At 50.2% G+C, this 143,510-nt stretch overlaps 1 long non-coding RNA gene across 1 annotated transcript; it reads left to right on the forward strand.

Moving 5' to 3' along the window:
- The first annotated feature begins 16,682 nt into the window (after positions 1–16,682).
- Positions 16,683–53,196, forward strand: LOC129540949 (uncharacterized). Its single transcript, XR_008682737.2, has 5 exons — positions 16,683–17,129; positions 18,015–18,110; positions 48,681–48,846; positions 51,167–51,306; positions 52,927–53,196. It is a non-coding gene; the product is annotated as an uncharacterized LOC129540949 (long non-coding RNA).
- Positions 53,197–143,510: the final 90,314 nt, after the last annotated feature.

Below are 143,510 nucleotides of genomic sequence, written 5' to 3' on the forward strand. Positions count from 1 at the left end.
ACCCCACCGATCTGGGATTACTTTACCCGCTGCTGAAGTTCCTGGGTTAATGTTAAGGTGATGGCCCCCATGTTGACTCCATTCTAGTCTTGGTCTCCTGACAGTAGAATTTGCTTATTTTCTTACAGCACCCTTTGGATACACATGGGAAAAACTCAGTTTTTTCCTAATTCTCTGCAGATGGTGCCGACAGTCCCTTGTTCCAGCATGCCTAGCAGTGCTTACTTTAAAAAAAATTTTTACTGAAGTATAGTTGATTTACGATGTCATGTTAATTTCAGCGTACAGCACAGTGAAGCAATGCTTTTAAAAGGCACTTTCTTTCAAGGAGCAGGTTATTCGTAGTGTGAGTGTCCAGTATCCACAGTGTTGCTTAAAGAGGTTTCCCCTACTCTCTGTGTGACCTGTCTGTTCTTCCTGCTTCCAGGTTACTAAACTGTCCTCCATACTGCCGCTGGAGAGCAGTTCCCAAAGCACAAATGTGATGAAGTCACTTCCCTGGTTAAAACCTTCCAGCGATCCCCACTGCCCCCGGGATAAAGACCAAGCTCCTCAAGTCTTTCCAGTCTCACCTTCATGGCTTCTAGCCTTAAACTGAATGGTCTAGTAACTTCTTTGAGATTCTGTCCTCTCCCCGAGTCCCTTTCCATGTTCTTTGCCTGTTTCCTTTCCTAAGAGCCCAGGCTCTTTGTGCTGCTTGAAACTCCCTTTCAGTTGTCTCCCCTCCACTATTTTTTCCTCCTGGATGCATCTTACTCATCCTATGGGACTCACTTCATGTGCTCCCTTCTCCCAGAAGCCTGCCCTGACCTTCTTCCATGTTGGAGCACTCCTCTGTCCTCCAGGGAAGACGCCTCTGTCTTCCCAAAGCTCCTGGGCTTGCCTCACTCTGAGCACGCATGAAATCATGTTGAAAGTTACCGTTTACAAATTTCCTTCTCCACTGGACTGGGGGTTGCTTCTTGAGGTCAAGCATGGCTTCTCACTGTTTGGGTATTCGCACTGCTTGGCACAGGTCCTGGCTTGGAGAAATTGCTCCATAAACATTTGTTGCATTGAACAGAGGTCCCTTTTCCCATCCTGAAATTTCTCGTGCCTGAAATTACTTAAAAAAATGTTTGTTTATTTATTTGTCTGTGGTGGGTCTTAGTTGTGGCACTTAGGATCTTTAGTTGTGGCATGTGGGATCCAGTTCCCTGATCAGGGATTGAACCCGGGGCCCCTGCATTGGGAGCGTGGAGTCTTAGCCACTGGACCACCAGGGATGTCCCTGAAATTACTTGTTGATCGATGCTTTTGAACTGTGGTGTTGGAGAAGATTCTTGAGAGTCCCTTATACTGCAAGGAGATCCAACCAGTCCATTCTAGAGGAGATCAATCCTGGATGTACATTGGAGGGACTGATGCTAAAGCTGAAGCTGCAATACTTTGGCCACCTCATGTGACGAGTTGACTCACTGGAAAAGACTCTGATGCTGGGAAAGGTTGGGGGCGGGAGGAGAAGGGGACGACAGAGAATGAGATGGCTGGATGGCATCACCGACTCTGTGGACATGAGTTTGAGTGAACTCCAGGAGTTGGTGATGGACAGGGAGGCCTGGAGTGCTGTGATTCATGGGGTCGCGGAGAGTCGGACACGACTGAGCGACTGAACTGAACTGAACTGAACTGAATGAGTCTTTTTATATGTGAAGACATCATTTAATGTTGTTGATGTGGGACTCCCCACCAGGGCTTGGAATAAGAAAGTTCTTGAACCAGATGAGGTCTTTTGAAAAAGCAGGGGCTGCTGGGTCTTTGGTCTCCTTGTTGGGCGTATGCCATTGTGTGGGGTCGAGTACAGTGGGGCTCAGTTTCTGTCTGGTCATGTGCTAGGCCTGACAATAATAAAACTTATGGCATACGTTTGTTAGAAATATTAAATGAGATCCTATATGCAAAGCACTCATCTCAGTGCTTGACACACGTGTGTGCGTGCGTGCTAAGTCGCTTCAGTTGTGTCTGACTCTTTGCGACACTATGGACTCTAGCCCACCAGGCTCCTCTCTCCATGGGGTTCTTCAGGCAAGAGTACTGGAGTGGGTTGCCGTGCCCTTCTCCAGGGGTTCTTCTGGACCCAGGATTGAACTCTTGTCTCTTTCATCTCCTGCATTGGCAGGTGGGTTCTTTACCACCAGCGCCACCTGGGAAGCCCACTTGACACATAGTAGATACTAAAAAAATGGTTCCTTTTTCCGTTAATGATTGAATTCTTTGAGGTCAGGAACCCTGTGTTATTTATTTCATTGTTTCTTGCTCCACCCAGTGCAAAACTTAGCACAAAAAGAATACAATAAATATCTGATAAATGAATGTGTTCCCGAAGCTTTCAGAACTACCTTCTTGGGTCATCTCTGGTTTCCTTAGCCTGTGGCTCTGCCCCACCCCCACCCCAGAGTACTTTGGGACCTTTCAGAAAATCAGTACAGTTTTCAGTTCTCAAAAGACAAAACTTGTGTTCTCCCTCTCTTGCCGTATAGGAATTTGCATGTGGCTTGCCTATGGTCGCAGATCCTGAATTGCAATTCTTTGCTGATCTTGAATAAACCCACCTTTGTTGAATAAATATCTGGCAGTTTGAAAAAAAGAAAAAAGAAAGAAAAACAAAACACAGCAATAACTGAGACACGCAGGGGAAAATTCTAGCCTTTTCAGAGTTCTGAATTGAAGTGTTAATTGCTCAGTCATGTTTGACTCTTGGTGACCCCATGGACTGTAGCCCACCAGGCTCCTCTGTCCATGGAATTCTCCAGGCTAGAATACTGGAGCGAGTAGCCATTCCCTTCTCCAGGGGATCTTGCCAACCCAGGGATCAAGCCTGGGTCTTCTGCACTGCAGGCAGATTCTTTGCTGTCTGAGCCACCAGGGAAGCTCTGGCCTGCAGGCAATCGACATGCTGGGGACTGTTTTTTGCTTCCAAAATTGCATCATGCCCTCTCTGTTCACACTGAGGGTCCTCCATCTGCTCTTGTCATCAAATTGTTTAGAAGATTGCTTTTTTTATTATGTCACACCATGTCCCAGACATGAAGGCTCATATGAGAAACCTCTTTCAGAATTAGTTCCTGGAAATAGTTGTCCTTGTGGAGGAACTGATCTGTTTCCTCCTTTCTGATAATAAGAGTGTCAAAACTTCATGTTTTGTGTTTTGCCCTGGCTGCCAGGAAGCTCAAAGTCAAATTTCAGGATCAATCACAGCACCTGTGACAACCCTCAAGAGGGCTTTTTTTCCCCGCCTTGAGCAATATGAATCTGTCGAATGAATTAATCTATCCTGTTAAGGACAGCCATCTCATGTCCTTTTGGGAAAAAGGTGAAGCACGCATGAGTTTCAGAACGATGACAGCTGCAGTGGCAGCAGCAAGAGGATGTGAGGGAACAGGGGAGAAGTGACCGTCAGTCCAGCCATGCCGGGCGCTGGTGAGGGGCGGGGCCTCTGGGGCCAGACTGCCTCCAGATGACCTTAGCTCTCCTTATCACTTCCTCAGTACTCTGATGCACATTACAATTTTTTTTTCCTGAATTTCCTCAATAGGGGTCTTCATTGTATCTACTTTAAAAGGTCAACATGAGGATTAATGAACCCAGTTCCTACAAACTCCATTGCATGGGGTCTGCCCCAGAGTAAATGTTCAGTGTATGTGAGTTGTTTTGAAGATGGCACTGAGCCTGGGTGGCTGGAAAACAAGACCAGAGCCTCACTGAGAGAAAGATCTGGTTTAAAAGGACTCAGGATGTTGACAGTCACCTGACGCTTTGTCCCTCAAGGTCTCACCAAGCCTGGGAAGGTTTCAGTGAGGTCGCTTTAATAGTCACGACCTGTCCTTGGCCGGCTTCTAATCCCATCTGTTCACCGGGATTTCCAGGAGCCTGTAGTTCTCGTCCAGTTATTTCTGGAAGCCTCCAGGGGGGTTTGCTTGGTGTTCATAAAAGAACCAACCAACCTGAGTTACCTTGTGGCCTCTGTCATGTCCTCTAGCTCCTGCCTCCTGGATGTCCACAATCTGTGAGGTCACCCAAGGCTGCCTTACCACGTCCCAGCTGCCTTACCTCATGCCAGCTGCCAGGGCCCTCCGAGGGGCACCTATACCTGCTGAAACATGGGTGCTCCTTTTGGACACTCCCCAAAGCCTGAGTAGCACCAGCATTCCTGCAGACTTGAAGGCATCAAAGTTATATTGAGCTCCTTGAAGAATAAACAAGTCTAGCCCTCACCCTGGGTCTGGGTCACACTCGGTGCTGAAGTCAGCCTGCTGTGTCCCCACAAATCACAGAAATCCTGGGGACAATTGCTTCATTGGTAACCCTTACACCTGCTCTCAGCTCCAACATGAGTCCTGGGGACAGACCTGGGGACTGGCAGGCTCAGTGTGATGCCCCTCAGGTTCCTTTCTCCCCTGCAGCCAAGACGGAGGGGCTGAAGGGAAGGAAGCGGATGAAATCTATGGGAGTCAGAGGGGAGAGGAGGAGGGTTCCATGATCCTTGGGTGGGGCCGAAGGAAAGGTCTCTGAAGCAGACAGAGCAGGTGCAGCTGTGGTGGTGTGGGAAACGAGGGAGTGCTGGCCCAAAGAGGGCAAGGGAAGAGAGAATTTGGAGGAACAGAAGGTGGACACGTTGTCTCACTGATGGATAAAGCCTTTGGGGCTGTGCAAGTGTCTGGGGGACCCCAGCTCTTCAGCTAATGAACCAGGGGACTCACGACTAGTTGCAGCCCTCTCTGGGCCTCAGTATTACATCGTAAAATAAATGCATAGAATTCTGAGGACAAGCATGGGAGGATCAAGACAAGGGCTGTTTCCAGGCCTGGAGGAGAAGAAGAGGACTCCTAGGTCAGGGGGCTGACCTCTGGGGTGGGGGAGGATGGGGAGAGAAAGAGGAGAGAAGTCAGGACTTCCTGCTCGGCGGGGTGGAGGGAGTGCTCTGCACTGGAAGTGAGATGCACCCCCTGGCTGGGTATCTCTCTCCCGGAGGTCCTATGGATGGAGGTTCCACCTAGAGTCATGCCCTTCATCTCGTCCTGGGTCTGGTCTTCGGTGGTGGCACCAACAACTTGTTCAGTGGTGTTTCTGAGCTACGTGAAGGTGAGAGTGGACGGGCTGGATCTGGGGGAGCAGGTCTGGAGAAGGGTAGAAAGATGCTCATTGCTGTTGAGGGCAACCACTGGGCAATCTAGCTGGGCCAGACAGGCAGCCACAGGAGGAACAAGCCTCAGGAACAGCAGGCTGAGCCCCTGAGTGTCTAAGGGTTGGGAGGAGGGGAGGCAGCTGAGCAGAGCTGCTTTCTCCAGGAAGCCATCCAGTGGAGGAGATTTCAGAGGTGGGAAGGGACCTGGGGGCGTGGAATGGAGGTGAACAGTCTGCGTCTGACTCAGAGGGACCGAGAAGCCGTGGGTGATGGGGACGGCAGTTCTTTATCGAGGGCGCTTTGGGGAGAGGTCCCAGTACAGCACTCCTCCCTCCCCGCCATGCGTGTGGCCCAGAGCAGGTCCCCTGGCAACCCTGGCTGAGTTTGGAGGATGGGGACCCTGAGGAGCTGGTTTATTGCCAGGATTGCTGGCAGTGGTGGGGCGGGGGTGGTTGAAGGCTGATAGAGAAGCTGGGGCCCTGTCTTTCTGCTTGTGGTTCAACTGACCCTGCTCCCACCATGCGGCTAATATCCCTGCAGCCCTGGGACCGCCAGAGGCGTTCACTACCAGGCCCCAACCTTTCTACTGCTCCCGTGGTCTGATGGCTGGATGGGTCCAGGAAAGCCAGCACCAGCTGGTCCTGTCTGTGACTGGCCTCCTGGGGACTGATAAATCCAGCTCAAGGTCAGGTGTCCCTTTGGGCCCAACCCTGGTACTTAGGCCTGAGAATTTTTCCAACAGTAACATAGGGAACAAAACAATCAGAGGGCTTATTGCTAGGGCAGAGGTTGGGTGCTATGGGGTTGGCCAAAAGGGGAGAAGAAAAAGAGCTGGTGTCAGAGTTGATCTGAGCAGAGAGGCCACTGGGAGCCACTGCCCTGCAGAAAGGGGGTGAAGAGGAGTCTGGGGAAGGGAGGTGGAACAAGAGGGGAACTTCAGCTCTGGGACTTGTCCAGAGAAATATGGAAGCAGGGAGAACACAAGAGCTGCTAGCCTTCTGGTTGGAATTTTCCATAATATAATGCTTTTCGGAAAGATGAAGGGCATAGTCATTGCTATGGTGGGTGAGAGAGCTGCTGTTGGGTCTCTGCTGGGGATGCTAATGGGCGGGATCAGAGATTGCAGCAAGATCTGCATGTTCATGGCAGTTTGCATGGGTCCAGGTATCAGAGGCATTCAGCCTCTCACCTGGCTCAAGTGTAGTAACAGCTCAAGTCTGGGGTCAGTGATGGATCCAGGAGAAACTCCCCCATAACCGTCCTGCCAAGTGGCTGCCAATACCCTTAGGGTTTTAGGAACCCTAGGGAGTACCACAGGGTGTCCTCTAGGGAAGCCAAAGAGCTTAAGAAGCAGAGATATGACAAATGTGGGTTACACTCAGGAGAGGTCTAGAATGATGGGTGGGTGACCTCTTAAAACATGGAAGGGTGATGGGTCCATTCACATGATGGGCAGCCTGAGACTGAGGTCAGTTCTATGTCCAGCAAGTTCTGGGCCTGCAAACATGTCAAAGCAGACTCAGGAATGAGGATACTTTGTCTCGTGGGACTTGTTTACAAGCCACTGAAGTGACTCCCTGGGTAAATGGGACCCTTGAAGGAGTGGGGCTTTCAGAGGTGATGAGGTACTGCAACTTTTCACCGCGTGGTGTCCTGGTCCTTATCTGCACCTTCCAGCTTCAGGGAGGAAGGACCAGTGGACTGATCAGGCCCCTGGAAGAGAGTGGGAGTCAAAGGAAAGAACAGGACACCTGACTGGAAGGAGCGAGACCCTCCCCAAGGTGTTCTGGGGACTGGGGTAGACAAACTCACTAATGAGAAACTGCCAAGGGCAGTGGGAACAAGCAGGAAAGACCTGATTGCCCCTAAATACTGCCCTTGGCTCTTCTGAGCCCTGCAGGATGGCTTTGACTGCCTGGTGAGGGGCAGAACTCTAACTAGCTGGGCTTGTTTTTTTCTGGTCCAAGATGGCAGAGGATGTCAAGGACCAATGGGAAACCTGGTTTCTGATGGAAGAGGCCCACATGAGAAACTCATCAGAGAACCTTTCAAGCGTTGAGCCTCAGAAGTTTGTGAGTCAAAAACCTCTTGGTTGGAGTTTATCAGCTTCCTACAACACCGGGCTTTTCCTTCTGTGTGGGGATCAGATGGCACTCTGGTGGCCTCCGTGGTGTGAGGGAGGCATCCATCAGCATGTGGGTTCCCTGTGGAATTGAACTGGGAGATTTATGAAGGCTGCTGACTGTGAGAAATGCTCCTCTGCTTGGAATACCAAAGTCCAGGGCACCCAGTTCCATCTACATGACAACTGAGAAAGTATATTTGTTTGTTTGGGGGCTTAAACAAGAGAGACGTTTCTTTCTCTGTCATATAGAGGTCCAGGGTTGGTGAGGGGCTTGGGGTGTTCATGGAACAAGCTTCTTGCACGTTATTGCTCCTTACCCTCTGGGAGTAGCTCTCATCCTCATGGTTGCAGATGGCAGATCCATGTTTTAGGAAACAGATTGGAGGATGGGGTGATGGGCTGCAAAAGGCAAGCTCTAGCTTTCAAGTCCCAGAAGCTGCCACACCACACTGCAGAGCCTGGGCATAGCGATGTCCCAGACCAAGTGAGGTTGGGCCCTGTGGGTTTTATTTGGGGGAAGGGGACCTCTGTCAACAGGAGGTGGTGGTTAATGGAACCTGGATACATATGTGGAGATATCTTGACTTGAGCAACGGGACAGGGGAACCAATGGATAGCATTTTAAAAGAAAATTTATTTTTGGCTGCACTGGGTCTTTGCTGCTGCACATGGGCTTTCTCTAGTTGTGGCAAGTGGGGGCTATTCACTGTGGTGGTTTCTCTTGTTGGGGAGCCCGGGCTGTAGGCACTGGGGCTCAGTTGCTCTGCAGCATGTGGGATCTTCCTGGACCGGGGATGGAACCCGTGTCCCTTGCATGGTGGATTCTTTTCTATTGGAGTATAGCTGATGAACAATGTTGCGATAGTTTCAGGTGGACAGCAAACAGACTCAGCCATACATACACGTGTATCCATTCTCCCCTAAACCCCTCTCTGGTTGGCAGGTGGATTCTTAACCACTGAACCACCAAGGAAGTAGTACCTGATAGCATTTAAATTTTTTTTTAGCTCTTTACTTAGCATACATATTATCAAGCTGGTTACCAAAATAATAATCGAGTTACTGTAACACTTCATTACTGAAAAGTCACTCTTGACAGTCTCGAATCTATTGCGATTTGTAATAGGCTGAATTTTTTTCTTTTCTGTTATGGTTTGCTATAGAATATTGAATATAGTTCCCTGGGATATACAATAGGACCTTGTTGTTTATCCATTCTGTTTTTTTAACTTTTAATTTCATACTGGAGTTTTGGGTGAACAGTGAAGGGATTCAGCCATATGTATATATATATAGACACACACATGTCTCCATTCTCCCCCAAACTCCCTCACATTGGCGGGCAGATTCTTAACCACTGGACACCAGGGAAGCATTTTGGATTCATGTCATGTTCATGTATGGCTTGCTTTGTTCTGGTCACTATTCTAAGTGTTTTATTTGTACTAACTCATTTAGTCTTTATGAGAATCGACGAGGCACCTACTAGCAACATCACTGTTTTAGAGTTGAACAGGAGAGGTTAAGTAACCAACGCAGAGTTGCCCAGAAAGTGGCTGGATAAGAATGAGAACCCAGGCAGCCTAGCTTTAAAATGTGTGCTCTCAGCTCCTGTGCTGTTCTAGAAGTCTGTCAGTGGCCGAGGGCCGCTGCTCTCGGCTTCCCCTTCTGCTCTCCTTCACTGGGGGGTGGGGTGGCTTAGCAGGGCCACCCACCTCAGGAGTGAGTAGGTTAAGGGATGGAACAAGGTGACTGTGGGTACCATTTGCTGCATCGCAAGCAGGGCGAGCCCTGGGTGATGCCCGACCGTCCTCAGCATGCAGTGTCTCAGCTCAACCTGGGGCTGGAAGCATAAAGCGGACCAGGCCCAGAAGCTGCCCCTTACTTCGTGGCAAGCGAGGAGACTTGGGATTTTGCCAGTGTTCAAGGGGCAGGCTGGGGCGAACCCCAGATAAAGCGACAGATTGCCCTGAGGATGAGAAGTTCCCCCAGTGCAGCTCAAGATGGTTGTGGACCATCATGGCAGGCAATAGGGGCACCCGTAGATTGAACGCGAGGATTGCGACCCCAACCTTCCAGGGAATAAGAGGTGAGGATAAGCCAGCAAGAGTCAGGTTGTGCTGTTGGGGCAGCGACTTCTCAGGCAGGGCATTGGATTCTGCTCTGCTTTGAGAATTACTCACTGAGGGGTTTGGGGAAAATGAGGGAACTTGAGTCTTTCCACACAGGGGAGGACCTGGGGTCATGCAGATGCGGTCTTAGGTGGCCCAGGCCATGGGGATAAGAGAAAAGCATGGGCTGGAGAGATTTCAAGGAGGGAGGATCATGAGGACTTGGACACTGATTGGATGTGACCAGGGACACATGACATGGGACACATTTTCCTTCTAGTGAGAAGAGATGACAATGATCCCAAGCGTGACTCGTGCAGCCACACCCTAGGAGGGCTTTCTGGGGGCAAGTCCCCACATTGCAGACCATGCTCTGGTTCAGAGAAGGCTTCCAGGCAGAGGCAAGGGGTGAGCAGACTCTGCTGGAGGTCAGGGGTGCCCTGGAGCCTGCCTCCTGCCCTCTTCCAGGCTGTCAGAACTCTGGAGTCAAGGGGCATGTGGGTGAGCCCAGAGGAGCCCCACACCAGGTAGAGGGGATGGAGGAATCCTGGGAGCTCTGGGCCCCCCATCTGTTATGGGCAAGGCTTCCCACTCAAGTCTGAGCCTAAAGACGGAGGCCTCAGCAGGCCACAGACCTGTCCATCAGGCTGGTCCTGGAAGCTCTCCCGGTCCCCAGACACTCTGACTGGGCTCCTCAATCACAGAGACCAGACCTGCTGGCCTGATGACTGTGAGTGTTTACTTCCTGGCCTACGGGTATGCTGGTCAGTTCCTTCCTCTCCTGCCCAAACTCTGGACTGATTGACATCGGTGCCCCCTCTTCCTGCCCAGCTTCTGATTTCACTGCCATTCCTGGGAAAGAGGAATTACCAGCAGGTCTCAAAACAGCACGGCTTCCTCCTGGACATGAGAAAGCAGAAATCAGAAGTGGCACTGTTGGGCTGTGAGCCCTCAGCTCGGGATGCAGACCTGGGTGCCCTCTGCTTCTTCCGTTTCACAGAGAGGGATGACATTTACAGCCACTGGACAGAGCTAGGAATAACCCTGTCCACCTGCCTGGCCCTTGGAATCTCACCACGTTAATGAGAGTCTGGATGGGGTTCCCCTCACTTACAGAACCCCCCAGCTGCACCCCACACTCCCCAGGCTCATTCTCATCTGTAGACCTTGGCTGGTGGGTCCCTGTCCAGCCTGCCTCCCAAGCCCTCCCCACTGCAGGCTCTGCTTTCACCCTCTTCACACCAGCCAGACTGTGGTCCCCCAAGTCAGGAAATGGATTTCCTCTTCTCTGAGACTCAGGTCCTCAGCAAAGCCTTGCAGACCTGCGTTGAAGATGTTCCTTTCCCAGTGCTGGGCCCATACACTGGGGCTTGGCGGGAAAGCTGCCTCTGCTGTAACCCCCAACTTGGAGTCCTGTGCCCTGGTCACCACTGGAAGATCTTGGTGGTCCCTGAGCCAGGAAGAAGAACCTGGGGGGTCCAATTCAGGTCAGGCCCTCAAAGCTGGTGCCCCTGAGGGCTGAAGCACGTCTTCTCTCTCCCTCATCGGTCTCTTATGTATTTCCCATAATGGCCAGTAGGTGGCACTATGCCCCCAGCTCTGCCCATCTCAAGTCTTGCTCTGCAAATTCTGCCCTGTCCTTGCTGGGGGCAGGGTCGCAGCCCAGGAAGATCCCATGAATCCTGCCAAGGTCCCTTTGTGGCTCTCTTCCTGCCTCTGCTGAGGGTTTCTGGTGGAGTGGGATGTCTCTCAGGGCTGGCAGAGCCAGGCCTGAGAAGTTTGAGCAAGTTGAAAGTTCATGGCAAGCCCCTTGTTCCTTGCTATCCTGACAGGCCTCTCACTGCCCAGGCTGTCTGTTCTCTGTAGGCCTGGGTGTTTCATTCCCCATCTATTTCTATGTGCCATGCACTGCGTGGGGGTGCAGCCCACATATCAGCTCACGTATTCATCACACAACTGTATGAAGTAGCTACCCTTTGCACAGATGAGAATGTCAGCGTCAGGAGAGGATACTCAGCTAGTACGTGGGCCTATAATCTGGTGTCTGTCTGACCCACAGCAGTGTTCTTGCACTGGACTGTAGCCATGTCCTGGAGGAATTACTGATCTTAGGCAAAGGGCTCCACATGTGGGAGCCTTCTTTCATCCTCCTCCACCCTAATCCTGGGGGACTTTGTCCACCCACGTGAAGTCCTAAGATGAGCGAGAAGGGACAGCCTCAAAGAGCAGCGTGGGCCTGCCTGGTCGGCGTGTCTTATCCTGACTACCCCACGCCTGCTGCAGGGGCAAAGGGTGGGGGTCAGGTGAGGGAGCAGCCGTGAGAACCACAGGGCAGAAAGGGTGCTCTGCCAGCCCTCCGCTTCCTCACCTGCTTCTCCCCTCCCGTTCCTCTGCCTCTGCCCGACTGCATTCCTGTTCTCAGCTCTCTGGATGCCTCGCCCTCCCGACTCTCTGCCCCTTAGTTCTTCTTTTCCTCTGTCTCTGCTGCTCTGTCAGCTCGTCCTTCTCTCTTTCCGTGTCTCTGTCTCTCTCCAGCAGAATCGGAGTTAAGTGACAAGAGAAAAATGATCCCCTCCTGCCAGGGTTATTAAAATCATGTTCTACAGTTGAGCCGCCAGAAGAGCCCCGGTTAATGACGGATGGTGAGGCCACAGCTTCCCCGCAGCTGGGAGTGAGGCGATAGGCTGGCTGCGGGATTACCACCAATTACTCTGGGGTGGAGAGGGAGCAGCTCTGCTTCTTTCCTTCACATCACCTCCTTCCTGCTCCGGGGAGATAAAGTCTCACCCTTGGCAGGAAGGATGGAGCTGGGGTGGTGGGGGCGTGGAGGAGGGGCCAAATACCCAGGAGCCGGCCTGCCTCACATCTGCGGGGATTATTTCTGTTTCCCCAGGGCCTCCACATCTCCTCACAGCAGCCTTGGAGGCAGGCAGAATTCTGAGGCCTGTGGCGATCAGGGCTCAGAGAAGTTAGGTAACTTGTCCATGGTCACACAGCCAAAAAGTGACAGAGCTGGTCCTTGAACTCTCAACTCCAATGTCTTTTTTATTCATTATCCAACCTCATCACCATGAACAGAACTTTGGAAAAGATTCTGTTTGGAGGAAAATGACAAACGCTGGTCAGTCAGGCTTTGATTCTATTGGCATCACAGTAAGAGTAAACAAGTATATTGCAGCAAAGTAGATTCAAGTTAGACCCTGGGAAGGACTTCCCAAAGAAGTGAGCATCAACAGAGACTCTTAGTCTGTGGTTTTGCCTTCTTTGATGTTCTTTCAGAACAAGAGGGACCATCTTGGCAGTCTTTCTAAACTAGACGAGGTGCTGGAGTTATGGAAATCTGTCCAGTGGAGGTCGAGGGACCTGGGAGTGGGATGTGCCAGAGCTGGGGAGACTTGACAGGGCAAATTGCAGAAGAGATAAGGAGGCCATTTGTTAGACCCAACCCTGGGGCCCAGAGCGTGTGGGGGGGAGACTCCAGGGCCCTTCGGGACTCAGATGCTGCCGTGTGGGTGGGGTCACATCTCCTGAAAATCTGTGTACAGCTCATTATTTTTCCCAGCCTCTCTTTGGGGAGACAACTGAGAAATTATTATCCCCATTTTGCGGATGAGGAAAATGAGCCTTGAAGAGGGAAGTGGGTTAGTTAAGGTCACACCCTGGTGAGAAGGCCACCAGGGGCTGCAATGGCCTCTGGCTGCAAGCCACCCTCCCGCACAATCCCTCATTCTGCTCCAGCCTGGTCACTTGTTCCCCAGAGAACCCCAGAGGTAGGGGGGTGGGGGCTGATGCTGGCACTGCAATCTGGGTAGGACGAATGGCTATCTCTTCCCCATCTGGATTCTATTATTTTTCAGTTTATCCTGGTCAAAAAGCACAAGATGAACGTCTGGAGGAAAAAAAATATAATCTTTGAGAAAATTGAAAATATATATCATTGTTTGGGGCTAGGGGCTCTGAGGCCCTGGTGTCTGATTCTCCCTGGCTGATCGCTCAGGCCTGGCTCAGCCCATCTTGGCAAATGAGGATGCCCATGACACCCCCAGGGGATCTTCCTCTGGGGTCCGTCCGGGACCTGGTCTCCTGGGTTTGCATGTGCGGAGGGGAGAAGAGGTGGAGCCACAGCCCCTCAACTTCCTTCCCTGGGGACATGGACCTGTTCTGGATATTTCTGGGACCCCAGATTATTCTCTGTAGGAGAAAGACCCACTTCAGTGTTAATGCTAGGGTGTATTGAGCCTTTCCTATGTACCAGGTACTCTTCCAAGCACTTTTCATGTGTAATAAGTCCTCCACATACAAACCTTCAAGTTGCGAACTTTGAAAGATACAGACATCCATCTTCATGTGTGAGTCTCTCCTATTGCTGATGGTCCTTCAGCTCTACTGTCTCCCACCTCTCCCACCTCCAGTAACTCTTCTTGCCTGTTCCCTTGATGCCAGCCCCTGAATGCCAGCTGTTGTACTGCACCATTGTACTTTTCAAGATACTGTATCGTAAGATTAAGCGTTTCCTTTATTTGTGTGTGTGTTTTGTAATGTATTATTTGGATGAAAAGTATTATGAATCTGTTACAGTACAGTACTATCTAGCTGTTTGTGTGAGATGGGTACCTAGTCTAAATTTGTTGGACTTATGAACAAACTGGACTTACTACCGTGCTCTCAGAACTTGTTCACATGTAGGGGTTTACTGTCCTCTAAGGACATTTCCTTTATTCCTCTCACAGACCCATCTGATGGATGAGGAAGAACAGGCCCAGAGAGCTGAAGAAACTTGTCCGTGTGCACATACCTGGGAAATGGCAAGACACTCAAATCTACTTCTCAACCACTCGGCTACGAAGCCTCCTTTCCTTGGAAAGAGAAAGGGAAGAAGGGAGAGGGAGGGAGATCACGCTCACGGTAAGTATGTGAGCGATGATGCCGCCGGTCCTCGTGTACAGCCGTCGCTGTGTGTGCCCCTCGCGTGCCTGGCTGCATCCGTTCCCTCGCCTGTCCCTGCACCACCCAGCTCAGGCCCTCTCTCCTGCCGCCTCGCCCTCCCCCACCCATCTATTATCTATTTATCCTTCCATCCAACATCCATCCATCTAGTGTCTATATATTCAACTACTAGCCAACCTGCCATCCATACCTACCTATCACCTGTGACCTGTTTTTAAGTGTGGGGTCAATTGTATGTCGGGATGCCCCCCAGCATGTCTGTGTACACTTGCGCATATCTGAATGTGTCTGATAGGTGTCGGTATACATTCAGGTCTCCAGACGTGTAATCCACTCCACTCCCTCACTGGAGGCCCTTCCCCCACACCTGAAAAGCCACCTGAGGGAGTGGAGAGAGGCCTGGCGCGCCTGCCCTGGGCCCTGGCTCCCCTTCCAGCCCCAGCGGAGACTTAATTAAATCCCTTTCCCAACAAGTGTGGTAATTAGTGCTAATGGTTGGCAGCTGAAGAGGTTCCTGCTGCGTGTGTGTGTGTGTGGGGGGGGTTGGGAATGGTGGGGTGCATGTGTGTGGAGCAGGGCCTTCTCAGCTCTGGAAACTCCTGGGGAGAGGCCGTGGGCTTTGCAGCTCCTTCTCTTCCCCCCTCCATGTCTCCTGACCTGGGGGCTGCAGAAAGCTGGTGTGCGGTGTGCCCGCCTGCCTGGGAAGGGCCTGGTGTGGTGCCCTGGGCCTGAGTTCTCTGGCCCTCTGGGGGTCTGAGTGTGTGCTTCTGTATGTGTGGGTGCTCATGTGCTCACGGGCCTGTGTCCACCAAGGACGCTAACCTGTGTGCTTTGCTGTGTGGGTGTAAGCAATTGTATATGAGAGCAACAGTGACAGGAACGGTGCGCCTGGGGTTATGCAACAGGATTCATGGACCCTGGGTCTGTGTGTCCATGACATGTGCCTGATTGTGTGTTTTTGGGTGTCCTTTGTGTGTGCTCAGGACGTGTATGTGTGTGTTTCTGTGTGTGTGTGTGTGTGTGTGTAAAACGAGCGAAGAGCAGCAGGGCAACCCACTTCCGGGCCTGACTGACACCCCTTGCAAATAAATGTGACAATGAAATATAGTCCTGAAATTGCTTTGGATGCTCCGTCAAGCAGGCGACGCGGAATAGGTGAAGTTGTAAAGTGTTCCCTGGGGAGCTGCAGCGGCTGAGTGACAGCCCGTCCCTGCTCCTGCCTCCCCTCCCGGGCCTCCCCCGCGGCCCCAGGCTGCCGCTGCTGCTGGTCCTGGCCCACAGGGAGGGGGGCACTGGGCCCCATCTCCATGGCTGTTTGGAGGGTGAAGGGCAGAGTTGATCTGCCAGGGCTTCCTTGCTTCGTGTTTGTCTCACAACTCTCTTCAGATTGGACAGCCCCAGAAAAGGGCTCTGTATTCCTGTTGAATGCACGCAAAGTATGTCCAGTCCCTCCTGCTGTGCCCTCAGTGTGGGCTCCCTGAGGACAGGCCATGTCCTCGCCCTCAGTGTGGGCTCCTGGAGGACAGACCTTGTCTCCCCACTCAGACTGGTCTTCTTGAGGTGGGCTACATCTCCCTCCTCAGGCTGAAGCTCCAGAGGGCACAGTTCTTCCCTCCTTCCTTGAAGGGGGGACATTTCCTCAGAGACCGGAAGACCCTTCAAGAGAGTGTCAGTATCCCTAGGCTTGCCCCAGGCCCCCTCCAGCTCGCATTCTGTGAACACACATCTGGTTGAAGGTGCACCTGTGTGCATGGACCTTTGGAAGCTGAAGAGCAAAGTTTCACCTAGGTTTTCAAGACCTGGGTTCAAATCCCACATGTGGTGACTGACTAGCTGTGACCTCAGCTGGGTTCCCCTTCCTCCGCCTCCCTCAGGGAAGATGGAGGGAGTAACAGCTTGCGCAAAGCCAGCATGCTGCTTGAGGCCCTGGCCAATGGGCTGTAGGAGATGCCTTTCTTTAAATCACAAAGAGGCCTTCTGCTCACTATACCCTGTGCCCTCCTGGACAGCACCTTTTTTCTAATCCTTTAGCCTAAAGGGGGACCTTGTTAAAATTCATCCCCCAGCACCAGTGGCCGTGGGTGTCTGGGTACAGGGAGGGCCAGTGAGACAGGCGTGTGAAGCGCTCGCTCAGCCCCCGGCCCTGGGTGAGCACCCGCGGCGCCTCTGATGGGTGGCCGTGAGGGTCAGGGTGTGTCTGGGTCTGAAAGCTCTATGGGGGACACTTTGGTCTTTGCGTTTTACCTCTTTATTTTGGGGGTGACCATCTGTCCTTAGAACCAGAGGTCGTGTGTGAGAGAGAGAGGGGGAGGGAGACAGAGAGAGGAAGGGAGGAAGTGCTGGAAGCCAGGGGCTCGGTAGTGAGGGGACATGAGAGTTTGGCTGAGGGCACCATGGGGTCGATGAAGGCCCATTTGGAAGGTTAAAAGTTGGGCCAAGAGCCTCCAGGATGAAGAGCGAAAGTCATGGCTGCAAATCGTCTCTCCTGCCGGGGCCAGGATGTCTGGTTGAGATGGAGATGACACTGGGAGGAGGAGACATGGACATTCTGGTCCCTGCAAGGCCTGTGCAGCCTGTGCAGAGCCCCTCTTCCCCTCACGCCGGGTCCTCTCCACCGCCTGCAGGGACATCACTGGGGTCGCTGCCCTTCCTGGGAACCTGCCTGCCTCTTTCTTTCTCTGTGCACAGGGGATTCCAGGCTGGGAGTAGAGGCCACGCACAGGGAAAGGCTCTTGCCCTCTCCAGTTCTCCCGCAGCAAGTCCTAGGGAGGGCTGTGGCCAGGTAAGGCCCTCTCTGCCCCTGACCTGTCTCTGGGGAGTGGGGCGCCTCCTGCCCAGAGGCAAGACCACAAGGCCTCTGAGGGCCTGGACTGTGGCTTCCTCCCCAGGGGCATTCTTAGCTCCTGGCTCATAAATAGCTGCTCAGTATTCATTTCACAAGCACGTTTGGACACCAGGATCCACTCTGCTGTAGCTGTAGCTTCGGTGCTGCTCCTGGAGTGAGGTGAGCTGATTGAGACTGCTCGGCTGGTAGAATGTTCTGGTTTGTTGACAAGCGGTGTGTTCCACAGGGCGAGGGGCAGCGAGGTCCTGGGTGCACCCTCACCCAGAGAGAACGGCTTTGCACAGGCTTTATAAGTCCCAAAGGGAACAGAACATCCATGTCTTCTCCTCCCACTGTCATCTCCATCTCAACCAGACATCTGGGCCCCGGCAGGAGAGACGATTTGCAGCCATGACTTTTGCTCTTCATCCTGGAGGCTCTTAGCCCAACTTTTAACCTTCCAAACTGGCCTTCAGTTGACCCCTTGGTGCCCTCAGCCAGACTTGAATCATCCTGAATTCTAGACTATGCAGCCCAGTCAGACCGAAAGGGACGTTTCTACCTTTCCCGACCGTGCCCTGGTTTACGGATGGTAGTAATTAGTCCCAGGTTGGAGGCCTCTGGGTTTAATAGGGGTGTGGATTCTGGCCAATTTAGTCAGGAAGAAAAAGAACAAAGGAATCTGTGATGCAGATGTATGATCGTTTAACACCGCTCTGGCTTTCCCTGGGAGGAGAATGGGGGAAGGAGCCAGGTTTGAAAGTGTCTGCCCACGCCTAGGTTGCTACTAATTTCATTTTAATATCAGGCCATTGTATAATGAATAATTACATCCCTCCACAGGTCACGTGAGAGACGGGAGGTGTGCATGGGCAGGCGGAGTGCAGAGGGTCAGAAGGACAAGGCTTGGCTCATCTGCTAACAGCAGGGTAGCCCCACGTAAGTTCCTGAGCCACTCTGCGCCTCAGTTTCCTCGTCTGTAAGAAAAGAATGATGCTTTCTTTGCAAGGTGTCGTGAGTGTGAAGTGGAATTATGCACACAAACTGCTAAGTACTAAGTGTGCTAAGCCTGCTGTGGAGTCAAACAGTAACTATTACTGTATTGTGACGGTGCTCCCCTGGTGGCTCAGCGGTAAAGAATCCACCGCCAATGCAGGAGGTCGGGAAGATCCCCTGGAGGAGGAAATGGCAATCCACTTCAATATTCTTGCCTAGAGATCCCATGGACAGAGGAACCTGGCGGGCTACAGTCCATGGGGTTGCAAAGAGACAGACATGACTGAGCACACACGCGTGCGCACACACACAGACACACACAGACACACTATATTGTTACACTCCGGTGTTTGCATATGTGTGTGTATGAGACCAACACCCCTCTGTGTGTGTGTGTGTGTGTGATGGACACTGTATGTGTGTGCTGTGAGGGACACATGAGTGTCCTCACTCGTGACCTGTGCGTGAGTGTCTTTGTGATGGGCACCCACACGTGTGTCCATGTGTGATGGCCCCCGGGCCTGTTGACGTCTGTATATTAAGAGCCGATTGGAGGACAAAAGCACTTGACTGGGAACTGGATTCTGTGAGTTTGGTTGCTGTTTCCACCATATGCTTGTTATGGGTGACCTTGAGCAGGCCATTGTACCCGTTTCCTTATCTGTAAAATTGTGCTGAAATGGTCATGGTAATCATGGTCAGTGTTTAATGAGTGCTCACCTTGTGCTGGGATAGCAAAGCTGGCCCTGGGCCCTCCCAGGATGGCATTAGACTCCAGGGTGGTGCCGAAGTGTCTTCCCAGCCGAGGTGTTCTGGGCACTCAGGAGGGGAGGTCGTTGGGGACGTGTGTGCGTGAGTGAGTGTGTGTGCACAGCAGTGTCTTTCTCGAATGTGCTTCCAGGCTGGGCTGAATGAATACATACCTGTGTACAGACAACTCCATGCTCCTGAGTGTGCACACCCAGGTCAGTGCACACTTACCCACGTCCCCCCAGGCAGATGTGTATGCACCCCCCACTCCCACGCTGGCCCTGTTTCAGCACACACTCACACCTGTGCACTCGCCCAGGTATTCGCCGGCCCCGTAATTGACAGAGGCTGAACCTCGTGCTACCCCTGGGTGCCCGTCCATCACTAACAGATTTGTCAGTTTTCCAGGGTCGCTGCTCTGACAACATCCCGCAGACTGGGTGGTTTCACAGAAATTAATTTTCTCAACTGTGGAGGCTAGAATTTTGAGATCAAGGTGTCGAAAGGGGTGGTTTCCTCTGAGGCCTCTCTGTTTGGCTTGTAGGTGGCCGTCCTCCCTGTGTCCTCACGTGGGCTTGTCTCTGTGTGTGTCTATGTCCTATCACCCATCTTACAAGGACACCAGCCATACATACATCAGATGAGGGCCCACCCTGAAGACCTCATTTTACCTTCATTACCTCTTTAAGGACTTGCTCTCCAGGACTTCCCTGCCCGCCCAGTAGTTGGGACACTGCACTTCCACTGCAGGGTTTGTGAGTTCGATTCCTGGTAGGGGAACTAAGATCCCGCATGCCTCATGGTGCAGCCAAAAAATAGAAACAAACAAAACAAAAAACCCTCTCTCTAGAAACAGTCACATTTGAGGTACTGGGAATGCGAATGTCAACACAGAAGCTTTGGGGGACACAGTTCAGCTTGTAACCCTGGGAGAAACTCTCTAGCACAATGTTCTCTATAGAAAACACCTTGAACCAACCCTGCTTCCGTTTCCTCATCTGTAAGATGGGGATAATAACCGTACCTGCTGTATAGAGTTGTTGTGAAAATCAACCAGTTAATCTACCGAAGTTCTTAGGGTAGTTCCTGGCACACAGTAAGTATTCAATAAATATTGGCTGTTTTGTGGTCATTTCTTAGTATTAATATATATTACTGAGTTTTACGTTTGCTGCATTATTGGTGATTCTGTGCCTGTAATGAGTAGTAGGTCCAGGCAGCCAGGGGCTATGAACTTGGCCCAGATCTCTAAGGTGGGCTTCTTGCTCTGTACTGATGGCTGAGGAGATTGTGTCTACACGTGTCAGATTTTCTTGCATACCTCCAGTGACAGGGAGCTCATTTCCTCCCAGAGCAACCTTGATGGGAAGTTCTTTCTGAGTGCTGCCCTGAGTAGTAGTGTATCATTCTGCCCATGCTTCTTCCTTCTGCCCTCTATGGCCAGTCAGCAAGCCCACTTCCATTTCTAAATGGCTTTCCCCGGGGAGCAGCAAGCCTCCAATATTTCTTTTGTTACCTGAATTGTGGTGCATTCAGGTCCTCAGCCTATACAAGCGAGGCAGACTTTTAAAGAAAATGTTAATAGCTTTATTATTTTCCTTGATTTAAAAATGTAACACATGGTCGTTAGAAAAACTCAGACAATACAGAAAAATACAAAGAAGAACAGAAAACCACCCATCACCCCAGCAACCAGAGATAACCGGTGTTAACATCCTTTAATTTAATTTTTGAATAGGCAGTACATTCACAGGGTTCAAAATTTAAAACATTATAAAAGAGCGTTATTCAGGGAAAAGTTTCCCTCCCACGCTGCCGTCCTCTAACCTTAGTTCTTCTCCTCCTTGCAGACTGAAAAATAGTTATTAATTTCATATGCAAGTTTCCAGGGATATTTTGAGGTATAGAAGACTATTTTAAGATCTTTTAAGATAATATCAGGCTATTTTAAAGGATATTTTAAGCTCTGTAAAGATGCACACATACACACATACGCTTTTCCCTCCCCAAGCTCATTTAAAAAAAAATTTTATTGGAGTATAGTTGATTTATTTTTATTTGTTTGCTCTGGGTTTTTGTTGCTGTGCTCAGGCTTTCTCGACTTGTGGTGAGCAGGGGCTACTCTCTAGTTGCAGTGCGTGGGCTCCTCATTGCAGTGGGCTTCTCTGGTTATGGGGCATGGGCTCTAGGTGTGCTGCATCAGTAGTCATGGCACACGGATTCAGTTGCTCCGTGGGATATGCAGTTTTCCTACAGACCAGGGATCGCAGGTGAATTCTTAACTACCGGACCACCAGGGAAGTATCCCACCCTCATTTCTATTTACCTGCTTTTCGCTAAACAGCACACAGTGGAACCCTTTACCAATCCATTTTCAAAGAGCAGGTATTTTACCTTTTCCTGTTACATTTTGTTTTCTTGGCCCGAATGCACTGTTTTGGACTTTAAGGGTCAGTTGACATTCTTCTGTTGGCCTTTCCAGCTTTATGACATCTTGTCATCTTCAGATGTATTTGCAATGATCCTCTCCAATGACATGGCCTCCGAACCATTTAATCAACACTCAGCTCAGCTTATACGACAATATTTGTACCCAACCCACATATTACAGAAATCAATGAGGCTCTCCTAGGAGAGGATTGCATGCGTTTCTTAAAGATCTAAAGTGTCTTCTCTTGGAACTGCTATTCAGTGTGGAGGTTTGCAGGACATATAAGTTTTTTAAGCAAATTGTTGGCTCCCGGTGACTTCTCTTTTCTTCCTGAAATGTTCACAAATGACTAACCACAAACCACAGTGAGCAGTCTACCTGCCGGGTATGGTTATGGACTCTACATACCTTAGGTCATTTACTCCCCCAAATAACCTTATAAGGAAGGTACTATTACCACCTCCAACTTATAGGTAAGGAAGCAGTCTCAGAGAGGTGAAGTAATTTGCCTGAGGCCACACAGCTTATAGGGGGCAGAACCCTGCTTAAAGTGCAGGTCTGTTTGCTTCCAGGGCCTGCTCTTGGCTTCCCCACTTTACTGCCAGTGTTATCACATCTGCTGAATAATGTGCCGAGGAATTTTGCCACGGATTGGCACCAATCTTATGCCCCTGCGACACTGCTATGCTGTTGGGCCTACTTGGCATAGTGGTCCAGGCTCCTTCGTGGGGTCTCTTTTTCACTGGCTCCAGAGAATTTACTCAATGGGTCACCCATGCTTCTCCACCCTTGTAAATTTCCTTAATGCAGCTTTGCGGAGTGGGAATTCATAGGAACTGCAGCAGCAGATGTGAGCCAACCACAGACAACCGAGGTTGTCCATGTGGTGGTCCTTGTGAGGACTTGGGTGCAGCGTTGCAAAGAGTAATGATTAAAGGCAGAGAGGTTAAGGGTAAAGGTTAAGGGTGAGACCACTAGGATTTCAGCCAGGTTCCGTGCCTTCCTGCTGTGTTACTTTGGACAAGTTACTGAACCTCTCTGGGCCTCAGTCTCCACATCTGTAAAGGGGAGAAAAACTGAGACCATGTGCGAACACTCAGTAAATTTACCATCCCTCATTAGTGTGGCCATTCCAACCTCGTTTGTTAGACTTCAGTTCCCTGATCCTCCTCTCTCGCCCCGGTTTCCTCCGTTAGTCTTCCTCAGATGGAGCAGTTCAGATCTGCTGGGCGGGGCAGTGCCGTGGCTGGAAGGATCAGCAGTTTTGGTCCCCATCCTTGCGGCTTCCAGTGTAGGGCTTGATGGAGCAGCCAGGTCCGGAGAGGGGGAACCTGGGCCTGGCTCTGTCCTCTCTCCCACCCTGCCCACTCCTTTCCATCAGCCCCTGAGGAACACCAGTTCCCTGGTCCCTCCTGTAGGAGGGTGGCTCCAGACACACCCCTCCCTCACCCTGTGACAGCTGTGTTTCTATGTTTCTGGGCCTCTGCTAAGGAGACACTGGCTTTGTGCCCTGTGTCCTTACGTAGATCAGGGGCTCTCCTGGGAAGGGACCATGTGTCCTCCTTCAGACCAGTGCCCACCTACCCCCACCTTGGGTACATCTCCTCCTTCAGCCTGGGGCCCCCAGTACTGGGTGTCTTTCCACTCCGCTGGAACAGGGGTGAGGCTGCCCTGTTCTGACTGTTGTCTTGTCCCTCTCAGAGTAGGGGTGCCCAGAGAGTTGTGCCTCTCCAGACCAGGGCCCTCTGCAGACATGAGTAGGGTCTCCCCATCAGGAAGCTCCCTGGGGGTCAGAAATGTGTCTCTCCCTTTACCTTGGGGATGCTGAGTGTAGAGCCTGTCTCTTCCCTCTCAGTCTGGGGCTCTCCAGGGACAAGGGTTGTGATTTCCTGCTCAGATTGGGGCTCCCCTGGGTCAAGTTGTGTCTCCTCCCCTCCAACTGGGGCTCTCCTGGATGGGTCTGATTCTTCCTTCAGACTAGGGCACTTGGCTGGGCACTGTAGCTCTTGCTGCTGCCCCCACTGCTCCCGCCCTAGCCAGGAGTTCAGTGCCAGGCAAGTAATTGAATTCCTGCACGTTAACAAGTCAATCATGGAGTCTTAATGAGTCCTGAGTAATCTCAGACATGCGTGTTAATTAAATAGCTGTCCCGGTTCTAATCCGCTGGAAGTTAATCATTGGGGAATTAGGAAGTGTCAGCCAGGGAACTTCATTAAGGCAGTGAGGGTGGGGTGTGGTCAGGGGAGGGAAGGAGCCAGGGGTCCAGGGGCAGGAGTGCCCTGTCCTGAGTTCTAGGACTGCAGGGGGGTGGGCCTCAGAGGAGCAGGGGTGCAGGGATCCCCCCTCCTTCTCTGGGCATCAGGGTCAGGAGCCTCCCCAACCTCAGTCCTGTTGCCCCGCTCTTGTCTGAGCCCTCCTTTACCCCCCAGCTCCCAGCCAGGCTGGCCCACCCTGGCCTGCCTCAGTCTCCTACTAGGAAAGCTCAGGAGGAGGCAACATCATACACAAAGGACACATAATAGGGAGAGTGGAGGAGGGCTCTGTAAACAGAGGTTCTCTCAATCCTGCTGGTGTTTGACCCCTCCAGCCCTGTCTCCAATACCCTGCACCCTCCTTAGTCCCCCTGGAGGCAGAACTTCTCTGGAGGGCATCACCTGCTCACCCCTTCAGACTTCCAGTGGGTCTGGCCAATGGGAGAATTCTGTCGGGTGGCAGCCTGTTGGTTCCTTTAATCCTATGCACACCCCTGCAGATAGTCCAGTCATTTAACCTTTTCCTGGAGTCATTTGAATAAGCAGTCTCCTCCCTGCCAGAGCCCTGACTGAGGTTTTGAATAACCCCTTGGGGCTTAGAATGTGGCTCCATCAAATGATTTGGTCTCTATGGTGGTTAAATATGGCCACACCACACTTTCTTTGCCATTCCTCCTACTGAGAGTTGGAGTATGTTTTCTCTCTCTCTCTTTGAATTTAAGCTGGCACCTGACAGCGTTTACCAGTATCAAAAGTAAGACTGTCTAACTTCCAAGGCCACGTAAAAAGGTCTGAAAATGCCACTTTTGTTGCTTATAATACTCTGTCTTGGAATCAGGCTACCATGTACAGCCTGACATCCTGAGACCGCCATATTGTGAGGAAGCCCAGGCAAGCCACATGGGGTGGGGTGGTGGTGGTGGGACTGTCGTGGTGGTGGTGGTGATGGTGGTGGTGGTGATGGTGGTGATGGTGGCGGTGATGGTGGTGATGGTGGTGGTGGTGGCAGTGATGGTGGTGATGGTGGTGGTGGTGATGGTGGTGGTGGTGGTGGTCGTGGTGGTGGTGGTGGTGACGGTGGTGGTGGTGATGGTGGTGGTGGTGATGGGGGTGATGGTGGCGGTGATGGTGGTGATGGTGGTGGTGGTGATGGGGGTGATGGTGGTGGTCGTGGTGGTGGTGGTGGTGGTGGTGGTGGTGGTGGTGACGGTGGTAGTGGTGGTGATGGGGGTGACGGTGGTGGTCGTGGTGGTGGTCGTGGTGGTGGTGGTGATGGTGGTGGTGGTGGTGATGGGGGTGATGGTGGTGGTGGTGATGGGGGTGGTGGTGGTGGTGGTGGTGACGGTGGTGCTGGTGGTCGTGGTGGTGGTGGTGGTCGTGGTGGTGGTGACGGTGGTGGTGGTGGTGATGGGGGTGGTGGTGGTGATGGTGGTGGTGGTCGTGGTGGTGGTGGTGGTCGTGGTGGCGGCGGTGGTGGTCGTGGTGGTGGCGGTGGTGGTCGTGGTGGTGACGGTGGTGGTGATGGTGGTCACGGTGGTGGTGATGGTGGTCGTGGTGACGGTGGTGGTGGTGGTGGTGATGGGGGTGATGGTGGTGGTGGTGGCGGTGGTGGTGGTGGTGGCGGTGGTGGTCGTGGTGGTGGTGGCGGTGGTGGTGACGGTGGTGGTGGTGACGGTGGTGACGGTGGTGGTGGTGACGGTGACGGTGGTGGTGGTGGTGGCGGTGATGGTGGTGGTGGTGGTGGCGGTGACGGTGATGGTGATGGTGGCGACGGTGATGGTGGTGGTGGTGACGGTGGTGGTGACGGTGGTGGTGACGGTGGTGGTGGTGGTGATGGTGGTGGTGACGGTGGTGGTGGTGACGGTGACGGTGGTGGTGACGGTGACGGTGGTGGTGACGGTGGTGATGGTGATGGTGGTGGTGACGGTGGTGATGGTGGTGGTGGTGACGGTGGTGGTGGTGATGGTGACGGTGGTGGTGGTGGTGACGGTGGTGGTGGTGGTGGTGGTGGTGATGGTGACGGTGATGGTGGTGGTGACGGTGGTGGTGGTGACGGTGGTGGTGGTGGTGGTGACGGTGACGGTGGTGGTGGTGACGGTGACGGTGGTGGTGGTGGTGACGGTGGTGGTGGTGGTTGTGGTGGTGGTGGTGGTGATGGTGGTGATGGTGGTGACGGTGATGGTGATGGTGGTGGTGGTGGTGACGGTGGTGGTGGTGGTGGTGATGGTGGTGATGGTGGTGGTGACGGTGGTGGTGGTGATGGTGGTGACGGTGACGGTTGTGGTGGTGGTGGTGGTGACGGTGGTGGTGGTGATGGTGGTGGTGGTGGTGATGGTACTCGTGATGGTGGTGGTGCTGATGGTGGTAGGTGGTGGTGGTGCCGGGAGAGAGACCATGTGGAGCAGCACAGAGGCACCAGACCTCTGAGTGAGGTCTTGGACTTTCCAGCCTGATCCGTTTGCCTGCTGAATGCAGCCAGTACAGGACCACAGCTGAATCTGCACAGAGCAGAGAAACTACCCAGATGACTGCTGTCCCAAATCTCGCCCACAGAATGACAGAAATAGTAAATTGTTATTGTTTTAAACCACGAAGGTTTGGGTGTAGTTTGTTATGTAACAGTAGATAATTGACAGGGTCACCAAATGTACTTGTTTCTTAAGTCTGTCCTCCTTTTCTGAGGATACTTGTCATTGGGTTTAGGGCCCACTAATCCAGGATGATTTCATCTTGATATCCTCACCTCAATTATATCTGCAAAGACCCTTATTTTAAGTAGGGTCACATCTTGAGGACTTAGGCAGACATATCCTTTGGGGGCCCACAGTTCAACCCACTATGCAGGATAATGTGGCCCATGGGGACTTCTGTGAGTCCTACACTGGCGGTCCCACCTAGAACATGGCGATCACAGCCAACACTGATTCTCAGACCACTGCCAAACTGTATCGTTGTTCTCTGCATCTTTTCCCTCTTGACTGGAGGTAGAATCAGGGTGCCTCCTCTGGCTGTATCCAAGCCGCAGCCACACGTGCTGACCCACATGGTCTGACCCAAGCACAGGGCACTTCACTCAACAGTCACCAAAGACCCCCTTTCTCCATCACCTCTGCTTTGTGTACCTAGTTCCCAGAGGAGAGCGTGAGGTTTCATGTAAAACACTCTCTGCAACCCACATACCCAGAGATTGCAGCTTTCCTTGATGGCTGGGTCACTCCATGAACACGAATGGAGGTCTGAGTGAGACGCGATCACACCTTCTCTCAGTCCTCACAGTCCAGCACTTTGATAATCCCCATGGGAGTCAGCTAGGGCTTTGCAGGATTAACTTCTCTCTCTTCCAGGCTCCCACAGGGCTCCGTGGGAACATCTTTTGCTGCGTATTTTATTCTCTACCCTTTTACCATAAACTTTAGAGTCCCATCCCTGGCCTGGAGCTGGGAAGACAAGATGGTGGCTGGCTCGCTTCAGCTGGGGATTCTCTAGCTGAGTTCTTATACCTCCATGTTGGAGGACCCTTGCTCATCCCAGCCAGATGGCAGAGGTGGCCGTTTCACCGGCCCAGCTCTCCATCTCAAAAGCTTCTAAAGGAAAGCCCTCATTCTGTGGTTCCCCTCACCCATTCCCATCCCCAGGCCTGGTCTACACCTTGGCTGTATCCTTGTTTGGATGTGGTTTGCCCTGGTTGACAGGCCATCAGCACTGTCTCTGGGTCTCTGTCACACCCGTGGGCTCTCCTCTCCTGGGGCCCCGGCACCTTTTATGGGTCTTGATGGGGTCTGGGTTAATGCCAGGTGGCAGAGGTTCAGGGGGCTTGGTTCTGCTGGCGGGGCTGAGGAAGGGGGCCCTGGCCTGTGGTTCCTAGAATCCATGTCCTTTTGGGATGGGGGAGCTGCCCTTGTGGCCCCACATGTGGACGCTGCTGCCCATTCCAAGCTCAAGGCTTCCTGTTGACAGCACATGCACACGCGCGCATACACACACATACACACACACACACACACGCAGACACTGGGGCTACGTCATTCCTCTAGCCCCAGGGACAGCAGCTCATCTCCAGCTGCGCCTCCTGCCTGTGCTCCCATCTCCCCTCCCTCCTGGCTGCGTTTCTTCTGCCCTGTTTGCCCGCTTGTAGATCGGACAACTGTGAGCCAGACAGAGGCTGAGCGGCTTCCACTTTGTGGTGGAGGAGGGACAGGTTGGCACAGAGCTCCGCTGCCTTCCCGGGCTTGGTGGGAGGGCGTAGCTTCCAGCTCTGTGCTCAGGCCCCTCATTCCTTCCTGGATCCCTCTGGGAGACCAGCTCAGCCCAGAGTGGGTCCCCAGTGAACGGACTTACTGCCTGAGGGGCCAGGAAGTCTCACTTCTCTTTTAAAAAGAAACCTGCCTCTCCAGATGCAGTCAAGAGCAATGATGACAGCACAGTCTCATGCCAGATTCCCTGTCTGAATTCTGTCTCTCCCCAGCTGTGTGATTTCAGACAAGTCTGCGCCTCGGTTTCCTCCTCTATATTCTAGAGAGAATATCTGCATCCACTTCATAGGACTGGCAGTGTGAGCAGTGCCTGGCAGGTACGTTCTCAATAAGCATCATTTATCACTGTCGAGGCTCAGGCATGGGTCTGACCATGTCCAGAATTGTCTTCTTTCCACCTGTTTTCTACTTTCCTTCCTCATACTAATATTTAATAATAATGATTCTTGACCTTTTCTCTGCTGTCAGCTGGATGTCCTGGGATGAAGGGAAACAGGTCTCTGACCTCACAGACCTGTGACAGACCGTGGGCAGTGGAGGAGTAAGTGATGTGCTGGGCGGGCAGGGCACAGAGGCAGCTGTCTACGGGGTGGCACATCAGAAGGTCACTTCTGTCTGCGGTGTTTACAGAGAGCTCCACAGAGCGAGCAGATTTTGAACCTGACTTAAGGGATTGGTTTGATCAAGGTGGGAGGAAACATGACAGGTGATTCCAGGCAGACGGAACAGGAGGTGGGGAGCGGTGGTGGGTGTTGGGGTCCACTGGCCATGATGACACGTACCAAGACACGGATGCTGGTGAGGTGGGTTGGGATCAGATCTGAAGGGCCTTCAGTAGCAGATTAAAGATTTGGGCTTGTATGCCCCACTCTCTAGGGAGCTTCTGGGGACTTTGGAGCAGGCAGGTGATGCGGTTGCAGTGGAAAACTGGAAAAGCCACATTTGGTGCTGTGGGAAGGGTGGAAGAGAGTTTGATCAAGGGTCTCAAGGCTGGAATAGGGGTCCCAGGGGTGCCTGAGAGGAGCCCTACACCTGCCGCTTCACCAGTGTGTGAGGGCTGGGCTGGGGGCATCCTGCAGGTGGAAGGGAAGTGGGTGGATGGGCTCTTGGGTGGGGGTTGGGCAGTGGTGCTGGTGGCGGGGGGCCGTGGGAGAGATTCTCTGTGGCCTGGGGCTCCCCAGGGCTGATAGAGGATGATTGCTGCTGGGCCCTGGAGGAACGCCTCCCCCTTCCTTCTTGCTTTGGGGAGTGCAGGTGCCCTGTGTCTGTGTGTCGTGTGAATGGCTGCAGACCTGTGAGACTGAAGGGGTTAGGGAGCCTGCGTAAATATGTGCGCTGCTGCTGCTGCTGCTGCTGCTAAGTCACTTCAGTCGTGTCCGACTCTGTGTGACCCCATAGACGGACGGCTCCCCCGTCCCTGGGATTCTCCAGGCAAGAACACTGGAGTGGGTTGCCATTTCCTTCTCCAATGTGTGAAAGTGAAAAGTGAACGTGAAGTCGCTCAGTCGTGTCCGACCCTTAGCGACCCCACGGACTGCAGCCCACCAGGCTCCTCCATCCATGGGATTTCTAGGCAAGAGCACTGGAGTGGCTTGCCATTTCCTTCTCCTAGAACTCTACAGTTCTAGGTGCTGCTATGCAGAGGAGCTCTCAATCCTCACAGCACCCCAGGACGCAGGAACTGAGAGAGAGAAGTCACTAGTCCGAGGTCACGCAGCAGTGAGAGGCAGAGTCGGGCTGTGAACCCAGGCAGTCTGGCTCTGAGGCCTTGCTTTTCACTAACACTCTCTTGTCTCTCAGGGGAAGTATGGCAGTGTGAGCCTTGCATGTGCGTGTGTGTGTACGTGTGTGGCTCAAAGAGAACTGGGGGCGGGAAGGGGCGGGAGCCTTTGTTAAGGAGACACCCTCATCCTATCCCCAGACCCCCTCGGTCTCTTCTCTATCCAGGTGTTGGGCAGGAGCAGATGGAAGGAATGCCCTTCTCTCCCCCTCGCCCATCTACAGCTGCGGTGGGAGGTTGGGAGGAGACCTCTTAGATCAACGGGATGACCTTGGACAAGGTCACACAGCCTTGGCCCCCCACTGAGCTTGGGTGCTTTCTAGGTGACTCCTCCCGGGCCGTTGGGCTCCCTCCCCTAGACCGCTGTTCACCCCACCCTCTCTCTCCGCCTCTTACCTCTCCTCTTCCTCTTCTTTCTTCCCCACCTCAAATGCCCTAAATAAGGCAAAGGGAAACTGGTACAGGGAGTTGCCAACAACTTCCATCTTGCCTGGTGTCCGGATTGATTGAGGCTGCCTCTACTCAATACTGTTTGATTCTCCACTGCAATTAGCTTTTAATACCTGGAAGATAATTTTATTTTCCTTCCATCCTGAGGCTTACTTTAGGGGAATGAGATTAAGAGGGAGGACAGTATGGGGGTGGGGCTGGGATGGGAAGGAGAGAGATTAATTTCATATAAACAATTATGTATTTATATTTTCCCAGATTCTTGACTGCATCTCTATTTGTAGATGTGAGTTCAGCATCTGCCCTTCACCCTACCTTTCCTTGGTTACCATCGCTATCATCATCTTGGTCATCGGAAGTCATGACCATGTGGACCTCTCTAATTTTATCTCCTGGCTTCTTGCTCACTTGCTGCAGCCATACATGCCTTTTTGCTGGCACATTCTTGCCCCAGGGCCTTTGCACTTGCTTTCCTGTTGTCTGAACATTTCTCCCCTGATATCCACCTGCCTCCCACTTTTACTCATTTAAATTTCTCCTCAAATGTCACTTTACAGAGATATTTACTTTGGATAAAATAGCATTCCCCATCACCATCTCTTTGCCTTCAGTTCAGTTCAGTTCAGTCGCTCAGTCGTGTCCGACTCTTAGCGACCCCATGAACCACAGCATGCCAGGCCTCCCTGTCCATCACCAGCTCCCGGAGTTCACTCAAACTCATGTCCATCGAGTCGGTGATGCCATCCAGCCACCTCATTCTCTGTCGTCCCCATCTCCTCCTACCCCCAATTGCTCCCAGCATCAGAGTCTTTTCCAGTGAGTCAACTTGTCGCATGAGGTGGCCAAAGTGTTGGAGTTTCAGCTTTAGCATAAGTCCTTCCAATGAACACCCAGGATTGATCTCCTCTAGAATGGACTGGTTGGATCTCCTTGCAGTCCAAGGGACTCTCAAGAGTCTTCTCCAGCACCACAGTTCAAAAGCATCAATTCTTTGGCGATCAGCTTTCTTCACAGTCCAACTCTCACATCCATACATGACCACGGGAAAAACCATAGCCTTGACTAGACAGACCTTGGTTTGCAAAGTAATGTCTCTGCTTTTTAATATGCTATCTAGGCTGGTCATAACTTTCCTTCCAAGGAGTAAGCGTCTTTTAATTTCATGGCTGCAATCAGCATCCGCAGTGATTTTGGAGCCCAAAAAAATAAAGTCTGACACTATTTCGACTGTTTCCCCATCTATTTCCCAAGAAGTGATGGGACCAGATGCCATGATCTTCGTTTTCTGAATGTTAAGCTTCAAGCCAACCTTTTCACTCTCCTCTTTCACTTTCATCAATAGGCCTTTGAGTTCCTCTTCACTTTCTGCCATAAGGGTGGTGTCATCTGCATATCTGAGGTTATTGATATTTCTCCCAGCAATCTTGATTCCAGCTTGTGCTTCTTCCAGCCCAGCGTTCCTCATGATGTACTCTGCATATAAGTTAAATAAGCAAGGTGACAAATATACAACCTTGACGTACTCCTTTTCCTATTTGGAACCAGTCTGTTGTTACCCTGCTTAATTTTTCTTCATAGCACTTATGACCACCTGAAAAGCAATGTTATTTTTTATTGGTGTATTTGTTGCCTGTCTTCTTAAGAAAATATAAACTCCTTTAAGGAAGGGGCTTTGTTTTGTCCACCTCTGTATCCCCAGTGTCTACCAGGGGTTCTGCCGTGTGCTTGTTAATTGAACGAATCGATATTGACTTATTAAGCCCTAGGAGGTAGCTACTCTTAATTTAGAGGGAAACAGAGGCAAAGAGAAATTAAATAACTTGCTGAAGTTCACAGAAGTGATCAGTGATTTAGCTGGTTTACAAACCCTGGCAATCTCATTGCAGAACCCTCATTTTTACTGCCTTTGTCTCCTGATTTCCTGTTTGCATCTGACTTATAGGGGTGGGCTGACCCCAAGGTGCTTGCTGTTGCTGACAAGTCAGGAGCTGGCTGAGCGGGCTGCAAAGGGCAGAATTTCCCATGGACCCCACTCCTGTGTCTCTCATAGCCTTTGCAGGAGCAGGGGACTTGGGGTCTACATGGCTCGGGGTGAGGAGCCCAGGACAAGCTGGAGGTGGACTGCTTTGCAGGTGTGAGGAGAGTTGTCACCAGCTCACTCTCTGGCTCTCTAGCCTGGCCCTGCCCCCCACCCCCTTCATTACATGGGGATAAAACAATGTTTTCCTAAGAAAAGCCATACCGGAGTGGTGGAATTGGGCCCAGGGCAAGTCACAGGAGGATTTAATCCAGATTTTTCTTGCTGAAGGAAACTTCCAAGACTTTACCCCTTCCCTTCTGTAGCAGATGTTACTAGTGTTTATACAGATCAGGTTTGCCTCTTTCCTGGACACATGGGTTTTCCAGGTGGCACTAGCGATAAAGAACCTGGCTGACAATGCAGGATACGTAAGAGACGTAGGTTTGATCCCTGGGTGGAGAAGATCCCTGGAGAAGGGCATGGCAACCCACTCTAGTGTTCTTGCCTGAAGAATCCCATGGACAGAGGAGCCTGGCAGGCTGCAGTCCATAGGGCTGCAAAGAGTCTAACATGACTGAGCAATTCATTTCCTTCCTTTCAAATCACAAGGGGATTTAATTCATGTTTCTCTAGTCAAAGGGAACCTTCCATGACTTTTAACCCTTCAATCTGTGGCAGATGTTGCTACTGTTTATGCTCATGAGGTTTGCCTCTCTTTCCTGGACACATGGAAGACAACCCTTTCCAGCCCCTGTGCAGTTGGACAAGGCCACATGATAGTTCTTGCCAATGAAGTATGATTGGAAGTGATGTATATCATTTCTGAGCCAAGGCATTGAAGAACCTGGATGATCAGTCTTCCAATTCTGGAGCAATGGTGGAGGTCACATATTTCAAATGGTACAGCTACAAGATGGTGTGGGGGAGCGGTCCTCTCTCTGTCACCCTGGGGCCCTGAATTTCGCAGTGCAAGCAGAGACACGCCTTCTGCTGATCCAGACTGAGCCTGCAGTGTGAGCCACCAGTAAATCTTAGTTGTGTAATGCCACTGAGATTTGGGGTTAATTTGTTACGCAGCTTGGCTTAGCTTTTCCTGACTAATGCACCATTTTTTTTATCTGTTTTGTACATCTTCAATACTGTGGCCCATATCTCATTTGCCACCAGTGGGAATGTAAATTAATACAACTTTTCTTGAAGACAATTTGCCAGGGTGTATATATGAAAAGTCCTAAATAAGTGTATTGTCTTTGACTCAGAAATTTCACTTCTAGGAATTTATCCTAAGGAAATAATTGGACAAGTTCAGAAAGTTGTATGGATAAAGAGGATATTCATCACACAAAATGGTGAGAAATTGGATCAGCCTAAATATCCCACAACAGCAAATTGGTTAAATAAATTGTGATCCGGCTCTACAATAAAGCACTAGCTGCTGCCAGTGGCACGGATTTATTGACACAGAAAGAGAGCTACGTTCTGTTGCAGTGCAGGGGGATGCATAATGTGAGCCCATCTTTGTTAAAAAAATATGTATATTTGCATGAAGAAAGTCTGTGTGATAGTCTGCAAGCACTTAGCGATGGAAATTTCTGGGTGTGGAATCTCAGGTGGTTTAATCTTTCTTGGTTTTATTTTACCTCTCTATTTAAATTTTTTCTTCAGTGATTTTGTATTATGTATAATTAAAAATTAAAGGGAGGAAAAAAATGACTGTGTGATCTTGGATACATTAACCTCTAAGGCTCATGATTTCCTTACCTGTAAAGCAGGCACCAGGGTACCCCCCTCCTTGGGTTGTTGCGAAGATTCAGTCAGATCAAGTGTTACAAAGCACCTGGCACCTGCTAGGCGCTCGAAACCCATAGCTGCTGTTATCAGTTATCCGTGAGCTAAGGACCCTTAGAGGTTGGTTGGTTCATTAATTAATCCATCCATCTATCCATTCATTCAATAAGCATGCTCGGAAACCCACTGTGTGTGTGGCTACATGCTGGAAAAAGATAACCATGATAATAAGAATAGCAAATACTTACGTGGCACTTAGTGGGGCCAGGCACCACTGCAAGCACTTTATGTTTATTAACTGGTTTAACCTACACAATAATCCTCTGAAGGGATACCATTCTTAGCCCTGTTTTATAGATTATGGAACTAAGGCACAGACAGATCAAGTGACCTGCTTGAAGTCATAAAGCTAGGAGGCAGAGCCAGGCAGTTGGGCTCCAGAATCCACACTCAGCCCACCACTCCTCTGCTCAGTCCCCGCTTGCTCACAAGCCAGGCGCTATAGGGCCAAGGAGGCAGGGCATCTGCTGGGAGAGAAGCAGCTGCTGGGCTGGGGATATCAGAGTGAACCCCGGCACTAGAGAAGGGATTAGCAGGATGAGGGGCTTCTATTGTGAAGCCCGTGGCTGAGCTGAGAGAGGTGGGCGAGACTGTTAGGGGAAGGGGCATCGTCGGACCCTCGTGCTGTCCTGGCTCTCTGAACTCAGGCTCACAGGAAACCCAGACTGCAGATGGGTGGGGGCACCCGCCTTCCTGACGAGCTAGGTGGGAGCGGGTAACCACAGTGATGGGCCAGGCACGGGGTAAAGCACTTTCATGCACGATCTCATTGAATCCTCCTGAAGCTCTGAAGTGGACACTTTTACAGAACAGGAAATCGAGGCTCACGGAGGTGAAGCCACTTGTCCAGGGTCAAGTAAGTGGGAAACCTAGATTCGAATGAGGGTTCTGCGAGAGTCTTAACCACTCTGTTAAACATCCCCCAGGGCGGGGCTCCTGCATCTCCCACCCTCCCTTACAGAGGTCCTGGAGACACGGGGGAGCTGGGAGACTTCTCTCAGGCATGCCCTTGGCAGCGATTGCTGTGTGGGTTTGCAAGGTGGGACACTATAACATCAGGGCAGCAGCAGGAGAGGGCCTGGAGACCCCTGGGATCAAATGGGGACCCAAGATGGGAGTAAGCAAGGGGAGGAGAGCTGCGGGGAGGCTGGAAGGAAGAGGACTAACGCCCCGCCGTCCATCGCCCGTGCCTTGGGCCCTGCTCTGTGCCCGGAGCTGCACTTGTGTTATCTCCTGACATCCTCACCACCATGCTGGGGGAATGGGATTAGCCCCTCACTTTACAGAAGAGGAAGCGGAGGCTGAGGATAGCGATAGGACTTGCCCAGGAACCTACTGAGAGAATGGAGCTGATCCTTGAGCCCAGGTCTATTGACTCTGAAGGAGTTCTCTCTGCACCAGCGGCCTCCATTGGGAGCCCACCGCCCCTTATAAAGGACATTCTACTGCTCCACCAGAGGGTAAGTGGGGATGGGGCTGAGTGGGGTGGGGGACAGTGGCCCCTGAGCAGTGTCTGGGGCATTGGGGTTCCTCTGGAGCAGAGAAACACTTAACACTCCTCGGTCTCCCCATAATTTTTCACCATGTGACCCAGCCCTGAAACCTGCTGATCTCTCTTTCCCTCAAGGTTCTTGGGGGAAGAGGTTCATCCTCGGGGCTATGTTACTGCTTGAAACTTGTGAATATGTTACTTTACATAAAAAGGGGGTTTTGCAGATAGGATTAAGATAAGATTATCTTAGAATATCTAAGTGAGGCCAGTGTAATCATCAGGATCCTTAGAAAAGTCAGAGATGTGATGACAGGAGAGAGAGGTTGCTGTTGACTTTGAAGATGGAGAAAGAAGGGAGGGAGGGATGCCTGCTGGCTCCAGAAGCCATAGAAGGCAAGCAAGTGTTTTCTTCCTAGAGCCTGCAGAATAATACAATCCTGCTGTCATCCTGATTTTAGCCTACTGAAACCCTTTTTGGCTTCTGACCTCCAGAACTATAAGACAGCAAGTTTGTATTGTCTTAAGCCACCAAAAGTGAAGTGAAGTCACTCAGTGGTGTTGGACTCTTTGCGACCCCATGGACTGTAGCCTACCAGGCTCCGCTGTCCATGGGATTCTCCAGTCAAGAGTACTGGAGTGGGTTGCCATTTCCTTCTCCAGGGGATCTTCTCAACCCAGGGGTTGAACCCAGGTCTCCCGCACTGTAGGCAGACACTTTATCGTCTGAGCCACCAGGGAAGCCGTAAAGGTTGTGGTAATTTGTTAAAACAGCAATAAAACCTAATACTTTCAGTTAGTATGATGCCATACATTGGCTCATTTTTTAATGTGAAACCAACTTGCATTCCTGCGCTAACCCTCATTTGGTTGTGATATATTAGCCATTTTAAGTATTGTTAGTTTGAATTTGCTAACATTTTGTTTAGAATTTCTTATCTATATTTACGAGGGATATTCTATTGTAGTTTTCTTTTCTTGTCATGTCTTTGACTTTGTTATCAGAGTAATGCTGGCCGCTCAGAACGAGTTGGGAAATATTTTTTCCTCTTTAATTTTCTGGAAGAGTTTTTGCTGGCATTACAGCTCCCTTAAATGTTTGCTAGAATTCTCCACTGAAATCATTTGGTCCTGTTGTCTTTCTGTTGAAGGGTTTTTGGTCATAAGTTTGATTTATTTAAGAGATATAAGGCTCTTCAGGTGATCTGTTTCTTTTCAAGTGAGCTTTGGTAGTTTGTGTTTCAAGGAATTTCTCCGTTTCACCTGAGTTGTCAAATTTATTTGCAGATAACTGTTCATAATATTTCCTTATTTCTTTTAATATTTGTAAAATCTGTAGTGATGTCATTTCTCTCATTTCTGATGTTGGTAATTTGTATCTTTTCTCTTTTTTTCTTATCAGTCTAGCTAGAAATTTATCAAATTTATTAATTTTTTTTTAAAGAACCACCTTTTGGGTTCATTGACTTTCTCTATTTTTCTTCTGCTTTTTAAAATTGATTTCTGCTCTAATCTTAATTATTTCCTTTCTAATGCTTACTTTGGGCTTAATTTGCTCCCCTCCATTACTTTATTTCTTTAAAAACTGAGGTATAATTTATATATAATGTTATATTAGTTTCAATGGACATGAATTTGAGCAAACTCTGGGAGATAGTGGAGGAGAGAGGAGCCTGGTGTGCTGCAGTCCATGGGATTGCAAAGAGCCAGACGTGACTTAATGACTGTAGAGCAATAACAAGCTTCAAGGGTGCATCACAATGATTAGAGTTTTGCATGTATTGCAAAATGATCACCACAGTAAGTCCAGTTAACATCTGTCACCATATACAGTTATAAATTTTTTGTGATAAGAACTTTTAAGATTTACTCTCTTAATAACCTTCAAATATGCAACACAGTTTTATTAACTGTAGTCACCATGCTGTACTTTTCATCCCCAGGACTTATTGATTTCACAGCTGGAAATTTGTTCCTTTTGATTCTCTTCATTCACTTCTCCCTCTATCACTCAGTTTCTTAAGGTAGAAAGTCAATGATTTGAGACCTTTCTTCTTTTCTAATATCAGTATTTACTGCTGTAAATTTTCTCCTATGTACTATTACAGTGGAGTACTACTAATTTTGTGTTTTTCTTTTGTGTTGTGTTTTGATTTTTATTCAGTTCAAAATACTTCATAATTTCCCTTTTGATTACTTTTTTGACTCATGGGTTATTAAAAGTGTATTATTTAGTTTTCAAATATTTGGTAATTTTCCTCACATCTTTCTATTATTGATTGTAATTTAATTTCATTATAGTCAGAGAACATTCTTTGTATGACTTGAATCCTTTTAAATTTATACAGACTTGCTTTATGACTCTATCTTTTAAAATTTCCATGGGCACTTGAAACTAATGCTTAATCTAATATTGTTGAGTGGAATGTTCTATAAATGTCAATTAGGTCAAATTGTTTATAGTGTTGTTCAAGTCTTCCATATCCTTAGTGATTTTCTGTCTACTCGGGTCTATCAAATGTTGAGAGAATGTTGAAATCTCCAACTATGATTGTAGATTGTCTGTTTCCCCTTGCCGTTCTACCCCTTTTTGCCTCGTGTATTTTGAAACCCTGTTATTAGATGCATAAACATTTTAGATTTTTTATGTCCTCTGTATGAATTGACCCCTTGATTGTTATGGAATGAACTTCTTTATCTCTGGTAATAGTTTTGATCTGATATTTACTTTGCCTGATGTTAATACAACCACTCCAACTTTCTTTTGTTTATACAAAAATGGCATACCTTTTTATATCCCTTTACTTTTAACATTTATATCCTTATATTGAATGTGTCTCTTTTGAGGCAGCGTTTAATTTGTTCTTGCTTTTTTGTCCAATTTAACAGTCTCTGTCTTTTAATAGGGGTGTTTGGGTCATTTACATTTAATGTGATTGCATGTTGTTAAGCTGAAGTCTGTCATCCTGCTATTTGTTTTATATTTGTCCCATCAGTTCTTCGTCTCCTTTTTAATATTTTTTCTTTCTTCTTTTGGAATTCTTTAATGATTCCAATTTATCTCATTTATTAGCTAGAATTTTCATTTTATTCATTATTATTTTAGTCATTATTTTAGGGTTTATAGTATATATCTTTAACTTACAACAGTCTGCTTTCACATGAATTGTACTACTTACATAAACTGTAAGACTCTTAGAGTAGTGTGCAGCCCTTTCCCATCTCTCAGCCATTATTCTATTGTTGTCATAACTTTAACTTATTTATGTTATAAACCACACAGTATACATTGTTATTATTTTTGTTTAAATAATCAGTTATTTTAAAAAGTGGTTTAAATAATACTGAAACTCATACATTTCCCTGTGTAGTTACCATTCTTGGTGTTTTTCTTGAATCCATATTTCTATCTGGTATCATTTTCTTCTGACTGAGGGACTTCTTTTATTATTTCTTACAATGGAAGTCTGTTATTGATGAACTGTTTAAGCTCTTGTATGTCTGAAATAGTCTTTATTTTGAAAGATATTTTTGCTGGACTTAGAATCACATGTTAATCCCTACTTTTGAACACTACAATCACACATGTATTAGGCTGCTTAAGGTTGTCTCCCATGTCATTGATGGCACCTTAACATTTTTTTGTTTTTCTCTCTGTTTCCTTTTGTGTAGTTTCTATTGCTATGTCTTCAAGTTCATTCATTATCTTCTTCTGCAATGTCTAATCTGCATTAATCTCACTCACTGTATTTTTTACTTCAGATTGTGGTTTTCATGTTTATAAGTTTGATTTGGGTCTTTTTAATATATTAAATGCCTCAAGTTTGCAATGTAAATCTATGGGCTACAGCTATAAAAATAGTTTTAATGTCACTGTCTGCTAATTCTAATATCTGTGTGAGTTCTGGGTCAGTTTCTCTTCATTCGAATTTTCTCTTCATTCTTGGCATGCTTGGTAGTCTTTGATTAGTTGCCAGACATTGTGATTTTAACTTTTTTGGGCATTTTTGTATCTCTTTGGGTACTCCAGTTACACACACATTAGTGTTTTTGTATTCCTGGTTATTTGTGTCTTCCTATAAACGTTCTGAACTCTATTCTGGAATGCAATTTATTTGCAGGAAGAGTTTGAACTGTTTGGGTTTTACTTCTAAGATTTGTTAGATGGGACCAGAGTAGGCTCAGGATAATTATTCTTCATTGTTGAGGGAGGAGTCTTCTGAGTGTTCTACCCAATGCTGCATGAATTTTGAGGTTTTCTGGTCTTGGTGAGAACAGATGTTATTCCAGGTCTTGTATGAGTCCTGGATGCTATTCCCTTTAATACCTTTGAATTGTTGTTGGCCTGACCTTAGGTATTTTTCTTACACACACGTGCTGATCAGTACTCTGGTAACTACTTCAGGGGGGCCCTTTCCTCGTCTCTAGGCTCTCTTTCTACGTAGGGCTCTCCTCTCGAGTACCCTGTCCTGCAAATTCTGGTTGCCTTGGTCTCCTGGGTTTCTCGACTCTGTCTCCTCAAGTCCCAGGGCTTTCCAGGCTCCACCTTCATTCCCATTTTTTTTTCCTGCTGCAATCTGGAAACTTATCAAAACAGTAAGATAAGATTATTTTAGGGCTTGCCTCATTTGCTTCCTGTCTGTCAGGGATACTGTATTTTGTTTTCTGATGTCTGGTATCTTGAAAACCATTGTTCCATGTATTTTGTATCATTTACTTTTCTTGTTTCAGGAAGAAGGATAAATTTGGTCTCTATTTCTTCATCTTGGATGGAAGCAGAAGTTTCTCCATGCTTTTCAACACCGTCTGTATGCTGATGGCTCCCACATTCACCCCTGAACTTCAAAGTTTTGAATAGTCATGGTTAGCACCTCAAACTCACCATGTCCAAAATGGCACTCTTGATTCTCCTCTTGCAAGTCTCTCCTACCTGACTTCCTTATGCCAGGAAATAGTCACCCAGATGTTCAGGCAAAAAGCCTTGATCTCATCCTTTTTTTCTTCTCTTTCCTTCACATCCTATATCAGTACCTCAGAAACTCATTTTGGCTTGACCTCCAAAATGTGTCTCATTTCTGAGACCCTTCCATTATCCCCACTACTGATTAAAGCCACTGTCATTACTCGTCTGGAATCTTGCAGTAGCTTCCCAGCTCCAAACTAACTGCTTTCATTTCTCATCTTTGTACAGTCTGTTTTTCCTTCAGCAGCTAGTGAGCGCTTAAAGATGCCAGTCCCATCGTGACTGTTCAAAACTCTCCAGTGTTTTCCTAACACGACTTAGGATAAAGCCCAAAGTCCTTATCGTGGTTCTCGGGACCCTATGGGATATGACCTCCACCACCTCTCTCACCCCATCTCCCCTCTCTTCCTCGCTCACTCCACTGCACTCTGGCCACCTGTCTCCTCCGTTACTAGAACATGCCGAGGGCCCCCTTCTTTTAGAGGATACTCTTTCTTTGCCTGGAATGCTTCCCCGCTCCTTGGATATTTAGTGTCAATCTCTTCATGGATCTCAGCTCCTCAGATATCACCTCCTCATAGAGCCCGTCCACGAATATCTGATCCAAGAGAGCACCCCTGCTGCTTCTCCTCTTATTCTGCTTTATTTTCCATCATAGACCTCCAGACACCCTGCATCTCTATTTGTTCACGGGCTGATCATCACTTTCCCTCAGTAGAATGCAGGCTTCATGAGGTCAGGACTTCCTCCTGGCCACTCTCGGGTTGTCTATGCTTAGAAGAGTGCCTGGCATATGGTAGATGCTCAATGAAGCAGACTGAGTGAGTGGTCTTCTTGCCACTAGGTACAATCTACTTGCTGTGTGACTGTGGACAAGTCCTGTACCGTCTCAGGGCCGGACCTTTTCTCGTGGGCACTGGCCCACTAAATGAATGGCAGCCCCTCAAATCTCCTATTCTGCATAGTGCCAGATGAGCCCTGGGCTTTTCTCTTTCGGGTCTGGGCCAAGTGTTCTCCAGCCTAGGCTTTATGGCGCCAAGCTTTGCATTGCCATGATTACCACCAGGGGGCGCTCGATGCTTAGATTCTGGACCAGGGACTCCAGCTCCTGTTTGGGTTGGTGGAAGTCACTGTGATTGACGATCATTTAGGACCCCTGTATGTAGGTGTGTAAATGTGTGTGGGGAGCAGGAAGACACTTCTGGGAGCGCTGACTCCGGGGCTCAGGGTATGGAGTCAGTTCTTGCTGATCACTCTCTCATGGCTCTCCACCTAGAGACAGACCCCAGGAAATGATTCACCTATGTCTTCCCAGGGAAGGAAAGAAAGAAGTGGGCTCACTAGGATGGAAACTCGGTGTGGGTGTTCAGTGGCTTCTCACATGTCCTGGACCCAGAAATCACCTTGTGGCTTTGGACAACTCAGCCCTTTGGCATCACTGAGCAGGGTGACCTTATTATTCTTGGGATCCCTCCAAGGAGCCAGAAACTTGGCAACCCTGGCCCAGCCCTTGGCCTCCTCCAGGGCTGAACCCTTTGCTGCCCCTCCTCAGGTCAGGGAAGGAAGGCCCCACCGTGGACTTCAGATTGTCCCCCTGGCTCCTGAGATTCCAGCAGGGTGATCCCAGGAAGAGTGGGGAGATGCCGTCTGAATGGAGAGGTTCCCGCACATGCAAGCTCATTTCATTCTCTCAATAAGTTGGAGTGTTTTGGCTGTGGACCCACAGATGGGTGGGGAAACTGAGGCCTGGAGAGTAGGAGGGACAGTTTGAGGTCACACATCAGCGTGTGGGGTGCTCGGTTCCACCGCACCCTCTGTTGTGGGTGTGCCGAGTGCCCCCTCGGGCCATACCCTTTCCAGAGAGTTCTCTCCTCCGTCTCAAACGAGCCTTCGCACTTGCTGTTCCTCTGCCTGGCACGTCCTGCTCTCTGATCGTCACGGGGCTGGTTCCTTCCTGTCCCTCGGGTGACAGGCCAGATGTCACCTCCTTAGAGAGGGCTTCCCTGACCACACCTGGTCCCGCTCTATCTCACCAGCTTGTTTTATTTCTCCTAGAGCACTTCTGACCTTCTGAAACTGGTGAGTTTCCTGGTTATGGTTTGCAGTTTGTCTCCCTGGCAGAATGAAAGTGCCAGGGCAGGGACCCTGCCTGGCTTGTTCTCTCGTGGCACTCAGTAGGAGGTGCCCCATGGGCATTGCCGGATGAGTGAACGAGGAGGGTGGAGAGTTGCCTGTCACCCACACAGGTCTCCGGACAGTGGTGCAGAGTCACGCTGACCCTTTCCTGGAGGTGCCAGGCTCTGGTGCCAGGCTCCAGGGCTGACGTGCCCATTCCTCTCTGTGCTTCTTATTCCCCCCATCTGTTTCCCCATGAGTGGGAACACTCCTCAGCCACGAAGTTATGGAGGGTTCAGTTTAAGAATCAAAGCCAAGAAATGGGAGGAGGAGAAAGAGTGGACCTGTGGTGGGGTCCAGCCCTTGGTTCTGGGGAGGGGATCCCTGGGATGGTGGAGGTGCTGGCTGCCTTTGCTTTTCCAAACTTCAGCTAAGTGAGTGGGTGGGTTTTTGACCATGCCAACTATTGTGTCATGGTGTGTGTTCCTTGTCAGGATCCTGCGGAGGGTATTTCCTTTACCATGTGAGCGTGAAGTGCCCCTGAGAGCCCTCCCAGTGCCACCCATGCCATCTTGCAGGACAGCCTAGTGAATGGGTGCAGAGCAGAAAATGTAGCAGGAGACGGAGTCTTGCTTTGGGTCAAGGAGATCTGAATTAGAGTTCTGACTAGGTCATTTCCGTGCTGTGCAGCTCTAGGTAAGTGACTTCCTGTCTCTGAGCTAGGGAGAAATGAAACCTGCCTTCTGTCACCAGCTCTGGAATTCTACCCTCCAGGCCCAGCCTTTTGTGTCTGGGGTTCCTGGCCACCTTTCTTTCTTTCTTTTAAGTTGAATTATAGTGGATTTACAATACTGTGTTAGTTTCAGGTATACCCGCAAAGTGTTTCAGGTATACATATATATATGTGTATATATATTAGGTTAATTCCCATTATAGGTTATTACAATGTATTGAATATTTTCCTCTGTGCTATACAGCAAATCCTGTTGCTTGTATATTTTATATATAGTAGTGGGAAATGGCAACCTACTCCAGTGTTCTTGCCTGGAGAATCCCAGGGAAGGGGGAGCCTGGTGGGCTTCTGTCTATGGGGTCACACAGAGTCGGACACAACTGAAGTGACTTAGCAGCAGCAACAGCAGCAGCAGTGTATCTGTTAATACCAAACTCCTAATTTCTCCCTCCCTTTCTCCCTTTCCCCTTGGGTAACCATACATTTGTTTTCTATAAGTCTATTTATGTTTTGTATATAGATTTATTTGTATTATTTTTTGTATTCCACATATAAATGATATATAATGTTTGTCTTTGACTTACTGTATTTAGTACAGTACTGTATTAATGTACTGTATTAATCTCCAGGTCCATCCATCTTGCTGTAAATGGCATTATTTCATTCTTTTTATGGCTGAGTAATACTCCATGATATATATATAAATTATATATATATATATATATCTGGCCATATTTCAACGCCCAGCATAAAATGTACCTCCTCTGGGAAACCGCCACCATCCCCATCTGGGGACTCAGGTTCTTGTCCTGGAGTCCCTCTGTTCTGACTACTTCTATAGCATGATGGCCTTGTCTGTTTAGATGTCTGTCCCCTCCCACTAGACCAGAACCCCTTCTGGGAAGGCCTGGGGCTAGGTTCATTTCTGCATCACTCATGCCCAGTGTGGGGACAGGCAGGCCAAAGATTCGGTGGCCACATTCTGGTACTACTTCATACCCATTTTAGACAAACTGAGGTTCAGAGAGGTCAAGTGACTTGCTTGACGTCACACGGCACACAAGTGACAAAGTTGGTGGTTTTGTGCTGGTCAATCCGAAACGACCAGCTCTCTGAATAAAAGAAAAGCCTCAGTTTGTGGTGCCTGCCCATTTCTATGGGTGTTGATACTCCCATGGAGTTTCAAAATACCGGCATGCATCACTGAACTTGAAGTCGGGAAGAGATATGCAGAACCGGCTCTTGAGAGCAGGTATGAGGCAGCTTCAGTGCATCACGGGGCAAAGCTGAAATTTCATCTAGGCCTGTTTGATGCTGACCAATAGGCATTTTTCTCTAGAGTCCTAAAATCTGGTCCTACGTGAACAAAAAGCAAAGTGCATAAGGTGTATATCAAAGGAGAAACAGAGTAAGCGCACATACAAAAGAATATGGATGTTTGGATGTATATGTTTGCTTATGTATATGAATCTTGAAGGATTTGCCAGGGGCGGGAGGAGAAGGGACGACAGAGAATGAGATGGCTGGATGGCATCACCGACTCTGTGGACATGAGTTAGAGTGAACTCCGGGAGTTGGTGATGGACAGGGAGGCCTGGCGTGCTGTGATTCATGGGGTCACAGAGAGTCGGACACGACTGAGCGACTGAACTGAACTGAACTGAACACTGCTTTTTCCCAGGGAGGGGGACTGGGAGACAGAATGGGAGAAGAATTTCCTCCAGTATCCTTTATACTCTTTGAATTTTGAGCCGTGTGAGTATATTAACTATTTAAAAAATTCCTAATAAACAAACAACAAATCCGGACCAGCAGTCAACCACAAACAGCTGCTGGACCTGCAGCTCTTTGCCGGGCAGGTCTGTGGGCCTGGAGCTGGGCCGGGTGTGCTGAGTGGCTTGGTTGGGGCTGCCCACTGGACCGCACTGTCTTTTGGCAGCCCTTGGCCTGTGTCACCAGGCTGGTGGGGGAGGCCACTGTCTTCCCAGAGTGTGAGGGATGGGTGCACTTGTTTTAATGCTTGCCCATGAGGCTTGGTCACTGAGACCACGGCACTGCACTCTAAACTCAATTAGAAATTTAACAAACGTTATAAATCCTCCCCAGCCTGAACCTTGTAAATCTCCAGAGCAGGGCAGGCTTAGCACTTATCCATCTCCGGTTTAATGACCTCCTCGGTCGGCCTGGGAATGATTCAGGGCTGGCGACAGGTCTAATTAGTGAACACAAACTGCATCCCGGGCAAGGTGAGGAGGAAGAGCTAGCCTGGTCCTAACCCTGGGGGCTGTTAGGGACAGGAGACCCAGCCCTTGTCCGGTCTGGACCTTGGGGCTCTGACTCATGGGGGAGGGGCAAGGAGGGCGTGGCAAGTGCCTGATTGATCTCCTTTGTTAATGCAGCCTGATCGGTGGTGTGTCCCAGTGCATGTCATCGTTGGGGGAAGGCTGTTCATGGTGTGCCCCCGGTAACATTATTGCATCAAGAGCCATGTGGGACCCAAGGTGTCTCCTGGCAAGACAGCACATTTGTGGGCAGATCTGACGCTGGGTTGATAGCCTGTGTGATGGGTAGGGGAGGTTTGGAGGGTAGATTTTGGCTTCCCGGTACCTAAGGGACTTATATGAAATCAGAGGGGGTTCAGAGAGCCCCATTTGTAAGAGTGTATGTCTCAGGTTTAGTGAGAAGATGGGTTTTTCCAACCAAGCTGACTACTCTTGTGAAGTAGTGAGCTCCCCGTCAGTAGATAGTCCAGGATCCTCTGCCAGTAACGGAGCCTGAGCTGTGTGCGAGGCTCTTCACACCATCTGACGCCATCTTTGGGCTTCCATCCTACAGACAAGGAAACTGACATTCAAAGGGGTTATGAAACACATCCCAGGTCATTCAGAAGCAGGATTTACATGCTGGCCTGCTTGGCTTCAGAACCTGTGGCTTCCTGGCTATACCCCTCCTCCCCCTCTCTACTAAAGATATGCCCTTCAGGCTGCTCCTCACTTAAGGGACACTCTTGATGATTCTGGGTATAAATGATGAAAGGCCCCAGAGCCCCGATCTCCTTGGCAACATGGGCGGCCTTTGATAGGCTGTTCCACCATGTTCTTTGCTGGGGTGGGAGGATGTGGGTCCTCTCTCTCTGCTCTTTCTCCTTCCTCTCTTCTGCTCATTCTCTGGTCTTATTTTTCGGTCCTCTTCCAGTCTCCTCTGGTCTCTCTCTCTGGCCCTAATTCTCAGTGCCTGCAGAATTGTCTGCCGGGAAATTGGGGGTGAGGTGGGTCTGAGACCTCCTGTTTTACCCATCACCCCTAACTGCTCAGATTCAGGAGGCAGGGCTGACACTGTTACCTGGGGTGACAGATGCTGGCTGTCACCCCACCAGCCCTTCTGACCCCCCTCCCTGCCCCTGACCCCCTGAGCAGTCACCAGGAGGAGGCCTGGGTAATTGGTTTCATCTAAGCCTCATCCTCAGTGGCGCGAAAGGGAAAGTTATAAATATTTTTATCTATAACTCACGAGGAATAAAAATTTAATTACACTGAAAAATTTAAATTTCATAAGAAATAAATATTAATCTTGGAGAGTGACTTTTGCGGGAAGTTAACTTTCAGATGTCGTGAATCTGGAGGTGCCTGGGGTCTGGGAGGGAGGGGGAAGCCCCCAGTTTGGGCTCCTGATCTGGGGTGGGGGTTCTACAATCCTGAGATTGAGGGCCCACGCACTCAGATGGCCACTCAGGCCAGAGCACCTCCTCAGTCCCCTTGCTCTCTTCAATGCTAATTGACTATCTATCACGTCCAGACATTTTTGTGGAGCTGGGGTACCACGGGAAAGGAGACAGATGCTCCTCACGTGGAGCGTAAGGCGATGTGGAGACAGACATTAAATGAATAACCTCCTAGACCACTGCCCTGTTAGAACCCGTCTACTGGGCCCAAACCCACCTGCCCCCTGCTTGGTTTCATTTTGTCATTATTGTCATTGTACTTAGAAAAATTCGAGTGTAATACACACACAGAACGATGCATGAAACATAAGCATGCAGCTCAGTGAGTGATGACAATGTCTAGGAAGGCACGCTGCCCAGGTCAAGGAATCCAACGTCAGTTCGCTTGCTGGGCATGTGGAGGAGGGGAAGGCCCTGCCTGGGGGACCTTGGTAGACCGCTTGATGGATGAGTCTTGCTACCTCACCAGGGAGAGAATGATTTGGGAGTAGGATAGCCTATTATTAGTAACAACATCTCAATACATGCTGAATGTTTATCACGTGGCAGGCCTCATTCTAAGTACCTCATTTATGCGTATTCATATTCATTCAGCACTGACAAAACGCCACAAAGTAAGTGCTATTATCACCTCATTTTATTGATGGAGAAAGCAGAAACCTAGAGAGGTTAAGTAAGGAATCCAAAGTCACACAGCTGTTGGGAGGCATAGCCAAGTTAGACCTGAGTTACCACCCCGCCCCCGCTTACAGCCTGTAGGCTCTTTGGAGATGGGAGAACGCAGGCCTGGCCCCAGGAGGCCTGGGTTTCAGTGTCTTTTGGAACCTCTGCAAACCTTTTGATGTTTCACACCTGCTGTGTGGCCTCGGGTAAGTCTCTCCACCTCTCTGAACTTCAGGTTCCTCTTTTGAGAATTAGGGATAAAAATCCCCACTTTGAGCAGGCCAGGGTTTGAATGGGGTGGTGACAAGGTGGGAGAGGTAGATGTTGTGATCCTGATCCCAGGGGTAACGCTCCCTCTAAATGCGAGCCCCTCTGGGCTACGTGCTGATGGGATTACACTGAGTGTACTATCTGTCTCCTTCACTCCCTGCTGCAAGCTGCCTCCCTGTGAGGTAGGCCCTCTTGTCATTCCCATCGGATGGGTGAGCGGACTGAGGAGGGCGGGGTGGTCAGAGATACTGCCTATTGGGTGTGGTGGGGACAGCAGGCTGTGGCTCCGGGCAGGGAAGGGAGAGCCGGATTTGGTACCTGCATTCAGGAGGGGTCCCACATGTGCAGCGGCAAGGAGGTGGATGTGTGCAGGCTGTCCGTGTGGGGGGCTGGGAGGGTGGGCTGGGTTCCAAGCTGCCTGTCTCAACTGCTTCCCCATTCCACAGATGGGAAAGTTGAGCCCATTCTGAGCTGGGGCTACAGAGCCTGGGTCCGCGGCTGTGCTGCCCTTGGGTAGAGGCAGGGGCAGTGGGGCTGGGAACTTGGACTTGAGCCTAGCAAGCAGAGCCCTTGGCTCTTGAGCCTGAGACCAAGGCTGAAGGGGGCAGCTGGATCTAAGTGCCAGTGTGGGGCCATGGGCTGGTGCCCAGAGGGCCTTGTCCTACAGTTGGTGGTGATGTGGCTGGCTGGGACTATCATCGTCCAAGCTGGCAAGGAGAGCTCAGAGTCGGCTGAAACCGAGGGGTCTAATTTTCCGTTTTATGAACCACCGAAGGGTGTCACAGAGGATGAGATGGCCGGATAGCACCACCAACTCGTGGACATGAGTCTGCGCACGCTCCGGGAGTTGGTGATGGACAGGGAGGCCTGGCGTGCTGTGGTCCATGGGGTTGCAGAGTCAGATACGACTTAGCGACTGAACGACAGCAACAACAAAGGAGGTAGGTGCCAGAGACCTACAATTCTCCAGGGACCAGACAGGTTCTGCGCTGCCCCACTTAGCATTGGGACATACCCTAAATTCCTATTGCCTGGCCCAGGACCCTAATGGGGGGACTTCGAGCAACAGTTGGGAAATTCACCTTCTGTAGCAAAAATGCTTCATCCTCCCCATCCCCACCTGGGCTCCTTCATGCGTACACACATGCTCAGCTGTGGACACGTATGCTGACACAGACACGTGTGCACACACAGATGCTTGTATAAGGCACTCACACAACCACAGGTAGATTCCTGGTGGTTTGTGTATCTCCGGAATCCACCCTCCCGGCAGTGTTCTGCTGATGGAATGCTGTAATATTTTTCTATTAAATGTTGCATTTGTTGTGCCTTTTAGTAGCTCCCCTCATTAAAAATGATATTATCCCCATAAATAAGCTGGCGCCGGAGAAGAGCGCCTGACTCCATTTCTCTTCCTAATTGAGACACTTAGCTTTGATTTGCACATCGGCACGTACCGAGCGGATTAATTTTCAATTAATGCTCCTGAGCGGGTGGCTGCAGGCGGTGTGGGCTTGCAGCCCAGCCTGGGAGCAGAGGCGGGTTGGGACCGGGAGGACCCCAGGGAGAGTGTCTCTGTGTTTCCTGGCCACCGGACAGAGAGCTCTGGGTACCGTGTGGGGCTCCGTGGTTTTGCTCTTTGTGGGAAAGTGGATCATGGGGGCCTCTCTTGTGGGAGGAACCTCGTCCCATACCAGGTGCTCTGGGCTGAATGTTTGTGTCCCCCAAATTCCTCTGTGGAAGCCCTAAGCCCCCAGGTGATGGGGTTGGAGATGGGGCCTTTGGGAGGTAATTAGGCCATGAGAATGGAGCCCTCGTGATGGGATCAGTGTGTTTCTAAGAAAGGTACACGAGAGCTTGCTCCCTCTCTGTTCTCCATCTTTGAGGATACAGGCTGCCATCTGCAAACCAGGAAGCAGGTCCTCACCAGTCACTGGATCTGTTGGCACTTTGATCTCAGACTTCCCAGCCTCCAGATCTATGAGAAATGATTGCTGGTTTAAGCCATCTAGTCTATGATAATTTGTTATAGCAGCCTGAGCTAAGACACCAGGAAAGGGCCCCCAAACTCTGGTCTGAGCCTGGGCTCTGCAACCAGACAGGCCTGGAGTGACAGTCCTGCTGGTCCCCTTCCTAGCAGGGTGCCCTTAGACCATTTACACTTATCTTCTCAGGACTTAATTTCCTCATCTGCGAAGTGGGGCCAATAAGATGAAGGGCCTCAAAGGGCTGCTGTGGGGACCAGTGCAGGAACGTCAGTTCGCCTTTCTCCTTCTCTTCCTCCACATCTGTACAGAGGTCTGGCTTCCCACCTCTACCTGCCCCTCTGTCTGTTCATACCCTTTGCCTTAGACCTGTACCTGTGAACAGGAATCTCCCGGGACCACCGGGGGCGGTATGCCTCGGGGCAGGATACAGCTGCTTGTATCCTGTACCCATGGCCTCTCTACCCTTGGTGCCTGTGGGTCTTTAGTAGCTCAGGGTGCAGGATGTACTTGTTGGCACCCCGGGAAACCCTCCACTCCAAGTTTAATGGGCAGGATGCAGTGTCACCTGCTTAGCCCAGGATGTCTGTCTATTGAGCCCACTTGGCAGCCTCTTCCTGGTCCTGCCCTCAGCCCCTGGCTGGCAGTTCCCCTGGGCCTCTGCCTCCAGTGGGTTTAGCCCGTATAAAGCCACTTAGTATTGGGAAATACCACTTAGTGTTGGGGAGCTGTATGGCGCGGTCTCTGCCTGTTGTAACAGTCAAAGCGGCTCCAGTCTGGGAGCCAAAAATGGAAAAACCACTTGAATGTTCATTAAAGTCTTTTGAAGAAGACTAAGGAAGATTCTGTTCACGACAAACAGCCCTGCATCTTAAAGCCCTAGTTTCTGTGCATGCACTCTCTCTCGTCATCACGATGTATCTGTCTGACAGGCATGGCTGCTGTGGCTCGACCCTCTCCCAGGACCCTCCCAGACCCTTCCCTAAGTCCAGTCTGTGCTGACTCTGGTCCCGAGGTTGCAAAATGTGACCCAAGGGTGCATCTTTTTCATTAAGATAATATCAAGCCTGCACAATATCACACAAATATATTTTTGCAATGGTGGGTAACATTAAAAAAAAACAAGTGGGGATTTCACAAGAAGACCTTCATTTCCAGCTTCACTGGAAACATCAGCTCTGGCAGCACTGAGTCCTGATGAAGCTGTCTGCCTGCCAGCTCCCCGCTGGTCTGCCCCCTCCCTCCTGACGCCCACCTGGCTTTGTTCTCATTTCAGCACATGGCCCTTGCTCTTGTCTCCCCATGCCCCTTCTGGGAAGCTCTCTCTGAGAGCCAGTTCCTGGGGCCTCTCAGCTCTCCCTGTCACTGCTACCACGAACACCGAGGGACTGGCTAGGCCAAGACCCTTCTGGGCAGGTAAGCAGGCAGAAAGTGGGTGAGCATTCTCACGTTTGTGTCTTTTCTCTTTGGCACTTGCAAGGTCATCCCCTAAACCCAAGACCAGGGTTTAAGTCCTCCCAGACTCTTGCCCTTGAGGGTGGGGACTCTTCCTTCTCACCCTGGTTTCAGGGCCTCTTCCCAGACCTGTTAAAACATTCTCTTTTCAATGCAAACCATCCTGAGTACCGAAGTGGGAGAATTTTCCAGAATCAGCATCTTTTTGTTGTTGTTGTTGGATACAGCAGCACCTGCTTTCCAAACTGCAACTTCCTCCCCAGCTAAAGATCCAGCTCCTTTCTAACACTGCCTGCATCATGGGAGCTGTCCTGCTCATCCACAGAGCCTGGGCCCTGCTGTGGATCGTACGATTCCAGGTCATCGACTTTTCAGACGACTGCTGGGGACATGGGAGAGCTCTCTGGCTGAGTGGGCAGATTCAGGCTGGGAAATCTGGGTTCCAATCCTGGTACTGCTGAACTCTGTGACCTGATCAACTTATTCCATCTCCCCAAGCCTCAGTTCCCTCTATAAAATAAGGATGATTTATAATAAGAGTACCCATTTCCTAGGGGTACTATGCCAATAAATGAGAAAAAGCATTTTTGCACCTTGATACTCAAGTTATGAGGACATGGCAACCCACTCCAGGATTCTTGCCTGGAGAATCCCATGGACAGAGAAGCTTGGTGTCTACAGTCCACAGGGTTGCAAAAAGTCGGACATGACTGATGCGATTTGAACTCACAGCACAGCACTCAAGTTATGATTTTTGGACCTGGGTGCTTGTTTGAAATGCAGTCTCAGGCCCCACCCAGACCTGCAAACCTGAATCTGCATTTCAACAGGATGCCCAGGGGTTCCTTGTAAACAGTCAAGTTTGAGAGGCTCTGATTTAGCCCAAGTCTTGGCACAAAGGACGCACTCACCGGACAGTGGTAGCTGCCCTGATCATTGTTAGTCTAATAAGAGTCCCAATATTAAGGCAGATTTTGGTGTGGAAGAGAAGGCTGGGGCTCAGCGCTGGCTCCGTGTATTTATATCGCGGGCCCATATCAGCCCTGCTTCGTGCCTCCCATCCCTGACCGGCAGAAACGGAGATTATGATGCTGTCTCCTGGTGCTGATTGGAGGTTAAATAGGATCAAGCAGAAGTGCTTCAGAGAGTCGTGGAAAGTGATTCTGAGATACCAAAGCTCTAAAAGCATTTTTGCACAAGTTTTATTTGCTCTTCCTGCTATTGTTCCCATTTTAAACATGAGAAATGGAAGCACTTTGAAGCCAAGTGATTGGTCCAAGATCATTGAGTGAATCAGCTATAGAACTGGGTCTAGTCTCAGGACCTGAGGCCATGAGCAGTGCAAGACCCCGCTGGGGAGCTCCCAGATCCGCCAGACCAGCCTGTAGGAGTCATGGGACCTTCCCTTCTGTCCCTCCCACAGCTGAAAACTTCCGGATGCCTCTGGCTGTGTAGTGCTGTTGGCTGACTACTTCTTTTTCCTGTGTTGGGGTTGGAGGTGGCTGCAAACTGGGGAGGGGGTGGGGACAGAAACGATGGGGCAGCTCAGGGATCTGACGGTTAATTAAAATGTCCTCACAGGTGATCAATCCATAGTCAGTGGCTGGAATCCGCAATGACCCAGCTCCTCTCTAGCTGAGCACGTGGCCTTCCTGGGGATGGCAGGAGGCCAGGCTGTCCTCCTGGTCCTTGGAAGCCGATGGTGAGGCTGTGCTGTCGATGTTGCCTCCAAAAATCTTCCTGTCTTGTTTCCATAATAGCTTCTGTCATCGCTCTTGACAGGCCAGCCATTAAGTCTTTGGCAAAATTGTAAGAATTATTAACATATGAGGTTTTATACTATTTGACAGCTGTCGGCTCCTTTGGAATCCACATCACCCTGTCTCATCCCTTCCCTCCCTCTCTCCCCCTCGGCATCACCCCTCCTCCCACAGGAGGATGGGAAGGGCCCCCAGTCACTGGGGAGCCAGGAGGAAACAGCTCCTGTTGAGCTTCACTCACAATTGCTCCTTCCCGTCTATGGGATGTTCCTGAGGCCCTGTGTCCTAACCCAGATCCTTCCTCATCCACATGCCTGGCTTCAGTGGTTCTAGTGATGACTCCCAATGCTCCATTTACCTCCCAGCTCGGCCTCAGACCCACATACCATCTCCCTGCTGGACATCTCTTTTCTGATTTTCCAAAGTCTCTTTGGAGATGCTCCAGAGTCTCTTTGGAACTCCAAAGACTTTGGAGTATCCTGGCTGTTCCCATCTAGATGCTGTGCTTCTTCACCCATCTTGTCTTCCAGGCCAGAAATCTGAGGGTCACCCTAATCTCCTCTCCCTCCCACACCTCCACAGTCTCTGGTCCCCAAGCTCTGTCCATCCTGCTTCCTAAAATCCTTGGCTCTCCCCTCTCCTGCCCTAGGAGGCAAAGCTGTTGCTTTGCCCTAGTCTGGGTCTCCACATTTGTATCTACACTGGCCGGTGCCCTGCCCAGATCCCCTTGGGCCCTCCCATGTAGGGTGTGCCCATCTTCCAAAAGCATTTCCCTGGGGCTGCAGCATGCTGACTCCGCCCAGGCAGGCAGGGATTGCCAGAGAAGTGATGTTCCTGCTTCTCAGGGCCCCTCTGGCCAATTGCCAAGGGGAGTTGGTGTACAAAGCCGATGCTGAGGCCCGGTTTACATGAGGCCCTGAGGTCCCTGTGGAATGAAGCTTCATTTCCCCATCGTGGTAACTGGCTTGATAGGCTTCGTCCTCTTCGCTACCTCCCTGCCCACCCCCACCCCAATTTTGGCACCCACCCCAGATCCCACAGGCCCTCCCAAGCCGTGCAGGCCCGACCTACTTCTGAAAGCCTGTGGCATTTCTCTGAGGCTGCAGCCTGCTTTCCGGGGACCGTCTTCCAAAGAAACTGCTTGCACTCAAACCTTGCTCAGAGTTGGGTGCCAGGGGAACCCAGACCAAGACCAGACTCTCGGTCTGTTTCTCCTCACACTCGAGGATGAGTCATGGGTACGCAGGCCCGGTTCTTACACTCCCTTCCCTGGAGGGCAGGAGGTGCCCTCAGTTCCTCACTTCCCGTTCCATCAGTAAAGGGAGCCCTTCCCCATGCCCGTGGCCTAGATCCAGAAAATCTGAATGTACACAGTGTTTGGGGCTGCTATTTACATTTCAAAAGCAATTGCCACAGGCTTCAAATAGTATGCTTTTCTGGTACTTTCATTAGATAAGTTTTCCATTTACTTAGCCATTAATAATACCACTATAGGGCCATGAATGTTAGTAAGAAACATGTTCCCAGATATCAAAATATATCACAAAGCTATCCCAAATAAAGCTAGTTTTGTTTAGCACAAGAATTAACAAATTAACAGAGATGTCCAAAATAGGACTCTAATAAATGATAAAAGTGGCAGTTCTAATTAGTGTAGAAAGGATGGGTTAGTCATGAAATGGAGATGGATAATTAATCATTTGGGGGAAATAGACACCTACCTCCTGCAAATTCCTGATGGATAAAAATGTTGATAGAAAAAAATAAAACCATAAAAGAACTGGAAGAAACTAAGGTGGTGATCTCAGGATGAGGTGAACCTTCCCCAGGAAACAAGGAAAGAAACCAAAAATGAAACTGTGAGAGGTGAAAAAACAAAAATACAGAATCCCACTGTTAAAAAGCAGACCGGGAAAACATACTGGCAGTGTGTACTATAGAAGAAAAAAGAAGAAATAAAGTAAGGTTGAATTGAATCCATCTCCATTTTAGTTGGCTCCCGACACATAGTATTAAAAATCAGCAGAAGTTAGAGTAAGTCCTGAAAAGGCCAACATTCGGTCATCTGCTCGTGAACCTGCTGACCCTCATGATTAGGAAGTTCTTCCTGGTGTCCAACCTGCATCCGTCTTTCTGCAACAAAAGCCTCTTCTATCCTCTGTCCAAGTGACTTTAGGCACTTCGTGTGGCTCCAGGGCGTCCCAGCCAGGATACCTCGGGGCCTTCCTTTACTGGGAGATGTAGTTCAGCCACAGGCAAAGTCTGGGAGAGTTCAGGTTTTTTGGAGGGTTCACTGGCTCTTCAGCCTGTTCACATGTGTTCACAGCGGGTCCTTCTCTCACATTCTACTTCCCCATCCCCAACTTTGTCCTGAGCCCACCAGGATGCTTTCTGGGCCTTGTCCTGAGCCCTCTTCTGAACCTTCTGAACCTGGCCCTCCCCTTGACCGTCTGACTCCCACTGACCCATCCCAGGCCCTGGCCGGAGTCCCCACGGCCACATCCTGTGGGCCAAACTGCTGCTCTGAGCCTGCCGACTGTGTGCAGGGAACAGATGGGCTTCCCGTGGACACGGCAGCAGCGCAGAAGCTAATCCACTTTTATCTCGTTATGGTGACAGCCACCCTGTTAAATGGAATGGACTATCGATTCGGGGCTCACTTCCAGCCTGAGGATTTTCCATCACAGGCCTGAGTAGAATAGGAGAAAAGCAACACTTATTAACTTGGGTGCCAGTCAGGGAGAGGCTGGAATGGGGGCAGGCGCTGGGCCGGATGCACTGCAGGTGCCGGTGGCACTGGGGATCCAGGCTCAGACCCAGGTCCTGGGGAGCCTCTCCTTATCCCCTCTCCCAGGGTGACAAGAGGGAATGAGGGGCCAGAGATGGTGACACACACACACACAATACTGACACACATGTACTCGTAATATCAACACATGAACACACACACAGCACTGACATACGTACGTTCAACACTGACAGATGGACGCGCCCAAAGCTGAAACATGTGTACACATACATCCAAGAATGAATTATGGGCACACTCATGCATGCACACTAACATTGACACACACACACACACACAATGCTGACACATGTAGACACCCGTATGTACACTCAAGGCTGATACAGACAGCATGCCGACACACCCACATCCCACTGCTGACACAGATCCACACAGGTATACTGCCATGCACAAACCCATTGCTGACACACATATGAACGCACCGGAGACACATGTTTACACAAATACTCAACGCTGACACACGCACGCTCATTACTGACACACATATCCTCCACATGCTGACACAGCAATGCATAATCCTGACAAACATGTTCAATGCCGACACACACAGACACACAGCCCTGGTGCCCACACTCACACAGTGCTAGACACACAGGCTGACATCACATGGCGACATGTTTCTGCTCAAGGTGCGGACACATGCCCAGCACGATTGCACACACAAACACACCCTCACTGACCTACATTCTACAGACACACTCGGTATGCACCAGCATCCACGTCCAAGTGACACATCTGTGCCGCACTTATAGCCTGATACCGACAGACACAAACACAGTGTAATGCTGGCATGTGGGTTTGCATCTACTGCTGACACACAAGTTAATGATGCATGTGTATATAATATGCACACACATATACACAATAGTCTCTCTCACACACACACGTACATACACACTTATAAACCCACTGGCAGCTCCCTTGGTTCAGGCCCCTGGTCAGTATAAAACATCTCTGCTGTGTCCTTGTCAGGTGCTGGGGCTGGATGGAAGATGAGACTCAGTGCCTTCCCTCAAGGAGTTTTGCCTCCAGTAGTCAAGACGACACCCAGAGACTTAAAGCTAATTTCTGTAGTGTTAGCATACGCCCCTTGCCATTCTAAGTACTTTGCAGGGGTATACTTTTAAAATCTCCAGTATCCTGGTGAAAGTATTAGTTGCTCAGTTTTGTCTGACTCTTTTCGATCCCAGGGACTATAGCCCTCCAGGCACCTCTGTCCATGGGATTCTCCAGGCAACAATATTGGAGTGGGTTGCTATGCCCTTCTCCAGGAGATCTTCTCAACCCAGGGATCAAACCTGGGTCTTCTGCACTGCAAGCAGATTCTTTACCCTCTGAGCCACCAGGGCAACCCCGAGACTCATACATTGAAGCCTTAATTCCCGGTGTGGTGGTATTTGGAGGTGTGGCCTTTGGGAGGTAATTAGGTTTATTTTTATTTATTTTTAATAAATAAATTTTTTCCGGCTGGGTTCAGGATCTGGCTCTCAACGCCTCCGCCACAGCCGCTGCCTCCCTCTTCTGGGCCCTCCTGCCCGACCGCCCCCGCTGCCGGCTCCTGCTGGTAATTAGCTTTAGATGAGGTCATGAGGGTGGGGCCCCCATGATGGGATTAGTGCCCTTATAAAAAGAGACATCAGATTACTTGTTCTCTTTGTCCCCGCTCCTCTGCCTAGCATGCAGAAGAGGTCATGTTTGCATACAGCGAAATAGCAGCAGCCTCAGCCAGGAAGAGGGTTCTCACCAGAGCCAAACCATGCTGGCATCCTGATTTTGAACTCTCAGCATCCAGACCTGTGAGAAAATAAAGTTCTGTTATTGAAGCCCCACCCTCACTGCTAGTCTGTGGTATTTCTTTATGGTGGCCTGAGCTGACCAGGACTGGGATGGAAGGCTGCTGGAGGCGGCTGGTCTGAGACCAGCATGGAGACCTGACTCTCACTGACCAGGACTTGTCTCATGTCTCTTTCTCACTTGTAAAGTGGGGGCCTGGGTTGGACTCTCTCCAAAGACCTGGCCTATGTTGACACCGTGTGAGCCTGGAATCAGTCTTTCCCAGCTCCCTGGTGAGTCTCTGGAGGGGAGTAGTGGAAGGCAGACCTGCAGGCCCTTGATCCCCCTCACCCCGTTTCTTGGAGCTGTGGCTTTGTAGTGGTGGGAAGTGGGGTCTGTGGGTGGGGAGGGTGTTACCCGCTATGATCCTCCCTGTCTGTGTACTGGGGGCATCAGGGTGACACCACGGTCAGGCCTTCCCAAGGCACTTCTGCAAAGTAGGATGTGGGTCAGAAGACTGAAGACAGTGGTTTCCACCCAGGGTCCCCTGGACCTGGGGACTCACTGACACTGCCCTGGGGCTCTCTTTTGTCCCCACCAGCCAAGGTGTCCTCCAGTTCACCTCAGCCCAGCTGCTTCCCCATCAGCCCAGCTGTCCCTCCACCTCAGGCCAGCTGCGTCTCCAACATCAGTCCAGCTGTCTTCCCCCCTCAGCCCAGCTGACCCCTCACCTCAGCCCAGCTGTCCGCCCACATCAGTCCCGCTGTCCCTTTGAACAGCACAACTGTTGCCTCAGAGCAGCCCAGCTCCTCCCAGCTGCTCTCCCAGGATCAGCTACTGCTCCAAGCTAGCAGCCTTCCCGTGAGTGCAGGTGACCCGCCCGGCGGTGCTCCGCAGCGGGCACTCTGTTGCTGTCTCACACGTCCCATCACCCCGTGTCTGTCCTGATGTCCCCAGGTCACCCAGCTGCTGTACCTACTGGACAAGTAGTTCTGCCCTCACATCAGGCCAAGTGTTTTGTCCCATCTGCTCAACTGTCCTCCCTCAACATCTAGCTGGCTCTTCCTCCCCAGATCACCCCAGCTGTTCCCCTCTTGTCTGTTCAGCATTTTTTCCCCAGCACATCAGCCCAGCTGTTCTTCCCTGTCCCCCATCAGCTGGTTCTTCTCTCTTTGTATCAGTTCAATGGTTCTCTTTTCCGGGCACTTTCACAGGCAGTGGCAGGGCTATATTGGGTCCCCCCAGGGCAGTCTCTCTGATGTTGCTAGATGGCTCCCCCTGCTCTGTTCCAGGTTCCCTCACCCACGTGGTAAGCAGGGGCATGGCCTGTGGGTGTCTAATCCTGGGCTCATACCCTGCTCTTCCCTGAGAGGCACAGGGAGGAGGAGGCACCCAAGACTGGGAGAAGATGGAGAGAACTCAGGCATCCCCATCACCCTACAGACAGGAGGGACCTCAGCATCATCTCTGACCCTTCCCAGAGTCAGGGGAGTGCCTGGCATTACCCTGTCCCCAGAGAGGCAGGAGGAGGCGGAGGCATTCTACAGTCACCCCAGCTCTGGATAGTAAAGACAAACCTTCATCAGCCACTTCTGCATAGAGACAGGAGCAACCCCTGGAATCATCTTCCCCACCTTAATCTGAACCCCAGAGAAGAAAAGACAGATCCTGATTAAATATGCAAATTCAAGCAGATGGCGGAGCACGGTGATGGACAGGCTGTCAGGAGAGCATGTCACCATGTGATGTGTGTGCCTTTGTGTATGTGTGTCTGTGTGATTAGTGGGGGGAAAAATACTGTGTGAAGGAGGGGGAGGAGCCTGGGGCACAGCGCTGCCTCTGGCCAATGGGGCTACACGGGCGGGGCGGGGTAAGGCGGGATGAGGGGCTGAGCGAGGCAGGGAGTCTGCAGGAGGGAAGAGGATATGTAATGACCTCCCACAGTCGGCCAGCCCAGGACCTCCCTGTGACCAGCTCTCCAGGCCTCTCCAGGGCAGGATGCTAATTCTACCAGATCAGGGCTGGGACAGGAGGGGATTTGTTGCTGTAATCTGCACCTGTATCTCTGCTCTTGCCATCGGCCAAACAATAAAAGACACAATATTTACACAACTTACCGGGGGAAGCAATATTGGGTCATTGATTTTGTGTCCCTTGGATTTTCACGGGCTAAACCTTAATGGTTTTTAATCATAAAATATTAGCGCCGCAGGGTACTTAGCACTGGCACCTCGCTGGTGAGGGATGGCTCCCCCGCCCCCCTCCACAGCTCCAAGGGGAGCGCCCCAAAGAGGAGGGGCCAGTGTCCTGCTACACACACACACACACACAGGCACACGCACGCATACGCACACACATAACACCCAGGATAGCAGAGTCTCTGGGAGCCTGCCCTGGGATTGGCCCAGACTTAGGCACATTTGGGGGAGCCCCTGGGTTGGGAAGATCCCCTGAAGGAGGGCATGGCAACCCACTCCAGTGTCCTTGCCTGGAGAATGCCATGGACAGGAGCCGGCGGTGTACAGTCCATGGGGTCGAAAATTGCTGGACACGACTGAGTGACTAAGCGCAGCAGCTGGAGAAGAGGGCGCCCTCCTATCAGCCCCCCCAGTTCTAGAAGCAGAACAGAAGGAAATCAACTCATCCTCATCGAAAGGAGGTTTGGCTTCAGCAGGGATGTTTGGAATAAAAGTTTTTGCCCTCTTCTTTCCCTCTTCCAGGTACATCCTTCACCCTAGCTCAGTGTGGGGACTCCTGCCTATCGTCAAATCTCTAGGTGGAGTTGTCTACAAGGATGGGGCCAGGTCGCATTCATTCCTGTATCTTCAGCACTTGGCCCAGTGCCCGGAGCATCATTGGTTGAATAGATGGATGAGTGACTGTGCTAGACTCTGAAGGTAGGTTTCCTACCTACAGAGGCTTTTCATTCATTCATTCAACAAACACTAATATTTACTGATCCCCTACTGTGTGCCTGATCTCAGAGGTGAACTTGACCCAGGCCCTGCCCTCACCAGGGTAAGTGTGGTGGTCAGGGAGGCTTCAGATGCTGGGGGTGGGAAGGGGATATAGAGAATGAAATGGAAAGGGCTTTTGAATAGGGAGTTTGAAATGCCTGAATGAAGCTCAGCCTCCCAAGGGGACCGCTTTGAAGAACCAAACTTGTGAGATGTTGAGATCTGAACACAACAGCTCCTCCTCATCCCAGGCAGGGAGGGCTTCCAGACGAGGCTTCCTTGGAGAACGAGGTCTGGCTGCGGTGTGTGCTGTGCAGGAAGCCCACTGCCTGGGAGAGGCTGGTTTCTTCGGTGCAGAAGAGATGGGTGGGCGATGTTGTTGCTGTTGTTTATCTTTTCTGAAAGTGAACACGCTGCCCACCCCACCCTGCATCTCTGCTCCCCAGCGCCCGCGGGGAAGTCGATAGCAATGGATTAAACAGTGAGGAGAAGGCAGAGAGCACAATTGGAAGAAAGATAAAGATAATTAAAACTAATTCCAACTGTTCCCAGAGAAATCAATTTCATAACTTCAGTGCATCCCTAAGTTTGCTCTTGAGGCTCTGCAGCGCCGAGCAGAGGGCACGCACTGGAGAGTTTAGTGTGCAGACACAGGTCTGTGTGTACGAGGGCCCTTGCGCATGCGTGTGTGCGTGGACTTTATGCGCATGCGTGGTGCATGTTCATATCTATATACGCACACGTGCATGTTTTGTGTATGGGGGGCACACACAAAAGTGTGTCTCCATGGTGCACTGGCTCTTGGCCTCCTTTTTGACCCTGAGTGGAAGGGGCAAGAGAGTCAGGACGGCTAGGTGGGCTTAGGTCTATTCTCCTCCACCAAGGCCTTCCTTTTGCCTGCTTTAGGGGCCTCTTGGCTAGTCCAGCTCCCCTTTATACATATGTGAAATCGAGGCTCAGAGAGTAGAGTCTTGCCATGGCTCACACAGCAAGTGAGAACCAGAACTGGGGCTAGAATGCTGGTCTCCTGGGCTTCCTCTGCCCCAGGGACATCACTGGTCATTTGTGTGAGTGCAGCCAGGCATGGAGAGGGGGGATAGATCTGACCTTATATTGCTGGGAGCTCCCGTGTGAACAGCCTTTAATTCACTCATGCTTCTTTCTAAAAATAATTTTATTTACTTGTTTTTGACAGTGCTGGGTCTCTGTTGCTACGTGGGCTTTTCTCAAGTTGCGGCGAGTACGGGCTGCTCTCTAGTTGCAGCCCGCAGGTTTCTCATCGCAGTGGCTTCTCTTCTTTAGGATCATAGGCTCTAGGGCACTCAGGCCTCAGCTGCAGCACGTGGGCTCAGTAGTTGCATTCCCCAGTCTCTGGAGCACAGGCTCAATAGTTGTGGCACATGGGCTTAGTTGCTCTGCGTCGTGAGCGGTCTTCCTGGATCAGGGATTAAACCCATGTCTCCTGCACTGGCGGGCAGATTCTTTACCATGGAGCTACCTGGGAAGCCCACTCACTCATTCTTTAAAGGTAGACTGAGTACCTACCATGTGTCAGGCTCCGTGGGTTCTCTTGCTTGGCTGAGGGCTGGGGACTGGTCGCAGGTGCCTCTGGGAGAGGCCGGGTCCTCCGAAGGAGAGGACTGTGGATGGTGGCAGCCTTGGAAGCAGATCCCAGGACGGAGCACTCCTAAGTCACACCAGCTGCCAAAGGGTCCACCCTGGCCATGGTGGCTTATGCTGCAGGTGACTCCAGAGTAAGCGGGTCAGACCAGGGGTCTTGCTCACCCCCCCAACCCCCTAGGATGAGCCTGCCCAGGGCAAGGGCAGGGTCTGTTATGTCTCTGGGTTGCCCAGGATCTGGCACTGATGGGTAGGCAGCAGGTGTTCCTCCAGCACAGGGCCAGCATGTTAGTGAATCTTTGAGGTACTGAACCAGAAAATAATAAAGCCAGAAAACCGCTCACATCCAAGTGTGAGCATCAATTGCTCTAAATGAATGGTTCCCTCTACCTGCCTGTGCTTGTGTCCTCATTCTTGAAATGGAGTACTTTATCCATCTGGCAGCTGATGTGAATTTCAGAGGAGGTTCTGTTGAAGAAGTGCCCAGCACATAGTTTTCTCTTCTTGTGGACCCTGGGTTTCCACGAATGGGGGGTTATGCAGTGAGCAAGAAATCAGGCAGGAGATGCAAGAGACAAGGGTTTGATCTCTGAGTTGGGACGAGCCCCTGGAAAACGAAATGGCAACCCACCCCAGTATTCTTGCCTGGAAAATTCTATGGACAGGTCACAGAGTTAGACACGACTGAGCTATTGAACATACAAGAAGCCAGGAAATAGCTCATGGCCATATGACTGTTGGAAGCAGAGGGATGGATGAGATGACCTCTCCCAGCACCTCCAGGGTAAGGTGTATGAGCGTCCCCATACTTGGTCCATCCTTCTGTGGTGGGCTTGGAAGCGAAGGACCTGGACCAGGCACCAGTGTCTGCAGAACGGCATGTCACCTCTAGATGGCAGCATTGGCGAGCAGGAGCTGAGTAGGAGGAGACAGGAGGGGGCTGGGCTGGGTCAGGGGGACTAAGGCTGCCATCCTCTGTTCTCAGGTCAAGACCCCGCCCTTTCCCATTGAGAACAGAGTGATAGGGGTTGAATGCGGTGTGAGAGGTGATCCTTTGGGAATTCCTGGATTAGGGAGGAAGGCTTGTCCCCTCTCTTCTTGAGACAGCCCCTATGGGAGCTACAGATCTCCAGGGCTTAGGTCTGGGGTCCAAGCAGGGCAGGAGGTGGCTGCGGCCTCTTCTGTCAGAGGCCTTTCCATCTCGGGAGTGGGGCCTCCAGGGATGCGGGTGAGAGGAGCTCCCTGGGCGCAGGGCAGGGTCTACCCATGCAGGCCCGAGATGCAGAGTGGCAGCCCCCGGCATGAGATAGGCCAAGGCTGAGCATCAAAACCCACCCTCCTTACTCGGCTCCACCTTTCTTGGCATCTCCTCCTGTCTCTCTTTTCCCAGGAAGCCAGAGAGGAGCAGATGGGAGTTGTCAGCAGCTCATTAGGGTTACAGATGGGGATCTGGGGGTGGGAGGGAGTTGAGGGAAGGAGTTGGAGGGAGCAGAGTTCTTGCTAGGCCACCCCTGTGAAGCCTCAGGCAGGACCCAAGGATGTCCCACCCCCAGGCGAGACTCAGGAGAAGTGCCAGCCTCAGAGGTGGGTGTGAGGGTGGGGGCTGAGGAGCGGCCTGCTGGAGGTAGCTTCTCACTCCTGTCTTCCTAGCATGCCTCTGGGCTTCCCAGAGTTGGGCCCTGGGAGGCAGCCCCAGATCACAGGGAAGAGGGGGACGAAGGGCCATCCTCGGTCCATGGGTGCTCTGTGGAGGGAGCAGTGGGGCTCTGAGTTGCTTGCTGTGCCCCCCGGGGTGCTAGAGGAGCTGCTTTGAGATGGAGAACATTCAAGGACAGTCACTGAGTCCTGACTGCCTGCCCAGGCACCAGTGTCTTGGCCGTGAAGCAGTAAAGCAGCTGGGCAGTGCCCAGGCCCAGGATGCAGGGGGCCTGAGTATGGGCATCCATCTGATCAGCTGCTACTGATTCCTGGTGAGTTAGAACAAGTCCTTCTCTCTCTCTCAGCCTTAATTTCACCACCTGGTGAATAATAATAATAAAATAACTCCCTTCCATTGACCATCTACATCAGACACAGTGCTTCATATGTATTATTTTATTTAATGCTCATTACCAGCCTGTGGAGAAGGAGATGGAGACCCACTCCAGTATTCTTGCCTGAAAAATCCCATGGACAGAGGAGCCTGGCGGGCTAAAGTCCATGGGGTTGTGAAGAGCTGGACATGACTTAGTGACTAAAGCACCACCACCAGCCTATGGAGACTTGGACGGGGTAAGTGACGTGACCAAGGAGCAAGAAATCAGACCCAGAACTGTCTGAGTTCAATAACAAGCCCTCCCAGGTCCTTGTTTTTGGTTGTCAGCTCTTTCTCTGGTGGGTTGGGAGCTGCCACTCCTTCTCTGATGTCTCACAGGACGCTTAGGAGTGGGTGAGTGTGTGTGTGTGTGTGGGTGTCATTGTAGGGCCTCTAGATTCAGCCAATAAAAATACAGGATGCGTAGTTAAATTTGAATATGAAATAACAACTAAAATTTTAAGTATAAGTATACTCCATGCAACATTTGGAATATGCCTGTATTAATAAATTATTTGTTGTTTATCTGGCATTCCTAGTCAGAAGAATGCATTTTATTGTGCACTTATTACCAGGCATCAAGAGTCTGGATGGGAGGAGCAGAGGGGTGTAGGGGTCATGTCCAAGTTTCATTCATTCCTAGGGGTGCTTCTTTGGGCTCTGATTCCTCATTTGTAAGATGGAGGAAGAACCCCATCCTCCTTCAGATTGGAGTAATCAATGGCCAGAAGGATGGAGGTGGCTTTAAAAAAAAAAAATTATTTGGTGGTGCCAGGTCTTAGTTGCAGCATGCTGGATCTTCGCTCTTTATTGTGGCGTGCGGGGTCTTTAGTTGAGGCACGTGGGATCTAGTTCCCTTACCAGGGAACTCTGTGTTTGGAATGCAGAGTCTTAGCCATTGGACCACAGAGAGGTTCTCAGATGTGGGTGGCTTTGAAGAATCCAGAGCGCTTTGCCAGGATGAGCCCTGGTCTGGTTAGTAGTGGGTACCGGTCTGTCCCCAGCCACCTCCCCATCTCCTGGGCACCCACCAGTGAGCCTCCATGCCCACCCCATCCCCTGTTCTACAGAAGCCCACAACTTTTTCTCCATAAAAGGTACAGCCTGATGTCCACTGAACGCAGACCTTGCCCATCAGCAAGTCTTCCCTTCAATGTCCTGGTCTACGGGCTGAGTCACAGGCTTACAAAGTGTCACTTGCCTTTTCCCCTTTTTTTCAAGTGTCTATTTTTAACAGCTTTATTGAGATATAACTGATACCCAAAGAACTGCACATATTTAATGTGTCACTTCTGTTTGTTTCCCAATTCACTTATGCCAATGACGCTTGTTATTGAAGTTGGTGATTTAATGAAAGAACAAGTGAACCAAAATATTGTGAACACACAAAAAAGTTGTTGTTTTTGTAAAACTAAATTGAAGTCTTTAGAAAGATTCCATCAAGGTAATTGCTAAAGAAAAAGAATTACTGTCAAATTAAGTGTGGATAAGCGACTGTAAGATAAGGTGGGAAACAAAACTGTAAAAATTTAGAAGATTCGACACTCACATCACTTTACAAGTGTCTTTTAAGTTCAGGCTCCACTTTAGAGAAATTTAAATGGGAAATTGAGGCTGATGTGTCGTGGTTTAGTTTACCCAAGGAAGATGGCTCAGCTCCCCAAAGCAGACCCGTAGGCAAAGCAACGTCTTTAGTCTGCACAAAAGGAAATTAAAAAGGCAAAAAACTTTTATGCTGTAAGTTGAAATAAAATGATGTTGTGAAAGTGTGTGTTTTTAAAACGATTTCTCTGGAACCAATTTTTTACATTAACTCAATATCCCAAACTCATGGTATTAGTTTATCCAGAAGGCTTTCCTTATGTGTGCTAAGTGGCATATCTGAAGACTGTTCCCCGCCCTCCTAAGTGTATCCATGCACACGCACACCCACCCCTGCATACACACAGTCCTGCACACATACAAATATACACAGATATGCACACTCCCCCTAAGTCATGAACAGAGGCACTGATGTGTGAGCACACATGCTCTTAATCTCCCAGGCTCCAGTGGACACGGGGTGCTCACACATACTTATTCATAGTCACCCCATGCCCAGCCAGTAACTCACATACACACATCACACACATACGCCTGAGCACACGCATGCGCACACACACAAGATTAACCTTTTTTTCTCCCTCCTGCGAGAACAGCCAAGGCAATAAGCAGAGGTTGGTTTTTTAAAATCAGAAATTCATACTTTGGTGCTTTCCTCTCCTCGGCCCAGTCGGCGGTTGGGCAGGACGACGGAGGGAGGAGGTGGGAGGATGGGGAGGGACCTGGAAGCAGAAGACCTCCTCCAGGCTAGATTCATCTAGCTGGCACCCGGCTGGGGAGGCGGGTGGCGGTGCAGGTGAGCTGGGTTCCAGCTGCATTCCTGAGTGCCCTGTTCTGCTTTTATCTAAGATGTAGCTGGGACTGCCTGAGGAGACGGCCCTTCTGGAGCTCCAGGAGGGAGGTGGGGGTAGCGACTCCCCAAAGGAAAAGGGGCGGTGGGCTCTGTGGGGATCCAGGGCTGGGCTTAACCTATTCTGTCCCGGCTCCTGGTTGCCGGACTCAGGGAGACCCCCTGCGGGTTCTCTGGGCTCTGAATGCTCAGTCACTCAGTCATGTCTGACTCTGAAGTCCCATGGACTGTTGCCCATCAGGCTTCTCTGCCCAGGGGATTTTCCAGGCAAGAATACTGGAGTGGGTTGTCATTTCCTACTCCAGGGGCTCTTCAGACCCAGGGATCAAACCCACATCTCTTGTGTTTCTTGCATCAGAAGGCGGGTTCTTCACCACTAGTGCCACCTGGGTTTCCGGAAACCGGCCTCAGTGGTGCCACCTCAAACCTCCAGCATCAGAATCTCTAGGATTCAGGTCAAGGAATCTGCATTTTTAAAGTTCTCCAGGTGATTCTGATAAGCAGCAAGGTTTGGAGCCCCTGACAAGGGACTGCGGGAGAAAGGCTTCCTGCAGACTTGCTATCTCCTGGGTGCCTTCAGGACCCTGTGCCATCTTGGCTAGGAGTGGGGAGATTTCTAATGCCAGGGTACAGAGTCCTAGGATTTTTACAGTTTTCAGAAGTTTCACACACATGATTTCATATGCTCCCATCATGACCTCCCTTTCCCTCCTACCCCTGTGTTGCCCCTTCCACTTCCCTCTCCCCATTGGTGACCACTGCTTTGTTCTGTGTATCTGGAATTCTGCTTCTTTGCCCTTTGTTCACTGGTTGTTGCATTAGATTACACGTATAAATGATATCATACAGTATTTGCCTCTCTCTTTCTGACTTGCTTCACTTAGCATAATGCTCTCTAGTCCATCCATGTTGCTGCAAATAGCAAAATTTCTTTTTTATGACTGAGTAATATTTCAATATTTTATGGCTGATATACAGCACATCTTCTTTATCTTTTCATCTATTGATGAAGACTTAGTTTGCTTCCATACCTTGGAAATTGTAAATAGTGCTGCTATGAATACTGGGGTGCATGTATCTTTTTGAATTAGTGGGTTTTTTTTTTTGTGTTTGTGCGTATATTGGGTCCTCTATTTCTACAAAAGAGGAGATAGAGAACCAGAGATGAAAGGACTCGCCCAAGGCCATTCAGCTAGTCCTTGAAGTTGGTGGTATTTGAACCTGGGCCATCAGGTTTCAAAGCTCATGTTTTGTGTATCAGTCAGCAGGGGCCATAACAAACAATCCCCAGGTTTCAGTGGCCGAAAACAACAAAGACTTATATCTTACTTCTGCTACATGTCCAACAAGGGATCCACAGAGCCTCCATTTATCACAGTCACTCTGTTCATCTTCGTCACCTGGTTGCCGGAGCAGCCGCCATCTTGGATTTTGCCAGTTGCTGGGCAGAGGGAAAGGGAGCTCTGGAGGGTGTGTTGCATTTAAATGCTCAGGAGTGACCACACCATTAACACAAGTGGCCAGGACTAGTCATATGCCTCACTTCCAACTACAGGAAGTGCAATCATTCCATCAGCCCAGAAGTGGGGGGTAAGGGGATGGGGGGGTGGGGAGAACAGGAAATATTTGGTGAACAGTGCCTATCATGTCTGCTCTGCCAACTGCATGCGACATGGGCCCAGGAGCTCTGGTGTGCCCTTGGATGGGGCCCTACGAGTGATGGCTGCCCTTTTCTTTCCTGCCTCAGCCCAGTCCCAGCCTCCCCAGCTCTGTCCCTGAGACTCCCGGTCTCCCCAATGCTTCCTTCTCTACTCCCATCCGCTGCTGGGTTCACAGTCTCCTCCTTATGTTTCAGTCCAGGAGTTTCAGAGTCCAGTCCTGCTTTGCCTACAACCCACTGTGCACGGTGATCCCAAGTCCACCCTTTCTCATCCAGTGGGTCTCAGCTTGCCCATCTGTACGTTGGGATTCTGCATCTCAGCATCTCCCTCCCCCGCCACCACCCCGCCTCTTGTGGGAAGCGTTCCTGGAGGCCTCTGCATGTTGAGACAACAGACCTGGGGGAACAGACTTTATTTTTCCTCCTTTCCTGTCCCTGTTTTAGAAGATCCCACATATGTTGGGCCTGGAGGCATCCCACGCGTCCTGGGAGCTGAAGGGGCTGCTGCTTCTGCCAGGAAAAATCTCTTTTTGGAAGGGGGGAGCTCTCCCCAGAGAGGGGCCAGGCCTAGACTGTCTCTTTCCTCTTCACTTCCATGGGCAGGGGGTGGGATGGCCAGCACGTCAGGCTGTGGCTGTGGGCAGAGATTTCTGCCAGCTCCTCTCCCACCTACCTGGAGACCACCCAAGGAATGAGCTTTGTATCTTTAGGGATTTAGGTTTGACATCTGGAAGGACTTCCTGGCAAGGCCAGTTACTGGATGGGGGAAGGGAGAACAGGGAATCTTCTCTGATATATATTTAATTTTTAATTAGTCTACAAGCTTGAACATTTCTTATGTTTTAAAATCGTTGTTAATGTTAAAAAGTAATACATCCTTACTATAAAAAAAAAAAAAAGAAGGTTATAGAGTATGGGCTTCCCTGGTGGCTCAGTGGTAAAGAATCTGCCTGCAGTGCAGGAAACCCAGGTTCGATCCCTGGGTCAGGAAGATCCCCTGCAGGAGGAAGTGGAAATACACTCTAGTATGGAGTTCAGAGTAAACATCTTTCCTTTGGGAATTCCTTGGCTATCCAGTGGCTAGGACTCTACACTTTCACTTCCAGGTCCCGGTTCAGTCCCTGGTTGGGGAACTAAGGTCCTGCAAGCCTTGTGACCAAAAAAAAAAAAAAAAAGATGTGTGTGTGTGTGTGTGTGTGTACACATATCCTTCCTTCTTGCAGGCCTACACTCAAGGGGAAATCACAGTCAGCACTTTGGAGTGTATTTCTCCAGACCTTTCCCCATAGACATACAAACAAACCGAGAAGGTTTTATGACTCTTCTATACAAAAATGGGATCGTGGTTATGCTTGTAGATACATCTCTGTCACCTGCTCACCTACACTGTCTCCTCAAGTATGTACTGTGCCCCTGCTGTGTGTCTGGCCCTGTGTGGGACCCCAGGGTGTTGCACAGACTCCCTGTGACTCTAGGAGGGCCTGGTTGTTTGAAGAAGGCTGCTCAACCGGGGGACTGTAGGAGTGGCCTCAGCAGGCAGTGTCTGAAGCAGATATGAGGGGTAAGGAGCTTGTGCTGGTCTCATCACAGGGCAGTGAGGCGGTGCTGGTCTCTCTGACATGGGTCAGAAGTGTGTGTGCAGCAAACAGGGTCCAGGCCCGACGGGGTCTGGGGCAGCCCGGAGGTTCCCTTCTCTGGTCACGAAGGATGGAATCTGCTTCATGGATTCTTGAAACCAGATGTCCTGGGTTTCTGGGTTAGGAAGGTGGTGGGAGACATTTAGTGAGTGCCCACTGTATATTAGAGGCTTTCTGACGTGCTGTTCAGTCCTCTAGGCTACCTTTGCCCATTGTAGAAGTACCTGGGTTAAATGCCACCTGCTCCAGGAGGCCTTCCCTGGCAGCTCTCTTTTGCTGCTATGACCCCCTGTGCTTTTTTCACTCCTCCTCAGAGAAGTGACCTGTTTGTAGGTGCCCCCCTCCACACTGGGGCTTCCCTGGTGGCTCAGTTGGTAAAGAATCTGCCTGCAATGAGGAGACAGGGATTCGATTCCTGGATCAGGAATATCCCCTGGAGAAGGAACTGGCAACCCGCTCCAGTATTCTTGCCTGGGAAATCTCATGGACAGAGGAGCCTGCAGTCCATGGGGGTTCACAAGAGTTGGACACGACTTAGTGACTAAACCACCACCAAAAGTAATTAGTCTTGTTGGGAAAGATTAGATAACAATATGGAATAACAATAGCTAGTGCAGCAGTTGGTGGTGTCAGGCTCTGGGAGACTTCTCTACACTGAACTATAAACAGCTCCCTGGGGGTAAAGACTGGTCAGAGTTAAGGCTGTCTCTATCATTTCTACAATAGCACATGGAAAACACTGGCTCCAAAATGACTACAGCTTGCTACTGTAGACTCGGGAATCTGGGTGTTACCTGGGGTGGGAGCTTTTCCTCCCTTTTCTTTCTCTTTCTCTGGGATGGGAATAGCTCTCTTGCCCTCCCTCACTCTCCATCCTGCCTCAACCACCAGATTCTGCATAAATATCTGGAGGTGGACTCAGAACCTTGCCAGAGAGTGTGGTGAGCCTCTGCACATCTCTGTTCCTGCTTGAATACCTTCTGTGATGGGGAACTCACCACTGCTCACAGAGCTCCTTCCTGCTTGTTGAGAAGTCCTTCCTTGCAAAGAGCTGGAATCTGTCCCTGAGACTGAGAGTCACAGCCAGCCAGTCCAGCCAACCAGCTCACCCTGCCTTTAACAGAGGAAGGAGCTGTCTCCAGAGAGGTTAAGTGACTGGCTCAAAGTTACAGAGCAAGTGAACAGAAGACTGGAACCCCTGATCCGGATTCCTAGTTCAGACCTCCTTCTCCTACCCAAGGATCCTGGTTCTGACCTCTGGGTCTCACTTGGGGGGCTTCTGCTGTCTCAGGGATCTGATGACTGAGTCCATGGTGTGAGCATCTTCTCCTGATCATCCCTCCCAGACCATCCGTGTGCCTGGTCCCTGAAACAGAGCTGACTGGGCTTGGAAAGGCTGCAGTTTGCCCCTGCCCCACCACCTTGCCTCCTCCTTTTTCAGCTCTTCTCATTTTTCCTCTGAAAGGAAAAAATTAATAGAAAATGTAAGTGAGCAATCTCACGGACGAGGCGGGTTTTCATTATTTGCGGCTGGGGAAGGCAGGCTGGGGCGAGGATCCCAGTGAAGCATGGATTCTGCCAGGAGCCTCGGGAGATAATTGAGCAGCGGCGGCAGAGGCAGCGGGCAGGGGGCGGCGCGGGCGCGGGAGCTGTATTATCATTAGAATTTACATGACACATTAGCCAGAAGTGGCAGCGTTCATCTTTCTAACCAAATCCCATTTACCAAATGAGCAGCCGACACTTGTTTTATCAGCTGGCTCTGTTCTCCATGCGGCTTTCTGCTCAGCATGCTCCGAACGGGCTGCTGGCCTTTCAGGCAGAGGAAGGAGAGGCCCCTGACATTTCCTAAGTGCCCACTGTGTGCCTGATGCTTTCTTTTTTAAAAAATTTTATTAAAGTATAGTTGATTTACAATGCTGTGTTAATTTCTGCTGTATGGCAAAGTGATTCAGTTATACATCCATGTGTGTATATATACATATATACATACACATTCTTTTTAATATTCTTTCCATTGTGGCTTATCACAGGATATTGGATATAGTTTCCTGTGCTATATAGAAGGGCCTTGTTTATCCATCCTAAATGTATGAGTTTGCACCTTGACACTTTCTGGTTCCTGAATTCTCATAATACCCCTGTGGGCAGGCGGTGTTATGACAGCTACTTTATGGACAGGCAAACTGAGGCTTAGAGAGGTTAAGGCTATGCTTTCATTTTGCATTGTTCTAGCAATAATAATAGTAAACTTAAGGGAGTAAACTCCAAAGACAAATTTCCTGGGTTCGAATCTTGGCTCTTCCATTTGCCAGCTCTGTGTCCTGGGGCAGGTTACTTAACTTCTCTGAATTTTCCCGTCCTCACCTGCAAAATGGTATCAATTATAGTGCCTGTACATGACTGTTGTGAAGATTAAATACAACACTGAAAGCAAAGTGATTAGCATTGAGTGAGTTCCAGATGTCTATTAGATGTCTAATAGTATTAATAATTCCTATTATTTTTATTGCTGGTATATACTGCACCCCCACTTGCCCCCACTAGCTGCTAGGTCTGTGCTTAAGCGCTCTCCATTCATCCGTTTGATCTTCCCAACAACACTGTTTTTTCTGATGAGAGCTATGGGGCTCAGAGAAGTGAACTGGGTTCCCGGAGGTCACCCAGCTCCTGAGTGATGATGCTGTTTCCTGAGCTGGAATTGGGTCTTTTAAAGACCAAGACCTGTGTCTTTCCAGCTGTACCAGCTGCTTTCCCGCCCAAGATGGGAGTTTTTCCCTCTCTGAGCCACTCCCAGCAGCCTCCCCTCTTGATTTGCCCCTCTCTGAGCTCCTTCCCTCTGCCAAAAGGGACCTGCAGGGAGGGGTAAGGGGGTGACTGCTCACTCCCTCTGCTTCTGCCCTCAGAAGTGTTTGCTGCTGAGCCAGCCCATCACTCACCCCGGGTGGGGGGAGGGCTGATGACAGGGAACTTCTGACTGAGTACCTACTATGTACCAGGCCCTGGGGCTAGACAGAGATGAATGAGATGAAGCCTCCAATGACAACACAAAGGGTATCAGGGAAAGAACATGATTAATTGCAGAAAGAGCTACACAGACAACAGCCAGGCTGGAGTTTGCAGGTGGGAGAGCCCCGCTCTGAACAGAGCCATGAATAAGAAGGGCTTATTCATGCATTGGGTAGTATTTATTGAGTGCCTACTATGTGCCAGGTCCTGTTCTAGGTGTTTGGAGCTCTCTCTGGGTACAAGTCAGACGAAAGCTCAGTTCCCAAGGAGTTTTACATTCTAAGCAGGTGACAAAGAATAATGACATAAAGCCATAATAATTTCCTTGCCGAGGGTGAATGCTCTGAAGACAGTGGCAAAGGCTGATGAGGCAGAGGGAGGCGTGGTTAGATACCGAGTTCAGAGGAGGTAACACTGAATGGTGACACGATGGAGCCAGCCACTGGAGGATCTGCAGGAACCGTGAGGGACAGATGTTCTAGGGGAGGGAGAGAGCTTGGCCGGTTATAGGAACAGAGCCAAGGCTGAGTGTGGCTGGGGGGTGGCGAGCTGGGGAGGGTAGAAGGAGATGGGTGGGGAATGCAGGCCCCAGCCCCTGGGGGGAGGAGAGGAGCGAGATCTGTCTTTATCTCCGGGGTGACCACCTGTTCTGAGTGGCCTCTCTCCTCTCCTCGTTGGCCTCTCTGCTTCTCTTTGCATCCCCATCAATGTTCCTTCCTGTTTGAAGGCCTTGTGGAACTACTTTGAAGAGCACAGCTAGCTCTGGAGCCAGGGCACCTCCCATCCCTGCCTATCCCCCTGGCCGGCCCCCCTCTGACTGCCCCGTCTGGCTTTGCAACCCTCCCCCACAACACACACACACTGCAGGTTCCTGCACACTTCTGCGTGCATGCGTGCTCAGTACAACTCTTTGTGACCCCATGGACTGTAGCCCACCAGGCTCCTCCGTTCATGGGATTTCCCAGGCAAGAATACTGGAGTGGGTTGCCATTTCCTTCTCCAGGGGATCTTCCTGACCCAGGGATCAAACCTGAGTCTCCTGCATCTCCTGCATTGGCAGGCAGATACTTTACCACTGAGCCACCTGGGAAGCCTTTGCCCAAGCTGTGCCCTCCACTTGGAATTCCTCTCCCTGCTTCAGCTTGGCAAGAGAAGTCTGCCACCTCTCCCCTGAGTCTCTCAGTCCCTGCCTGAGAGCACAGGGCACCCTGCATTCGATTTACCTGTTTCCCATGGGGAGGGCCCTTATTCACAAATGTCTCAGAAATGTCTGTTAATGAACATGCCCCTTTTTGGTCAGGTTCAGTAACTTTCAGGGGCTCCTGGCTGTGGTTGCTGCTGTTGGCCTCAGGGACGTCCCTCTGGCCCCCTCCGAGGTGGGAAGGGGCTCAAAGAGGATTTCCCCACTTTGTCCCTTCCCCTCCCCCACGGGGGAGTACCTAACTTACTGACCCAGACTGGAGGCGGAGCAGCCCCCTGGGCTCAGGAGTCTGCACTTCTGTGCGCCAGGAAATGACTTGGAGATGCTCTGTCAAGCACAAGATATAAATTGCAGGCAGTTTTTAAACGTTTGAAGAGATTGCTTTTTGAGTGGCAACCTGCATCTGTGCGTATCAGGAGGGGGTGGGGCGGGGAATCACTTACTTTCCCGCATTCTCTCTCCTCCCTGGGTCTCAGTCCCTTCCAGGCCCAGCAGGATCCCAGCTCAGGCCTAGAGTAAGAGGTAGGGGGCTCTGGACAGAGCTGGACTAGAGTGGGGGGTCTCTAGGGGAACTGAGGGCGTGGCTAGCAGGCCCTAACCAGGGAGTCAGGGGTCAGGCCGACCTGCTGGTGGGCATTCCGAATGAGATGGGTCCAGGGGCCCAGCTTTCAGTGCTTCTCTGCTAGACTGACTTTCAGGCATTGATTCAACTGCATTTTCTTCCATCTCAGCTACACGCATCAGATCCCAGTGAGGCTGCGGCTGGCATAGGTTTCCTCATTTTCTAGACCCTCTGGGGCCACGGGCTGGGCCTCTCTGTGTTCCGGCTGTGCGGCTGGGGCTGACAGGAGATAATCTGTCAACCAGGGTGATTGCAGTGGGGCAACTACTGACCCCAGAAGTGATTATTCGTTTGTTTCTTTGTTCATTCATTCATTCACACAAGACATTTTTTTGGAGTGTTTCCCACTAGCTATGATTTTAGAGCCTGGGATACAGGAGTGAATTAAACTGAGAGATTTCTGCCTTCATGGAGTTTACATAGGAATTTGTTTCTTAACTTCAGCTCAACTTTCTCATTGCTTTATGGCAACGTAATAGTGAATGGCATGGGGAGGTTTGAGGAATCAGTGATGCTAAGGCTGGAAAAGCCCTGAAAGGCTCAGTCAGGAGTTCACAGATGGGGCCCACACCCCCATCCTGGTGCTCTGAGCCCTTGGGAAGCTGCCTCGGTTATAAATCAGGAATGAGGTATTGTCTCAGAGCGTTGTTAGGGGGGACTGTAGGAATCCGGACTGGCCTACGGTGAGGGCCCCGGAATGCTGGCCACTCTTTTACCCCCATGACTGCTGGTCTTATGGAGGAGCCCAGGCGAGGGGATTCCTAAGCCCTGTGACTGGTCTATCGCTGGATGGTCCAGCAGGGCTGTGGCCACACCGGCCTTGCTCATGGCCAAATCCTAGGCCCAGCCCACTAGGCTCTCAGTAAGTGGTTTTGAACGAATGATGTAGGTACCAGCTATCTCATGTCCTGCTCTTTGAACTCCTCCATTAGAATCCAGCCAACATTTTTTTGAGTTGCAGGTCTATAAAAGGGAGGAGGGGGTGACAGAGGAGGAATGAGGTGGGGGAAGGTTTGCTGTGTTCTTGTGCAGGAGACTTCTTGCCCACAAGTAAGTGCAGATGGAAGGACGCAGAGGAGAGGGGAGCTGAGAGAGAGGGGAAGAAGGGGCTTCTCAAAGAGCGGACCTCAGTGGGGCAAGAACTGGTCTGAGCATGGGGTCAGAGCAGCCCAGTCCCCTCTTGGAATGGGCTGGGGTGAGGCAGATCACACCTGCCAGCCTTGCTTTCTTCCCAGTGAACTTGAAAGGCAGTTCAAGTTGAGAGAGTGGGTGGGGGTGGAGGGCTGGGAGAGGGGCCAGGCTGGGGTTGGTGAGGATTGTGGAGAAAGTCTGGAACAGCAGTCTGGGTATGGAGAAGTGGGTAGGACTGCCCAGTAAATGATGTGAGAGGCTCTGCTTGAGAAGAGGCCAGCTCTGCTCTCAGGGGCCCCGGTCTGAGGAGGGAGACCCAGCTCTGCTCTCAGGGGCCCCAGTCTGAGGCGGGGAGACCCACCTCTGCTCTCAGGGGCCCCGGTCTGAGGGGGAAGACCCAGCTCTGTCCTCAGGGGCCCTGGTCTGAGGGGGGGAGACCCAGCTCTGCTCTCAGGGGCCCCAGTCTGAGGGGGGAGACCCAGCTCTGCTCTCAGGGGCCCTGGTCTGAGGGGGGAGACCCAGCTCTGCTCTCAGGGGCCCCAGTCTGAGGGGGGAGACCCACCTCTGCTCTTAGGGGCCCGGTCTGAGGGGGAAGACCCAGCTCTGTCCTCAGGGGCCCCAGTCTGAGGAGAGACATGTTAGAAACTTTCCTTCTGTCTCCCTCTCCTGGCCGCAGGCCTTGCTCTTTGGCCTCTGACCTGGATTGTCCCTTACGTCTCTCAGAGTCCAGGTTCAATTTCACACATGAGGGAGGGGCTGCTCAGCTGAGAGGGAAGACTTTCCAAGTCAGCGCTGGCAGGCCGGGTGCTCAGACCTCTCTCCTCCCCCCATGCCCAGCTCCTGCTGGTCCTCATGAGGGGGCTCTCCCGGCTCCAGCAGTGTTTCCCACACCCGACTTCTTAGTAAGCCTCTCTCTGCTTCCTGCTCACGAAGCCCCCCTGAGTTCATTACCAGGGGACCCCTTGTCTCACCCAGCAGGAGGACGGGAGAAGCGGGGCCTCCTGGGCTAGGGTTTACAGTCAAACCCCTAGGGAATCGTCTGCTGGGAGGTTGAGGGCTGCTCCCAACTCCTGGAAGAGAGGAAGCTTCGGGCCGTCCTGTGGTCCCTGCCCAGCAGGCCCCGCTGCCATCTCCCCTCACCCTGGAAACCAGTGCTACAAGGTGGACTCAGCGGGTGATGAAGCCGAAGGCCTCTGGGGGGTGGTGGGCTCCTGGGCACATGAGGGGCTGGGTGGGAGGTGGTGGCCTTGGGATTCCCACTCCCGAGCTGGGAAATGAGGCCGCCTGCTCCTCTGTGGCAGTCAGGAGGGCTCCCCAAAGACCTGGCCTCCAGGCAGGCACGGAAAGCTGGTTACGGTTTGAGTTAATGCTCCTTCGAAGGAGCCGATGGGTCCCTCCGGGGTCTTTTGGGAGATTACAGATCGCATTCAAACCGATCCACCCTGGAGGGAGATGGGCCGTGAGTGCACTAAATCAGCCCTCGGAGCTCAGAAGCCAGGAAAGCAGTGAGGCCTGGATCTGGTGCGAGGACTGGGGGCAATCAGTTCCCCAGAGTGAACGGGGCTACCTCCCCACAGTTCTCACCCACTCAGCCTCACCAGACCTGTGGTCATGCCCATTGGACCCATGAGGAAAAGTGACACAGAAAACAAGTACCTTGCATGAGGTCACATGGCTAACAAGTGATAGGTCAGAAATCCAGGCAGCTTAACTCCAGAGCATGGTTCTAGAGCAGGAGGTGGATCCAGGCTGGAGCTGGTGCTGATGTTGAGTCCTGGGCTGGAGTTGGTACTGATGTTGAGTTCTGGGCTGGAACTGGTGCTGATGTTGAGTTCTGGGCTGGAGCTGGTGTTGATGCTGAGTTCTTGGCTGGAACTGGTGCTGGTATTGAGTTCTGGGCTGGAGCTGGTGCTGATGTTGAATTCTTGGCTGGAGCTGGTGCTGATTCTGAGTTCTTGGCTGGAACTGGTGCTGATGTTGAGTCCTGGTCTGGAGCTGGTGCTGATGCTGAGTCCTGGGCTGCAGCTGGGTGGCTGGGAGCCGGCTGGAGCTCATTCCCGCAGAGGATGCTCTCTGTTCTTTGTGAACGATGGGCCTCTGGGAGAGATGCCAGGCTCACTTTTTCTTTCTCGCAGTCTCAAGGGATGTGGGATCTGGGAGATGTGTCACCTTCACCCTTCCTGATTCACTTCTGCCTGGATTACTGGTTCCCTCCCTTCCCCGAGGCCCAGGCAGAGACCGCATCTCAGGCATTAGGGGAGATGCTCAGTGTGGGCTGAGGTTCTGCTCTGGGCCAGGTAGGTCTCAGGAGCAGAAGCAGTGAGGGCAGCTGCAACAGGAATAGGACTCCTGGGGTCCTGGCAGCACTATGTTCCTGGGTCCAGGGGTCCAGACGGGATCTAAAGTTGGGCTGTGGGCAGCTACAAAAGCTCCTGACCTGGAGCCAGGGAGTGGGCGGCTGTTGCCCTGAAGCAGCAAGAAACCGTTTCCCTGAGAGGCCCTGGGCCCCTCTCCAGCCTTCTTGACCCTTGGGCTCTCAGGAATCTGAAGTCCTAGGCAGTTACCTTCAATGTTTAGAATGGGTTCAGTTTAGGCTTTATTATAAACTCCTCAGTGTTTTTTTTTGGCTGCGAGGGTTCTTAGTTCCTTGATCAGGGCTCGAACTGGCACCCCATGCCGTGGAAGCACAGACCATTAACCACTGGACTGCCAGGGAAGTCCCTAAACTCCCAAGTTCGCCCCTGAGAGGTCTGAGCGGACTCAAGGAAAGAAGCAGGCCAGGGCCGTGGATGTGCAGCTTCCCTGGGCCCCTGAACAGTGTTGCTATTGACATTGATCCGATTCAAAGGTTCCATTGTTATTTCTCCTGACACACCTGTTCTGGGCGAGACAGTGTGACTAATCTGCATGGTTCCATTAAGGGATGAGTCCTATTTTTATTTTTGCTCTGAGCTAGACTTCAGAATCTCTCTGTGCTTTTGGCTGCCTCATGCCACAGAAGCCTGCATTTGGCAGGTATGATGGAGACATTGAAAAATGGCCAATGGCAATTTATGGGGTGTAAACAAAGTGCAGCTTTGTGTCTCCCATTGTCCTTATAAATTCTATCCCCATGGCCTATTGGCTCACTTTAAAGTAATAAGTCCACTTTAAAAAGTCACTTTCAGGCATAAAACAGATTTCAGTTCTAAAATTGGAATGTTTAGTCCCAGATACCAACATCCATTTCAACTTTGATTCAAAGACCAACCTTTCTCCTCCCCAAGCCCCCGCAACCAACAGGTAGTAGGCTGCTGCAACTGACAACCCCCCTGCCACCCTGCCCCCAGGGCTGGGGAAAGGATGGAGGAGGAGAAGGAGGAGCAGTGAAATGCCTTCGTTTCTCTGGTCTGAATAAAGCTTCACTCTGTGGGAGACTGGCTGGTGTCCATCCCCTCAGCTCCTGGGGCTCTACGGGTCTCTTCCCGTTGAGTCCCTGCTCCACCTGGCAGCCTTTAATGTAGCCCTGGGTCTTCCCCTTCCCTAGGTCTGCAGCAGACCCTTGCACAGCCTTTGGTCCCCTCTGCTCTGGATGTGAAAGCCATTCCCAGGGCAGCAGCTTCCTCCCCACTGTAGTCTTTCTTTTTTTTTTTTTAAGATTTATTTTTTTTGCTGTGCTGGGTTTTTGTTTTTCAACTAGGCTTTGGGGCTACTCTTCATCGCGCTGTGTGGGCTTCTCATTGTGGCGGCTTATTTTGACATGGAGCCCAGGTTCTAGGCACATGGTCTTTAGTAGCTGTGGCCCCCGAGCTCTAGAGCACAGGTTCGGTAGTCGGGGCCAACGGGCTTAGTGGCCCCTTGGCATGTGGGATCTTCCCGGATCAGGGATCAAACCTGTGTCTCCTCATTAGCAGGTGGATTCTTAACCACTACACCACCAGGGAAGCCCTCCACTGTAGTCTTTCGCTGGTTCGATTTCCCAGATGGGAGTGAGGACCCTCCCCTCCCCTTCCACACACCCTCTCCTGCCCAGGATGGACTGAGTATTGGTCTGGCCCCTCACTTGGCAAGCAGTGTCTGTTGTATCTTGGTACTTCTGTGAAAACTTTTAAAATTCCCCCTTGCACCTGTCAGAGGACAGTTCTGCTTCCGGCCCATCACTAAGAGAATCAGCAAGAGGGTGGTCAGTGCTAGCTGGGTCCAGCTGCCCAAGGCTCCAGTTCAGCCCCTTCCGCTTTCAGCAGCCATCAGACTGACGGGAAATAGTCAATCTGGGGAAACTATAGGATATTGAATCTTAGCTCCATTCTTAAGTAAGTGTGTGGCCTTGTGTAGCTGACTTAACTTCTTCATGCTTCAGTTTTGTCATCTGCAAAGTGGGGACAGTAGTCCTTACCCCATATATTGTTGAATAAAATGAGATAACTGAAAACACTTACTAGCAGAAGGGGACGACAGAGGATGAGATGGTTGGATGGCATCACTGACTCGATGGACACGAGTTTGAGCAAGCTCTAGGAGTGGGTGATGGACAGGGAGGCCTGGCGTGCTGCAGTCCACAGTGTCACAAATAGTCGGACACGACTGAGCAACTGAACTGAAACAACAGATTATTATTATTATCTGTGGACTCTGAAACTTGGAAGGCAACGAAGAATGGTTAAGAGTGTAGGCTGTGGAACCTGGAGTGAGATTTGGTTAGAATGGGCTTCAAGTTTTGTGACTTCAAGCTAATTATTAACCTTCTCTGAGCCTCAGTTTGCACAGCTGTAAAATGGAGCTTTCGCTGTCCCCATTTGCCTCAGGGCTGTTGTGGGGTTTTATTGAGATAAAGTCTTTGATGCTCTGAGCTCAGGGTTTAGCATATGGTCAAGTCAAGTGAAGTCGCTCAGTCGTGTCCGACTCTTCGTGACCCCATGGATTGTAGCCTGCCAGGCTCCTCTGTCCATGGGATTTTCCAGGCAAGAATACTAGAGTGGGTTGCCATTTCCTTCTCCAGGGGATCTTCCCAACCCAGGAATAGAACCTGGGTCTCCCGCATTGTAGGCAGATGCTTTTACCATCTGAGCCACCAGCGAAATCTGCAAGCATATGGTAGGCAATTGATAAAGGGTGGCCTTGTTTCTATTATGATGGAGGTAGATTTCCCTGGAGGCCTAGGAAGTGCCAGTCCCCACCCCGCCGCCACCACGCCCCTTTCAATCAGCTGCTCTGCCCTGACTTACTTGTGCTTCTTTAATCACCGGGGAAGCACTGAAGGGACCCAGATATTACTGAGAGGCCCTTGACTTATAATTATTACCCCTCACAGGCAGTAATCACTCCTACACTACCCTTGTCCTGGTCCTGGATATTGGAATGCAGCTCTCCATTGTCAAGTGCTGTGAACTTCAGCCTCAAATTAAATGCAAACAGAGGCAAAGCTCTCATCTGTGTTTTAGTCCAAGTCTCCAAGTCATCCTGAAGATCAGAAGAGTAAGGAGGGGGCGGGAAGACATCTCGGCAGACTCGCTAATGAGCAGGCTTACTTTCCTTGTTCTCCTCCCACCGTAAGGAGGGAAGAATTGTTTTTTTTCTGTTTGGCAAGCCAGTATCAATATTTCCAGAGTCATATGAGGATGAAAACAGCCCCAGTCTTTATTAGTTGTCTGGTGGCTTCAGGGAGTCATGCAGTGAAGACTGTGGGAGATGTGACTCCCCTCCCCCCGACCTCACTCCCACCCTTCAGAGCAGCCTAGGGAGTCAAGCTGGACTTGAGAGCCACAGCTGAAATTGCCCCGTGGAGACAAACCTCCTGGCCCAATCCTCTGTATACACAAGTTCATAGGACGAAGCTGGGGCTAGAACTAGGCTTTCTGGCTCTTTGCTCCATGCTTTTTCCACTAAATGGGGATTTTTTTTTAAACTTTAACCCCCCCCCCCCCACGAATCTTTTAGAAACTGAAATCATATGGAAACCCCAAATGTAAAACAGATAACAAGGAACTGTGTTTTTGTTGGAAGAGTGGGCAGTGGGGTGGGGTGGGGGTGGGGGAAGTGGAAGCCCAGTTTAGCAACCTCCCACACCCAGGTTGACTCTCAAAACTCTTTTTAAGGAACCCTAGGGTTCTACGGCACCTGGCTTGAAAACTTCTGCAGTAAACTTCTGTTGTCTTGATTCTCCACATCTGCATTTGGGGGAAGACAGTTTGGAGCTTTGGATACTAGTTCTTTGAAACTGAAACAGAGATTTGAGATGCTGCTTTGCTCCTTCTGGTATGGGCATTAACTAAAACTGGACAAGGGCACCTGCCCTCCTGCTTCACAAGAAAAGATCAAGAAGAGACCTAGCTTCCTGGTGGGTTGAAATCTACTTTTGGGAAGTGTATTTTTTCTAGCTAAAAAAGACCCTGATGCTGGGAAAGATTGAGGGCAGGAGAAGGGGGTGACAGAGGATGAGATGGTTGGATGGCACCACCAACTCAATGGACATGAGGTTGAGCAAACTCTGGGAAATAGTAAAGGGCAGGGAAGCCTGGTGTGCTGAAGTTCATGGGGTTGCAAAGAGTTGGACACAACTTAGCAACTGAACAACAACATGATCAGTGTTTCATCTTGGTGAGTGGTAGAAGCCAGTCTTTGAGAGACCACCACCCCTCTGTTCTGAGCCCTGGAAGGGGAGGACACAGGAGTCTCACCTTGGGCTGTTGGGGGCAGTTGTGTGTCTGTTGTGAAGACAACTGCCCTAGGCCAAGTCTCTTCACCTCTAAAATAGGGACAATAACCTGATACAGGGCTGTTGTGAGATTGAATCAAATCATTTAAGAAAAAAAAGTCATAATGATGGAATTCTTACTATGTGCTGGGAACTATGTTAGTGTTGACAATCCTCTTATTCTATTACTCTGCCCATTTTACAGCTGAAGCCATTGAGACAAGGAGGTTAAATAACATGCTCAATGTCAGAGCTTACATGAAATTCCAATACACAAAGAAAGTTTCAATGGGCCTTGAAGAAGAGGCTGAGGCCCTGGCTTCCTCTCTCACCACTTTCTGCTACATAGTCCCCCCACATAGTCAAACACCATGATGCAGGCCAACCCTCTCCTTTGATGAAAAGGGAAAATGAGGGCCAGCATGATAAGATTGATCAAAGTCATTCAGCTAGCCAGCGGCAGAACTGGTCTCTACATTCAGCTCAGGGTCCTGTCCTTGGCTAGATTGGGCAACACAGACTATCATTTTGGCTATTTGCAATCTTGCTGGTTCTTTCTGTGGAGAACATTCCTGAGTCTGCCCTTGGTGGGGCTGGGCTGGGCTGGGCTGATCTGGGCTGGGCTCTCAGTCAGGAATGTTGAGTAGAGCCCTCCTTGAGGGGAGAAATGGACCCCTGGCAGCCCCCAGTTCAGACTTCTTTTCTTTTCTCTTTAAACTTCCCCAAGTTACAAACCACACTATTAAGGGCTCGCTAATAAACCATCCATCTTGTTCCACAAAGAGAGAACTGCAGGCTTCCTGCCGGCTTCTTCCTCCTCTGGGAGGGGATCAATGCCTTATCTCAGCCGGGCCTGTGTGGGGAGGAAAGAGGGAAATGAAAGCACTTAATTAAGACGCAGAGGAGCGGAAAGGGAACACTGCGTCCTCCCTGGCTCCCAGCTCTCCCTTTGCCTTCCCCGTCTTCCCTCCCAGGGCAGCGGGCAGAGTCCACTGAGACCCAGTCTGCTCAGGGGACAGAGGAGGAGGTGTTGAAGCTGAGCAAGACCCTAGAGGGGGCCCTGCAGACTGGGCCCGAGCTGGAGCTTTGTGTGTTGCCCACCCCCTCCCCGAACCCCCTGCCCCCAGCAGCATGGCCTTGGCCATGGGCTGCTACTGCTACTGGTGAGTGGCTAGGACTCTGCCAGAAAAACCTCCCCGGGCCTGAATTTCTATCATTAAGGTGTATCCTTTGAGGTCAGGAGAACATTCTTGGCTCTTCCCTCATCACCATCAGTTCTCTCAGAGGGAGCTATGCTTACAGGCTTCAGGAGGAAGAGATGGACCTCGCTGTCTACACTTTCCCTTCTCTTGGGCCCTGGGAAGGTGAGTGCCTACACATGAAAGCATCTGTACAGGTAGAAGATCCATTTGCCAGCATTCTCTGGGCCATTCAGAAGTTTTCCCCCTGAGGTTCTTCTCTGCTGTCTCACAAGCTTCTCATGTCCTTTATGAACTTGGCTATTGACACTTGGATGTGTCTTGTTCCCTGGGCTCCTGGAACCTTCTGTCCTGACTAATATCAAACCATCCACCTTTATGATGTCTATGCCCTCCTGGCCTGGATGGGACCCTTGCCTCTGGCTTTTCCCAGCATGACTCCTATCACACTTCTAGTCTTCCACAAGCAGTTCCAAGACAGGAGGGGTCACCTTCGAGGTTGTGTCATCCTACCCACAGTGGGAGGACAAATGAGGCAAAGGCCATTCTTAGAGGATCCTGGGCCTGGATGGAGGAGCAGTTGCTACAGACAGAATGGTTGTGTCCACACCTTCCCCACCCTCTCCATTCGTATGTTGAAACCTAATGCCCAAGTTACAGTGTTTGGAGCTGGGGCCGTTGGGAGGTGAATAGGTCATGAGGATGGAGCCCTGGTGAGTTGCATTAGTGCCCTTATAAAAGAGACCCCGGAAAGATCCCTTGCCTCTTTGGCGATGTGAGGACACAGTGAGAAGACAGTCATCCGTGGACCAGGAAGTGGGTCATCACCAGATACTGAACCTGCTGGCACATTCATCTTGCACTTCCCAGCCTCCAGGACTGTGAGAAAGAAATGTCTTTTTTTATAAGCCACGGGTCTATTATCCTGTATTACAGCAGCCTGTAATAGCAGGCTGGATTACAGCAGGATGGATTAAGACAGCCGTCCTGTTCTGCTTTGCTCTGGGAGGCCTGCGGAGCTCCGGTGTTTCCCGTGCTACAGGGGTTCAGGGATGGAAGTTGAGGGAACCGAGAGCGGCGGCCTGGGGAAACGTTGACTCTACCTGCAGGGGGCGCTGCTTCCTCACCACCCCGTGACGGGCGGGCTCAGTGCTCTATTCAGCGCGACCCACGCTGGTGCCTCACTGAAAGCGAAGTTTCTGGAGATAACTTGGTAATTCAGTGACTGTTGCTGAGGTAATAAAAGGCAGAGCAGAGAACTGATCCCACCTCGGGCATGAGCCATGTTGAGTTTTAAGTTCATTTGAGTGTGCAGGATGACACAGAGGATGAGACGGCTGGATGGCATCACCGACTCAATGAACATGAGTTTGGGTAAACTCCGCGATGGACAGGGAGGCCTGGCGTGCTGCAGTCCATGGGGTCACAGAATCGGACACGACTGAGCGACTGAACTGGACCGAGCGTGCAGGGACCTAGCACCCCCTGCTGGTCACGCACAGGTACGGATCTGACTCTAACCTCCAGCCTCTCCTCACAGGGTAGTATCTGCTCTGAGGACTGTCTTACCTCCCCTCCTCTTACCCCGGGAACCGGGTTTCTCTTTTTTTACAGGTTATTCGCATCTGACATGGCCTGGCCACTTCCTGAGAAGCTCGTAGCGGCTTTGCTGCTCCTGTGTCTGCTCTAGGTCAGGCATAATATAATCTTGTGTTGGACTGCTCCTGTGCCTTGCCTACAAACTTCCGGCTCAACTTTTACCCCAGCCACTCCACCTCGTGTAGGTGTACCCCGTATGTTTCACTGACTGCCAGGGCCCTGAAGTTCCCGTGGGGACATAGCACCCAACATACACGCAAACCTGTGAGCGGTACCTTGGACTGGTTTGCAAGAGCTGCTCGTTACATAACCAGAACAATTTCTAGCCAGCTGTTCAGCCATTGGCAGCTTGAAATCAGCCTTGGTGGGAGGATTTATGCCATGGGAATTGCCGAACGCTGCAAATCAGGGCATCTCCCCCACCCCCACCCTATCCAGAGCCTATTTACCGGCATACAACCAGAGGGAGTTCATAGCTACTCATGGGGCAGCCCTTGGCCAGTGAGGCTTGAGGGTTGGTGGTTACATACTCTCTCCATCCATCTGCAGATAGATAACTCTTTGAAGTGTTTCTCAGATGGTCCCAGCAGGGTAGAGTCCCAGTTGCCCACAGCAGTGGCTAGTCTGAAAATGCACCCTTATCTTGAATTTTCATCCTTCTCTCCAGCCCTCACCCCTATTCCCTGGGATACTTCTCAAAATAAACTACTTGCATGTAAATCCTTAGGTCAGACTTTACTTCTGTTGGGGCGGGAGTAGGGGTTGAGGGAGGGAGGTGTGGAAGTTAAGACTGTTCCTTTAAGTACAGACTCCGTTTGCTTCCCCTGCCCGGAGTGTATCATTTCTGCACTTTTATTCCTGTGGTTTCTATTCCCATGTCTAGCTGTGATTGTACAGAGTCTTCCCAGAGCAACGACTCCTGATTTGCCTTGGAACATCTTCTGCAGCAGTGGAAAGGATTTTTAAAATATTCAGTTGATTTAGGCAGCGAAAAGAACATTGTCTGGCCTGAGAGCTGTCTGCAAGTCTCTTGCCTGTTACTCTAACTCTCCTCTGTGACTGATTTCAGTTTTCATTTGCAAAATAACCACCACCTGTGTCTTCTCCTCATGATTAGACTTCTCCATCATATTCAGCCATCACAGCTGTCCAAGAACCTTAAAGCTGGGGGTTTCAGCCTCAAATCATTTTCCCAGCTCTTCCCCAAATGGGTTTTATATGTCTTAATTTTGTTTCCAGGCTTCCCAGGTGGCGCGGTTGGTAAAGAATCTGCCTGTCAATGCAGGAGACACGAGATAAAGTGTTTGATCCCTGAGTTGGGAAGATCCTCTGGAGAAGGAAATGGCAACTCACTCCAGTATTCTTGCTTGGAAAATCCCATGGACAGAGGAGCCTGTGGGCTACGTCCATGCGATCACAAAAATTGGACACAGCTATACACATACATACAATTTTGTTTCTGGTTTCTAATCTAAATCATTTGCCTCAATTTGCCTCAAAATCAGCCCACTGATGATCAGTGAATGGTCTGACCCCTGACTCAGACTTCGGTTGTTTCAACAGATGTGTTTTCTGTTGTTTCAGCAGAATTGTGTGGGCTGTATTTAGCTGAGCAGGTTGGGTCATGGTTGGAGAGATTTCTTGTGAACTGGGCCGTGAACAGAAGTGGTGATCCTCATGCTTGTCTCTTTGAGATGGTCATGTCCCAAGAAAACCAGGTCATGTCAGAATGAAGGAGGATTGGGCATTCTGTCCCTCCCTGTCTGTCTACTAAAGAATGTTGACCCTGGAACTATAGAGGCATTTATGCAAGACAGTTGCATTTGGTCTACACAGCTATGTGAGATGTGGGCCCCTGGTCATCAGTTCTCAGTTGAGGGTAGGGTGGTAGGAAGAATGAAGAGAGAAGAGGTCATGGTCCTCAGGACCCCGGGGAAGGCACAGGGAAGAGGAATGGTCATGGTTAGCAGAGCAATCCTCCATATAGGGCCAGGCTGACTCTCTGGAGAGATCCCACTGGGCTCCCCAGGGGGTTGGTACTGTCAGATACCTCCCAGATACTCCACATTAGGTAAAGGCTCTCACTGCTCTGTCTTGTGTCCTGGATGTGGCTCTGAGTTTGCAAGTCTCCCATATTCCAGCCCCTGAACTCAGGAGAGAATGACAGTACATGGGGTGGCTCCCTTCCCTTCATCTCAGGGATCTTCAGCCCACTGGCAGATTGGTACACTTTTGCAGGGCCCATGGGGAGACTCTGAAAGGAGAACCCCATTCCAAGGTTCTGAGACACAGTTTCCTGGTGCTTCTTTTTGTAAAGAACCAACATGGCAGGCTCTTCTCTCTCTCTTAGTCCTCTGCCTTTTGAGTCTTTAGAACTTGGGCCCTGAGATAGAGATCAACTGTGTGCTCCAAATAGCCATGTATTCCTGTGTGTTTCCCAGGCTCCCTTGCAGTTAAGTTGGCGCCATGTGACTGGTTCTAGGCAGTGAGATGAGGGCAGAATTGATATAAGTTACCTCCAGCATGGTACTTGAAAACACCCCCGCGTAACTATCCTGCATTAACTGTGGCAACAATGGGGGCCCCAACTTGAGAGTGACAGCACTGCACGACAGAGGAGCCTGGGTCCCTGAATTACCACTGTAGGAGAAGCACTTAGGAGATCTACTTGACCCACTGGGGTAGGCAGAATTTTGGCCCCATGACCTTTGCCTTGATGGTATGCCCATGGATATATTACATCACATGGCAAAAGAGACTTCACAGGCACAATTAAGATTACCAATCAGATGACCTTAAATAGAGAGATGGTCCTGGATTATTTAGGCAAACCCAATGAGCTTCCCTGGTGGCTCAGATGGTAAAGCATCTGCTTCCAATGTGGGAGACCCGGGTTCGATCCCTGGGTTAGGAAGATCTCCTGGAGAAGGAAATGGCAGCCCACTCCAGTACTCTTGCCTGGAGAATCCCACGGACAGAGGAGCCTGGTGGGCTACAGTCCATGGGGTCGCAAAGAGTCGGACACGACTGAGCGACTTCATTTTCACTCACTAATGTCATCATGCAGGCTCTTAATAGCAGAAGAGGAAGGTAGAGAGATCTGTCCTGTAAGAAGGACTTGATGTGCCATTACCGGCTGTGAAGATGAAAGATATCATGACCCAGGGTATGTGGGCACCTTCTAAAAGCTGAAAATGACTCCAGGCCAACAGCTAAGCAAGGAAATGGGGACCTCAATCCTATAAACTGCCAACAACCTCATTAAGCCGGGAAGTAACTCCCTCTAGAGTCCTCTGATAAGAGCCTTGCTGGCCAACACCATGATTTTGGCCTTGTGATACCCTAAATAGAGGATCTAGCCAAATGCCAGCTTGGACACCTCACCTGTTATGAGATAATTAATGGTGTTTTTAATAGGCTGCTAATTTTCTAGCAATTTGCTGTGGCATTAACAAAAAACTACTATATCTGCATAGGACTTTGTATGCCTAAGAAAAAATCCTGCAAACCACTGATTGCAGAGCCTGCTGGTTGTAGCAGCTAACGATGCTTACTCTAACTAATGGAAGGCGCGTTAGCTTCTGGTGTGCGGGGATGTCCACACTAGCTGGTAGACAGTGGATAAGAGACTGGGTTCTAGGGCATCTGAGAGCCTGCTTAGATCTCCTGGGGAGCCGGTCTCAACAGATAGGAGCTCAGCCAGGAGCGAGCACAGGCTTCATGAGCCCTTGGGAGCTGAAATGGGGTCCATGAAGCAAAGCCTAGAGAGGAGAAAGGCAGGTCTTCAAACACTGCAAAATATTGGCAGAACGAAAGCTGGAACCCAGGCTCCTAACTCAAAGGTCTGGACTCTGCCCAAGCTGGCGCCAGTGAGATTTTGCATGTGTGAGCTCCAAGAGCACGTGCATGGACTCCCCGTGTGCCTGGCATGCCAGATTCCTCTCCTGCAGCTCCCGGATCTCCAGGGTTAATGCTCCGCTCAGAAGGCTGAGAAGTGCTGCCTCTCCACTTTGGTAATTGAAATCAATTTCTCAGCCTTATCTTTAGGAAACTTATATAGTCTAGACTGTAATCTGAAAGCCTGGGCTTGGGCAACTTTTAAATGAAAACCCTTCTGTGATGGGGGAGAGAGAGGAAGGAACAAGGGCCTCACCTCTTTCTGCAATTTCTCAAGGAGCATACACGAGCGTGGAGGCAATGTCTCTCTCTTTTTTCTGGGTATTTGGCTTCTGAGTATGTGAAAATGTGCTTGAAGATGTGTGAGCATACATGTGTGTGCGGATGTGAGAGTGTGATGGTGTGGAGTGTGTTAGTATGTGTGGGTTAGTATCGGGAAGATGTGCATGCGTGTGTGTGTGTGACTGGACACAAGGGTGATTGCCTTCCTTTTGTGTTTATTTTTGCCTCTGGGCTTGCTAGTGCATGCATGTCAGAGATGGGTGAGTGTGTTCACAAGCATAAGTGTGAGTGTGCTGGTGCCCGGAGTAAACTCACGGACTTGTAAATATGTGTGGAGTCAGAGGATGCAATATTTATGCATCTCCTTTCAGAAGGCATTTCCTAGTGGCCCTCCCCTCTGGGCTCTCCTGGGCCCAGGGACAGTTTATTTCAATGCCCAAGTGACATTAGCATCTAGCATGTGCATGCTTAGTTGTGTCTGACTCTTTCGCAACCCATGGACTGTGGCCTGCCAGGCTCCTCTGTCCATGGGATTTCTCAGAAATACTGGAGTGGGGTTGCCATTTTCTTCTCCAGAGGATCTTTCTGACCTAGGGATCGAACTCACATCTCTTGAATTTTCTGCATTGGCAGACAGATTCCTTACCACTTGGGGCACCTGGGAAGCTGACTGAATTGCTACTTACCCCTCCAAATCTTCATCCTAACCCTCCAGCTTTTCCCTGTGCACCCCAGGGGAAAGGAGAGGCCCTCAGTTTGTCTATTCTGGAGATGTGTCTCTAATATCCCTCCTCTTCCCCAAGCCTATATAGGCTTCCTCAAAATAGCTCTTCTCTGAGGGTTGATAAGTCTGTGGACAAGGGGCCTGCTTGGCTGGAGCTCACAGCCTCCAGGTGAGGCCTCCAGGTATCAACTAGGCAGGTAGAGCTCCCTATTCAAAGCTGTGGTTCTAGACACAAAGGCCCTTGCAGGTGAGGGCGGGTTCCTCCCTGCCTCTCTCCTGAGCCAAGGTCCCCCGCCCTTCCCGAATCCCCATGGATTTCTCATTTGAAGTCAATCAGGCTTGAAATCCCTGCCAGTGCCTGCAGGGTAATTATGGGGCTGGTAATCAATGCCAGACTCTCAGCTGCCCAGGGTGGGGGTGGCAGAGGCACAGCTTTCCCTGGGCTCCAGGAAAGACTGGAAGTAGTAGCAAAAGCTGGGATCAGGGGGACCTGGATTAGAAATAGCCTCCAAGTCAGACAGGGGAGAAGTTGGGAGGGAGGGGGTTGGTGCTTGAGCAACTGCCTCCCAGAAATGCATAGGGACAGAGTTGGCTGTGGCATCAGAAGGGACAGGTGTTTTTTAAACTTGAGGACACCAGGAAGGCTTTGAGGGACTGTGGGAAAGGGTTGGGATGGTGGTGAGGGCAGCACAGGAGTGGGCAAACTAATCTTGGGTCAGTGACAAATTAGGATTTGTCGGAGATTGGGATCTCCACCTTTCTAACTTCAATTCAATTGGGAACTACTTCAGTTCCCAATTAAGATATCTGGGCCCTGATTGAGTGCTAAATAAAGGCTTTCATGGGTGACAGTGGTGCTGATGATGGTGGCAGTGATGGATATAGTCCTAAGACTGGTGATGATGAGGGGGTGAATGGTGGTGTTAGGACTATGCTGACATGGACGGTGGTAGGAGGAAAGGGAGGGAGGACGTCATGGTGGAATTAGAGGTGATGGCACTGATGGTGTGTGTGTGGGATTGTGATGAAAGTGGCAGTTTTATTGGTGGCGACGGCTAAGGTGATGGTGGCAATGGTGGTGCTGAGAGGTGAGATGGTAATTAGGACTGAGAGTGTGATGGATAGTGTAACAAAGAATGGTGGTAACTTTTGAGAAAGTAATTAGAAGTCTGGGTGTGGTCACTGGACTGGGCAATACTCATAAGAATGGTGTTGAGGAGATAAAGGAGGGGAATTGAAGGATGTGCAGCCTGAGGGTGATGGTCAAGAGGGAGCCAGTTTGAACCAAGTGAGATGCCCACAGTGGGAGCAGATGTGGTATGGTGCCACTGGCTAAAGTTAGGCATGCTCAGTAGCTTCAGTCATGTCCAACTCTGTGTGACTCTGTGCGACCCTATGGTCTATAACCCGCCAGGCTCCTCCGTCCATGGCATTTCCCAGGAAAGAACACTGCAGTGGGCTGCCATTTCCTCCTCCAGGGGATCTTGCCAATCCAAGGATCGAACCTGCGTCTCCTGAGGCTCCTGCATTGCAGGCGGATTTTTTTTTTTTTTAACCACTTTTCCACCAGGGGAGACTTGGTGCAGTGTTACTAAACCTGTGGCCTTCTGCAAAGTTAGGCAGAGGGTCACACGTTTAGTAGCCAAGTGATACTGTAGGCTTGGGTCCCAAAAGAGACTGCTTAGCTGTCAGGAGCCCAGGCATGGAGAGTGGCCAATGATAGGTGGATAAGCAGGAATTTCAAAGGCCAGTTGTGTAGGATGCTGGAAGCCAGACTTCGGTACCATATCCAAGGGTCAAGAAGATATTCCAGTTGGGCTTTGGGTATTGGAGACCTACAGATAAGCACCGTGGAACAGAGACTAATGATAAAGGATAGGGACCATGGCTGGGGTACAAACTCTGTGTTGGTTGGGTAAGGGGGAGGGATGCTGTAGATCAGAATAGCATTGAACCCTGCCCTAAATAAGTCAAAGAGAATAGAAGTTCTGAACCTGGATGAACAGGACAAGAGAGAGAGATGAGAGGAAACTCAAAGAGATGACTGGCAGAGTGGAAGGAGACTGGTTTGATAACCAGAGAGACCTGTGTATGAGTCCTGATTCTCATCAGCTACATGACCCCAGGCAAGTGATTTGTCTTGAGATTTGGTTTTCTTTCACATAGACTGGAAATAATACCTACTTTGAAAGGATGTTGAGAGGATTAAATAAGGTAATGTGTGTCAAAGTGCAAAATAGGTGCCCAGAAGAGATGACTTATCCTCAGTTCCTCCAAGGCAACCTCCTTCCCATTTATCCTTAAACCTGTACAGCAGAGAAAAGGGGATCTGCTATAGGACCTAAAATGCAGACGGGGACACAGGAACCAAGGGCAGTCTCTTAATCTTGTTTCTAGGAAGAGCTGGCAAGAAGAGCTCCCAGTCAGCACCATTAACAAGGGGCTGTCCTTGAGGCCATGGTCAAGATACCAGCCTGAGAATGGGGTGAAATATTCCCATTTCACCAAACAAGTCCCTGGTTTCGGGGACTTGCCACGTAGAGGACTTGGCATCCTCTATAGCTCCAACCCTGGTGCTCTGGGCTTTTCTAGCCCTTTGCAACCTTGGCTCCTCCAAAGAAATTTGGTGTCAAGACCAGATTAATGACCAAGGACCTGAGTGCCTCTTTTGCTTCCCAAATAGACTCAGGACCCAGTGTCCTAGAGGAGGGCTTCTGCACAGTCCCTATGGGAAAGTCCAATCTACCAAGAAGGTAACCTTACCCTAACACCTGGTTTTCCTTTCATGACATTGTCCGTGGTGAAGAGGTCAGGTTGTAGAAGCAAACAGACCAGGGTTCAAGTCCTAGACCTGTCTCTTTCTGCTTCAGTGACCTTAGACAATGTCCTTAATGTTGATAAAACTCAGTCTCCTTTCCTGTATAATGGGGATGGTGTTACCAATGTTATAGGCTGCTTTGTTGACTGTGTGGCAGAGGCTCAATGGGTGGCCCCCCAAAATCCCACCCTCTTGGAATTCACGCCCTTGCATAAACTCCTCCCTATGAGTGTGGGCGGGATGTGTGACTTGCTTCTAACCAATAGAACCATCTTATGAAATACTATCACAGAAGTGACATCCTGTCACCTTTGCCATACTGTATTGGTTAGAAAAAGTGCTTGCTTCAGCGAAACCAGCAAGAGACAGTCTCAGAACCAAATGGGAGGAGTTTGAAGGAGGGGCAGGAAGAAAAGGCAAGATATAGAGTCAGTACATGGCTGCCAGGTGGCTGCCCCCACAGCTCTGTTGCTCCTTTTTCCCCAGGCATGGCCCAGACACAGATCTTTGATGTCCTCTCCAATTCTACTCCCTTCCTCCTGAGGCTTACCAGAGGCCATGTTACCCAGAAACAAGGCTTCTCTGTGACCCAGGACAAGCCTCAGTGCCCACGCTCAGAAACGGCACCTGCGGGGGGTGGGTGGGCAGTGTCAGGCTTAGGGAGACTCTGTAAATCAGAGCATTTTGATGCATAAAATCTGGAAACACGCATCTATGAATTGTAATCGAGCATGACGAAATCTCATCAACAGAAGTAAATATGAAATTCGAGATGACAGGGAGATGCACAGATGTGTTGCTGTGTTCCTGACCCCACGCATCCCCTGTTCTGGTGCACAGCTCCACTACCAGATTTACTCCCACACGACTTAACCCTAAGTGTCTCGATGGCACCGTGCAGCCACTACATCCCTCCCTTCACCTTCCTGTCCCATGTCCTCCTACCCCGCGCCTTTCTGGCAGAAGTAATCTTCCCTTAGTTGTTCATTTGGGCATAGACTATTGGTTGGAATGAATCTGGAAAAGCCAACTCCTCCACCCACTGCAGACCCGTAGGCTCTTATTTACTAAACAGGTCTGTTCTGAATGCCATTCCAGCCTTGCTGGAGCCAGACCACCTGAGTTTGAATCCTGGCTCTGGAATTTGCTATCTCTGTGACCTTGGGCAAGTCACCTCACCTGTCTGAGCCAAGTTCTTCCTCTGTAGAATGGGGATCATCATAGTAACGACCTTATGGGGTTGTTGCTAGGATTAAATGATTTAGCATGGATTGAATGCTCAGGACAGTGCCTAGCATATAGAAAACACTACATAAGTTATTATTACCTTTCTAATCCTTAGTCCACATGAGTCATAGCCTGGAAGATGAAAGATCTGAGCCTCAGCACGTTTAACTGGTTTGCCTAAGGTCACACAGCTCATAAGTAGCTGATCTGAGATTCAAAGTTGGTTTAACAGTTTGTCGCAACAGCTAAGCTATGTCTTTGGGGGTGCTTCCCAGTCCTATGGTTTCAGATTGTGTCCTCCAGGTTGCACTCTGGGTTTACGGGGACAAGCCTCCCTTGTCAGCATCCACTTGTCTCTATTTATTGAGGCTGCTCTGGGTCTTCACTGCTGTGCATGTGGGCTTTCTCTCGTGCGCTGAGCAGCAGCCACTCTTCGTTGGAGTCGCAGGATTGTCATTGCAGTGGCTTCTCTTGTTGCGAAGCAATGGTTTTAGGGCACAGGGTCAGTAGTTGTGGTGCATGGGCTTAGTTGCCTTGTGGCACATGAAATCTTCCCAGACCAGGGATCAAACCTGTGTCCCCTGCACTGGCAGGCAGGTTCTTAACCGCTGTACCCCCAGGGAAGTCCAACATCCACTTGTCTTCTCAAACCAATGTCTCTGTGGGATCCAGGAGTTCCTGTGTCCAAGGCTCCATTGCCTCTGGGCTAACCACCGACCTCCACATGCAGCAAAATTACCTCCATAGGTTCCCTGCTTTCCCTCTCAGGAGGCCAGTCCATGTGTGGGTGGGAACCCTGCACAGCTGCTCCTGCTAAGTCACTTCAGTCGTGTCCGACTCTGTGCGACCCCATAGATGGCAGCCCACCAGGCTCCCCCGTCCCTGGGATTCTCCAGGCAAGAACACTGGAGTGGGTTGCCATTTCCTTCTCCAATGTGTGAAAGTGAAAAGTGAAAGTGAAGTCGCTCAGTCGTGTCTGACCCTTAGCGACCCCATGGACTGCAGCCTACCAGGCTCCGCCATCCATGGGATTTTCTAGGCAAGAGTACTGGAGTGGTTTGCCATTGCCTTCTCCGATGGAGGTTCCTTAGAAAACTAAAAATAGAATTACCATATGATCCAGCAGTTCCACTCCTGGAATATATCCTGAGAAAACAAACTATCATCCAAAAAGATACTCATGTTCAGTTCAGTTCAATCCCTCAGTCGTGTCCGACTCTCCGCGACCCCATGAATCACAGCACACCAGGCCTCCCTGTCCATCACCAACTCCCGGAGTTCACTCAAACTCATGTCCACAGAGTCGGTGATGCCATTCAGCCATCTCATTCTCGGTTGTCCCCTTCTCCTCCCGCCCCCAACCCTTCCCAGCATCAGAGTCTTTTCCAGTGAGTCAACTCATTGCATGAGGTGGCCAAAGTATTGGAGTTTCAGCTTTAGCATCAGTCCTTCCAATGAACACCCAGGATTGATCTCCTTTAGAATGTTCACAGCAGCATTATTTACAATATGGCCAAGACATGGAAGCAACCTCTGCGCATAACAGAGGTTGATGGTCCCTAGGTAATTCTATAAGGAAGTGAGGCCCATTATCTGACTGCAGGACCATTTGGGTTCCAAGCAGGATCTCAGGTTGGAGTGGTGGGGGGTGATTTGTCCCAGTCTTATTTTGTGAAGAGCAGTGACTTTGTAATCACGTGGCAGGCTGGAGAAAGGAGGGGCAGTGGCTTCCCTCAAGGAGTGTTGAGCTGTTCCTAGGCCCTGCCTCAAAGTGATTCAGGCATGTACGTGTGTGTGTGAAGGTGCATATGTGTGCATGCTTGTGAGTGAGCCAGTGATACAATGATGATAATTCAGCACCTCTTAGGTAGGGACCTGACATTGTATGGGGTGTGGGGAGTTGGGCAGATAACATAGACGCCACTTTGGGAAGTTCCTCATCAAGTAGAAGAGCTAAAATCCTAACACTGACAAAGTCCTTGGACTGATGGAGTAGGCAGTTCTGGCCTTGAGAAGTCTCCCAGTCTTAAATAGAAATATGTAATTCCAGTGGGAAGATACAGCACACAGAAGAAGCACATTCACAGATGCGCGCATATTTGGACCCCTGTATACAAACTGCAATACTTTGGCCACCTCATGCGACAAGTTGACTCACTGGAAAAGACTCTGATGCTGGGAAAGGTTGGGGACGGGAGGAGAAGGGGACGACGGAGAATGAGATGGCTGGATGGCATCACCGACTCTGTGGACATGAGCTTGAGTGTACTCCGGGAGTTGGTGATGGACAGGGAGGCCTGGCGTGCTGTGATTCATGGGGTCGCGGAGAGTCGGACACGACTGAGCGACTGAACTGAACTGAACTGATACAATCGTTTGTATATAGAGCCCATACACACACACACACACACACACACACACACACTCACACTCACACACACATACTCATACTTTACAGTAGGAAGAATTCTAAGATAGCCCCCAAGAGCCCCACCCTCTGTACACACCCTGTATAATCCCCTCCCCTTAAGTATGGGTGGAGCCTGTGAATATGATTGGATATCACCCCATGATTAGGTTATGTTTTATGACAAAAGTGAAAGGATTTTCCCCCCATGTAATTAAGGTCCCTAATCAGTTGATTGTGAGTTAATCAAAGGAATATTATCCTGGGTGAGACTAACCTAATCAGGTGAGCCCTTAAAAAGAAGATCTAGAGGTCAGAGAGATAGAGATTTTCCTGCTGGCTTCACTCGTGCATGCTGCCATGAGCTACAAGGAGACATTCTGCCAACATCCACATTAGCTTGGAAGAGGACCCCGAACCTTAGATGAGCTCATAGCCCCAGCCAACACCTTATCTGCAGCTTTGTGAGACCTTATGTGGAGGACCAGTTAGGCTGTGCCTGAATTTCTGACCCACAAAAATCAGGAGATAATAATTGGGTGTTATGTTAAGTGACTGAGTTTGTAGTAATTTGCGGTATTTCTACGCAGGAATAGAAGACTAGTACACAGGCACTCCATTCAGTGAAGGTACAGAAATATACTGGAAGATATCCGTAGGTACATAGGCAAACATGCAGACGCACAAACCTTCCCACCTGTCCTTTCACGTGTATACCATGCTCACAGACGGACAAGCGTATTTATATCCATAAACATAAACACATGCATAAGCACACACACATTCTGAGTTAAACATATCTATACACGCTTGCATCTGTAAACAAAGACATAGGCATCCATGTTTGCATGAACATTCAGACAGTATATGCACATGTACCTGCATAATGATAATGATAATCAACATTTATTAAATGCTTTCTATGTGCGGGCAGTGGGCTAAGTTCTTCATACCTATTAACCCACTTAATCAATAATTACATAGACAGACTGAAGCATGCACATAATATATCCATGCAGACCTACATACCAGACCACCTATCTTCTGTAAAATGCTATGCAACTGTATCCAACAGGGGCCTTCCCTAGTGGCTCAGCAGTAAAGAATCTGCCTGCAATGCAGGAACCTCAGGAGATGCAGGTCCGATCCCTGGGTCGGGAAGATCCCCAGAGAAGAAAGGGAAACCCACTCCAGTATTCTTGCCTGGGAAATCCTATGAACAGAGGAGCCTGGTGGGCTATAGTCTTTGCGATTGTAAAAGTGTCAGACAGAACTTAGTGACTAAACAAGAGCAACAACAACATATTCCACAGGGGCACTAAGTGAAAAGCTCTCAGCTGGACCAGTTTCTTAGGGAGGTTTCTGGTGGAGTGTTTTTCCCCTTCTAGCACCTGGCAGGTGGATCACTGAAAAAAAAACTTCTTTTCCTCCCCAAGAAGGGGCCCAGAAGCCACCCCTACGCTGACTTCTTCCACTAGGTGGTGCTAGACTAGCATCTTTGGGTTTGACATGCATCTTTGGCTTTGGAGAGCAAAGCTTACCTGTTGGGTGAGAAGAGAAAGACACCAGGCAGAAAACTTCTCTTGGCCACTGTGTTCCATCTCCATCAGCTCCCTTTTTGTTCAACATAGTCCCATCTGTCCGTGAAGCCCTAGGACCACTGGCACCCTTCTCAGCTGGAGCCAAGACTCAGGTGATGGTGCTTACCTGACACCTCCCTGAGAACATCCAGACATCTAAGCCTCTTTCATCTTCACATTTTGTTTATTTAGCCGACCCTGTGCTCCATATCGGAGAAGGCAATGGCAAGCCACTCCAGTACTCTTGCCTAGAAAATCCCACGGATGGAGGAGCCTGGTAGGCTGCAGTCCGTGGGGTCGCTGGGGGTCGGACACGACTGAGCAACTTCACTTTCACTTTTCACTTTCACACATTGGAGAAGGAAATGGCAACCCACTCCAGTGTTCTTGCCTGGAGAATCCCAGGGATGGGGGACCCTGGTGGGCTTCTGTCTATGGGGTCACACAGAGTCGGACACGACTGAAGTGAAGCAGCAGCAGCAGCAGTGCTCCATATACTATGACCTGGTAAATGTCAACTCATGCAATAAATATCAACTCATGCAATCCTCATAACAACCTTATGAGATCGGCACCATTATTGTTGCAGACTAGGAAACTGAGGCACAGAGAGGTTAGGTAACTTGCCTAGGCTCACACAGCTAGTAAATGGCAAGAAGAAAGCTAAGAGGGCAAGCAGTCTTTGCCCCATTTCAGAAATGGGGCAGCTGCATATCCCAGCACCAGACTCAGGTCAGTGGAGGAACCTAGTTTTGAACTTAGAACTCAAGCCCAGTGATGAGCTTTTCTTTCCGAACCCTGGGTTGCATGAAAATTAAGGCTGAGGCTGGAGCTGAGTTGTGGGTTGTGATAAGGGCAGAAGACTCCCTCCTTTGTATGGGCCAGTGACCCCTCCCTAGGGTTTGGGGTCCAGGAAGCGACTTTCTGGCCAAGTGGGGCTCGCTTTGGGATTTTCCTGTGAATTCCGCATAAAGGCATAAAAGAAGGGCCAGCTCCCGGCTGATGCCCAGCTGTGGGCGAATCTATCGACTCAGACACCAGAACGGGCCTTTTATAAGATACACAACCCATTCTACACTCAATTGCGTGCCATAAATCAGGTTAACCTTTTCAACATGGCTCGGAGAAAATTAATTACTCATATCGGAGCACATGACCTTTTTCCTGGGCAGGATGAGCAGAGCTTCTCCCAAGCGCTGGGCTCCCTGTTCTCTACGCTGCAGCATTCCAGACTTCAGGAAGCCACCCTGTGGCCCACACGTTCAACCAAGGAAGGCCAGTTACCCATGTGCTTCCAAGGGTGACCATGCAGGGATACTCAGTGCCCCTCCCAGGGACCGGGTCCTCATCAGTTGACAATTTGGAGCTGATGAGGGGAAGGAAGACCACCCCGATCCTTGTCGCAAGCCCGGGATTGGGCAGGGGGAGGGGAAAAAGGAAGGGAGAAGCATAAGAAGATTCTGTATTTCCTCCTGGGGAGAGTTTTTCTAGCCCCAAGGAAACTCCAGTTGGGATCAGATGGTAAGTGACCCACTCAGGAAATGCCCCTAGACTCATTCCACATGTTGACATCATCCAACTGTCTCATCAACATTCGACTGATTGACCCTCCCACCATCCAAGCAATCAACTGACAATTCAAACAACCAAATGCACCACCCACTTAACCAACCAGAAGACAACCATATGGAAAGCTGGTACTAAATTTCTACTTTGTGCAGCCCCGGGGAATATGGGTGAGAGGGGGATCCAGGTCCTGCCCTCCAGAGGCTTACAGTTTAAGTGAGAACACGCACTTGAAGCAGGGAGCCAGGCAGTGCAGAATTACTGGGGATGTGAGGACAGACACTGGAAGAATCTGGGGATTTTTCGTTCTCATAGGGGTTGGTTAGCTTTTGTCTTTTTAATCTCTGTAGTTGTCGGCTGCGGGCAACAGGGTAGGCCGCTTGGTCACACACAGTTACCCCTTGACCACGGCCCCAACCACACATGCCTGTCCTGGTAGTGAGAACAGGACACAGAGGTTCAGAGTTCTGGCTTTGAAGCTGGACAGACTTTATATTGGAATCCTGGCTCTGCCACTAATTAGCGAGTGGCCCTTGGGCAAGTTATCTAACCTTTGAGGCTTCATTTTCTTGTCTAAAAAAATGGGTATCATAAGACCTATCTGAACAGAGAGACTAAGAATTCAACAAGATGATGCCTGTAGAGTGCTTAGTATAGTACTTGGCACATAGTAAGTGTTCATTAAATGTCAGTGAAAATAATGATTACTGTCAGCTGCCAGCACGAGTCCCAGCAGACAGTGAACCCCGTTCTTAACCTGCGGCTGGAGAGACCATGTGCTTTGAAATGAGTGCTCTCAGGCATGTGTTGAAAGCACACTGTCAGCCAGCTGGTTTAGCTATTCTGAGGCTGAGAGGCCTTTGTTGTGTCTCGGAGCAAAAGTACTGGAGGAGCCCGGACTGATGAGTTTGTGCTCCTGCCCATGAGCAGGACCTGGAGTCTCTCAGTGTCTTTGCTTTATCTGAAGAAAGGACACACAATGAGTGAGAAAAGCCTTTCTTCCCATTCTCACCATGGTTGGGAGCTCTGGTTCCATTAACAGGGTCACCTGCCTCGGGAAGGGGGAGGTGCTGATGCTTATATGAGCACCACTGTCTGTGACCCCAACCTGGGGGATTTCTTAGTTGATGATGTGTAGGAGGGCGGGACCAGGATAGGTAGAGGAAAGAATGAAGCCAGAAGAGGTGACACGGCGTGCAGGGTGTCACCTGCCAGCCTGCGGGTGTGGTAGGAGGGTGGAGCTATATACCTAGAAGGGAGACAGAGGAGGGGGTGCTGCTGGGTGCTGCCCCTAAGCTGGGGCTTGGTGGGTTGTGGACAGTGAGGATCCAATCAGAAAGACATGGTGCTCTTGGGGAACAGATCGTAGTGTGGGCTACCCCCAGGTCCTATCCTCAGCCCTGGGAGATCTCATGGTGTCCTATAGATTTCACATCACTTACCTTTTGAAGACTCGGAAATGGATAAACTCACTGTATTAGTCAGCTCAGGCTGCCATAACAAAACGCCACAGACTGCATGGCTTAAACCACAGAAATTAATTTTCTCATAGTTAAGGAGGCTAGAAGTCCCAGATCAAGTTTCTGGTCTATGGGGGTCCCGCCCTAAAGACCTCATTTAACTTTAATTACTTCCCATCTCTACATATAGCCACATTGAGAGTCAGCATTCACCTGATGAATTCAGTACATGAGTTGGACAAGAATACAATTCAATCCATAGCACCTACTGCCATCTGCATTCTTGAGACCCAGGCCTGTACATCCAGTCCCAGTGGGACTCCTTACCTGCTGACCCTGGGTACCTCATTCACCCTGCAGGGCACTGAACTTACTTGAGATCTTCTGTCTGAGAACTGCGGGGCATACCCAGGGGGTGGGGCTTGGCAGCCATGTTTCCATGTGACTCTGTTCCCAGTCGTTGCTGATTGGACCACAAGTTGATAACTGACCCAAGCTTCGCCACTCTTATTTCCTCTCTCATAGTCATGGAACCATTGATGCTGGTCAGTCCTGGCTAGCCTTTGGAAATGAGGTACTTTGAGCTCAGGAGTGGGGTAGCAGTCACCTTGGTTAGTCAAGTGCAAGGAGAAGCTGAAAGAGAAGGAAGAGGAGAGAGAAGATGAAGACAGAAGGTTCTGTGCTCCCATCAGATTTATAGTCCTTTGGACGCTGGGCTCTGGTTCTGCCACTGAGTTTCACAAGACACCCCTGTATCCTCATAACATCCCACTTTAAAAATCCCATGCTGTTCATTGGGTTCTATTATTAGCAATCCAAGAACCTTACTACAGCAGTTAGGACAAAGACCTTGTCCTTGCCAACACTGGGAGAAGGGGATGAGGGGATGGAGAAAGAAAGAGTCATGGAGACCCGGGAAACGTGTGCCAGAGTGTTTCACAAGGAGCGTGAGTAGGATGGAGACCAGGGCCTGTGCCTTGTGAGTGTGAGTGTGTGTGAGTGTGTGTGTGTGAGTGTGTGTGTGTGTGTGTGAGTGTGAGTGTGTGTGAGTGTGAGTGTGTGTGTGTGAGTGTGTGTGTGTGTGTGTGTGAGTGTGTGTGTGTGAGTGTGAGTGTGTGTGAGTGTGAGTGTGTGTGTGAGTGTGTGTGTGAGTGTGTGTGTGTGAGTGTGAGTGTGTGTGAGTGTGAGTGTGTGGAGAGATGTGGACTCTGCCTGGGAAAGAATGAAAGAGAGGATAAAGCTGATCGATGACACACACCTGTGTGTAGGGAGAGGGTCCAGGGGAGGAGCCAGCAAGGAGACCCACAGAAGATGCAGGGGGCACACGGGGAACAAAATGTGAGGCTCCCCACTGTCCATTGGTTCTGAATGTCCATTGTCCATTGTTCATTGGCCGGCTGCCGGGTGAGGGGCGAGGGGCCGCAGGGACACAGACTTGCCTCTGTGCCTTCTGGCCTCTGTGACCACATTGCACCATTGGGCAGACACCCACTTCTGGTCTGGGGAGCTTAGTTCTCTCTGGCTGCCTACTTCCCACCCGGCTGGATGGCTGAGTCCGGATGGAGCTGGAGCTTGAGAGAAACCAAGGATCATGTCCTGACACTGACCTGCCTCCTGCTTTCACCCTGGCTTCCAACACATACATGCAGACACATGCACACTCTGACATACACATAGCCATGCTCTGTCTTGCACACGTGCTAAGTTGCTTCAGTCATGTTTGACTCTTTGTGACCCTATGGACTATAGTCCGCCAGGCTCCTCTGACCATGAGATTCTCCAGGCAAGAATACTGGAGTGGGTTGCCATTTCCTCCTCCAGGGGATCTTCCCAGCCCAGGGATCGAACCTGCATCTCTTAACATCTCCTGCATTGGCAGGTGAGATTTTAACCACTGGTGACACCTGGGAAGCCTGACACACTGACACACACAGTCACAGGCACACTGACATATGTGTAAAAGCACAGAGACACAAGAATGCACACCTATACATCAGCATACACAGCTTTGCAGATTCATATATATATAAGAACATTCATGATGTAAGGACACACAATGATCAAACAATGACCCAGAATCACACAAGCACAGATATATAAACACACAGACACACTTACAAATGCAGAGTTACATGTAGAGTCACAGACACATTCACAGATATGTGCAGACAGATGTGTAGATACTCACCGACATGCAAAGGTAGACTTGGCGGCACAAATGCATGAACATAAGCACGTGTGTAGATCCACCCAGGCACATACACGTGTAGGCACACAGCCCTGTGTCTCTGTGCAGATGTGCCCCTGGGCTGTGGTAGTCTAGTCAACAAACTGACTAGTCAACCCTCCAGTTTCACAACCAGAGAAAGACTCATTCAAGGAGGGCAGGTGACTGTCCCCAAGCACCAGTCTCTAAGCACTGGAAGGGGGTGTGGTGAGCGGGCTGCTGGGAGCAGAGGGGAAGCTGTTCACATCAGCCTCCAGGATGGGGAGGGGGAGCTGTGATCAGGCTGGGGCAGGGAAATGTGTGTCACCAAGGGGAGGGGCTGGGAAGCTGGCCTCCAGCTCCAGATTGGAGGACAGGCTTGGCTTTCACGGACTTGAGTGGGGCACAGAGAGCACGGATTCCTGGGGCCTCCCTGGGACTGTGGCCGTCCCAAGCTCCAGCCCAGAACTAGGGTCCCGTATCTCAGTCCCAGTGCTCTGGCTGTGATTGTGTCTGTGGCCAGGCCTGTGCATCTGTGCATGTAGGCATGGCCGTATGTGTATGGGTCATGGGAGTGAATGCACACATCTGAACACACGTGTAAGCATGTGTAGGCAGGCATGGCTACATGTGTATGGGTCATAGGTATGAACACACACGCACACACAAGCACACACATACAGGGCATGCTTGTGTGGTGTACAAACGTACATGTATGTTCACGGGTACGTGTGGACATGTAGACACGGCCACGTGCACATAGTCTGTGTGTGCTGGTGGGTGTGTGGGTGTCCACACAGCGAGAGGGCTGCGTTCTGAGCTGTCACCGCTGCCACCACCACCGCCGCTCTGCAGGCCTCCGGTGGGGGCGGCTCCAGATGTTGTTGCAACATTCCTCATTCACTGCAGAAAATCAAACAAACAAATGAAAAATTAACGCCATTGTTAGCCAGGGCTGCCCCTGAGCTGACAAAGCTGCCTCTCGCTGTCCCAGCTGGACCAGATGGCTGAGGCTCCTGGGCTCACCTTGGGCCTTGGCACGGGAGCAGACAGGACCATCAGCAGGCTGGCAGGAGCCAGGCTGCTGCTGGTCAGCTTCTAATGTGACCTCAGGGGCTGTCGGACCTCAGAGGAGTGCCTGTCTCTCCTACCCCTCCCCGCATCTCGAGTCCCCTTGGTGCGTGCTGGGGCAGGAGCGTGGGGGAGGAAAGCAAGCGGAAAGGCGCAGGCACTGGCCATCTAGCATGTAGTAGGTGCTCACTAAATGCTGTTGCCTGAATCTTGCATATGAGTCCTCTCAACAACAGCCTGTGACAGATCAGGAAACTGAGCCCGTGAGGAATTATTTAGGTTGCTCAAGACCAAGCAGCTTGTGAATAGAGGCACTGGGATTCAAACCCATCTCTTGTTGTTGAGTCGTTCAGTCATGTCCGACTCCTTGTGAACCCATGGACTGCAGCATACCGCCTCTAATACACTGTTTAGTTTATTTGTTTCCTATTTTTTGGCCACACTGTGTGGCACGAGCGATCTTAGTTCCCCAACCAGGGATCAAACCTGTGCCCCTTGCATGGATGCGTAGTGTCTTAACTGCTGGACCACTAGAGAAGTCCCACTAATGCACTTGTAAATGTAAATGCAGGGTCTTCTCAGTACACTGTGATGGCTTCTCGGAGTGTGATAGACACAGTGGTGCATTAGAGATGCACTGCCACTTTTCCTGGGGCTTCCCTGGTAGCTCAGCTGGTAAAGAATCCGCCTGCAATGCAGGAGACCCCAGTTCGATTCCTGGGTTGGGAAGATCCGCTGGAGAAGGGATAGGCTATCCACCCCAGTATTCTTGGGCTTCCCTGGTGGATCAGCTGGTAAAGAATCCAGCTGCAATGTGGGAGACCTGGGTTCGATCCCTGAGTTGAGAAGATCCCCTGGAGAAGGGAAAGGCTAGCCACTCCAGTATTCTGGCCTGGAGAATTCCATGGACTACAGTCCTATTTTTTTTTCCTACTGAGACATATGGAGGCTGATTCCTATCCCTGAGGATCTGGCCAGGCCTGGAGACTTACTTGACCAAAGGAATGTGGTGGACGTGAGGTTCCGAGATTTCCAAATCAAATCCATAAGAAGCCTTGGCGCCTCCCCCTACCTCGGGGACCCCCTCAGAGCTCTGAGCCACCATATGAAGTCTGACACCCTGACTGTCCCGCTGCAGAGGCCTGGTGAAGAGCTCTCGTAAAAAGTTCTGGTGGAGCCCAGCCTTCCTCCCCTTGCCGAGGTACTGCACACGTGAGTGAAGCCATCTTGGACCCTCAAGACCACCTTGCTCTCCAGCTGAAAATCACCATTTCTGTTCCCACTCCAGGGACCAGGAGAATTACCCAGCCGAGCCTAGCCTGAATTTTGATCCACAAAATTGTGAGCTACGATAAAATGATTGTTATTTTAAGCCATGAATTTTTAAAATTTACTTTTAATTGAAGTATAGTTGATTGACAATTTTGTGTTAATTTCTGTTGTCAAGCAAAGTGACTCAGTTATACACATATATATATATATTTTTATATTCCTTTCATTATGATTTACCCCAGGATATTGAATAGAGTTCCCTGTGCTATACATGGGACCTTGTTGTTTATTCGTTCTATGTGTAATTGTTTGCATCTGCTAACCCCAAGCTCCTAGTCCACCCCTCCTCCACCCTTCCCCTCTAATTCATTAGGTTTTGAGGGTAGTTTGCTAGGTAGATATAGGAAAGTGGAATAGACACACATTCACATCAGCACACACACACAATACAGACGCACCTGCTTACACACACACACACATTCCCATTCATGTAGGTCCCTTTTTGATTCCAGTTCTTCCATCACCCCCTATAGCAACATCAAGCTCCTGTATGTAATTAAGTTCCTGTTTTCTGGGATGAGAAGTGCTCCAAGCCTAAGAAATGACAATGGCTCCTTATTACCCAGCCGCTTTCATTGTTTGTGGGACTTTTCTCATTTGAATTCTTCCCAAGAATCAGAGCGAGCAATTTCATATGGAAATATATAGAAAAATGTGAGAGCAAATCGTTCCCAGTGGTGCTGGAGTAGTGATCAGTTCTGCTGAGTGGGTCCTATCCCCTCAGCCCTGCCTCTCATATCTGCTCCAGCCTCGAACCTGCAGTCTGGGACCCGAGATGGACTGGGCTGGTGGGCAGATGACTGAGGGAGAGAGTGGAATCTGCTGGAAAGGGCTAGAAGGCTTCTGGGGGGCCTTGGGAAGAGATTCACATCCAGGAGCTGAGAAAGGTTGTCCCAGCCCTGGGGCTCTTAGAAGCCACCCTATTTGTCACCTGGAAGCTGGCTGAGAGTGTAGGAGTGTGGAGCTGTGTGGGTGTGAGGCTGTGTGAGTGACACTATGTGCTATGTGCAAGGCCATGTGTGTGCTAGTGTTTGCATATGAGTCTGTGACCAAGGCTGTGGCTGCGTGACCGTCCGTGTGACAATGGATGGCAGTGTGCACATGTGATACCCGGGGGTGATGTCACATGTCTGCCTATGAGCATGTCTGTGAGTGTGTGGCCTGGGGGTGCGTGTATTGCTTCATAAGCCTGTGTGTGATGGCTGTGGGTGTCAGTGTGTCACAGGTGCCTATGAGAGTGCATGCGTGTGTCACCAGGCACCTGTGTGGAACTGCTGGTGTGTGTTTTGGTGAATAGCCATGCTTAGGTAGAGGCAGGATGGGTGGCGGTGGGATTTACCAATAGTTGAAGATCATTTCTGATGTCAGGTACTTTGATGTTCAATAACGCTCATCCGAAACATAATATTTTGAGCAATGGTATTGCAGATACAGTAAGGAACTAGACAGGCAAATACCCTGCACCCATGGAACTCATAGTCATGTGGAAGAGATGGAGAGGGGAGAAATAATTATTCTAATAATTATATCATAATTTAAAAAATAGTTGCTATGAAGGCAAACAACTAGGGCTGCGTGAGACCAACATGAGGTCCTGATTCATCCTGGGGCTCAAGGTTAAGGGGAGGATTCTTTGAGGAAGTGACATTTTGGCTGTGCCTGACGAGTTGACTCACTGGAAAAGAGTCTGATGCTGGGAGGGATTGGGGGCGGGAGGAGAAGGGGACGACCGAGAATGAGATGGCTGGATGGCATCACTGACTCGATGGACATGAGTTTGAGTGAACTCTGGGAGTTGGTGATGGACAGGGAGGCCTGGCGTGCTGCGATTCATGGGGTCGCAGAGAGTCGGACACGACTGAGTTGCTGAACTGAACTGAACTGACTGAAAGAGTGAGTATGAACTGGTCCAGGCAAAGATGTGTTTGGGAGGAAGAGTGTTACAAGCAGAGGGAACAGTGGGTGCAAAGACTCTGGTGTATTACAGAGTAAGAAGTTCCTCCAGGGCTGGGGGTGCATAAAAGGAGGCTGGAAAAGTGGCAGGCAGTGGATCTTTGGGGCTTTCTGGGCCATCATAAAGGCTTTGGACTTCATCCTACAAGCAACAGAAGACCAGAGAAAGTTTTCATGTGGTCATGCCTGCCATGTTAAGAATTGATTGCTAGTCTGCAAAGAGTGGATGCAAAGAAGTTGGAGGGGAGGTTTGATGCAGTGGTTCAGGCAAAGGATGGCATGGCTTGGCCTGGGAGGTGAGATTGAAGTTGGAGAGAAGTGAAGAGATTCCAGGACTGTTCTGAGGGTGGGGTTGACAAGCCTTGGCAGTGGATGGTGTGTGTTAAGTGAGGGCAGGAGAGGGAGGTGTCTGGAATGACACCCAGGATTTTGGTTTCAGTTTCAGGCTTGTTGTAGGTGCCAGTGACTAGCTGGTGACACTTGGGGAAAGATGAACTGAAAATTCGAAGTTGGATGTGTTGAAAGTGAGATGCCTGAGAGACACAGGGGTGGAAGGATAGATAAGAGCCTGGTGTTAGGGGAGGCTTATGCTGGAGACAGGGATATATGGAGAGTGCAAACCAAAAGTGGGAGGGAAACCAGCTGGGGGAAAAGCTGGGGAGAGAGGTGGCTTTCTTTGCCTTAGTAGAGAAGTCTAAAACTGTTTAGGGACAGGTCTGCATAGTCCTCAGATTCCAAACTTTGCTTCTGGGCATATACCCAAAAGATTTGAAAGAAGGGGCTTGAACAGATATTTGTACATCAGTGTTCACAGAAGCACCATTCACAATAGCCCAAAGGGAGAATGTTCATTCATCAATGGATGAATGGATAAACAAAATGTAATATACATGTATGATGGAATGTTATTCAATATCAAAAAGGAAAGAAATTCTGACACTTAGAACAACATGAATGAAGTTTGAGGACATTCGGCTGAGTGAAATCAGACAGACACAAAAAGACAAAAACTGTATGACTTCATTTATGTGAAGAACCTGGAGTTCACTGAGACAGAAAATAGAGTAGAGATTACCAGGAGTTGAGGGGAGGAGGAAATGCAGGGTTATTGTTTAAGGGGTATGGAGTTTCAGTTTGGAATGATGAAAAATCTCTGGAGATGGATAGTAGTGATGGTCGTACAACTACGTGAATGCCCTTAATGCCATTTAATTGTTCGCTTTAAAATGGTAAATTGTAGGTTATGTATATTTTCCCACAATGAAAGAAAATATCCCAGACTCTGGAGCCAGCTAGATTGCTGGGTTTGAGTTCCAGCTGTCTCACTTACAAGTTTTGTGACTTTGGGCTAGTTAGAGCCTCTCTGTGACCCAGTGAACTCATTTATAAAATGGATATCATAATAATACCTATCTTCAGAGTTGTTGAGGGGATTGAATGAGTCAGTATGTGTGACATGTTATGAACATAGTATACTCTTCATGTGGCTATTATTACCTTTAGCAGCAGCAGACCAGAACCTTGGGGTAAGATGCTGGGCCAATGCCTTGGGACAGGTAGAATGGACCAGACTTGACTCTGCTTTTGTGTCTTGTCCCTAAGGTGCCACTCCAATATTCTTGCCTTCAGCATCCCATGGACAGAGGAGCCTGCTGGACTAGAGTCCACGGGGTCGCAAAGAGTCTGAAGCAACTTAGCGCTCCTATTGTGCACTATTGCTGGACAGCCAATCTGGGTGAGCCTCTGTGATGGGAACTATATTAGGATTTTCCTGAGAAACAGAACCAATAGGATGTGTGTGTATGTGTGTGTGCGCGCACACACACACATATATAAAAGCATTTAATGTAAAAATTGGCCCACATGATTATAGAGACTGGCAAGTCTAAATCTACAATGTGGGCTGGAGACCCAGGAGAGCCAATGGTGTAGTTCTAGTCCAAAGGCAGTCTGCTGAATTCCTGTTTGTTCAATGAGGAGGTTTTCTGTTCTATTCAGGTCTTTAGCTGTTTGGATGAGGCCCACCCACATTATGGAGGGCAATCTGCTTTATTCAAGCCCATGGATTTAAATGTTAATCTCATCCAAAAACAGCATCACAGAAACATCCAGAATAATGTCTGACCAACTAGCTGGGCACCCTGTGGCACCGTCAAGTTGACACATAAAATGAACCATCACAGGAAGTGATTCTCATGGCCTTGACTGGGGACATGCAGGAAGCCTCAGAAGTTCTCCCTGCACTGTCGGCTGCCCCCCATCTATCTGTTTCCCATCGAGGCCCACTGAGATCTCTCCAAGCATGGCTCGGATCATGTCACTCCCCTTTGCTCCAGGATGAATATCACACTCTCATTGTTACTTTCAAGGCCCTGTTGACCTCCTTGCCAGCTCACCTGCCCGCCTGCTGGCATTTCAGTCTTGCTCTCTGTTCTCCAGCTGCTTGGTCTCCAGCCTTACCCCTGCTCCTTCTCTCCATGTGTGTTTTTTTAAGATCCCGGTTCTGACTTCTTGGGAGGATCCCTTACCCAGAACCCTTTGTTCCTGTTTCATAACCTGTCTTCACCTGTCCCTTCTGCATCTGAGTAGCCCCTGGGCCAGACCCTGAGGACCTGCAGGCAGGTTAGAGCCGGGCCAGGACAAGGCAAATGGCAGAGCGAGGCCACCATGAACAGGTGCTGCGGGAGCAGAGCGCTGTGGGGGAGGGAAGAGTCTGGCCCACCAGGATCACTCCCCCAAAGGGGGCCACATTCAGGGGGCGGGGCCTGCCCACCCGCAGCCGGGGGCTGTGCTGTCACTTACTCAGTCCTTGTGGTGCAACCAAGCCCAAGCCAAGCAGGGTCAGTGTTAAGGGGTGGCTTCAGGGGACTGCAGCTCCTACCTGCAGTCTCCATTAGTACTCACCCTCCAAACGACATGAAACAAAAACTGAAATGAAACGTGGGCTTATGATTCCAACATGCCTTTAAGACAGGTCCCCTAGTTGTCTCTTCTGATTGGGTTTTCAAACTCATAAAAACTCTGGAACAAGATTGGAGTCAGACATTAAGCCTCATTCTCTTTTCAAATAATTCTAGAGTCTCTACTGCTTTGGGATTGGCCACCAGTTTAGTTATCTCTTGGATTTAGGGTTGTGCACAGCAGTTATGCCCTGGGGACATCAGACATTGACCTAGCTAATAACAAGTGCCATTTTTTCCCCCCCTGTTATTCCTTGGATGTGTAGCTTAAGGAGAAGGGATAATTAGCAGTGCAAAATGCAGGAGCTCCTAGGCCCTCCAGTCCAATGCCACTAAATCAAAACTTCATTCGGAATTCTAACAAGAATGGCTCACCCTGCCTGGGGGAGGTGAACAGAGAGACTGAGGGAGGGCATCACATAGGAAATAACACTGTAACACTGGGTTTTGATGGGTAAATAGGAGTTCTTGAGGAAGAGAATTCTGAGGAAGGCAACAGTCTTTGAAGTCAGAATGAAATGGGTCAAAATTGTGATTCAGTTGCCAGCTGTGTGAGCATAGATAGGCAAGCTACTTCCTCTCTCTGTGTCTGCCACCCTATGTATAATTTAGGGATAATATAGTGAAAACTGCACCAGGCTTATTGTAAGATTGGTGATAGGGCCTATGAGCTGCTTGGCAGACTGGATGTTCAATAAATAAGCAAAAGATTCTTCTTTGGGGGCATCCATGCTGAGAAGTCTGAGGCCCAGAAGGGTCTGCCATGTCTGGAGCATAGAGGAAAATTCTGTGTGGGATCCCTCATGTTCAAGGGGCTGTCTCTTGCCCTAGCCTGATCTAGTTCACCGTATCATTGACTCGACCAGCCAATAATGGTTAATTACAAGCAGAAGAATCTGGGTCCCAGCCAGGCTCGTTCTGGAGGCTGGGCTGAGAGAGGAGGCAGGGAGTTGGAAGGGAATTTGCCTGGGTTTGCTGGGCAGGTTCTGTGCTGACTCGGCATGTCCTCCTTTCCTGGCTTAATGTGACTCCAAGGCACAGTGAGGGCTTGTGGGGAGCGGGCCACCTTTTGGGTATTTGTCATTTCTGTGTCTTAGAGGGACAAAGGAGGAAGAAAGGGAAGCTCCATTCCTCTGGTTTAATGCTGCTTGTGCAATTGTGTGTGTGTGTGTTGTGTTTTATCATTAATCTCCAAACCCTCTGTAGGACTTCATGGTACTTTGTCTGCTTCCTGTGGGACAAAGCAGGATGTTTTTTGGAAAGGGGCCTGGAGGCCTGAGGTAGGATCCTGGCTCTCCTTGAGTTAGGGTTGGGTGCATCACTTCAACTCTCTGTGCTTTGGTTTCCTCACCTGTGAAATGGAATGTCAGGCTTCAGGGCCAGGTAAGGACAGGTGGGCTAGTGCCTGTGGATGAGCTGTGGCCACTGTATGCAGATAATAGTTCACAGTGAGGGTGGGAGTCTGGTTCTCACTGGAATCCTGGGTGGGCTTTTATCCCTTGGTGTGATGGGAACTTTGGTTGAGAGCAGAATCTAGAGTTTTATTTGTCTCCCTGACAACCCCTTGTAAGCTCAAACCCTGTGACTGCAGGAGTCCAGGCAGATAACTCTTAGAGCAGAGACCTCGAAGGCAGAAGTTCTCCAAGTGTGGACCTGCTCCCAAGGTCTAGCAGCCATACCTGGGAGCCTGTTAGAAATGCAGATTCTTAGCTTCCATCCCAGACCTTTGAATCTGTTAGGTAGTTAGAATAGGAAAAAGGAGTCCAGAATGGCAGTGGCTAAAAGACAAAGAAGGGAAAAGCCCATGAAAATAGAACAGAGGAAGGTCTGAGGACTGGAGTGAGGACCCTAGGTAGAACAAACAGCACTCCTGGCTGGCCCAGTTTCCATAGGGCAGGCCCAGGGGGAGGAAAAAACATATAAAAAGAGGAGACAAAGGGCCAGGACTCGCTCTGTCTCGGGCGCGCTCTCTCTCTTCTCTTTGCATCTTTTGAGTCAGCATGCCCTTATTGCAGGAAGGGGGACCCCTTCCATGCCTCGAGGATGTATTTTCCTTTATTTTCTAAATAAAACTGAGCTGTAACACGGATCTGTGACACTGATCTGTCCGAGAACTGTAACACGGTCTCTCCGAGAGCTGAGACACAGTCTGTCCGAGGACTTTAATGTCCATCGCTTCAAATTTTTGTTGAGATGAGACAGAACTGAGGAAATTACTCACTCCCCTGACAAATCCATCCCAGGGAGTAGGGCCTGGGTCTCTAGATGATCCTGATGCTGAAGTTTGGGAATCGCTGCTCCAAGGCAGTGCCCCTTCCGCAGGGTGCCCCTTTCCACCCTGCCCCCACCCCAGCTGGAGGCCCCTTGGAGGGGAGGAGGCTGCAAGACCACGGTTGACTCTCCCTGCTGGAACAAGAGAACCCTGGAGGGAGCATCTCTTCCCTCTGATTCTAACTCAAGACATCCCGGAACCTCACCAGTGGGGCTGACGCCAGGGTATTTGAATAGCTCATTAGCTCTGCTCTGGGCTTCAATCCCTCTTAATTAGTTTTGCAAACGATATTCATAAAAAAAGAAAAAACTCCAAACTCATCACATAGCAAATGCAGGTCCCTGTGAAGTTTGTGGATGCATGTATATAGGCGTGTGTCTGTGTGCTGTGAGTGAGAATATGTTTGTGAGCTTGTGGGTGATGGTGAGTGGTGGGCGTGCTCATGCACAGAGGCTTCAGCCAATGTGCACGTGTCAGAAAGCTCACGAGTGAGTGTTGTGGTGTCTGTGGCCACACGGCCACCTCATCTCCAGGGACCCACACCAAGCGGGTTATCCTTCCCCTCTTTATGAATTCCTAACAAACCCAAGTATTAGAGGAAACAAAAACCTTCAACCCCCATCTGTCCTGCTTGTTTCTGCTTCCCCAGTGCCCCCAGCTCTAGGTTTCAGAGGCAGAGATGGCTTATTAAAGGTCAGCTAGGAGAAGGCAATGGCAGGCCACTCCAGTACTCTTGCCTGGAAAATCCCATGGATGGAGGAGCCTGGTGGGCTGCAGTCCGTGGGGTTGCTAAGGGTCGGACATGACTGAGCGACTTCACTTTCACTTTTCACTTTCACACATTGGAGAAGGAAATGGCAACCCACTCCAGTGTTCTTGCCTGGAGAATCCCAGGGACGGGGGAGCTTCTGTCTATGGGGTCACACAGAGTTGGACACGACTGAAGTGACTTGGCAGCAGTAGCAGCAGTCAGCTGAGCAGGAGGGGAACAGCAGTGTCCCCGCTGTGGGGACCATCCTTTGTGTCCAGTCTGAGGTTGTGACATAGCTTCTGGGTGTCCCTTACACTTGCACTGTCCCCGGATGCCCAGGGTTTCCATTCTCCCTTGTCCCCCCTGGATTCCTCTACTTCTGGTGAGCTGTTCCTGGCTGCAGATTCTCAGGCCTCCCTCCCAGGGAGAGTCAGCCCTCAACAGGGCTGCCTGTGGGGTTCAGAGAGAGGACTGGCTGTGGGGTGATGGGCCTAGAGTCTGGGGGCAATTCCTACCCCTTCTCACCGCCACCCCACTCCCAGCCTCCTCCTGCATTCCCTGCTGTGAGCATCCCTGTTTGGAGCCAAGTAAATTTATGGCATAATCCCACATGGAAATGCTTGGAAATGCTGCCAATTACCATGAAGCCAAGAGAAAGGCTGTCTCGCTGGCGCCCTCCGTGGTCTGCTGTCTGCCGGCTTCCTGCCTTCCAGAAACCACAGGGAGCCAGAAGCCAGCCTTTTGGCCCAGATTGGCGGAGTGGGGCCGTTTGTATAAAACTCTTTATTAGTCTCACCTGGCCTAGAAGGTTTTCAGTGGGAAAGAGTGTCTCCTTTGCATTAAAACTGAACAAACCGGAGAAATGTCATTCCCAGAGTCTGAGCAAAGCCGACAGCTGATGGGATTTATCTAACCGAGATCAGTTCATCAAACTTGGGTAGAGCTGAGCGGCTGGAAAGACCAGGGGAGGCGGGGTGGAATCTGATACAATCGCACTGCTTAAAATGCAAAGGCTCATGGAGATTTTGGAAACACTGTAAGGAGAGGCTCAGTGTTGCCAGGAGGAACGTTTAGAGGCCCTGAGATGGAGCCTGGCAGAATCAGTGGGGGGGGATGCTCCTGCTTTTTGGGGTGAGGGCACAGAAACGCAGGAGGAGGGGGCAGTGGGCAGTCTCTGCTCTGGGTCTTGTCGAGTTGAGTCCTTTAAAGGAGTATGATGCCTGCGCTGAGCAGACTCAGGGGGGATCATGTGACATGGCCCTGCCCTGGAAAACCTCACAGTCTGATGAGGGTGTAGACAGAGACAGAACAACCTGTTGCCTGTCTAGGAACGGAGCAGGGTCTCCATCAGGTGCTGGGAGGAGAGGAAGGTGGGAGAACGTTGTGGCGAAGCAAGCAGGCCACGGAGTCAGTGGGACCTTGGTTCAAACTCCAGTTTCACCAGCAGTTTACCACCGTTTACCAGCTGTGTGCCCTTGGTGAGTCACTTAACCTCTCTGAGCCCCACTTTCCTCACCTGCCAAATAGCTGTAACAGTTCCTACTTCTTAGGGAGTTATGAAAATTGATGAGATACTGCATATAACTTGCTTAGCATTGGGCTTGGTATACAGACGTGCCCACCAGTGGAGCTGGCATCTTACTGGAAGGATCTTGGAAGGCTTCTGGGGTTGAGGGGAGGACACCAGCTGGGCCTTGACGGAGGAATGAGATGGACTGTAGTTAGTGGAAAGGGCAAAGGAAGGTCTCTTATGGAGAGAGACATAGAAGCCTGCTGTCTGCTCATCACTGTCCCCCTGCCCACAGGTCCCCCAGAGGCAGAAGAGGGGCCCAGGGCTAAGAGTGATGGGGCCTCGTCTCAGAAGAACAGCAGCCCTCCCCTCCCCCACCATTCCCATCAGCCCCACCCCCAACCCCCAGCTCTCCCCTCACTCCGTCTCTCTCCCGCACTCCGATGAGGATTTATCAGTTTTTCTGAGATGTGCTTAGCGGGGACCAATTTCCTGCCATCAGTCAGGACTGGTGGCATTTGTAGGGCAGCGTGGAGGCCTGGGGGTGGGGGGAAGGAAACACGTGGTGCTCTGGTGCTGAGTGTTCTATCCTGCCTGCCCTGGGCTGACCTCTGTCCCTCAGGTCTGTCTGCTTCTCCCTCTGGCCCCAGCAAGGCTCTCCCACCCTTAGGATGGAGGAGAAATGGATTCTGTTTCCTGGGGCAGAGAACAGGGCTAGGCTAGTTGGAGGAGCTGAGCCTGGAGAGGTGGCGTATAGTGGGGACCATCGGTTATTAGAGCAGTGAGTTTTGGGTGGGTGGGCTTTCCTGAAGTAGGTAATCAATATTCCGGGTTCATTCAACGCTAGGGCTCTGGGGGACTCAGAGCAGAAATGTGGGGGCTGGTGGTAGATTCCAGCCTCAATGGGAAACTAAGGTGGTGGCTTAGGGGCCCAGGAGGGGGTGACTAGAGGCTGTGACTCAGGCAGTACGGAGGTCCAGGCTGTCCCCTGGCTCAGGAGTACAAGGTGCTAGGGTCCTCTCAGCCAAGGCATGAGCTTTCTTGATTTAGAGGTCTGAGCCGGCCTCAGGCAAACAGCTGGCCACTGCTGACAGCCTCCTCCAGGAAACCCTCCTGCATGCAACCAGGCAAGCAAACCCTTCCTTTGGGCCAGGAGTCCTATCTGGTCTGCAGTGCCTCCCCAAGTCCCTGTTTCCTTAGCTAGACACAGAGCTACAATTGATTGGGCACTATTATACGCCAGGCCCTGGGCCAAGTGCTTGATGTATATTAACTTGTTGAATTCTTTATCAAACTGGAGAGTCATGATTAAAATTACCCCAATTTTGGGGGAGATGGGTTCTAAGAGCCTGGATCATTGCTCACAATCTTTTTTCAAACGTCACCTCCTCAGAGAATTCTTCCGCGTCACCAGTTTGTTCTTTTCCTCCACTCCTTGTCTTTTCCATCTCATCACTTCATTTTCTCCTTGTTTATTGCCTGCCTCCCCTCTTAAAGTGGGGATTCCACAGAAGCGGAAAGGAAACCTTATCTGTCTTGTTCCCGTCCAAGCCCAGAGCAGCACCTAGAAGTGTGCTTTGAATGATGAGTGTTCATTGAGTGAACAATTGAGGGAGTGAAATGAACGAATGCCCCAGGGCTAATTACAGCAAAGCAAGGATTCCAATCAGGAGCAGGTTCAAAAAACACTACCTGCTGGCAGCTCCTGCACCAACGCCACCTGTCATTGTCAAAGGGAAAGCAATGTGTAGAGGGAGGGTGGATGCCTTGGGTCTGGCATCCCAGCAGACCTGTCTCAGCCTGATTCCAGTTCTGGAATAAAGAGCATGAAGTCACAGATGCTACATCCAGCCCCTGTCGTGGATAGCGGAGAGAGATGGAAAATGGCTTCGAGTCTCTGGGGCAGAGGGAGATGGCTGGGCGAGGGATGGTGACCCTCTTTGTATCTATGGACTGGACTGCTCATTTCTTCCTGGCCAGGAGAGCCAGACAAGGATTCATCTGCCATCAAAACTGAGCACAGCTGGGGCCGGTCGGGGGCCTCTGCAGGGCTGGTTACTGCTCCCTAAGTGCAGACATTTATTAGGATCTGGGGTGGGGGAGGGAGTCTATTTGTCTGGGAATGACAGGGATAGGGAGAAGGGCTTTCCGGAGATGAGTGGCAGGAGAGATAAGCCTGATGTGTGACTTTCTGACACTTGGTTGGTTTTAAAATAAGTCCTGGGCCCAGATATAGGATTGACAGGAGGATCAGAGAGGGCCATTTGCTTTCTGCCTTCTGACTTTGAAAAGAGCCCATGAGTCAGGAGACTGGGTCTTAGTGCCGGAGAAGAGAGGTGGCTTTGCCGCGGGTCACCTTGCCCAGGCCGCTGCAGAAGGTCAGGTTCCCAGGCTGGTGTGTTTTGGAATCAGCCCCAGTGATGATAAGCTTTTGGGCTTGCCTTTGCTTCTGTTCTGGGAAGAAGCCTGACTGCTTGGCACTCACAGACAAAGGGACTTGAACATGTTGGACCACTGGCTGTCTTCCACGTGCATCTTCAGATCCACTTTCTGCTCTCTTATCCTGCTCAGTGCTGGAGGAGACTGATCAGTGCAATTCTTCAACAGGCTCTTTTCTCCATTGGCTGGTTGGTTGGTCAATGGGAGGTGTTGGAAGCAGGGAGAATGGGGTCATGGCTTCCATCCCCTACTCCCACCCTCCTTCCCTGCCATGCAGTTGGGAGTGGGTTGCAACCCTCTATGAGGCCATAGCTCCCGCCATGCAGTCTTCTCCCTACAACTGCATCTTCCATGCTCCTCCCTTGCAGCTCCCATCCTTGCAAGCCTAAGGTTCCTATCCCACACCTTATTGATTTCTCTCCATCCTGCCCTCACCTCTGTACACAGTCTGTTCATTAATTTGGGTAACTGGAATGAAACATCTCTTTCCTTTTGGGATCCTGGTGGATCCATTAACCTTGATGAGAAGAAGGTGCTCCCTGGTGGTCCTGTGAATCTCTTGCTTCAACACTGTGTGGAAGGAACAGACCCAAGGCCGCCTCGTCTTCTAGCCTCTGACCACCCTCTGACCTTCTCTCCGGCTGCAACTTCTGCAACCACCTTCTCGGCCCCACCTTGCTTCCTGGACTTGTCCACACAATATTTTGGGTTTACTTCTTATTGCCAAGGGCTTCCCTGATAGCTCGGTAAAGAATCTGCCTGCAATGCAGGAGACCCCAGTTTGATTCCTGGGTTGGGAAGATCCCCTGGAGAAGGGAAAGGCTACCTACTCCAGTATTCTGGCCTGGAGTATTCCATGGACTATATAGCCCATTGGGTTGCAAAGAGTTGGACACGACTGAGCGACTTTCACTTTCACCGTTCTTATTGCCAACCAACCATGAGCTCTGTGGTTTGTCAGAATTATTCCACAACCTTATCAACCCATAACTCCTGGCCTTCTACACCTACCTCTCTCTGGGCTTCTGTTTCAACCTAGACAATGTGGCTCTGGAGGGTATGGACTGTTTGTTCTGGGGGTTGGTGGAGAAGAGGGTGTTGAGCATCTCTTGAAGATGCAAAGCCAGTGAAGGTTATGTGCTCTTTTCCAGGGTGGCCAAAGCTGTCCCAAGATGAGTGAGGTAAAACCCTGGACACCATGGACACTTCTGTGGTCGTGGAGAAGAACATGAACCTTTTGGATCTTCATAAAGCCCTTTTGGATCTTCATACCCGGGTTCGGCCTGTGCAGACCCCCATCTCTGTGACGTCCTGGAGAATCACTTCACAGATGAGGAGGTGAAACTCAGCAAGAAGTTGGGCATCTACCTGACAGACTGGCTGCCGTTGGGCTGGCAAGTGTCCCTTTGAGGGGTCAACCTCAACTCAAGAAGGACTTGGAGCCTCCAGCCCAGCTGCCTTTGAGGGGACCCCATGCATGCCCCTGGTGTCAGGACTTCTGCCTGAACATCTTCCTCAAGCCACTAGGCAGCTTTATAACCACCCAGGAGCCCTCTCCCAAGCCATGGACCAAAAGGAAATAATGAAGTCTTTCATGGACACCTTCTCTCTCCCCTCAGCCCCCTCCACAAAACCCTCCCATGGATAGTCTCCAAACTGGCCATCAGCACAGGAACAACAGAAAGGGGCTTGCTGTCTGGGTTTCCGAAGGCTGCTTTTCTGCCTATGCAGGCTGGGCCAGCCTTGGGGCAGAGGGAGAGACTCACTACTGGGGGTCAGAAAGCAGGGGTGGCAGACCCTCTCTTTCCTTGTCTCTTCTCAGGCCTCGGGGTTCTCATCTGTAATATGGGGGTAATGATAACTGCAGTGACCAACTGCTGGCCCTGGATTAAGAGCTGTATGTGCACATCATTAGCTTTCCCAGAAGCCCTGTGGGGCGACTTCTCTTAGCATCCCTGTTTGACGGAAGAGCAAATTGAGCCTCAGAGAGGTGAAGTGCCTTGTTCAAGTTCACAGTCTGAGCATGATAGCCTGGAATTCAATCTCAGGTTTCTCTATGCTCTTAATCCCTGTATCTTCTCAGCCTACCTTCTTGGGGCATTTGAAGCAATGTCAGGTCCAGTAGCCAGCATGGGGCCTTGGAATCAGCAAAGGATAATTTTCATGAAACCAGTTACTCAGCATGGGGAGAGGCCCAGGTGGTAGAGCTGACTTCCCTTCCCTTCCCTGTCACTCTACAGAGAACTAGACACAGATAACTTTGGGAGGATATCACAGACCCCCTGTTTCTCACCTGGGGGGAGGTACCATTTTTCCTTGCTTTGCATTATGAGAGATCTATTGCCTTCATGGCTCTAACTAGTCATCTACTTGTATCCACATTGGTGTCCTGCAAATTTGCAGCCCTTCCTACTGTAACTCTGGGTTTGGCCATATGACCAGCTTTGCACAATGGGACAGTAAACAACTTGATGTAAGCAGTCGTTTGATAAACTGTTCTCTTGGACCCCTGCCACCCCCATGAAAGCAGTCCAGAGATGGCCTCCTGGGAGATGATGGACTATGTGTAACAGAGTTAAGCCATCCCAGGTGATACCTTCTTAGACCAGCCAGTGTTTAAAGGATCTGTCAAAGATATGTAAGCCAGGTGAGATCAGCCAAGCCCAGACTCATGAAAAATAATAAATGGTTATTTATTTAAAAGCTATTAATTTCTGGGATCTTGGAGATTTCTTCTTTTGAGCCATCTCTGTCTCCACCAGTGTCAGGCCACATCTGGGCTTTCAGTCAGGGAGGTGAGAATAGGATGGATTCTACTTACACCCAATACATGGACAAAGTTCTTCTGGCTCCCCGGGGCCCTCGCTCTGGGGATTCTCAGCATCTTTTCCCTGAGGATTTCCCCTGGCTCCTCAAATCCCTGGACTAACCACAAATGGGATCCTCTTTCTGGCTGCCCCCAGAAAAGGCTGAACATGGCACTGAAGACATGGAGCCCAAAGCAAGATGGTACAGGGTTTCCCACTGGCCCACTTTCCCACTGGAAAAGGGAGAAAGGTTTTCACACCCAAGGTCACTGGGGCCCCCCGTGTCCTTGGGTGAGTAACGCAAGTTGCCCCAGGTCATTTCCCTTCCCCTCACCAACCAGCTTGTCAGCACTAGGTGTTGCCGACGGGAACCTAGCTTGGCGTTTTTTCACTGCTGGCAGCACGCTTCATTGTCCATGGGGGAACTTAGGGACAAATTACAGGCAGGTCACAGCACTCAGAACCACTGGACTAGAGGCTCCTGGAAGGCAGGGACCGTGACTGATCCATCCCCATACCCTATGCTCAGCATGGGGAGGACACGTGCATTTCACTGCCACTGACAGCAACTCAGCTGGTTCCACCATGGCCGCCAGACAGTTTCTCTCTTTGCCCTTCCCTGCCCCTTCTCCTTATCCAGACCATTGCTAATCCTACAGCTCTGAGCAGCTGGCTTCTGTCTCCAGGAGAAAAGCGCAAGGATCTTCCTCCACCCTCCCTCTGCCCTTGGCTCCCTTCTTCATAAACCCTGTTGGGCCTTGCAGAGTTCCTGCCCATCTCTTCACCCTTCCCTGGAGCAAGTCACCATGCAGGCAGCCAAATATCTGGACACAGGTACCTCTGCCCCAGGCCTTTGTCTTCCTAAGGCCATTGATGGCAACCCCATTATCATCACAATTACTTATGGTCCCACTTCTGACAGACAGAGGGGTCACTTTCATTTAAGAAAATTAATTCAATTTAAATTTGAGTAGGTAATAAATTATCATATTTCAAGGGTAGCTACAGTGAAAAATCACCCTCCTTCCCACCACAGCCCAGCCTCCCAGCTCCTTCCACAGAGGCAGCGTTACCAGTGTCTCCTGTGTCCTTCCAGGGACAGTCGTGGCATATAAAGGTTATATGTGGGTATTCACACATATTTTTATAAACTATACTTTCCCCCTCTTTAGTTCGCACATGGTACCATATAATAATAATAATATAGTAATAATAATGGTACCACAGTATCTCAGAGATCACCCCCTAGCAAGACAGAATTTCCTCATTCATTTTTTTTTTTGCGGGGGCGGGGGGTGGATATACTTCACAGACCATGAAATTCAGTGATTTTTAAATATATTCACAAAGTTGGGCAACCGCCACCACTATCTAATTCTGGGACATTTCCATCATCCCCCAAAGAAACCTCAAACCCATTAAGCAGTCACTACTTTTCCTCTACCTTCCAGCTCCTGGCAACCACTAATCAATTTTCTGTCTCCATGGATTTGCCTATTCTGGACCTTTATTGTGAATGGAATCGTATGATGTGTGGCCTTTTGTGTCTGGATTCTTTCACTCAGCAAACTGTCTTCATGGTTCATCCATGCCATAGCATGTATATCAGTACTTTGTTTCTCTTGCTAATAGTATTCTTAAAGCTATACCATATTATGCTTATCCATTTGTCAGCTGATGGATGTTTGGGTGGCTTCGACATTTTGGCTATGATGAATGGTGCTGCTATGAAATTCTGTGTACAAGGTGTTATGGGAACATAGGCCTTCAGTTCTCCTGGGTGTACTTAGGAGTGGAATTGCTTGTCACCTTGTTGTCGTCAATTCCACCTAATATCGCGTTGCATGCATATACCATAATTTATTTAAGCAATCATCTGTTGATGGACTGTTAGTTCCCCTCCCCCTTTACTTATTCACTTTCACTCTTTCAAGCAATGATATGGGGAATAATTTTGTACATTCTCCAATTCACAGATGTCCAAATATATCTTTTTGTAACATTCCCAGAAGTGTAATTGCTGTGCCAAAGGGCATATGCATTTGTAATTTTGATAGATGTTGCCAAATTGTCTGCTCCCCCACAGAGATTGTACCAGAAGCAATGTATGAGACACTCGTTTTCTCTCAACCTCACTGACAGTGTGTTAGCAAGCCTTTTGATCTTCACCAATATGACTGGTAAAAAGTGTACGGGTAGTTAGAAATTTATTTGTTTATTTTGACTGTGCTGGGTCTTGGTCGCTGCGCACGGGCTTTCTCTGGTGGCGGCGAGTGGTGGCTGCCTCCCACGTGGTGTGCAGACTTCTCACTGTGGTGGCTTCTCGTGTTGCGGAGCAGAGATTCTAGAGTGTGCGGGTGTCACTGGTTGTGCTGCGTGGGCTTAGTTGCCCCAAGGCATATGGAATCTTCCCAGATAGGGTTTGAACCTGTGTCCCCCTGCATTGGCAGCTGGACTCTTAACCATTGGACCACCAGGGAAGTCCAAACATTTTTTAGTTGAAATAGAGTTGATTTACAATGTTGTATTAATTTCAGGTGTACAAAACAGTGTTTGAGTTTTATATGCATACTTTTATGTATATACATATATATATATACATTCTTTTTCAGATTCTTTCCCCTCATTTGTTATTACAAAATATTGAATACAGTTCTCTGTGTTATATAGTAGGTCCTTGTTGGTTATCTTTTCTAGATAGTAGTGTGTATATGTTAATCCCAAACTCCTAATTTATTGCTCACCTTGCCCCTTTCAACTTTGGTAACCATAAGTTTGTTTTCTATGCCCATGGGTCTATTTCTATTTGGTAAATAAGTTCATTTGTATCTTTTTTTTTAGATTCCACATTTAAGCATATCTGCTGCTGCTAAGTCGCTTCAGTCGTGTCCGACTCTGTGCGACCCCATAGACGGAAGCCCACCAGGCTCCCCCTTCCCTGGGATTCTCCAGGCAAGAACACTGGAGTGGGTTGCCATTTCCTTTTCCAATGTGTGAAAGTGAAAAGTGAAAGTGAACTCGCCAAGTTGTGTCCGACCCTTAGCGACCCCATGGACTGCAGCCTACCAGGCTCCTCCATCCATGGGATTTTCTAGGCAAGAGTATTGGAGTGGCTTGCCATTGCCTTCTCCATTAAGCATAGCAGATAGGTTTTTGTGTGTGTGTGTGTGTGAGTTTTCTACTATGTTATAGGTCTTGTTCTTATTGATTCACAAGAGCTTTTTATACAAGTGGGAAATTAGCACTTTGTGATAAGCACCAGGTATTTCTCCTCATTTGATGCTTGTCTTGATTTCACTAATGGTGCTTTCTGCCATCCAGGAGTATTCTATTTTTATTAATATATAGCCAGATTTATCAGGGATTTCCTTTGGCTTCTGGGTGTCTTGTCAAAGGACTTTCCCACATTGTTGTGGTTCAGTTGCTGTCATGTCCAACTCTTTGTGACTCCATGGCCTGCAGCACACCATGCTTCCCTGTCCTTCACTATCTCCCAGAGTTTGCTCAAACTCTGTCCATAGAGTCAGTGATGCCATCCAGCCGTCTCTACTGCCTCCTTCTCCTCCTGCCCTCAATCTTTCCCAGCATCAGAGCCTTTTCCAATGAGTTGTTTCTTCGCATCAGGTGGCCAACGTATTAGAGTTTCAGCTTCAGCATCAGTCCTTCCAATGAATATTCACTGGATTTGATTTTCTTTAGGATTGACTGGGTTTGATCTTCTTGCTGACCAAGGGACTCTCAAGAGTCTTCTCCAGCACCAGAATTAATATCATTAAAAAAAATTCCCTTATTATTTCATCTAGGCTACTTATTTCATCCAAAAACATTTCAATCTATGATCCATCCAGAGTTGATTTTAGTATAGGTGTGAGGTATGGAACTAATTTAATATTTTCTCAGTGGCTTCACAGTTGTCCCAAAAACATTGCTGAATAGTTCATCTTCTCCTCAATGCCTTCAATGCTACCTTTCTCATAGACTAAATGCTCCCACGTTTTTGGATTTGTTTTTGTGCTTTCTGTTCTGTTGACACGGTTGTCTGTTCATCAGTCACTACCATATTATTCAAATAACTGTTGTTCTAGGCTATACTTACGTAATTGATAGGGCTAGCCTCTCCTATTACTCTTCTTTTCAGAATATTCCTGGCTATTTTGCATGTTCATTTTCCCACATGAACCTCATTTTTGTTTCATTAAAAATTCCCCTTGGTACTTTCACTGAAACATGTAAATGTTATAAGTTAACTAAGAGAAAGCCAGTATGGCTTTATGATGTCTGCTCTCTGTCCAAGAACGATATGCCTTTCTCTTTGTTCAAGTCATCTTTTGGATACCTTAGTAGCATTTTAGGGTTTTCTTTATAAATGTTTGCTTCATACTCCTAGACATTTTATCTTTTTTGTTGTAATTGTAAATACCCTATGTTCTTCCATTATATGTCTTAACTGGCTTTCATTTTTAAACATGAAGGCCGTTGATATTTGCACGTTAATTTTGTAGCTAGCCACATTATTGAATTTATTGTTGGTAATAGTTTTTGAGTTGATTCTGTTGGCTGTACCAGTTATACATACCTGTCTTCTGCAAACAATGATAATTTTACCCACTCTTTTCAATTTTCGTATAGTTAAGTGATTTCTCTTAATTAATCATATTAGATGCTATTTACAGAACAAAGCCAGTCATAGTGAAGATACTGGATGTCCTAGTCTTGTTCCTGACTTTAATGAGAATGTTTTTAGAATTTCCTCATTTGGGATTAAGATGGAAATAATTTATCATGTTAAGAAGAAGCTCTTTGACTTGTGGTTGGCAAGGGGGTGGGGGAATGGGGGAGGGATGGATTGGGATTAGCATATGCAAACTATTATGTACACAGTGGATGAACAACAAGCCCCTACTGTATAGCAGAGGGGACCATATCAATATCCTGTAATAAACCATGGTGGAAAAGAAGATGAAAATGAATATATGTATGTATCACTGAATCACTTAGCTGTATAGCAGAAATGAGCACAATATTGTAAGTTAACTATACTTCAATAAAATAAATTTAAAAAAGAAAAGAAGCTGTTCTTATTTCATTAAGAATTTTTAACATTAAGAATGATTGCTGATTTTTGCAGATAATTTATGCTTAGATTCTCTAATGTGGTAAATTATATTAACAGATGTCTTGACACTAATGACCTAGTGTTTCTTAAACCCCACTTGATCACAATATATTGTTCTTTTCCTGTGTTGCTGGATTCTGCATGCCACTCTTTTATTTAGAATTTTTACAGAGAGATTAATGTGAAATTGACCTGTCGTTTTTCTGTGTTCCTCCAGTTGGGTATTGGTATTACTATCAGTGCTATGCTCACTTCATAAACATAATCTAGACACTTTCCTTCTTTTTCTAAATCCTGGCACAGTTTTAAACAGCGCTGGAGTGATCCATCCCTTAAAGGTTTGGTGGAACCTGAGGGGCCAACCTCAACCTCCAGCTGGCATCTGGGAAGAAGGCCTCAGTGACTCAGACGATTGATCCAGCAGGACAGTTTCGGTGGAGCCGATCATAAACCTCAGAGATGCAGACTCCCACTTCCTTGGGGTGGGACTCTCTCCCCCACCATTCTGGATCTTCTTGCTGGGCAAGCCTGTTTAAGAATTCCACTGGAAAGGTCACAGCAGAGCTGGTGGGCAGACAGGACCCAGGGAGAGATGGGCTGGATTTAGAGGGGAGAATTTCTTCAGGCGGGGCTCTGTAACAGGGGGGCTGCGAGGGCAGCCTGGGTTCTGGTTATGCCTTCCCTCTCCTCCATCTCTCTCAGAGCCCGCCAGAGAGGAGGTTCACAAGTCGGAGTGTATGTGTCTGTTGTCTGTTTGGGTAGCTAGGTCTGCCCCCGACCTAGCCTCCACCGCAGTTCTCTGCTGTTCTGCCTGTGGGGGTCCAGGCGGCCGTGGTACTTCTGCCGACCCTGGTCGCCCTCCTCTGCAGCGCCTCGTGTCCTGCGACCAGTAGCCGACCGGCAGGCTCCAGTCGTTTCTGTGTCTGCCAAGGACGCATCTTCCCAACACTTCGTAAGCACTACTTTATAAGCTGCGGGGGCTTCTCCCACCTCCGCCGCCTCCTCCCGCCCCCTACTCCCATCCCTTCAGGCCTGCTGGCACAGTTTAATTTCCATTTCTGGTATTTCTCCCCAGCCCGTGACAACCTCAGGTGGAAGCAATTTCACCGTCTTGTAACTCACCGGGTCATTATAATTAGTATCCCGGCGCCCGGGGCGAGGGCGGCAGAAGAAAGGAAAGAAAAGACTCGATCCAGCCAGGCGAAGAGCAGCCTCTGGGGCTGGGGGCTGGGGGCTGGGGTGGCCTTTCCTCCTGCTCCAGCTTGCATCTCAGATTTTGTCAGGACTCTGTGTGCAAGGTGGGAGGTGGGCGAGGAGCCTGCTGGGCCCTGGGTGTACACAGCGGCAGTCTCTGACCTGAGAGAGGCTCCCCTGCCCCCTGAGAGCCCACATCTGAGGCTGGGGGCCACGGTGAGGGCCCTGCAGGGAGAGGCCAGTACCTCCCACACCCCCCTGTGGACCTGGTACCCTAGCATGCCAGCCCTCCCTGCCTCTGGGTCCCTGCAGCCCCAGAGCCAGAGCCCACCAAGAGCTGGTGATGGTGACGGTGGGCACAGCTGGGTTCCGCCCCAGGCACAGCTAGGACAAGTATGACTCTGCGAGAAACAGCCAGGTGGGGGAACAGGACGTGTCAGGGAGCAAGATTTCCCGTCAGGTTGGTCAAGGTGTTTTGGTTGCAAGCAACAGAAATAGACTGACTCAAGAGAGGGAATTTGGGGACTCCCCTGGTGGTCCTGAGCAACTGAACTGAACTGAACTGGTGGTCCGGTGATTCAGAATCCACCTTGCAATGCAGGGGACATGGGTTCGATCCCTGGTCGGGGAACTGGGATCCCACATATGGCGAGGCAACTGTGCCCGTGTGCTACAAGTACTGAGTCCTTGCCCTCCAGAGCCCGCAAGCCACAACTAGAGAGGCCGTGCATCACAGTGAAAGGTCCTGCTTGACACAACCAAGACCCAAGGCCGCCAAATAAACAAATACATAAATATTTTTCAAAAAGAGAGAATTTACGGTCAGGGTGTTGGGCCACCTCAAAGTTTAAGAGGTGACAAAGGAGAACCAGCAGCTTTGAGAGGTCAGGACCACAGGAGCCCCAAGGACCCTGGAAGTCAGAAGAGGTGGGTCTTCTCTCCAGGGAGCAGCTTATTTGCTCAGGAGCTAGCTCCTGGAACTAATGTGACTCAGTTCCCCAGGTCCCCGTCTCTGCTTCCCAGTTAAGAATTCCAGATTCCTCACAGAGGCTGATTCATTCATTCATTTGTTGGTTCATTTGTTCCATAAATATTTATTAAGCCCCTCCTGTGCAACAGGCGGAATTCAGGAAGGTGCTGAAGAGACGGCAGTGATCAAATGAAACTTCTCTTGCCCCTTACATTGTGGGGGGCAGAATCTGATGGCTCAGTTTGGGGTGGGGGTCCATCCTAAGCCAATCAACTGTGGCCAGGTTGGTTTTTGCGAGCCAGGAGGCCACCCCAAATGGATCCTACTACAGTGGTCAAATCGCCCTTTAAGACACACACTGAATGACATTGTAGATAGCAGGAGATGGGCTTAAAAGATGCAAGACTGTGGAGCTTATTCTTGCAGCTAGGTAGCAAGCTTTTGCTCTGGGCAGACTGGGTATCCTCAAGGAGGACACCGGCTATGGCCCATGCTCACGTGGGAGTGGGAGGGGCAGGGGGCTCAGGGAGGGCCAACCGCACCTGCAGCTTTCTCTGTGCCCTGCGCCTGACTCAGCTGGCTGTTACGGGTGAGGATCGGGCACCTGCCTCCCTCCACCCCACCGTCTTCTCTCCTCTGTCCCTGCCTTGGCTGGAAGCTTCAATGGACAGAGGCCAGGCTAGTGGGAGTGGTCCCCATCTCTGAGCACCCCACGTCCCTTGAGGACTCAGTTTGTCCTGTTCACTGCCACTCCCTCCATTCTGCACTCAGCTCAGGAAAAGCGCTCACCCATCTTCCTCCCCTCCAACCCCCTCACCGATTTCGACCTGAGCCCTGGGAGACACGGCTTAGCCATACCTGGTCTCAGCAGACAGTGCCCTGTGCAGACTCCCTGGGAAATTCCCAAATCAATCACTCGGGGCTTCCCACTTTAGACCCAATTCATAAGGTCCTGGGTGACCACCCCTCCTGGGCCAGAGCCTTGTAAGGGGACTGCTTATAATAATACCATTATTCTTCTTAGCCGGGGGCAGGCTGAGCCTTCAGTGAAGCGGGCCTGCCATTAGAACCCTGCAGAAACAAAGTAATAGCCTGCACAGAAAGCCATTTGTAATGTTGCTATAATTCCCATGATTCATTAAACAGGAATGGAAAATGATAACATTTCCCCTGGAAAAAAAAAACTCCTCCTGGAGTCGCATGCTGAGTTCACTTGGCTCAACTATTTTATTGACTAAGCATCTTGTTGTGCTGATGTGAAGAGCATGCAGGCCCAGTGCCGCTTAGTTTTATGTCAGCTGAAATGGGAGCGAGGGGAGCGGGGTCCTGCCGGGCCCGGGGCTTGACCTTGGAAATGGAGCCGCTGCCCCCACTTGGGTGCCCAGTCTGGCATCTCCCGCAGGCCTGGGGCCCTCTGGGGCTGAGGGTCCATTTGACTGAGGGCTGTGCTGCATCGTCCCCTGGTGGGCAGAATGGAAAGGCCTGTTAGGCCTGGGCCTGAGCTGGGCGCTGGCAGCGTTCAGCCTGGAGCCTCCCTGGCCCTCGTCACACCTATGGTCTGTGACCCCCAGATGCCTGCCCATCCCTCCTTTTCTTTATATGGTCTCAGACCACTCAGCGCCCCATTAGGGATCTGGTTGTTGCCCATTACTCACCAGTTGGCCACCAGGCTCCCCACCAGGGGTCTCTGCCAGAGAGGTCTCCTCTCCCCTCCACCACGGCTGCCCAAACTCAGGCTCACCATCTCCTGCCGCTCAGCCAAGTGACGGCTGGCTGTCCCGTGAAGTCCCTGTCTTGAGCCTCTCCTTCTGCAATGAGGTGTCCACAGTGTGGCTGGAGTGATTGTTCTAAGCGGTGACTCGGACCCTCTTCATGCTGTTTCTCGGAATCTTGGTGGGCTTTCCTGGGATCACACCCAAATGCCAAGGCAGCCTCAGTCAACCTTTCCTGCTCCACCTCCAGCCACCCTACCCTGGCCCCACCATGTATTGCAGGTTTTAGCAGCCCTCAGGATCACTCAGGGTCCCCAGGCCACAGGGTGTGTGTTCACCATTTTCTGTGCTGTTCCCTCAGCCTGAAGAGTGTGAAAGTGTTAGTCATTCAGTCATGTCTGACTGTTTGCAATCCCAAGGTACCCTGCCCTTAGGCTGTGCAACCCTAAACCTCATCTTTTTCTCCTCTCTCTCATACCCAGCATCCCCAAATCTGATCTGTCACCAAATCTGTTGCCTCTGATTTCCCAGTATATCAAGAATCTGACCATTCCCACCAGCCTTATCCCAGGGGCTCATCACGGGGCACCCTGACTCTGCCCTTCCTCTCCCTATTCCCGTCTACCATCCACATATCCGAGCGCACTGTTCCTTTGATGAAAACCCCTTCACTGGCTTCCCATCTCACTTAGAGAGAAAACTGCTCTCCTCACTTTGGCCTTGAGGATCTCACACACTCTGGCCCCCATGGCCTCCCTGACTTCACTTCCTACTCTGCTTTAGCTGCACTGGCTTCCTGGCTTTTTCTTGACCACACCAAGCATGCTCCTGCCTCAGGGCCTTTGCTCTTGCTCTTCTCTTGTTCTGCACCCCTCCCACTCCCAGTTCTCTGTACCTTCTCAGGGATACCTTTCATAACTTTCCTCTTTAAAGCTGCAAACTTCCTCTTTCTCTAGCACTTCCTACTTCCTTCTTTCCACTTTATTTTTCTCCATAGCATGCATCACTGACACATTTTGTGTATTTTTTTAAAATTTTATTTTTAACTTTCTCTCCACCAGACCACAAGCTCCATGAGGGCAGGTATGTTTTGCTGAGTTTTCTGTTTTATTTCTGTGTGCCCAGTGTGGTGTTTGAATGCAATAGACAAGCAAAAAACATCTGTGGGATACACAAGTCATGCTAACTTCCTACTCACTCAGCTTTCCCTAACCCCCTCCTGGCCCATCAGACTGAAGAGATCACCCACTCCTCTATGTTCCCAGAGGACTTCGTTCAGACCTCCGTTAGAGAAAAGGCCTGTATGTTGTGTTCATTCGGGGCTTGATTTCTCACCAGAGGGGGATGCCAAAAGGACCGGGCTCTCTTGTTAGTGTTTGGCCTGTGGTGGGCTCTCCGTATACACCAGGGGATTTATTTTTCATACATTGTTCCTTCTCACTAGTCCTCCCAGCTCAGCAGAGCCAGGCCTGTCCCCATGAAGAATCCGAGCCCTGGAGCGGAGGAGACTAACTGGTGTCAGCAGCAGCGCCAGGAGGGAGCCCTCGTCTCTCAGGTGATGGGGCCTGGCCCTCTCTGCTGAGTGTGGGACAGGGCACCATGGGCCTCCTGCAGAGCCTGGAGGAGGCTGGGAGCATCTGAGCTGGTCACGGTCAGTAATTTGACCAGTGTGGCCCCAGCCCCCTGGGCCATGATGTTCCCAGCATCTCCTGACTCAGAAACTGCTTTGAGACACTCACAACCCACTTTGGTGAGTGACCTTCCCGGAAGTGGAACTGAGCAGAAGCTTTTGAGATCACATTTGCCTCCTCACACTCACTGTAATGAAAGCCGAGGCTTAGGAGTAGGGAACAGGACTCAGAAATGGAGATCCCAGGCCCGGTGGGCCAAAGGGAGCAGAGACTGGACAGATGCACCCAACATTTCTCTTGCTGGACTCTGTCTTGCCTGACCCTGGGAATGCCCGGAATCCAGCATCCTGACCCTGTGCCAGCCATGAACCCTGGGCAAAGGTGCAGGGACCGTGTTCTCTGCAGAGCCAAGCAAGCCCTGACTAGGTGCTCGGATGATGTCTGATGAACTTGCAGGAATAAAAGCTGGTTTTTGGTCAGTGCTAGAGTGAGCTGTACTTTGTGATCTTGCTAGGAAAGTCGTTTAGCTGCTCCTTGAATAGTTCCTATGATGGGGAGGTCACTACCTAATCAAGTTTCAGATTTTAGTTTGGTTTTCTAGAAGTCGACCCTGAAGCAAGGATTCAAGCACACCTAGCTTACTGGGGAAGTGACTTGGAAAATAATGGTAGTGGGAAGGTAAGCGAGACAGGGAAGGGAAAGGAGCCAGTGGAGAATGTGAGGTGAACAGGCTGCTGTTACAACTAGAGTGTAATTCTGCTGCAGACAGCATAGAACATGTCTCCAAGTTATCCCAAACAAGGATGAAGAAAAGGGGTTGTTTATCCACCAACTGCCACCAGTCATTGGCTGTCAACAACTTTGGACACTTCCAACCAGCCCTGTGTATGGTCTGAGCATACTCCCGTATCCAGGAAGAGACGCATAGATGTTGGCAGTAAGCTGGGGGAAATGTGGGCAGGATTCCATTGCACAATCGATCCCTTCAGACTTTTGCATTTCTCCTTAGGGCACTGGTACCCTGGGTGGCGCGTCAGCCGTTCTCTGCCTCAGCACCTCATGTCATTGATTCTACCCCCACAGCTCCGTTCCCTTCTCTCTGGCTTTCTGCCCCCCCCCAGTCCAGGTTGCTGTTCTCTGTCACCTCTGCATCCGACTTCCCAGCAGTTTTCTTGACTCCTGTCTCAGCTTGCCCCAGTCTTTTCCCCTTCACAGCTGCCAGCATGAGCTTTGCAAACTCCCCTGTCACTGAACTTTCCATGCAGTACAGTATTTCATGTGTTGACATTACCTGCTTCTGTCTTCCGTCATGAAATCTAACTCTTCCTTCAGAGTCCAGATATCACCTCCTCCATAAAGTCTGCAGGGATTTTCCCAGTGGGAAGGACTCTTTGTCTACTCTGTGCTGTCACAACCTTTGGAGCTTCTAGTAACATTTGTATTTCTGTAAACACACACACACACACACACACACACACACAAACCTGACCACTTACCAGGCCTTAAGCCAGGGGCCATCCACATGCTTTACTCTTTTAATGTATATATTAAAAAATTAATAGTTTGTTACTGTTGCTGAGCAATACAACAAACACACAGAAAAGTATGTCAAGTGTGAATGTATAATACAACAGGCAATTATAAAGCATCCAGCATGTCAATACCACCCAGGCCAAGAAATAGGATTTATTTCATTGATGAGGCAACACGGCCCAGGGAAGTAAACTATTATCCCCTGCTCACCCAGTCCATAGTTGGGAGAACTGGAATTTGAACTTGAGATCATCTGACCCAAGTGCACATTTCACGGCTTCCTCACCTATGACTAGGGTGGTCAGATTTAGCAAATAAAAACATAGGATGCCCAATTTATTGTGAGTTTCAGATAAACTTGACTAATGAGTATAAATGTGTCCCAGATATTGTATGGGACAGACTTATAGCAAACGTTACTTGTCATTTATCTGAAATCTGAATTTAGCTGGGCCTCCTGTATTTTACCTGGCGACGCTGTGGCCCGCATCTCTTGGTTTCTCTTGTATGGTAGTGATTTAAGTCAGTGTCTCTCCTCTCTTTGGGGGATGCTCTTGCATACGGGGCGGATTTTTGCCTTGTTGCTTATATACATGCCACACTAGGCTCAGAAGGTGCTCAGAAAATGCCACTTGGTGTGGTATGGACACTAATTGTTATCCCCAGGCAAGACTCTGGGCAGTTTCTGCTAAACGTGGCCCTGCCTCCTTTCTGAGTAGACCTTGGGTGCTTTGGAGAAAGGATATGAAGAGCAGTTGGGTTCCCCTGTCTTCTACCCTGATCCATGCTCTAGCTCTGTCTGCCTGCTTCTGAGACTCAGGACCACCCTTGGAGGACCAAGTGGGATGGAAGGACCCAGAGTCCCTGAGCTGAATGTGGTTGTTCCACCTAGGCCTCAGGGTCTGTGAAGAAAAGGGTACTGTTCCCATTTTACAGATGAGGAAACTGAGGCTCAGTAGACTAGGTGACTTGCCAGAGGCCACATAGCTGGTTTGTTTGTGTTTGTTTATATTTTAAAGGGATTTTTCACAACTTGATGGCAGTCAGGTTTAGATCAGTTCTTTCTGACTCCAGCTCTATCTAGTTCCTCCCCACCTCCCCATGGCCCATGCTGGGACTGTGGATTCCAGCTTACATAGAGCCCTTCTGGTGAGAGGGCTGAGTCTTCGGCAGGAGGTGGGTGGGGGAGAGGGGAGAAATGGAGGCCCCTGTCATAGGCATAGGTGGAGGGGGTCTGAGGACCTTAGGCTGGCATCTCAGTCACAGACACTCTAGGGACCATCCTGTCCCTCCCCTGCTTCAGGGAAGACCACTCTGCCAGGATAGGCAAGAAGCTGGTTGGAGGGCTGGCACTCTTGCTGTCGATGTTTTAGGGCAGACCCCAGGCTCAGGTTGCCATTGCCTCACTCCTATTTCACCTCATTAACCAAGAAAGCAAGTCATCCATCAGCTGCTGCTTAATGTAGATCTGGACCAGTTGCAACCAAGTCCTTGTGTCTTGACTTTCCAGCTCTGTTAGAGCTGAAGACCCTCAGGGGCTTATGTCTGCTCCCCGGGACAGCCACCTACCAGATTCAACCCCAATGTCAACCTCAGTCCCTGCGCCGGTGCCAGCTCCTTCTCCAGCTCCAACCTCAGCCCCTCCCCAGCTCCATCCTAGTCCCAGCCCCAGCCCTAGCCCCATCCCTCTCCAGGCTTTAGAGTCTGAAGGTACGAGGGAAGTATCCTCGGGGCCCTGGGCTCAGATTTAGCTTTCTCCGGGTTCACCTGAGTCCTGGCTTCTCTCCTCGGCCCTACAAGCACAATATCCATGCCTGAAAATAGGGGACTCCTGGGTCATCCTTGGAAGGGCCTGTCTGGGAACATTGAGACTGTGTCTAGCCAGCTCTACTGGGGGCTCTCAGAGTCCCAGCCTTCCCTGGGAGCCCAGGGCCTGGAGCTGCTCCAAGGGCCAGCCCTCCTCTGCAGAAGTCTGCCCTTTGATATTGCCGAGGACCAGTGTAGCATGTGGACCTTGGAGTGACTCCACATACATATGTGTAAACCTAAATGTGTGCATATACATGTATATCTGCACAGGTGTTTTCAAGTGTGCCCCTGAACCTGCACTTCTTGGAGCACACCCGGGGTTATGTCTGCTCGTGAGCCCTGGCTGCAGGAAGGACGTGCACAACCTGGAGTGTGCCCAGAGGAGTGGGCATCTGATGGGAGGCCTGGGGAAGATGCTCAGCACCATGGACAGCGGGCCTAGCGGGTACTAGCTCTGTGTACGGAGGGTGGTACTCAGCTCAGGAGTCGGCGGGGGTGTGTGTGTGGGGTGTGTGTGGTGGGCTGTGTGTGTCTTGGGCAGCTACCACTGCAGCCTCCCCCCCACCCCACCCCTAGTCCTGGGCTTTCCCCTGGTAATCAGAGGCCATGAAATGAGGTGTTTCAGTTTCCTGAGCCAGAAATGGGCAAACCGCAGAGAGAGCGATTTACTTTTCAGATACAGCTGCTCCAGCTGGAGGCTTTATACCTGAGCGGCCACTTCTCCCGTCCTCACTGCGAGGCTGGCTGGCTTGATCCCAGGAGACCTGGGCAAGGTTGGGAGTCACAACCTCCAGATCATCCTTAACCCCCAGGAAAAGACAGGGTGGAAGTGCCACCCCACCTCACCTAGTCCCCACACCTGAGGACTCAGTCCCTTCACAGAGCTGGCTGGGCCTGCGGCTCCTGCTCCTCGCCTCATCTTGACTCACTCAGGCGACAAGCACTTATTAAGCATTTCCCTTGATTTAGGTGTCTTTCTAGGAGTTGGGGAATGCCACATAAGAATTCTTGCACTCCTGGAGCCATCATTCTCAAGACAGGGGAGCTGGACCACAAATGTTAATGAGTAAAATAGAGAGTGTGTGAGATGTGATGAGTTCCATGAGAAAAATGAAGCTGTGACAAAGGGCAGGGGGTGGGAAGGGTTGTGATTTTAATTAGCTTGGTCCAGGGAGGAGATACATGAGCCAAAGCCTGAAGGAGAGGAAGGCATGACTTGTGCGGGGAGGGGAGGACCGGGTAGGGACTGCAGCTTCCCCAGATTCAAGGGCACATGGTAAGGGGAGACCCTTCCATCAGGGGCTTGAGTCTGGGAGGGAGTTATAAAAATCAAAGACCTGTAGATTCATCATCTCACTGCTGCTTATTATTGTTTCTTTAAAAAAATATTTATTTATTTGTCTGTGCCGGGTCTTAGTTGCAGCATGTGAACTTTTAGTTGCAGCATGTGGGATCTAGTTCCCTGACCAGGGATTGAACCCAGGCCGCCTGTATTGGGACTGCAGAGTCTTAGCCACAGGACTAAAGGAAGTGGCTAAGGGAGGTTCCATCACTGCTGTTTATGGAGTCCTGTTAGTGGGCCAAGTTCTAGGTGCTTCCACATTGCATTTCAACTATCTCACAATAGGCATGGGATGTTGGCACTAGGCTCATTCCCACTGAATGGATGAGGAAACGGAGGCCAGGGAAGTCACGTGAGTATCTGAGGTGACACACACCATGACCGAGCCTTGATTGGAGCCCAGACTGGTCACACCTCAAATTGCATACTCTTGAAATTTCAAAGTCTCTCAAAAAATGGGAACAAAGTGCCTATTAGCTATTAAACCTGGCCTTACTTAAGGGATATTTGAATCCAGTCTTCCAGGGTTTCCTCTAGAAGGTAGCCTCTGGGTCAGAGCCTTCTGGGAGATGTCTCCTTCCTGAATTTCCCTTGTCTCTACACTTAGGGGATACCAGTTTTCCCCAGATCTAGACACCCATGGGCTGCTTGGAGTCTCCATGAGTCTGCATCAAGTTCTGTCTACCATTCTTCCTCCACCAAGAAGTCTTCCCTGATTGAGCCCTTGACATCTGGTGGCTGTCTCTTTCTCTGCCCAGTCCTGACACTGAGTAGCTCTTAGTCTCATTTCCCTAGTTTGTCTCCTGTAATGCGCTGGATTGTGTCTCTCTCACCTTGCAATTCATATGTTGGAGTCTCAAGTCCCCGGTACTACAGAATGTGATTGGATTTGGAGACAGGTCCTTTAAGAGGTGGTCAAGGTAAAATGCGGTCATGTGGGTGTCGTTAATCCAATATAACTAGTGTCCTTGTAAGAAGAGATTAGGACAGGGACATACACAGAAGGAAGACCGTGTGGAGACACAAGCAGGAAACAGTCACGTATAAGTCAAGGAAAGAGGGCTTAGAAGAAACCAAACCAGCTGATACCTTAATCTTGGACTTCCAGCTTCCACAACTGTGACATAAAAAGTTTCTGCTCTTGGGCTTCCCTGGTGGTCCAGTGGATAAGAATCCACGGGTTTGATTCCTGGTCTGGAAAGATTCCACATGCCGAAAAGCAATTAAGTTTGTGAGCCATGACTGTGAACCTGCATTCCAGAGCCTGGAAGCTGCAACTGCTGAGCCCACACACCTAGACCTTGTGCTCTGCAGCAAGAGAAGAGACAGCAGCGAGAAGCCCTGCAGCGAAGAGCAGTCCCTACTCGATGCAACTAGAGAAAGCCCGTGCACAGAATGAAACAAATAAAAATTAAAAAAAATTTCTGTTGTTTAAGTTAGTCTGTGGTGCTTTGTCATAGCAGCTCTAGCAGACTAATACACCTCCTTTCCCCTTTTATAATTCCCGATGTGGATGGGAGAGCAGTGCCTCTGCCCTGCCAGGACAGTACCAAGCTTCCACCTGGTAATTCGTGGCCTGGATCCCAGGGAATAGAGGTCAAGGTTGCTAGCTCGCCTTAGCCGCAGGCCACGCTGACATTCCCATTCACAGACAGCCCGTCAAAGCAGCCTTTCCCACAACTGACACTGCAATATGCAGCTCTTCCGCCACGCTGCCCTTCTGACACACAGGCATCCCGCTCCCCTGTCATTCTGAGCTGTCGGCTGTCCGCCTCGCTTACATTTTGCCCCTGAGAAAGTCCGCGGAACTGACACTCAGAGGCAGAGATTGGCCTCAGTCCTGCTCCTCCCTGGCCACGTTCTGCCACGCTGACAGTTGGCCCCGTGGACATTTGCGGCGCTCGGTTAAACTGACCCCTCCGCGTGCTGACCTTCCTTCCTGTCAAAATGTCAGGGCTGGTCAGCCTTCTTCGCTCAGCAGCTAATGAGAGTTCTGTGTATTTCTTTCTTTCTCTGAGTGTCTGTGTAGTTATGTCTCTGTCTCCCCCGCCCTCCACCCCCTGACTTTGTTCTGTTCATCCTCACCTGTACCCCTGAGCACTGACCTTGCCCCATGCAACCTCCTCCCGATCAGACCCCTGACCCCCACTTTCTCCCCACTGATGTCCGATACTAACAGCTTCCGTTTGACCCAGATTAAACTAGACAAATTTCAGGCCAACCTCACCACCTTCTGGGGAGGCACTGGCTTCCTGTGATATACTGATATATAAGCCCCTGTTGAGTGCGCCGAGGGTCATGTGAGCCACCCCTGGCAACAAGGGAGGCCTTTCTGCGGTTCGGCATGACCTGTTGAGCTGTTTTTACTCGCAGCCCTACTGATACCAAGTATGTGGGGTCTTCCAACACCAAAACCAATTCTCTGATTCTCCAGCACCAGCTGTGTGTCCAACCATTCAATTGGATTCTGACACTAAATACCCAGAATTAGCATCAGACCCCACAAGTTCGAGGGTTCATCCCACAAGACTTGTCCCCTCTCCTACAGAGTGTTGTTGCTGTTGTTCAGTCTCCCGTGTCTGACTCTTTGCGATCCCATGGACTGCAGCACACCAGGCCTTCTTTGGATACTAGTTGCCAGGTCCCGGCTTCCTGTACTTCTGACTGACTGGCCATAAATTAGGGGTTCCGGTAATCCCTCGTCAGGTCTGATAATTTGCTAGAACAGCTCATAGAACTCAGAAAACCACTTTATTTACATTTACTGATTTCTTACAAAGGACGCAATGCAGGAACAGCCAAATGGAAGAGATGCCCAGGGCAAGGTATGGGGAAGGGCCTTGAAGCTTCAGTACCCTCTCTGGTCTTGTCACCTTCCCAGCATCTTGATTCAGCAACTCAGAAGCTCTCTAAACCCAGTTGTTAACCTCCATGTCATTATGTAGATGTGGTTGATTTTGACCAATGCAATCTCTAGACAGTCTCCCCTCCCTGGAGGGGAGGAGTCTGTGTGGAGGTGGGGCTGAAAATTCCAACCCTCCAATCTTGCCTAGGTCTTTCAGCAGCCAGCCCCGCTCCTGCAACTCTCTAGGGACCCCCAGCCACCAATCATCTCATTACCATACAAAAGTCACTCAATACTCTGGAGATGCCAGTGACTTTAAGAGTTGTGTGCCAGAAACCAGGACAGAGCAAATATTTATTTTGTATTCTATCATACCCCTCATACCCATGCACATGAGCAATTTCAACAAATACCCTTTGTCCCTAAAGTAGTGAATGAGTCTGTCTGCTGCTGCTGAAAGATCCCCAAGCGGCCCCTTTCCCTGTGCTAACTTCCTTCTGTTCCGTTCCGTTCTGTCGCTCAGTCGTGTCCGACTCTTTGCGACCCCGTGGACTGTAGCCTACCAGGCTTCTCCGTCCATGGGATTCTCCAGGCAAGAATACTGGAGTGGGTTACCATTTCCTTCTCCAGGGGATCTTCCCGACCCAGGGATCGAACCTGGGTCTCCCGCATTGGAGGCAGACGCTTTAACCTCTGAGCCACCAGGGAAGCCCGCTGACATCCTTAGCCCTTTCTTATTCCCTCTACCCATCCCTACAACTCTGGGAGTCCCAGGTTTGGAACTCAACTACTTCGTGTACTAACTGTGTGACTTTGGGGAAGCCCCCCCTGTTTCTGAGTCTCAGAACCAGTCCCATCCACAAGATGGTACTTATGGTGCCCACTCCACAGCGTTGCTTTGAGGGGCCAGCTGGACACGTGTGTAAAGCACTGAGGGGGGCCGTGGCGTAGAGTGGGTGCTCAGTGAACAGGGTGGTGGTTCAGACCCTGGACTCAGATGCTGCAGCTCAACTCCCCAGGTTTACCTCTAGGTACCACCACTTACTAGCTGTGTGACCCTGGGAAAGTTGCTTAACATCTCTGGGTGTTTCATGTTCAATGGATGTATCTATGGTATTTACCTCCCAGAATTACTGTGAGAATTAAATGGCTTAATGTGAAAAGGGCTTAGATCAGTGTCTGTCATGGAGTAAATTTTACACATGTTTTAATTTTTTTTTTCTCTCAGCTGCTTTCAAACTTTATTAATTATAGTCACCATGTAGCACAGTAGATCCTTAGAACTTATTTACCTTAAAACTGACATTTTATATGCTTTGACCTTTATCTCCCCATTTCCCCTCCCTCCTAGCCCCTGGGATCCACCATTCTATTCTCTGTTTCTATAAATTAGTTTTTTTTTTTCTCTTTTAGATATTACACATGTAAGTGATACCATATAGTATTTGTCTCCCTCTCGCTGGCTTATATCACTTGGCATAATGCCCTCCAAGTTCATCCCTGTGGTCGCAAATGTCAGGACTCCCCCTTTATGGCTGAATAACACCCCACTGTGCGCGTGAGCGTATCCAGTCTTTATCCATTCATCTGTTGCCAGAGCTGTAGGTTGTTTCCATATCTTGGTTATTGTGAAAAACGTAGATTCTATACAACGTTTAGCTATGATTGGTCATATTATTATTAGTTATATTACATCGTATATATTACTAGTTATATAGTTTTATATAGTTACTCGAGTGTTAGCTACTGTGACTCAGGCTTCCTCCAGGTGACACCACGTTGGTGGAATCATTTTACTCACTAACGGCTCAAGCATGCTCTGTTCCTCTTTGTCAATAACAGCACCACTGTCCTGCCATAGTGCTCCACGTTGCCCCTGTCCCCTCTGCCTGGGTGCCCTGCCCATTGTCACCTGGATAGTCCTCCGCCTGTTTCTGGTGGCAGGACACAGGCTACTGCCTTCGGGAAGCCACTCTGAGCCCTTGATAAGCCGGTCCCTGTTACACGCCTTTGTGAGATCACATGCCTTGTGCCCATTGCACTGATTACAATCGCTTTACCTCTATTTCTGTGATTGTCTGATTCAAGTCTCTCTGCTTCCTTGACCATAAACTCGCTGAGAACATGGATGTGTCTGTCCCTTTGCCCATCTTTTTACTCTGAGTGCCGATACTTTGTAGGCGCCCAAAACATATCTGCTGATCGGAAGACTCAATAAATGAGTGAATGACGGACTGCCTGGAGGTTCAGTGCCACCTTCCTCCTCCTTGCGCTCCTCGGCCCCTTGGTTGGGCTCCCTCTGCGTGGGGGCTGCATGGGAGCTCGGCCTTCAGTCCTGTCTCTAACATGACTAAGCGACTGAACTGAGCTCCAAAGATGGGAGGAGAGACAGAGGAGCAAACAGGACTCACAGAAGAGCACACAGGCCAGAAGCAGCGCCTCCAGGGATTCCCCACGTCAGTGCTTTCAACTCTGCGTGAGTGGCAGACAGTCTCTTTCATCCTAAGGTGGCCCCTCCTCATGCCTCTCTTCCTGCTTTCCTTGCCCACCTTCTCCTGCTTAATCTTCTGACTTCAGATGTTCTCCAGTAGGGCTCTGTCTTTCCAGAAGTGTCTCGGGGTGGAAGGAAGTCTCTGGGGGCCTTGGTTCCACCTTTCAGTCTTGAATTGAAATTTTGAGCACAGTGCGTGTTCCAAACATCACTGCGGTGCTTGGGACGGGGTTGATCGCAGAGACTCTGGAGCCTTGCCTGTTGGTGCCAGCTAGTCCTGATTCCTGTGTCCCTCCGGGTTGTCTGGGCTTGGGGTCTAGTCTCCTTATCTACCCACATTGTGGGATTGAATCTCCACACATGGCCTCACACAGAGTTGTATTTGTGGACAAGCAGCTTTGTGTTCCAGCTCTGCCACCAACTTTTTGACCTTGGGCAAATTTTATCACCCCCGCAAACCTCTGTTGCTTCACTTAAACTCATACTTGGCTCATTGTGAGGATCTGTCTAGCAGAGAGATGTTGAGGGATGTTTGCAGACAGTGAATAATGGAGCCATTTGCCTCCATCTGATGCTTGCCCCAGGCCCTCCGACACCGTACTGGCCTCTGGCCACCTTCTCCTCCTTCTCTCTTGCCCCAGGCCCTCCGACACCGTACTGGCCTCTGGCCACCTTCTCCTCCTTCTCTCTTGCCCCAGGCCCTCCGACACCGTACTGGCCTCTGGCCACCTTCTCCTCCTTCTCTCTTGCCCCAGGCCCTCTGACACCATACTGGCCTCTGGCCACCTTCTCCTCCTTCTCTCTTGCCCCAGGCCCTCCGACACCGTACTGGCCTCTGGCCACCTTCTCCTCCTTCTCTCTTGCCCCAGGCCCTCTGACACCGTACTGGCCTCTGGCCACCTTCTCCTCCTTCTCTCTTAGACCTGGCACCGTCCTCATCCATGTCCTGGATCCTGCCTCCTCCATCGGTTGAGTCCCCATCCGTCAGACTGGATGTTCCAGTCTGTTATTTTGTGGACAAACCTGTTTATGTTTTTGTACTTACAAAACAACTTCCCCCAACCATGAAGTCCGTTGATCACGGCACTTTCTTCTTCACACACATGGCTTACCTTCCCTTTCATGATCAACTTTTGGAAGGAATAGTCTAAGCACAGTGAACTCCAATCCTGGCTCTACTTGCAGTTGTATGCCTTGGCCAAGTTCCTGTATTTCTCTGTGCCTCAGTTTCCTCATCCGTAAAGTGGGGCTAAGAATATTTACCTTACAGGAATGTTAGGAGGGTCAGGTGAGATAATCTGCATTGAGTACCCGGTGCAGTCTGGCGCATAGTAAGAGCTAATTAAATAATTAGTGGCTATTTTTATGGTTTTGATAGTCCTGTGTCCCACATTATTCATGTATCCAAGCTACAGCTTGACTCCCTCCCCTACCTGAACAAAACCCTCTCTGGGTTGACTCACTAGTGATTTTGCAATAGACATTCCCTACTTCCCATCCCAGGCAGCCTCCCAACTTCTCTGCAGTCTTTGGCACTGGCGTGGGAATTATCAGGGCCAGGCGGAAGGCTCCAAAAGTCCTGCAGGGGAATGTCAAACTTCGGCCAGTGGAAAACTCATGGGATAGCCCCACGATGAGTGGAAGGGCTGATGCAGGTCTTGTCATATCCTTGGTGTCAGTGTTTGTTGAATGAATAGAGCCTCTCTGTCAGGAGGGGCTCTGAAAGTGTAAGGAACAAGATTTCATGAGCTCCAGAGTGTTTGGAAATTGTGCAGGGTGGAGGGTCAGTCATTTCAAAGGTGATCTAAAAAAATCTGGACTGGCATCTCCTTGAGGGCAGGCATCATGTTTTAGGTGACTAGCACAGAGTAGTATCCACAAGTTTCTGTTATATACACAGGAATGGGGGTGAATGGGTCCCATGGAATCAACACGCAGCCCCAGTCTATGCAGTTATGACAAGGAACAGGGGGTTAACGCTTCTGTGGGGCGAGCTCACAGCTCTGGCTCTGCAGTTCTGGGGAGGACTCTTCTTCCTTTTTAGCTCAGGCAGCCTGGCTCCTGCATTACACAGAGGGCCTGGTTTG

Source organism: Moschus berezovskii, chromosome 4 (genome assembly GCF_049115385.1).
Source record: "Moschus berezovskii isolate FMDL1 chromosome 4, NW_MosBer_1.0, whole genome shotgun sequence".
Taxonomy (NCBI): domain Eukaryota; kingdom Metazoa; phylum Chordata; class Mammalia; order Artiodactyla; family Moschidae; genus Moschus; species Moschus berezovskii.